This window comes from Micromys minutus (genome assembly GCF_963924665.1).
Source record: "Micromys minutus genome assembly, chromosome: 14".
Classification (NCBI taxonomy): domain Eukaryota; kingdom Metazoa; phylum Chordata; class Mammalia; order Rodentia; family Muridae; genus Micromys; species Micromys minutus.
Window position 1 is genome coordinate 50,784,555 of NC_137983.1, and position 138,695 is coordinate 50,923,249.

Genomic DNA, 138,695 nt, shown 5'->3' on the forward strand with positions numbered 1-138,695 from the left:
ACAAAGTGAAATTTCTCCTGACTCCTTGCTGTACCAGTTGCTTTTCCATTGCTGTGATAGACTACCGTAGCAAAAGCTGACCACGGGGAGAGTGTTCACCCTGCTTGCAAGTACCAGCTGCATGCAGCCCATCACGGCCGGAAAGCATAGCAACAGGAGCATGAGGCCGGCCTAACTTAAGGATGCAGAGTGATCACATTTCCTCTGAATACAGAAAGCAGAGAGGGATAACAGAAAGTACCCACCCCCAGGGACTTCCTCCAGCAAACTTCACCTGTTATATATGCCGTAGCCTTCTCAAACAGTGCCGCCAATTGGGGAACAGGTATACAAATGTATAAGACATTTCTCAATCAAACCACACCACCCATGCCACCTTAAGTTCTCAGCACCCCCAAAGGCCATTTTGCCTCCAGCCACAGAAAGCTTGCAGAAACTGCATAGTCACATGGGCTATGGCTCTGCCCTGTGAAAAAGCATCACAGCTATTTGCAGGGCCTAGCTGGATCCGGAAGTCCTACTGAAAGGTGTTGCATCTCCACCTGCATCCATGGTAACTATATTTTGCTCTTGTGCATAATAATCTCTTAAGAGAATCTATCCAGAGTAGGAAATAGAGTGGTGTCTGTCTCTTCGCATGGCAGCCAGAGAATCTCAGGAAACTGTTGATGTGACCAAGAGAAGACAGGCATCAGAAGGAGAAGACTGGGGCCTTGCCTTTTGCTATCCAAAGCAAAAACACCACAAGACGGGTTTGCAAGTAGGTTTTGCAACCAACAGGCTGCAGAAACAAGCCTTGCCACATCAAGCCACAGCCCTGATAATCTCAGTTCACCTGCTAATCCCAATAGTCAGCATCTGAGAAGTCTCAACACTATAGACCTTCCTGGGCCAGGACCACAGTGAGGACTGAGAAGGGTAAACAAAATGCAGGCACCACACAAAAGAACAGCAGCTGCTGATAATCTAAGAGCCCATAGTGCTGATTTGTTTAAGTTCTAGATATCACAATCTGAAATCAAGAGGGACGGGGTTGGGAAAACACGTAATGGGAAGTAGCATTAACCCTTAACTGATGTCAGTGCTTCTCAAAAGCCACCTCTTTGCTCACTCCAGTGGCCCCCATGGCAGCTAGAGGAAAGCCACAATGTCCCAACTCTCACTTGTGCTGAAGCAAGCTGTCTCTAGGAATCCAAGAGTCCATTTGTGATACACTTTATCTTCAAAGCAGGACACATGAAAGAACAGATGAAGGGCTTCGCCTGTTGTCTGATACAAATTACAAGAAAGGAGCCAGGGATGCACAGCCTGGCAAGTTCTGTCATTTTCGGGGTGTTTATTCTCCCTGTAAGACTTTTAATCCCTTAAACAAGCCCTAATGAGAAAGGCACAGTTTTTAACTTCCGGCTTCTTTAATCTCCACTTGAAAGGGCTAGCTGGGAAGACCGAGCCCTTTTGGATTACAGACATACAGCTTCTCGGCTTCTCGCTACGTCTTCATTACAAAGTAAAGCAGCCTCAGAACTGAAAGTATGCAGATTGCTGTTTATGTTGCTTTTGCTTTCTATCCATAAAACACATTAGAAATGTTTTCATTTCCGTAATTGATCAGTTTGCTCATTAACCTCAACTTAAATAGATGCCTTCTGATTGATTTTATTTTGAAGAAAAAGGAAATCTTAAGAAAGCCTAAGTTGAAGAGAAATGTCAGGTCCCCATGGGATGGAGTCAGTGCTTGGTGGTCATAATTTTCTGCCCTAGTAGCACAGTAAGATGTGTTCATCTCCATAATTGATCGGCTTTTTCATTCTTTTCTAATTAAATGAAGGTCTTTAAGTGGCTGTATAAAATATCTAGAAAATATGAACCACAAGAGTGAATTCAAAGTCAACGAAGCCACCAAGAGCTTTACGGTGAGAGATATGACAGAGCTCACAGATCATTACTTTTAGAGCAGGAAGGACTTCAGAGCCTCTGTGTCTCCGCTCTGGCTCATGGGAGTCACCTGTCCTACTCTGCTGGTTGTATGACTGGGTACACAGGTCTAGTGACTGCCACACTGCCCTGCCTGTCCATTCACCAGGCCTGGGCACAGCCCCTTGCACAAAGGGACTATAATAGTTATTTTTCTTTTGTATTAAAATACCAGGACCAAGGCAGTTACTTGAATAAAGGCTTTATTTTGGTTTATGGGACCAGAGGGAAAAGAGTCTGTCATGGTGTGGAGTTTCAGCAGCAACCAACCTGCAGTACAGTCAGAGAGGAGTGTGGAGGGTTCACAGCCACTACTTTAAGCGTGAGGCAAAGGAAGCAACCTGCAAAGAAAAAAAAGATTTGGTTTCTGAAAGCCCACTTCTTGTGACATACTTCTTCCAGCAAAGCACCTCGTAAACCTTTCCAAACAGCAACCCAAATCAGAAGAAAGTATTCAAATACAGGAGCCTAGGAGGGACATCTTACTAGAACCCCTACAGGGACCATAACTCTAACCACACTAGGACACTCAAAGGCTACCTAGGACAGGTCTATAAATATAATACAATGGTCCAAACTTAAGGAGACTCCTTATGTGAGATGGCAAAAACTACATGTGCTAAAGATAAGGTACATATAGAAATGGTACATACAAATCAATGATTATACAGTAGCTATGGAAAGACTTATATCATGCAAAATATAGAAGCAAGGACATCTAACTACAACATTTACATTTTAAACTTATTTTACCGGATAAATGAAAACACAGGCTTATTCATGAGGTAACTTCTGATATTTTGATGCAGACACGTATGAAACATTGTATCGGTTGAAGTCTGGGCCCCATACCTGAAACATTGTATCAGTTGAAGTCTGGGTGTCCATGCCTGAAACATTGTATCAATTGAAGTCTGGGTGTTCATGCCTGAAATAGTGTATCAGTTGAAGTCTAAGCACCACACCTGAAACACTGTATCAGTTGAAGTCTAGGGGTCCATGCCTGAAACATTTAATCAGTTCAAGTCTGGGTGTCCACATCTGTTTCCTCAAACAGTTAACACTTCTTCACTGCAAACATATTTAAGCTTAATTTTTGAAAATACACTGAATATTTCCATACTAGTAACCAGGGGCAAAGATTAGTTGGTTCCTCTGTTCAAATTGAGATGGAAAAGCCAACTATTGCTTCTATAATAGTAACAGACTCAATCACCCTTCACTGTCCAAGCCCTGACTGCCAATTGTCGGTAGGAGAAACCATGCCATACCTTTCTGGCCTGGAGTTTTGTCTCTGCTGGGTTACGTCCCTTCATGTGGTAGGCCTCACTTGGCCAGAACTTCCTCCACCATCTCTTGACACCTCAAAGCAAGATGAGTCTTTGACCTGGCCATGACAGATCATTCTCCCAGAATATTGTTCACTTAGTCTTCCTGCCAGGGTTTCTAACCCTTCCCTCCGTTGTAGCTTCTGAGTGGGGGGTAGTACCACATGCTTCTCTCTTTTTCTTGCTATTCAACACTAATTCAACTTTCTCCCTGGACAAACCAAAGACAGGCTTGACAGAATTTCTTTGTAGTCCAACATCTTGAGCTTATGAACCTAATCATTTATGTCTCAGGGCCAAACAAATGAAGAGAAATCTCAACGTTTCTGTAGAGTATCAAATGCCCAGCTGTCAGCCACTCTGGATGTAAATCTATATGAAGCTCAGCTTCCTCTGGGGCATTTGGCTCCTAAATCACTGTACTTAGAGACATAAAGGAAACATGGGGGTTGCTGATGAAATAAAGGGTAAACAATTTACCAATTTTAGTTAATACAAAATAACTAATTTTAGTTAATACATTGGCTTTATATGCAACAAGCTTGCTCCATGCCCTCCTGACCAATGACTTGCTCTGTCTTTGGGTTGTCTAGCTTTTATAGTAAATTCCACATCAGGATCCTGAATAGACCTATGTTTCTATGAGCACATAGAATTTATTCTTCTTGTTAACAGCAAGGAATATTGTTTGGAATCTCGGGGGTAGCTTTAAATACAATGTATGTCCTCTGCTCTGTAGACATGTCACTGGCTCTCCTTGTCATTAAGGGGTTTCCATGAGAAGATTTATTCTGTTGTGTAGCAGATTAAAGATTTTCAAGATGGAGGAAAGCTTATTAAGATACAGAATGTCCGCACTAGGTAGGCCAGATTTAGAACAGCAAGCTAGAAAACACACTACCATTCCAGGGGGGCATGTTGATATCTGTAGTACAAGTTACCACTGAGGGCCATGAAGATGTTCATAGTCTGCAGGGCATCCTGAAACTACATCCATGTCCATAGGGTGTGCTGCTGCTATTGCAGGACATGTTGGTGTGAGTGGCTTGAGGTGCCATCTGAGTCTATGGTGATGTCTGGGTCCTTGTTGCCACATTATCTGGGCCCATGATCCTACTACAGCCAGGTCCACAATGATGTCGTCATAGTATGTGCTTCAGCCTGATGTTATGTTGGTGTCCAAGGGCCATGCTGGAGCCAGGGGCCATATTGATGTGAGTGGTCTGTACTTCCACCTGAGGCCATGTTGATGTCCATGGTCTCTGGGCAGCTTCTGGGGGCCTCGTCAGGGTTCGTGGTCCTCCTGCTGCAGGGGGCCATGTTCATGGTCTGTGCTATTGCCAGAAACCATGTGGAGGCCTGTGCTCCATGCTTCTGTAGAAAGAGCAAGGAGGCTTCATTGCTGTGATATCAATGACTGGAGATTCACAGGTAAGGGGCGGGGCATGGAAGGTTTCTGTGACAACCCTTCTGCCACCCCAACCCCCTCACGCCAAAGAAGCAACAGCCCACATAGGAAGCTACTGAAGAGAACTCTTAAGTGCTGTGGGGATGCTGAAGAGTAGCTCTCCACAACTGATGGCCTCTGGCAGGGATGTGGAAGAGAAAGGACTCAATTCTGCTTAAGGGCCAGGCCACTGAGAGTTTGACTCTGTTCCAGTGAGTATACAAATAACACACACTGTTATTGTTTTCTATCTTTTTTTTTTTTTTTTACTATTGGGGGGTCACAAGGAGGAAGCAAACATGGAAGGACCAGAAAATGAATGTGATTGGGGTGCATGATGTGAAACTCTGAATCGATAAAAATGTTGGGGTGGGGGAAACAGGGTATTAGAAAGGGGGTAAACAGGAAAACATTCTAAGAGGAAGTGAAACAGCATATCCTGCAAGGAAGCTTTTCATCTAAGGAAATAAATAACTCCAAGAGAGTCCCTGAAACTGAGCAGACACACTAGGTGCCTCCAGCCCCAAGTACATACAGGTTGTAAGGAAGAGTGTCATACAACAGACACTACAGATGAGCATTTGGAATGCCACTTGACAAAGATGACTCCCCAAAGAGAAAGAAATTAAATCTCATTCCCCACAGGGCTACACCTAAACAGGGACATCCTACATACAGTCTAAGAGTGTTGCTCATTCCTCACAGTTTTGAGGTACATTCAGATAATGCATGATCCCACCACCACCATTCAGAGGGAATATGTAATTGCTAATAATGTGGAACACTGAACAATCCATACCAGCTCTCAGCAAACCTAGGACAACAGACCTTGCATTCAATATCCATGATGGGTACTGTATGAACTTGGTAGAAACTGACTTCAGGAGAGTTTGATGTTAGCATAAGGGGCAGTGTAGTGACACCTCCTCATAGCCAAGGGTTTTTTTTATGAGTAACAGGGGCAAGTGTCTTCTGGTAACTTAGTTTTCTTATGACCCTTGTTAATGCCAACAACTCTATCAACCCAGTAAAGGTACAAAGAACTCCTGAGTTATGAGTGAGCCAAGGACAAAAATCTCACTGCTAACTGCTGTTCTCCAGCTTAGCATTTCTCCTACTTCAGGGCTGAGGTGCCAGGTCCCATGCATTACATCTTCTGCATAACCCAACTCCAAGATGGGCACTGTGCTCATCAGGGGATATAAGACACTTTTCTCGACTGAAGATCAGCTTACCCTCAGGGTCAGATGAGCCAAACAAAACTCCAGCAGCAGCTTTACTCAATGTATTTACTCTGAGAATGTATTTCAGGGAAAGTAAGTAGCAATAATATTTAAATTATCTCTCTGCTTAATGTATGAGCTAACTTATCCTCCATTGCTAGGCAAGTTTATCATAATGCTTAAAATTTAATGCTTTAGGCATTACTCTCCTCAGATAGGTTCTAATACTGGAGAGGATGACATAGAAGCCAACTATGGAAAAATCCATTTTCCTAAAAAGGTCCAGATGTCCTTTGATGGCCAAAGTGTCAGGCAGAGACACAAAGTTCTTCTTCTATCTGGGCTTCAACTGAAAATCAGCTTGAGTCCTTCTTCCCACTTCCCTTTCAGGAAACAGGAGACACAAGAAGGATATTCATGGCAACAGAGAATGCAAAAGAAGGGTGTCCATGACAACAGAAGATGCTTAGGAAGGGTGTTCTGGTCTTTCTTCCCTATCATGATCCCATATCAGATATTGATTTGAGAAACCCATGGACCACTAAGAAGGGGACCTTCTTAAAAAGGCATTAACCTGACTCTCTGAGCAGGAAAACCATCTATCTGGCACTTAAATATTTCCTGGCATTATAAAATGAATGACAAAAATTGAGTTTGCTTTACCTAGTCAAACTTTCAAAGTCCTTACCAGACTTGCAAATATACATGACTAACATTTTTATCAAGATGAAAAAAAATAGCTCAATGAAAGCTCTCTATCAAATACTACAGTAGCAGCTACAAGTCATTGTCCATTGATCCAAACCATAGAAATAGGGAGCTGGATGCAAACCATGGGCTTGAGGTGTGAGAAAACATCTTTGTATCTCCTGTTCATCCTGCAGTGAACACAGCACACGAATCATGTCTTCTAAATAAATAATCATTCATGGAAAGCAGCTCATGAATTAGTGCCAAAAGAACAGTCAAGAAGCCACCATTCACATGCAGACACTGTCTACCCTCATAGTGTTCCTTGGGCTCCTCTTCCTCTCTGACCTAACCTCTGTCCAGTTCCCTCTTGAGCACTAGACAGAGTTAGGACAATAAACCAGGACTAGCAATCAAAACGCAAGGGTCGATGGAAATGGGTTTCTTCATAAGATCCCTGAATACATCAGAGAGGAAGAGAGGTGTGAGCCCCTCAATGGGGGGATTGGATACCTACATATGTGTCCTTCCATGGTAGAGTGGGGTTATGGCAAGGAGAGACAGAACAAGGGCATTTTTCCTAGCAACAGGGGAATTTCAGGACTTCAAGCCAGACTAGATAATAAAGTTGGTATTTATTAATTACAGTGCCACAGTATCTAGTGCTAGATGAAAAATTAAAGCCTCTTTATGACTCCAGAGGGACCAAGTTAAGGCGGCCTCATTAGTCTTCAATGAGGGGGCGATACAGACTTTTCTAGCCTTTACCATTACCAAACCACTTCCCAGATATTGCTAACATTTTGAGAAATGTGCGAATCCAGGTTCAGAGGCTCTCACTGACACCCTGCTATTGAATTTATATTTGTCTATCAGCTCCAGGGGTTTTTAATCTCCTGTCCTAGCGAGTGAGTCATGGCTAATTAGATGCTCAGCTCCAACCCTTAGGAGGACCCTGCCCCTAAGTGCCTTACAAAGCAGCATGTGCCCCTCTAGCTATGAGTGCTAGAGCTTATGTGAGTGTAGAGAAGATGGTGACCAGCAGAGGGTGCCCTGCTCTTAGCCAGAGCCCATGTGATGGCTGTTCCTGGTTGTCAACTACGTCTGAAATTAAGTAAAATCCAAAAAGGGAGGGTAGAACTCTGAGGGATTTTTACTTAAACTGAAGTAGGTAAGTTCACTTCTAATCCAGATCTTCGCATTAAAGAACACACGCCTTTAATCCAGATCTTCAGGTTGAGGTGGAAAAATACCCTCCTTTAGTCCAATACTCAGGCAAGAAGACATACACTTTAATCTGGATCGTGAGGTGAGAAGACACACCTATAACATACTGGGAGTCTATATATTATGTAGGTTTATATTTTATAGTATATAAGGGCATGGAAGAAGGAGTTTCTGCTCTTTGCCTGTTTTCCCTCACCTTACTAGCACATCTACTCCTTCACTGGCATTGAAGGCTAATTCTTAACAACTTATAGCATATCCTGAGACTGGTTGAGACATCCAGAATTGTGGACTGAGCAAATACTGCTTTCTTGGACTTGCCATTCACCACCAGACATTGTTGGATTAGCCAGACCACAGCCTGTAAGTCATTCTAATAGATCTCATATATTATACATAATACACACACACACACACACACACACACACACACACACACACACATACACATACACACATGTGCGCAGGGGTTAGGGGGGAATTGGGAGGAACTCTTTGAGGCAAAGACCCAACAGCATTAGGACAAAGCTAACATTCTGTGACTATAGTCATTATGAAAAATTAAACAGCAAATGTATTAAGCTAGAAATAACAGAGAACAAAGAAGAAATAAAAAGGTAGTAAATCCTTGGCAATAAAATCAGAAGCTTATAATTAGAAAACATACAAAATAAAGAAGGTGAAACAGGAAGATGACGCAGTGGGTAAAAGTGCTCGATGCACAAACCAGATGATCAGAGTTCAAACCCATCCACACAGAAAGGCAGAAAAAGAAAACTGATTCAGTGTTATCTGATCCCTGCATGCATATGGCGGCACATGCACTATAGCATGTGAATTATGATATGCATGTATTCATACATACTGCACATACACACAAACATGTGTGCAATAATTATAAGCGGATACAATACAAAGAGGCTGCCCTGGTTCTCTGAAACGTAGACTAGTGCAAGAAAATACAACATTTTACATGAGAAAAGACAAGTATACAGATAAACCACTCTATGATGCACACACACATATCTGTGCCAGAGACTTGGGGCAAATGGGTGAAATGGGTGATCTCCCCACTCCAGACTCTCCTGACTCATCATCTCATACAGAATAAGTCAGCAAGGGAGGATGACAGAACTGAAGAACAGGACCTCATTACACACCCTGGGGCAGCATCAGGACCAACAGTCAGGCTCCACCTACAGAACCACGTCCAATTCCTTGGGAGGGAGCCAGCAAGCCTGGCTCTGTGGGTGGGCAGGACGGTTCCCAAGGAAGACAGCTTGTGACCATGGTTGCAGGTAAACAGTAATGGCCAACATTGGAAATAAAAAAAAATGTCATAGCTATACTGATTGAGTTATGGGAACAGAGGAACTAAGGATTAATTGCATTGAAAGACACCCAATAAAACTAAAATGAAATAAATACCTTGATGAACTTTTGCCCATGCCAGAGGAGGATGAATCACCAGGTGTAAGCCTCTATGTTAATGAATGAGGGTCGCAAATGCCTTGTAAAAAACCGTGGGTGTAAGTTTTAGAAAACATGTGATGGGTAATCCCATGCTGTGTTAGTCCCTTCCTATGGAGACAGGAAGACACTGAGAGCCCATGGTGGTCCATTGACCTGGAAGACTCTGGCCATACTTCTGGAGTCTCTGGGAGGCTTATTAAAGCAAGAATCCAGAAGGAAACTGGGGAGGACTGAGCTAGAGGTTTCTCTGGGCTCCTGGTATCTTTGCCCCGCAAAGACATGCAGGGAAGGAATCTCCAAGAAGTTGGGTGTTGCAAACTAGTTACATCCTGTGCCAATGCGCAGTCTTTGGTGGGGAAATTTGAGACTGAAAAGACAGAAGACTCCAGTAAAAGTGAAACAAGTTTGAAGATCCCACAGATCTGGGCGTCATTCACAACTCCATCTTGGTGACCCACAGAGCTGATGACTTGGCTCCGGCCGATCTGGTGCCATGCTTGTCCCCATCATGGTCACGCGGCAAAAATGATTTGGTTCTACCACTTCATTTCACATGGTGCCTGCTCCAGTGTCACAGCAAGAGTAGAGGAAGTGCTTAGGGACAGAAGCAGCAGCAATGAGGGTAGGGATGTGGGAGTGAAGCCGGTTCTGACGCCTACAGTTAGGACCTGCAGAGCAGATGTGTGGCATCACCGTGCCTAGGAGGCTGCCTTGCATAAGAGCAGAGTCAAGGGGATTGCCGCTGACTACGAGAGTGGAGTTCTGTGGTTGCCTTGAAGAAACCAATCCTTTTGTGAGAGAATGCACACACAGGAAGAGGGGCTTCACGTGGCCAGAGCCCAAAAGGTATAAGCAAAGAACCTTTCATAATTTAATCTACACCTCTCCCTCACTGGGAAAGTTACCTCGTCTTTTAAAATTGAGTAAGGGACTATTCACGATTGCCTTGGGTTCAATGCCAAGACTAGATACCTAATTGGAAGAACACTGCATGGTAAGCATATTTCTTGTAATGCCTACTGCCTTTTCCTCCCATACCATAGTGTGTCAACCCATATTTGTTTAACTCAGGAGTGTTTACTTTCGCCATCCATCTAGCTTGAGTCCTCGTGTGGACTGTTCACACTTGAGTCCTTGTGTGGACTGTTCACACTCCTTGTGTCCTCATCTGGGATTATCGAATTAGTCTAGGGTGAAGGTTGTCAATTGACACTTTAAATCTTGGAAACCAAAGATTTCCCCTTTATGCCCCTGCCTTTTTGAACAATTAAAGCTAGTGGTTCTGTCTGGATCTAGGGGCACATGCCTGTAATCCCAGTGCCTTTCCTGCTAAGACAAGAAGAATGTGAGTTTAAGGCCAGCAGGAGCACAAAGAGAACACAGAGGGAAACAAAGCAAACAAAGCTGTAGGAAGCAACATTAGTGTTGTGTGTATGTGTGTTTCCTTTTTTAAATTTATTCTCTTTTCTTCCTCTTTTTTATTGGACATATTTTATTTATTTTCAAATGTTACTCCCTTTCCCGGTTTCCCTTTCCCCTCCATAAACTCCCTATCTCATCCACATCCTACCTCCCCACCCTGACATTCCCCTACACTGGGGCATCGGGCCTTAGCAGGACCAAGGGCATTTCTTTCCACTGATGTCCAGCAAGGCCATCCTCTGCTACATATGCAGCTGGAGCCATGGGTCCATCCATTTGGATACTGGTTTAGTCCCTGAGAACTCTGGTTGGTTGATATTGTTCTTATGTGGTTACGAATCCTTTCAACTTCTTTAATCCTTTCTCTAACTCCTCCATTAGGAACCCCGTTCTCAGTTCAGTGATTGGTCGTGAGCATCTGCCTCTGTGTTTGTCATGATCTGGCAGAGCTTCTCAAGAGACAGCTATATCATGCTCCTGTCAGCATGCACTTCTTGGCATCAGCAATATTGTTTGGGTTTGGTGGCTGTATATGGCTGGATCTCCAGGAGGGGCAGTCTCTGGATGGTCTTTCCTTCAGTCTCTGCTCCAAACTTTGTCTCCATATTTCCTCCTGTGAATATTTTTGTTTCCTCTTCAAAGAAGGACTGAAGTATCTGCATATTCATCTTTCTTCTTGAGCTTCATGTGGTCTGTAAATTGTATCTTGGGTATTCCGAGATACTTTTGGGCTAATATCCACTTATCAGTGACTGCATACCGTGTGTGTGTGTGTGTGTGTGTGTGTGTGTGTGTTGTTTATGATTGCCTTACCTCACTCAGGATAATAGCTTCTAGTTCCATCCATTTGCCTAAGAATTTCACGAAGTCATTATTTTTAATACCTGAGCAGTACTCCATTGTAAAGAAGTATCATAATTTCTGTATCCATTTCTCTGTTGAAGGGCATCTGGATTCTGTCCAGCTCCTGACTATTATAAGTAAGGCTGCTATGAACATAGTGGAACATGTGTCCTTGTTATATGTTGGAGCATCCTTTGGGTATATGCCCAGGAGTGGTATATCTGGGTCTTCAGGTAGTACTATGTCCAATTTTCTGAGGAACCTCGCCCACACCATAGTGTGTCAACCAATGTGTATTTAACTCAGAAGAAAAGTCTTGGGGGGAATGGGGTATGGGAGAGGGAGGAAAGGGGATAACATTTGAAATGTCAATACAGAGAATATCCAATAAAAATGAATTTGAAAAAAGTCTTTATTTTCTCCATCAATCTAGCTTTCTGGCACACTATTCCAATATTTCATTGCAAAAAAAATAAAAAATAGCTTCTAATGCTGAAAAGCAGCAATATGTTTGAGGCTGCCTTATAGGTTTTGAGACATAATTCTTGGTCATTTCTGTATGTAACAGACATGGTATTGCTCACACTGGGCTGAAACCATTGCACACAAGTCACAAGACATAATTTACAAGATATCTTCTGTCCTGATTGTGAATTATGACTTCCTCTATAGAATGTCCTTGGCCCTGTGCTCCAAGTGTAAGCATAAATCCCAAAGGGGGACATGCATATAGGTAAGTTTGGTGTACAAGTGCATGTATATCCTTGAAGGAAAGAGACGTTGGTTGGCAGGTACAGGACAAAATAGTTGAACCTGGAGTCGCCACACTCATTGCTTTGTGTGCATGGGACCGACAAGAGGATTTTCTACTGAAAAATAACAAGTCTAGTTTTTGTCCCTTTGTTGGCTTGTTTACACTCAGAAAAACTGTCCCACTAAATAATTTCTGAGGGACGTGTTTGGATAACGAGTCAGAATTAATCCTTATGACACACCAAGCTAGGAATATATACTGAGCACTTTTCTGAAATAAATGCAGCGGTGTGAGATTTATTCCTTTTATTTTTAATGAAAGCTATCCATGCTACAATTTTCACATACTTTTCTTCCTGTTTAACAGAGTGTTGTAGACAATCTTATTTTCTCTTCTGTCTATGAACACCCACATGGCTGCAACGCTAGGCTGAGGGACTCACGTTACTGAATCTGTTTCCTCAGCACCTTTTCGTTTGCCTCCTCTCTTCACATGTTCACCAGAACCATTAGCAGTCAGTCATCCTACAGACAACAGGTTCTCTAGTAACCCCAAACAGCAAGCTGCAAATGATCCATTATGGATTTTTCAGTTGTTAATACAATCAGTTACCAACAAACAGATTTCCAAAGCGTATGCATATACTTCTTTGAGAGCTAGCTCTTTCTCTCCAGGATTTTCTCTATTTCTTTCACTTATCAGCACTGAGTAACTCAACACAGATCAAGCACACAGTTCAAGGCTTCATACTCCTATCGAGTGCTTGGCTCCACAGTGATGAGCAAGCTCTGTGTCAGTGACTGTTTATCTCTGTGAACAAGGCTGTTATAGGTGCCCGTCTTGTTGATTTTTAGGGTACTCATCTTTTGTAGATACTACTCAGAAGTATGTTTCTTCATGACAATGCACACATGATGGTTGGCTTTGTCAACTTGACACAGCTAGAATATCTTAGGAAGAGAGTCTCACGAAGGAACTGTCTCAGTCAGGATTTCTATTCCTGCACAAAACAGCATGACCAAGAAGCAAGTTGGGGAGAAAAGGGTTTATCCAGTTTACACTTCCACATCACTGTTTATCACCAGAGGAAGTCAGGACTGGAACTCGAAGCAGGTCAGGAAGCAGGAGCTGATGTAGAGGCCATGGAGGGATGTTACTTACTGGCTTGCTTCCCCTGGCTTTCTCAGCCTGCTTTCTTATAGAACCCAGGTCTACCAGCCCAGGGATGGCACCACCCACAATGGGCTGGGCCCTTCCCCCTTGATCACTAGTTGGGAAAATGCCTTACAGTTGGATCTCATGGAGGCATTTCCTCTACTGAGGCTCCTTTCTCTGAGATAACTCCAGCTTGTGTCCAGTTGACACAAAACCAGCCAGTATAGAAACTGTCTACAACTGGTTGGGCTGTGGATACCTCTGGAGGGAATATCTTAATAAATTTAAGTAATGAAGGAAAACCTAGTCCACTGTGGGTGGTGGAATCATTCCTTAGGCAGAGGGTTCTGAACTAAGAGTGGAAAAACATAGCATGAGCTATAAGCATGAATGTGTTTCTTTCTTTCTGCCCTTGACTGTGCATATGATCACTGTTTTAAGTTGGCCACTTTGACTCCCAGATAAGATGAACCATAACCAGGAAGTGTGACTAAAATAAACCCTTTCTCTGCCTATATTATTATTTTCAGGGTATTTTATCACAGGAACAGAAACATGTAAGTTCCTTCAAATTCTGTTTCTGGTAATAAGTGCCATTTTGCCAATATCTTTACCTACATGAATTTAAAATGGCCACTGGTGAATATTTTTGTCATTAGGTAAATATTAAGTGACACACCATTATCAGTTCAGTGGGAAATCACCCTACCCATGTGTGGGTGTCAACTGACCATTTCCGTGTCTGGGGATCATCATCTGTGCTTCTCCGACTTGATAATCTGAATCATTTGCTTTCCTAAGGCACAATTTGTCTTTTTCTTTAAACTTAAAAAATTAAATCAGCAAGTCCACTTTGCTGTTTCTGTCATTTTTCTTTAACTTGTTCACAGGGACCTCTTTCATATTTCTACAAATTACCTCATAGCTTTTGGGTACCTTTCTTAGTGAGGACAGTATTTCAAACCCCTACCGGTGAAGTCATTTAGCAATTTTGGAGGGACAAGTTCTTGGTATGTAATTCTAGCTGGCTAACAATTTTGCTCTGTAGACCAGGATGACCTGAGACTTAGAGAGCTCCATCTGCCTCTGCCTCTTGAGTGCTAAGATTTGCCACCACACCCAGTGGAAATTTTGCTTTTAAAAATCCTCACAGCACAAAGATGTACTGACTAAACCATCTTCCTGACTGTTTTCATCTTTGGTGAATGACCATCACATTTGCTGACTCAGGTGTTTAGCAGATTCCATATTTACAGTCCCAGTATGCGGACTAGAATCAGCCCAGCACTGACACAGCAGCAACCATGAGGAACCACTCCCTCTGTCCCACCAGGCTTCAGGCTGGCAGTGTGACAGTGCAAGAAGAAACACAGGAGTGCATAACTGCACAAATAAATGCTTACGCCTATCCATATAGATCACATACATACACACATACATATACATGTGTGTGTTCACTGTGGTGCATACATGTACATTGTATACCTATACATATATATTACACATACACATGTATATACATATATATATCATAAACATATTCATCACATACATACACATTACACACATAGACATATATATATACTATGTATAATAAGTTACAGTAAACCAACAAATGTGATCATTATTAAGTCTTTCTATTGTTCTTTACATCAAGAGTTACTAGATTTAGAAAGCCCAAACTACATAACAATACAGTAATGTCTCAGTACATTTTAATCATTCATGACCATTACAACAAGCCAGGACATGCACTGAGGCCTCTCCTGGCACCTTTTATTTGATTCTAATTAAATTAATTGAATTTTTATGTGTCTGTCCTTTGTTTGCATTTTTGGTTATATTTCAGTGAGTTTGTCATGTTCTCAGCACCATGAAAAGGCTTACTGTTGAGTAATCACCCACAGGGCCTTCATTTAGGCCCAGGCCCCTGAGATAACTACTCTCTTCTTAAAAGTCATTCACTGTGACTCACAAGGTACCCGGTAATGTTTTAGAAGAAAGGTTTATGGGTAATAAATATCATACCCATGCAGACTGTTACCACTCAGATTAAAGATGCCCAGGAAGGCTGCACCAAGCAGATCAGACAAGTACAAGCTTGTCCCCAGCCTCCTATCCAAAGGCCCCTCCCATGGGGGATGCCTACTCCCATGCTGCCCGCTCAGGCCCTCTCGCTCCACACTCTTCCCTTGCTCTAGTTGGGACTCCATTTGTGATCCCATCAGCTGTCTCTGGGCCCCTCTGCTCAACAGCCTCTGAGCCCACAGCATTATGATGTTTTGCAGTAAGCTGCCCTATTCCCGGTAGACCAAGGGTAGATTCCATCAGAGGTGGTGGCTGATTCCAGCCTGTCTGTGGTCCCACCATCCACCATGCCGATGGGGTATGGGAATGTCTATCGGGCAGGTGAAATGGGAGATGCTAGACTGCATTTACCCTACACCGTTGGGTCCTAGGCTTGTGGGAATCACAGAGAGGGAGGGGACCCATGGGCTGAGGATGAAGAGCCCTGGGGGATGGGGGGAGGAAAACTCCGGCTTAGCTCAGGGGCAGCAGCAACTCCTCCAGGAGCTTGAAGGAGCCTTCTGCAGGAGACTTAGATGGCGTGGCTCTGTAGATGAAGGCTTCCTCCATGTTCCCCACAGAAATTCTTGATAAAAGAGAGAAAGTCTTTGTTTCCAAACTGTTTATTGACTGTTCACCGTGGAAAATAGATGCATACCACCTCCTCAGGGTGGACCAGAAATTAAATAAGTTTTGCAGGAAGGAATGTCTGGGAAGGATAGCTTATTGGCTAAACCCTCAAGATCCATCTAGATACCTCATTAGCATGGAGAACTCTGATTGGTCGTGTCCCTGTGTGGGGTCATATGGTCCAGGCCAGGGATCTGGTAGGGAGCAAGGAGACACCTACTGTTCTCTAAATGGTGCCTACATTCCGTGCCAGTGTTTCTGAACTCACTCAATCTTGCCACGTTTCCTGGCATGGTCCACTGGCCCACACGTGTTTCTTGGGTAACTCTGAGGGCTCATCAGGGAGAGTATAACCAGAGCATGGCACCAGAATGTTAAAGACATTTCCTTCATGCTGAGCAAAAAATGCATCTCTAAGAAAAGATGTGAGACCTGAAGAACACTGTGCAAAGAAAAAGAAGCTGGACTAAGGAAGATGAATGCCACCTGGGAATGGCGTGAATTCTCTCAGTCGGGGAAACCAAGATGGATACCACATCAGCACAAAGCATGTTCTCTCGTGAGGGGAAACTCAACTTAAAGCTGTACATATGTGTGCATACAAGAGCGCACGTGTAAACATGTTTGTGCATATATGAACATTTATGGGGGTGCATGAAACTAGAAAGGGGATCATGAGAAGATAGGAAAGCACCTAAGGGAGAGAGAGAGAAAGAGGATAATGGACCGTGTGACATGAAGGCAGAGAGGAAGACGAGCCGGAGAAAGGAGAGGAACCAGGCAGAGTCAACAGAGAAGGGCCCTGGGAGAGGGGGATAAATCCGAACCAAGAATAAGAACACATATGCATGAAGATACCATGCTGAGGCCCATCACTCTGTGTGCTGAGCTACAGTACTGACTTTTAAAGGAAAACAAGGAAGACCCGGCGCTTTTGGAAGCAGTTCTCAGCCCTCATAGGACCGTAGAGAACACCAAAGTGCCTGTTCGAAATGCCCCCTGTGTTATTCTCCAGGGAGCAGAACTCATGCAGTGACGATATGTTCAGAGGAGGATTATTAAACTGACTTACAGGATATGGTCTGGAGGGTCAAAGAAGCTGGATTCTGATGTCCAAGGAGTGGACGTGGCTGCAACTAAGCGGACAGGCTCAACAGCAGGTCCCAAGTAGAGACGATGAGTCTGACCATACAATGTGAAGGCAAGTAGGCAAACAGCAAAGCCTTCCTCCTGGGACAGCCTCTAATCCGGGATGCCACTAGGTGCTGCTCACATCCAGGGTGGGTCTTCCTACTTCAAATACCCTGACCAAGTAAAATTCCTACAGGAATTGCCCAGCAGTTTATTTCTTAGTTGATTCTAGATGCAGACAAGTCGACATCCGAATCCGATGGTCACGCCAACAGACAGGAATTGCGCCAGCAAACCTGGTCTCCTCAGCTCGTCTCTCTGCTCAGTTGTTCTGGGGTTACCTTTCTCATGCAGCCTGGGTCAGAGTACCTGCCAGGCATCGAAATCACAGGCTCTAATTCACACCTGTAAAATACAGGAGATGTGTAGGAAAAAAATTCCTCCTTTACTAGTAGCAATATTTTATGTCCTGTGGAGATCCAGTGCAAAGGTCACTTTGCAGACATGTAAAGCTTGTTGGGCATTGTGGAAAGTGACCAAAGTAGCTGCTTTTACCTCTTAGGAATTTGAGAATTTTTCCTCTGAAGTACAAATGTTTTCCTCACAAGTAGAACAGTCAAGGTCAGAATCTATTTGGTGTCATAAGATTACAGAGTCACCCTTTGGGAACCTATTGGCCGCTCTTATTACAATGACCTCTATGAGGATAGCTCTGGAGTGAGGCCTCTTTCACAATACTCTTTCTTCCTGCCTTTTATTGTCTAAAAATACCAATATATCAGGCTGCAATATACTCATAACTGAAGCTTTAATTGGAGTGAGACTAATTATTCCCACTTATACTGTGACGATAATGTACTATGTGTGCTGCCCTCCATTAAAGTAAGAGATTTATAGATCATTTTAATGGCATTTTAATCATTTCATTCTATTTTTTTAAATTCAGCATATTAATTTGCAGAGACACACCAGCAGCACTTAAAGTCTCTGTGAACGTGAAGAGAAGCATAAAGCCAGCCATTGTCATTGTTCCCTAGACAGCAGAAAATAGCTGTGGAGACAGAAGTCAGGGTATGCAATCTGATGCAAAAACAATCTCATAATTCATAGCAAAGGAGATTAAACAAGCAGCTCAATAAAGAGACCAAACTCTATGTATTAATTGTCTTCAGAAGGAAAGAGAAGAAGACATAAAATTGTACCACCTGAGTCATTTGGACATGCCTTCTCCAGCCATCAGGGACAGCTCTATTTATGTGGGTTCCACAGAAAAGACTCTGAATGGTAAGAAAGTCACAGGTAGGCAGGATAAAGCCTGGGGGGCTCCAGATTACACCAACAGGAACACTGAGACACATCTGGCTATACAACAGTTCACAGACATGGTCGTGAGTGGAAGTCATTCGTGAGCAGAAGTCATGAGCAGAGGAAAGTTGAAAGTTGGGAGACTTACAGAAGCAGCCTGTACAAGGCATGGCTTTGTCTGAAAAGGAAGATTCTGGCTCACTGAAAAGCTTCAGGTTGGATCAACAAAGACAATCCCCCATATAATTGAAAAAAAGGGGGTGAAGAGGGGTCAAGGAAGAAAAGAATTCAGCCCCATGCCGCCTACTTCCTGTTCCCTCTCTTTCCCCTCCTGCTGTGGAGGAGGGATCCAGACTAGCACAGAGGACCATGGAGCTGTGAGAGAGAGAACTTAAGAGGAAATAAAACCCTCCAGGCTCCAAGGGCTTTGAATGCCCTCCTAGACACTGATCCATTAGAGATTAGATCTCCTTTAGTTTCTAGCTAAAGTGGAGGTAGTTTATTAGTCTCCAGCTTCTGTATAGAAAACACCATTCTTAATCCACACAGAGTCAAAAAACAACCCAGACTTGGCCTGTATCCTGAATTTGATGGACAGCACTTTGTACCCTGACAGGGTAGTATAGCCTTCATGGGCTGAAAGTATACAATATTTTTATGGAAATGTCCCCCGTAGCTAAAGTGGAGGTAGTTTAAATTTAAAAGTAACTGAGTAACTAAACACTTATTGAGGTAAATTAAAATCCCTTACCAGGGAAATAAATATACAGAGTTTCTCCTTGAGACCATAGGACAAATCAAGTTAGACCCAGGCAAGACCATCTATTGTAAAGCTGGGCTTGGTAAATGGAATAAGAAGAGATTTAAGTATGGTGTGATCAAAAGTGCTCTCTCCTCTCCCCTGAGAGAAGTGAGCTGCCTGGAGCCACAATAAGCTAATTACTCGCAATCTTTGCCATTTTCTTCTGTTAACGTGTTAGAAATCACAGCCATTGTCTGTCTTTTACAATAAAATATTTGCTCTGTCACAAAAGGATCTCAGTTGCTGGAAAGAATGCTATTGGGCAGCTTCACTGAGCAGATGGCACACGCCATGCCTCATCCCCATGGGCACACTTCCGTGCCTCTGCCTCACTCTCAGAGGGACTCTTCGGCCGTCATGTTTACTTCTGGAGGGAGAACTTCTGTTCTTCATAATCCCCATATTAAGAAGATATACAATGAGAGATATAGTTGGGTCACTGCCATCAGGACTCAGGACCTGGCCCCATACAGCTGAGCACCCAGAAGAGCCTCACAAGTGCTCTTGCACCTGATCCCATGGTGAGCCCCTCACTGACCATCCAGGGACAGACTGCTGGAAACTTTCAGGGCATAGATAACGTGGTGCTCTCTGGGAATGGGTCCATTCCAGCCCAGAGAGAGAGAGAGAGAGCCAGGTCACAGCATCAGGACTCAGGGCCGGCCCACAAATGGCTGAGCACCCAGAAGAGCCTCAAAAGGGCTCTTCCACCTAAGCCTGCAGTAAAGCCCACCAACCCCACACACACTAGATATCAGGAGGAACTGCTGGGAACTCTCAGGGTGCACGTAGCATGGTGCTCTCTAGGAATGGGTCTATTCCAGCCACAGAGAGGGCCGAGTCACCTCCATCAGGACTCAGGACCTGCCCCCAGACTGCTAAGTACCCAGAAGAGTCTCAGAAGTGCTCTCCCACCTGAGCCCATGGAAACAGAGCCAAATCCCTGCCATCAGAACTCACTGCCTGCCCACAAAGAGCTGAACACCCAGGAGCAATCTCCCTCCTGGGCCCGTGGGCCCTCAGACCCACAGTAGGCACAACTCCAGTCAGAGACAACAAGATCACCTAATAGCACAGATAACAAGATGGCAAGAGGAAAGTTCAAGAACCTAAGCAATGGAAACCAAGACAACCTGGCAATATCAGAACCCAGTTCTCCCACCACAGCAAGTGGTGGATTTCCCAACACACCAGAAAAACAAGATATAAACTTAAAAATCATACTTCACGTTAATGATAGAGGTCCTCAAGAAGCGCATGAATAACAATTACAGGAGATCACACATAAACAAATAGAAGCCCTTGAAGAGGAAACACAAAAAAATCACTCAAAGAGCTACAGGAAAATATTACCAAACAGGGGGAGGCTTGTAAACAGAAATAACAATAAAGAAATAACAAAAGGAGACAACCCTGGAGATAGGAAACCTAGAAAAGAAATTAGGAGTCATAGATGCAAGCATCACTAACAGACTACAAGAGATGGAAGAGAGGATCTCGGAGGCAGAAGACAACATAGAAAATATTGACACAACAGTCAGAGAAAATGGAAGTATCAAAAAGCTCCTAACCCAAAACGTCCAGGAAATCCATGACACTATGAGAAGACAGAACCTAAGGATAATAGGTATAGAAGAGTGTAAAGATTCCCAACTAAAAGGCCCAGTGAATACCTTCAACAAAATCACAGGATAAAACTTCCCTAACCTTAAGAACAAGGTGACCATGAACATAGAAAAAGCCAACAGAACTTCAAATAAATTGGACCAGAAAAGAAACTCCTCCCGACACATAATAGTCAAAACACTGAATCTTCAAAACAAAGAAAGAATCCTAAAAGCTGTAAGGGGAAAAGGACAAGTAACATATAAAAGCAGAATTACTTCAAGAGTTTTCAACAGAAACTATAAAAGCTAGAAGATCCTGGACAGATGTCATAAAGACCCTAAGAGAACACAAATGCCAGCCCAGGTTACTATAGCCAGCAAAACTCTCAATGACCATAGATGGAGAAACAAAGAGATTCCAGGACAAAACCAAATTTACACAATATCTGTCCAGAAATCCATCCCTACAAAGGACAATAGACAAGCACAAGAAGGAAAACTACACCCTAGAAAAAGCAAGAAAATCATCATGCAAGAAAACCAAAAGAAGAAAAGTACACAAACATAATTCTACCTCTAACAACAAAAATAACAGGAAAAAAACACTATTCCTTAATATCTCTTAACATCAATAGACTCAATTCTCTAATAAGACATAGACTATCAGATAGGATATATAAACAGGATTCAGCCTTTTGATGCATACAGGAAACTCATCTCAGAGACAAAGAAAGACACTACCTCAGAGGAAAAGGCTAAGAATAAAAACCTGCCAAGCAAATGGTCCCAAGAAACAAGCTGAAGTATCCATTCTAATATCAAATAAAATAGATTTTCAACAAAAAGTTACCAAAAAAATATAAGCACAAAAAAACCTTACTGAAGCTCAAAGCATATATTACACAACACACAATAATAGTAGGAGACTTCAACATTCCACATTCATCAATGGACAGATCATGGAAGCAGAAACTGAACACACACACAGCAAAATTAGCAGAGGTTATGAACCAATTGCATTTAACAGACATCTATAGAACATTTCATCCTAAAACAAAAGAATATTTCTTCTTCTCAGCACCTCATGGTACCTTCTACAGAACTGATCATTTAGTCAGTCACACAACAGACCTCAACAGATAAAAGAAGATCAAAATACTCCCATGCATCCTACCAGATCATCATAGACTAATACTGATCTTTAACAACAACAGAAACAAGGAAAAGCCCACATACACATGAAAGTTGAACAATGTTCTACTCAATAATAACATGGTCAAGAAAGTAACAAATAAAGAAATTAAGGAATGTTTTTAGAATTTAACAAAAATGAAGGCACAACATATTCAAACTTATGGGGTGCAATGAAAGTAATACTAAGAGGAAAATTCATAACTCTGAGTGCTTCCAAAGAGAAACTGGAGAGAGCATACACTAGCAGCTTGACAGCACAGCTGAAAGCTCCAAAACAAAAAGAGGAGATACACCCAAGAGGAATAAACAGCAGGAAATAATCAAACTCAGAGGAGAAATCAACAAAAAAAAAAAAAAAAAAAAAAAAAGAATTATGCAAAGAATCAACAAAACCAGGAGCTTGCTCTTGGAAAAAAATCAACAAGATTGATAAACCCATAGCCAGACTAATTAGGGGGGTACAGAAAGAATATCCAAATTAACAAAATCAGAAATGAAAGAGAAAACATAACAACAGAAACTGAAGAAATTCAAGAAGTTATCAGATTCTACTACAAAAGCCTAAACTCAGCAAAACTGGAAAATCTAGATGAAATGGACAAATTTCTAGACAGATGCCAGGTACCAAAGTTAAATCAGGATCAGACAAACCATCTAAACAGTCCCACAACACCTAAAAATTTGAAGCAGTCATCAAAAGCCTCTCAAACCAAAAAAGCCCAGGATCAGATAGGTTCAGTGCAGAATTCTATCAGACTTTCATAGAAGACCTATTACCAATACTCTTCAAATTATTCCACAAAATAGAAACAGAAGGAACACTACAAACTCATTCCCTTAAGCTACAATTATGTTCATATGTAAACCATACAAAGACCCTACAAAGAAAGAGAACTTCAGACTAATATCCCTCATGAACATCATTGCAAATATACTGAAGATAATTCTTGTAAACCAAATCCAGGAACACATCAAAACAATCATTCACCATGTTCAAGTAGGCTTTATTCCAGGGATGCAGAGATAGTTTATTATACAGAAACCCATCAATGGAATACATCATATAAACAAACTCAAAGAAAAACACATGATCATCTTACTAGATGCTGAGAAAGCATTTGACAAAATTTAACACCCATTAATGTTAAAAGTTTTGGAAGTTTCAACTGGCAGCCAGCGTGCAGAAGAATTCAAATCAATCTATTCTTATCTCCTTATACAAAACTCAAGTACAAGTGAATCAAAGACCTCCACATAAACCAGATACACTGAAAATATTAGATGAGAAAGCTTAGGACACATAGGAACAAGAGAAAAATTTCTGAACAGAACACCAATGGCTTATGCTCTAAGATCTAGAATCAACAAATGGGACCTCATGAAATTGCAAAGTTTTTCTAAGGCTAAGGACACTGTCAAGAACACAAAATGACAGCCAACAGATTGGGAAAGGATCTTAACCAATCCTACATCTGATAGAGGGCTAATATATAATATATACAAAGTCAAGAAATTAGACTCCAAAGAATCAAACAATCCTATTAAAAATTGGGTACAGAACAAAACAAAGAATTCTCAACAGAGGAATACTGAATGGTTGAGAAGCACCTAAGGAAATGCTTGACATCCCTAGTCATCAGGGAAATGCAGATCAAAACAACCCTGAAATTCTACCTCACACCAGTCAGAATGGCTAAGATCAAAAACTTAGATGACAGCAAATGTTGGGAAGGATGTGGAGAAAGAGGAACACTCTTCCATTGTCAGTGGAACTGCAAGCTGGTACAACCACTCTGGAAATCAGTCTGGGGTTTCCTCAGAAAATTGAACATAGTACTACCTGAACACCCAGCTATTTTACTCCTAAGCATATGCCCAAAAGATGCTCCAACATATAACAAGGACACATGCTTCACCATATTAATAGCAGCTTTATTCATAATAGTCAGAAGCTGGAAATAGCCCAGATGTCCTCTAACAGAGGAATGGATACAAATACTGTGGTCCATTTACACAATGAAGTACTACTCAGCTATTAGAAACAAAGACTGTATGATCTTCCTAGGCAAATGGATAGAACTAAAAACTATCATCCTGAGTGAAGTAACCCAGTCACAAAAGAACACACATGGTATGCACTCACTGGTAAGTGAATAGTAGCCCCCAAAAGCTCTGAATACCCAAGAAACAATTTACAGACCTTATGAAGCTCAAAAAGAAGGAAGGACAAAATGTGGATGCCTCAGTTTTGCTTAGAAGGGAAAACACTCATGTGAGGAAATACAAGGTCAAATAGAGGATCAGGGATCAAAGAAAAGATCAATCAGAGGCTGCCTCACCTGGGGATCCACCCTATATGCAGCCACCAAACCCAAGCACTATTGCTGATGCCAAGAAGTGCTTACTGGCAAGAACCAGATATGTCTTCTCAGGGGCTCTGTCAGAGTAATACAGAGACAGCTGAGGATGTTTACAGTTATCCATCAGACTGAACACGGCAATCCCAATGAAGGTGCTAAGGACTAAAGGAACTGAAATGGTTTGCAACTTCAAGGGAAGAACAACATTATCAACCAACCAAACCCTCCATAACTCCCATGGACTAAAACACCAATCATTGAGCACACATGGAGAGACCCATGGCTCCAGTTACATATGTATCAGAAGATAGCAGTGTCTGGCATCAATGTGAGAAGAGGCTTTGGCCCAGTGAGGGTGCGTTTTCCCAATGTAGGGGAATGCCAAGGCACTGAGGTGGAGAGGGTGATTGGGAAAGGATGCACCTTTGTGGAAACAAATGGAGAGAAAGGGGGTTGAGAACATGGTGGGAGAACGGGGTGACATTTCAAATATAAATACAGTGAGTATCTAATAAAAAAGAAGAAAGTTAAAAAAGAAGATACAAAATGCAATCTATGGAAGTAACTGTTGGTATCATGTGGGAGGGGAGGGTAAATTATTATTGGTACCATCAGAGCAATCATGAACATTGCTGTCAAGAACAATCTTCATCATCACTGTCTTCATCAACTGTCTTCATCATAAAAACCATCATCACATCATTATCTTCTTCATCACCTTCATCTTCAGAACCATCATCATCTTTGCCATTAGCATCACCATATCAACAGTCATCAGTACCATCACCTTCACTAGCAATAATGCCAGCATCAGCACCAGTATCATCACCAGCCCTACCCTATGCTATCTCACTATCACCTTCATCATCACCACCATTATTACCACCACCATGAACAACATGGCCACCATTGTTGCCACCAACACTGCCATCTTTCTTGCCCCTGTGAACGATATCACCATAAATGCCATCACCATTGTCATCATTACCACTGTCAGCACCATTATGACTGTGCATGTGACCAGCACTGTCATGATTATCATCATCACCATCATCACATCTATGCCAAAAGTCCTCAAGGAAAACTGTGCTCAATTCCTGCTGGTCTTCTTTGCAGCCCCATATAATAAACTCACCAGCTACTCTAGTTTTAAAGGTAAGAAGGTATAAAGAGTAGTTACATAAATATCCCAAGATGCTACAACTTACAATAGCTAAGCCAAACTCACATGTGTGCATACATGTTCTTATACATGTACATATATATGTAGGTGCATGTATGTATAGAGGCTAGAGATCAATATCGAGTGTCCTAAAAAATCCCCCCCCCACTCTTTTTTTGAGCAGAGTCTCTCATTTAACCTGGAACTCATGAATTCAGCAAATCTGGCTGGCCAGCAAGGTCCACGGATCCTCCTGCCCAACTTCGAGTACTCGGGTTGCAGGCACACTCCACTATGCCAAGACATTTTCAAAGGGTTCTGGGAAACCATACCCAGGTTCTTACATTTGTGTGGTGAGCACACCAGCTGAGCCATCTCCTTAGCCCTAGGATTTTTGAAGTTTATAAAACCAAAGCTTCATATTATATTCAAAATATAGTTTCAGATGTATAATTTATTTGAACCATAAGCATTCACAAATGGAAGTCTAGGTATAAATGTAAAATACCCAGAAAGTGTCCTACTTCAGAGAGGTTTTTGTTTATTTTTTGAAATAATACCATGCTCTAAACTGGTCTAACTTGTAACTCATTCTCCTCCACATTTTAAGAACTAGATTACATCGAATTCAATGGTAATTAAATATCATTTCTATATTTGCTGAGGAGAAAATTCTTTGAAGAGCCAATGGCTCTCCTTGTTCTCTAAAGCCCTTCACTCCCTTCCCCCAGCCGGCTCTAAGCTTCTGCTAACCATTCAGTTTAAAAAAGTGAAATTTTACTGACTCTCTCAAGTCCTCCACTGTAAATGTTGACAGAAAGCACTTAAGTTCACTGAGGCTGGGCAATAGCTCAGTCGGCAAAGTGTTTGGGGTACAAGCATAAGGACATGAGTTTGATCCCCATAAAAGCCAGATGTGATGGCTGCCATGTTTGTGATCTCAGTGCTAATAAGGCAGAGACGAGAGGATCTCTGGGTCTTACTGGCCAGCCTAGCCTACTTGACAGGAAGAACTCCATGACAGTGGGAGATCTTGTCAACGCAAACAAGGTAGATGGTATCTGACACATCAAGTCAATCTGCCTACACAACACACACACACACACACACACACACACACACACAGTAGACTGAGAACTTCACAAAAAAATGAATGGCACCATTGTGGGAGGCTAAGCAGCAGAATGTCAGGCAATTCTCTCATCAGATGGAACTATTGTGTGTAGCTATTTGAAATTTCTGGTGAATTCTGACAGGAATCTCTGTTCCTGTCATCTTAATCTTTATCAATTTGGTAATACCTTCCTACCTCTGACTCAGAACAGGGACCTGCTAGCTGTCAGAAGTGAATTCAGAGTGTTGAGTTGTCTTGCTTTAGAGGCTTCAAGCAAAGTGCAGATCAGAAGCTAGAATTCACCTCTCCACGTGTAAAAGAGATTGGCTCCATAAAGCCTCAGGTAAACTATGAACTTCATATTGTAATTTTCTTTATTGGTAGAAGGCATCTCGGAACTAATGGGAGCTCTGACCTTTAGAACTTTGCTTGGCTAACCAGGATGTTAATGTCTGTTCAAGTTTATCTACCATGCTGAACCAAGAACTATGAAAGCAGGGTATACAGGGGAAGTTTAAATGGTGGAGCTGGGGTAAGGTAGGCTGGCCATTCAAAAGGACCAGTCCATTTGGCACAAAAGCTTTGTTCACAGTGGCTCTACCAGACAAAATCAATGACATATGAACTCACTCTAAACTACTGACCAAGATCAGCACCTTTGAAGCTGATTCCCCTTCTGAAAACCTAACTTCCTCTGTGGCTCAATATTTATTGTTTCCCTGTTGTGAGTGCCCTGTCCTCACACTGTTGAATGAATGGGAGATAAACTAACCCTGATGTGACACATACATTTCTGCCTGAGGTGGATGATCTGTCTACTCCCCAGACATGTCCTCCATTGGAGGAAAAGCCACATATAGCTGAAATAGAAGAAAGACCATCTTGTGTGCTAGCTGCCTGTTTATTCTCCATCCCTGCTCAGTAGTAGATTCTCAATAAAGGATGTCTAGTATATGACTCATCACCTATCACATAGAAAGTTACACTTTGGTTGAGCAGCATAAGTAACTTTGAATGTATTCTGGCCATCTCTTCATATACACCACTCTGGTTTTTATACAAGCTTATTAAGTTGTGTGTGAGCATCCTAATGACACACATACACATGGTTTGTCTAAATGTCTAAAATATCTAAAATGTCCCTAACAGGCACATATTTTGTCTTATAGTACTGTTTTATGAGCTCTTGGGAAGTGGACTCTGGCTGATACAAGTAGGACACCAAGCTGTTCCTACCCTAGCCTGAATCTCTTCTCTCTGCTTTCTAACTCACCATAGGACATGAAGAGCTCAGCTGCACTCACACGTGAGTTTTGCCTGCCAAAATGACTGGCACTTCTGCAGTTGTGAACCAAAATAGACCATGCTCCCTCAACTTAATCCTGTCTGATCCTCTCTCATGGTGCTTCAAGAGATTGCTAACACACACCCCTTGGTCTGTTTCATTGTCATAGTAAGTCTCATATGGTATTGATGTCTCACTAACATCCATCTTAAAAGAAAACTACCTGAAGACACTGGCAAGGTGACCTTGTTAGAAATCTTAATCTTTCTCTAGACTATAGACCAGTCAACTTTCAAATGACATATAACAGGCCATGTTAGGGTTGCATTTCATCCCTACTTATGAGCAATGCCAAAGAAAATGAAGCCCACGGGGGATGAGAATGAAGAAGAGTCTGTTCCTTGCAGGCAGGTGATATACTTTTTGTATTAAACTTTGACAGCCCTAGTAGTTTCTTTGAAAGTTTTTCAGATTTATTGGATATTCTCTGTATTTACATTTCACATGTTATTCTTTGAAAGTTTAATCTCACCAATCAAAGTAGAGACCTTTTTTTTTTTTTCAAGGAATTCTGGGAACAAAAGCCCCTTCTCATTCAGAGGGATGACACTTCAATGACCACATATTACCAGTCTCTGGTCAGCCTCTCAGATCTGAAGAGTATCTGCAACCAAGGGCTATACTATGGAAGAGATGTGAATGTCTGCCGGTGCATCCATGGGAAGAAGAAGGCTTTAAATAAGGTTAACAAAGCACCATTTTTTTCAGCTAAAAAAAGATTTCAATCAGAAGAGGGCACCAATTCAGTTTCACCAACCAGGCTCTGGAGGTTCCAGGAAAATCTGGGATGTTACTTTGGCTTCTTTGTAGGCTCAAATGTGTACATGACTCCTGCAGGATCTCAGGGCCTCCCTCCACATTGTGATGATGCTGAGGTTTTTATCCTGTAGCTGCAGAGAAAGAAACACTGGCTCCTGTACTCCCCAGCTGTGCCCCCTGCACATGAGTACAGTCTGGAGCCCAAGGACCGAATTGGCACATCAACCCATGACCTCATGCTGAAGCCTGGTGATTTGTTGTGCTTCCTCGAACATTCATTGGCCAGAAACTCCTTCTGGCCCGGTCCAGTCTACTGACCTATCAGCACCTACCAGAACAATTCATGGGGAGACTGCCTTTTGGATTTCATTTCTGGGCTTGTATTTGGCATTGCAAAGGAAGATGTGGCATTAAGGACTGGAATGCCCGGGCGGATGCTCATGAATGTAGAAACGCCAGCTGAGGTAAGAAGGACATTGAGTGGCTATCCGAGGACTTGCAGACCAGCTCGAGGGCAGAGAAGGACTGCAGTCATCAGACATAAAGAAGGGCTTGTCATGTGCACACTTCCTCCTTTCTATGTGGGACATGGAACAGAGACGATGGACCCAGGTGAAAAGTTGTCAAGGTTGGACAGCACAGTAAGCCTGCAATTTAAAGACCACATTGTCCTCACAGTAGGGCCAGATCAGAATCAATCTGATGAAGCTCAACAAAAGATGGTTTATATCTATCATTCTCTAAAGAATGTGAGACATATGCACATGATGGGAAAAGAGGTGGAAACAGATTTATGGACTTTGCTTTCCTTTATCATATGTTGATGCTCTGAAGCAAATCTGGTGTGCATCGACAATTCGTGTTAAGGACCTGAAACTCAACACAGATAAAGAAAAGGAGAACCTGGCAGTGTCTCTGTGGATGGAGTCTTTAATCCAAGTGCTCTAGTACCTTTATGCACAGAATGTTTTCTTCTACATATACTTTCAGTGAAGAAAAGACTTCATTCCTAGGGGAGTGTTCTGATTGGTACTCTGGGGTGGAGGTGTGGTTACACAGAAGAGCAGCAGAAGGAGCTGGTTCATGTTCTCATGGACACGAGAGAGAAAACAAGAACTTATTAGGCATCCCAGGCTGTGATATAATGATACTTTGGACAAGTTTATTTAATGCAGTGTTGTAGAAAAGGCACAAGTCCAGTACATGTGTCATAAAGAATTATGCCATTAACCTGGTTTCTTTGTCTTGGTTCTTTGGGAAAAAAATAACTCCTTTAAAAAGCATCCTTGGCTCCAAAAATACTTCTTAACAATTAAAATGTAGGAATAAAGTAGTTTCTTAAAAAATGAAAATATTTTAAAAAGGAATCTTAATCTTCCTGAGCTCCCTTAGAAAATGCTTTCTTCAGAATAAAAAACCTTCTCACCTGGATCTGCACAGGACCAATTCTGTCCCTGTAGGCGGAAGATAAGGAGCTTGCACTTGGGTGATTATTAATCTCACTGAGTGCTGTCCCTGTGTCTAGTGACCTGACATATTATATGGCCATGCCTTGGTAATAAGTTACCCACACACCACACCAGGTGTCACATAACAATTCTACTCTTCAGATTCTGAAATGATTATTACCTCCAAACAACACAATGCCCTCTGTGGCGTCTAGATTTCTATCTCACCCCACCCTTAGGACTCCATCTGCTGGAACTCAGGGGATGGATCCTTACTGGCAGTTTTGGCTACTGTGAGCTTCCACCTAATGTATCTCCCAACATCTTCCTCCCCAGATTGCTGTCTATAACCTGAGATATCTCTGCCAGAGTGCTTCCTAGAATGGATCCCCATCACCATGGCTATAATTTTTGCTTTGCTAAATTTCACCTAGCTGAGAGGACATTACTCTGTCCTCTGCCATTGGGTCTGCTCCCCACATTAGATGGATGGACACCAAATGTTCACTCTTTCTACTTGAACTGATGCCCAAAGGCAACTAATTCCTGTGTCTGGTAAGACTGAACTATACACAGGTGAGATGCAGTCAAGGAAATCAGCCATCTGTACGTTTAGGTACTTCCTCTCAAAATACACAAGGTCAAAAAAGAGTTCAAATGGGAAGCTCAAAAGTCAACCCCATCCAATGTTTTAAAGCAAAAAGTAAGACAATAGAGAAAGGACAACTTACCCATCCTTTACAAGTCATCCACAGTGTCCAGGAAGACCAGGTCTTGAGTCCTCAAGAAAGTAGGTGCAACCTCAGTCATTAACTCCCAAACTGAGGGTGTCAACACACACACACACACACACACACACACACACATGAATACATGAGGGTCAGGGAGAGGAGTTATGGCAAGAAGGAAGAGTGATGTTAGAGGTTAGGCCCTAGGACACAGCATGGTCCAACAGCAGGTCTCTTAGTATGGAGCAGACACCTAACCACAGCTACTGAGGAGAGACTCTGGCCTAATGGCAAATCTCCCCAACTCGATCTCATGACTCTTGAGGGCTCTAAATTAGTACCAGAAACGATTTTGTTTGTTCCAATCTACATCATCAACAGAGATGTACAAATGTGTTGTTCCTAGCTACTGCTGGGTCAGGATGGCTGCCTTACTGCATACTTCACTTTAGATGGAGTGTGAGACAGTTATCAGGATGCCAATGATTTGCATGTGACTCCTATTGGTAGTTCTACAAGGGAGCCACCATGGAAGATACTCATGCCTTTCAGCCCTTGGATACAGTTGTCATCGGTGACCTCAGCCTGGTCTCAATGTCAGCAGAGTGGAGCCAGAACAGTGGTCTATGAGCAGTCAGGTCTGGGGGCGTAGGTCTATTCAACCTTTTCTTCCTTGATTGTTTTGTTGTTGTTATTCTAGTTTATACTTTTTTTTCATTTTATTCTGGGTTACATTCAGCCATTTTCATGCAAGTACATAATGGTCTTTGAGGTCCTTCCAGGGACCTCTGTTCTTGGCTATCCCTCCCAGTTCTCTCTCTCTTTTTTTTTTTTTTTTTTTTTTTTTTTTTTGTGGGTTCTAGGTTTTATATTGATGCATAAAAATCATATATGTACCCATAACGTGTAAAGTGAGGCAAGACAGTCTGAAGATCCACTGTGCATCTGAATCACATTTGCCTTTTCTTTCCTCTGTCCATGGACACCTAGGGTGGTTCCACAGCCTAAGCACTGGGATAAGTGTTGCAGTAAACGTACACACTGAGGCCTGAAGCCAGTGCATCAGAGGCACTTACAAGGTACGTACCATAATCTATTGTTCTCTTTGCATGGGACATGAAGCCCTTTCAGCTCAGTGCTTAGGGGACCCCTTGGCTGTGCTCCTCTGGCTCTGAGCTCTCCAGGATTGCCACCAGGATGTTCTACTTGCACAGGTTCTGTGCATGTTTGTACTGCACAATACTGTGAAGTTCTGTCCACAGTGGATGAGTTTCTGACTTCCCAGGACTCAGCCCAGGTTTCCTGACCCAAGCTGAGAATATTATACATGAGGAAACAGAAGAAATTATCTCTAGAGGAGTTAAGAGCATCGCCAACACTGGCAATGTGTCCGGTGAGCTGTGGAAAACGTTACCTCCCGTTCTTGTCCATGTTTTTGCAATTGATAAGTGTTCAGTACAGATTTGTAACACACTCCAAGCCATCACAGTAGAGGAAGTGTACCACTAGGGAGGAGCTTGGAGGTTTCAAAAGCCCCTACTGTATTCCAGTTATCTCTCCTTCTGCCTCGTGGTTGTTGTTTCAAGGTATAAGCTCTCAGCTCCTGCTCTGGTAAGATGCCTACCTGTGTGCTGCCATGATCCCTGGCATGATGGTCATGAACTCCCTCCCCCAGTAAACTCCTTCTTCTATAAGTTACCTTGGTCATGGTGTGCTTCCCAGCAATAAAATCAGAGCTGAGAGAAATGGTGAGATGGGCATGTGATGAGACATACCTATAATCCCAGCACTTAGAAGGCAGAGGCAGGTGGATTGCTGTGAGTTCGAGGCCAGCCTGGTCTACAGAGAGAGTTCCATCACAGCCAGGGATACACAGAGAAATCCTGTCTAAAACAAAACAAAACAAAAAAAAAAAAAAACAAAAAAAAGTGGAAAGATTATGGTACATTATAGAATTAGGGAGTTGTATAGATGACTAATCAACAGATGATAGGTAGGTGTATGATAGATACAGGTAGATAAGTAGGTAGATCAGTAGATGCCATAAAAGATACATAAAAACATGAAAAACGGATGAATAAATTAGATACTAGATAGACAGATTACGAATGGATGGACAGACAGACAGATGATATAAAAGACAAAGATAGATGACATAGGAAAAAAAAGAGTAGCTATGATAGATTCAGACATGATCAATGAGTAAACAGATAGACAGATAGAAAATAGAAAAATGTAAAGGTTGTTAGTCCTCTTCTCCTAAGGGGAAGGATATGGACCAATGGCTTGACACTCCTTTCCCAGCCTGACCTTTGAAGAAGGTATGGTTACAGGGTAACTGAAAACTGAGTGATAAGTGTCTCTGGATTCTAATCACTGGCCTTTTGTAGACAAACACTTGTTGAATTAAGGATCATAAATATAAAATATATATTCTACAAGAAATTCTACAAATTCAAGTAGTATAAAATATGTGTGATTCGTGCAGCATGTGCTTACATTCTATGCATAAAAATGTCATGAAACACATTAATGTATGGAAGGACTACTGCCAGTTCATTTTTGTATAAAGGTTTTTTAAACTCACTCGTTGCAATTACATGTTTCTGTACCTGTTACCTGCTTACACTGGGGATATTAACATCAAAGGTCATTTCAAATTCCCGGCTATTGGGTGTCATATTCACCAATGCCACCTAACCAACATGTAGAATTTCAACAAGACACATAAACGGTGATTGGCCGAAGAACTTCTTCTGATCTCTTACATAAGATCAAGTGTCTTTTGTTTGTTTATTCAGAAGACAAAAGCATAATGTTCTAAGAGAGAGATAAAGAAGAAAAAAGTCCCACTCTACAAAATACATTAAAAAATACGTTCTTTCTGAAAAATTTGTGGCTTCTCAGTAGCATATTCATTAACTATTTAGTAGATCTTAATGGAAATTTAAAGTGCACAAGTTTTTTAATAATATAGAGTGACAATCTAGAGACAAATGTTTAATTCATGGCTGCTTGAATTTGTTTTTTAAATAATGAAAGATAATAAGAATTTTTAATTTGTACAATATAAGCTAAATCTAACAATGGCATTTAAACACACTCTTCTTATCTCTTCCTTAAGATTTTATTATTTTGATTTGAGGGAAGCATGGACCCAGGTATATGCAGGTACATTGGAGAGTACACTAGATCCTCTCTCTGGACCTGGAGTTACAGGCATTTGTGAGCTGCCTCATTTGGGTGCTGGACACTGAACCAGGGTCCTCTTCAAGAGCAGCAAGTGTTCATAGCTGGAGACCTGTCCCTCCAGCCCCCTCCATTCCCTCTTATCTTCCTACTTTCTCCATGTCAAATACTTTGTCTTAAATTTCACTGGTAAGATTGTATCCTTTCAGAGAACTTTTTATAGCAAAGATTGGAATTCTACTCCTTCTTCAAAACACTAAGAACGGAGTTAGAGACACACACAGGAGAAAGAGGCTTCTGGTTTTAACAGATGCCCTGCCCAAAAGTGCTGAGACAAAGTGTCAGCATCCTGATAGCCTCAAGTGCCGGATAACTTTGGCTCTTACAAATTAGTGCTGGACTTGGAAGTATTTATAGAATGTCCAGTTATATAAAACACAACAACCGTAAATGTCATTAGGAGACTATGCTGACGGGGCAAACACCTGCTGTGTGTGGAGACCATTTGCCCATGTTGCATAAGACCCTGCTGATGACATCAGCCCTTCACCCTCCCAACCACTGCCAGAGAGTTGGCCCAAAACATCCCACGCACAGCAATCTTCCCCTACCCCTTCACCCTAGAACTGTTTCTGCTCTAAAAATAACAAAGTCTTCCCGTTCTGAAGTATGGCATGACAACACTAGACCCAGAATAATCTCTCAGATATGTGACATTTTCAGTAAGATGGAATCGCGTTCCTTTTAAGGGGGATCAGTGTCTGCTTTTGACATGAACGATTCCAGCAAGTGGAAAATTGAACGAGGCTGTCAATCCACGAGCGCTAAGTCATGGTTCCCTGGAAACGTCTGGGGCTGAGATCAGTGTCAGGAAATGAAACCAAGTTTCTACTAAACATGAAGCTGGAGTTTGGAAATTCAAACCTGAGGTCCGAGAGTGTCAGCACTGGAGTGGGACCACAGTTGGTTTCAAATTCACACCTGAGGCACATTTTGCTTCTGCTGGTGAGCTGTACTCAATCTCTTAAAACACATTCCACAAAGGAATGCACAAAGCCAGAAGAAGCTGAGAAATTTTCTTTCAAGACCCTCCCGCTGATCTGCAATTGGACACAGCCTGGATCATTTCTACCATCAACACAGCATACTTGAGAGCAGTGTGGTGTACTGTGCTCCCTAAACTTCCTTCTGAAACTCTAAGGTACACAAAAGCAGAAGACCCACCCCTTCCTTCCCTTCCAGTAAGACCTTGACTATGTTGAGGCAGGGAGAGATGCAGATGACCTAGAAGCAGCCCGCTCTAACCAGCTAGAAGAGAAGCTGAGAAAATCCTTTCCTTATGACATCCCTGGGTAAACATTTTTCTGTCATCTCCCCCAAAACAGAAGATGTCAAAGTAACCACGAGAGACATTAAGGAGGTTAGTAGCCTTCTGGTGAGGGGAAAGCCTGGTGGATGGATGCCAAGGAAACCTTACCGAGAGCCTGGCACATTAGCTGGGTGAAGCACCATGCCAGCTTTGATGCCATCTGAAACCAAGCTCAGGTTCCCATTCCACCTAGCAAAATCAGACACTGGTTGTGTACTGGGAGCACTTTTCTGTTTATGAACTTAACGGTGTTCCCTGAAATCCAGGCTGTGCCTGAACTTTGTTTCTATCATCCTTCCTCTTGTAAGTCAAATCCACCCTTGCCTGGCAAATACTTGCTAACTCAATTGAATCACTTGCTAACTCAATTGAATTTAGATTATTCAGGGTTTCTATTCCTGCACAGATCATGACCAAGAAGCAAACTAGGGAGGAAAGGGTTTATTCAGCTTACACTATTCACATTGCTGTTCATCACCACAAGAAATCAGAATTGGCACTCAAGCAGGTCAGGAAGCAGGAGTTGATACAGAAGCCATGGAGGAATGTCACTTACTGGCTTGCTTCCCCTGGCTTGCTCAGCTTGCTTTCTTATAGAACCCAGGTTTACCAGCCCTGAAATAGCATCACCCACAATGGGCTGGGCCCTCCCCCCCTTGATCACTAGTTGAGAAAATGCCTTACAGCTGGATCTCATGGAGGCATTTCCTCAACGGAGGCTCCTCTCTCTGTGATAACTCCAGCTTGTGTCAAGTTGACACACAACCAGCCAGTACAGACACTCTCCTACATAGTTAGTAGGAGAAACTATGGTGTGAAGACTCATCCAGGTGTGAACAGCACTATCCTAAAGAGGAGTAAGGAAAAGACAGCTAAGCTCAGGCAAGTGCCTACTCTACTTCCTGGCCACCAGGATATAGCTGCATGGGGGAACTAAAGCTGCTTTGAGGAGAAAGAATCCTTATGTGGTTTTCTAAGGTGTCTGAGTATGGTGAGATCTAAATCAAATCTGTTCTATTACAGGTCCTTCTCATCTGTATTTGCTTGGATGGGGACAGAGAGGACATTTTGCTATAAATAAGTGATCAGGTGCCTCCGAGTTCAACATGGAGAAGGCTAAATGATACACGGAACTGATGTTCTCCGTCTCATCCCTCTTATTCCCCGGAAGAGCCAAGGGAGCATGTGCCCAGATGAGAGAGGGGAAGCAGAAAGTCTGGGTACCATGTGCTACTGACAGCTTGGATGGGCATGTGACCTGCCTTTAGAAGGCAAACTGAACCAAGTGGCAACAGACACAGGCCTCTCATTTCCCTGGCACCCTGGACCTCAAAGAAGAAAGTATCAGAAGAGGAGGGCCATGGGAAGCCTGAATGCAAGAGAGCCTCACAGGTCTGCATCACCTCACAGTGTGGTGTGAAGAGGGATCTTGGAACTCATGTTTCCATCCCTTGAGACTGGATACGACTTATAGAGGCACTTCCTGAGGCTTGTGCTAACATCAGCACTAGCTGGGAGTGAGGGAGAAGTTGGCTTCCTGTGACCCAAGAGATACAACGTGCATGGCCCTGAGCCAAGTAGCACAGGCTCTCCAAGCCGCTGTGGCATCTAATATAAAACTCACCTAAGCCCCACTTCACAGCCCGTGCGCACAGCCAGGTGAAGATTTAACATGTGTGCTCAGTTTCCTTCTGAGACTTGCGAATTTACTCTTTTCAACCAGGGGGATGTTTTCTCTTTCAGTAACTGCTTGAGCGAATCAGACTTGCTTGTTGGGTGTCAACGGGCTTAATGATAAAGGGACAGGAGAAATGTGTTTCTCGGAAGGAAGATCATACACCTTCTGGAGCTAATTATAAGATATTGATCATGAGCTGATTGGATTACATGTTCCATGCAATAAAGAGTGTGGGATAGTTTAATGGATGCATACTCCTAGGATGTTTTGACCTGTGGAGTGTGAAGGGAAGAAAAAAACTGTAAAAGTTCCTAAAGCCATGGGCAAAACAGATTTCATGACCAGTGGTGTTTTTGCATGCACAGGACTGCTCAGGTGCCCACATCATTTCCCTGGCTGCAGATCGTAGGTGGTTCCGGGCCAGGCTGTATCTCAAGGAGGCGGGAGGAGATACCTGTCTCAATGCCAGGATACTAATAAATGGATTTCCAGACTGGCAGCCGGTGCCTGGGTGCCAGACACCCTGTAATTTCAGAAAATGACACATTTGTTTAACCTGGTGTCCTTGGATAATGTATAAACACAGATTAGATTGGAATCTTACATGCTTGGCACAATTAGATGGCCAGTTCATTGGAATTTCTAAGACAGTGTCCTAGGCGATGTGAAAATAATGCCCTATCATTCCCAGAGCTCTCTGTAAGTATTTCTCTTACAGATTTTCAATGCATTAAAAATTAAATGAGCAAGCTTGTCAAAGGGCTGATGAGATGGCACAAAGAGGCAGCTTAGTATGTAAGAGTTTCCTGCTCTTAGAGAACCACCCAAATTGGGTTGGCAGTGCCCACACGCCCCTGTGACTCCAGATCAAGGGAATCCCACACGCTTTTCTGGCTTCTATAACCAGGCACATACAAGCAGGCACACTCACAAAGACACACACACACACACAAGTAAAAATAAGTGTACAAAAGCGAGTGTACTGAGACCTGAGCACCTAGATCGGTTCTGAGCTCAAGGTATTCTCCTGACTTTGAATGAGTGGGTTGCATTTGACGGATTTCTCCAACTTTTCGCTGATTTTAAGCAATGATAAAAAGCCATATCTTCATCGTGCTTTGCTTGGACGATTCTGCCCTTGGTCTGATATGATATAAAACAACCTAAACTATCCCATCCCTGAAGCAGTTCTCATTTTACTTACAAAGTTTAAGTGGCCAGGAGGTTCTGCAATATATGGCCATTGGTTTCCCTGTAGGATTATGGAGGAGACCCAGGACCAGTTCTTGGAGGAGGTCCCTGCTGCTGTTGAACTCCAGGCTTCCTGATTCAAAGACCTCTAGGTTTTATCCAGCCTTCCAATTAGACGGCATTCAAAATTAAATCTTGCCAAATATTAAAGCCCTTGCCCCTAGAAAACAATACTTGAAATGCTCAAGTTTGATAGTAAGAACATCATGTTTTGAAGTAGACCCCCTCATTGTGTTTCTCAGTGACAGGCACACACATGCATAATCATTTTATAAAACCATTTCTAAAAAAAAGAGAAAAAAGAGAAAAGAATCTCTAATGTTTTAAGCAGGGATTATATGTCAGCTCAGTCCTCCCTGAATAAAGTTATCTAGTTTAGTAAAATATCAAAACAGTAGGAAATAGGAATTGAGTGCTGTTTGACTAAAGTCAATAGGTTTAAACATCGGCATAGATATATATGCATATATTGTTTATTCAAGTATCTAACATGAAGTTTGGCATTGATATAGCTAGGGAAATCACACCTATGGTCAAGCATATTACCCATACCATCATGTATCATAGCTGTCTTTCCTGAGATAACATCTGAAACTTGTTCTCATGACAATTTTTCCATATGTGATACAATGTCACCAACTATGATCCTCTTGCTACATGTGAGACTTGAGAATTATTCATCCTACATAATTGTGATTTGTTAGGATTTCTCCAATAAGGTTTTTAATTTCTTCCTCATTTTTGGAAGATAAGATTGCTGGGTATAATATTCCTGGTTAGCAGATGCCTCTGTTCCTTTAGTACTTTGAGTATATCATCTCAACACTCCCCTCCCTGCCACTTAGACCTGTAAATTTTCTGCTGAAAAAAACGTGTCTTATTCCCAGTGGCTGGTAAGACAATAGAATCCAAAGGAAAAAGTACCATGGCTATTTTCATAAACTAGTATTGCCTCTAACTGCCAATTAAAAAAGCTTATCCTATTGCTACAGGTAAATGTTGTTCTCACTCTTCATCAAAGAAGCTTGTCCTTGCAGCAAATGGAAAACACTATAGAAAGCCACAGCTGGTCAAAATGCAGAGATCACCTTCACATAGGGTGTACATCACCAATTATTTGCAACACAACCTCTTCACCTACTTTTCAGGGGACATTGAAGAGGAGAGAAAACAAAGACCAGGACATCTGCTTGGAGATGGTCTCTTCTAAAAGAGGACACAGGGAAAAAGGGAGTGTAGAGGAGGGAGTAGATCTGGGAGGAGTTAGGATGAGGACTAGGGGTAAATATGGTCAAAATAATTTACATAGAATTCTCAAAGAATTAATAAAATCATTATAGGTTTTTGTAGAGATAATTGTGTCAATATACATGCTAATGTGAAAAGGGGACTGTTCTCCAACCCTAGACAAATAACTATATGCAACTAAATGCTCAGGGGGAGAGAAATAATCTTACCTAGGGAAAAACCCCCTTATTGGTTCTCCAACACCAGATCGTCAGCTCTGAAATTATATGAATATAGGTAACAATATATGGTCTGGGGAGAGAGACACAAACACAGAGACAGACAGACATACAGAAAGAAAGAGAGAGATAGAGACAAAGACAGAGAAAGACAGACACAGAGACACAGAGAGAAAGAGACAGAGGCAGTGAGGGAGAGACAGAGACAGAGAGACAGAAAGAGAATAAAAGCGGGGAAGAGCATGTAATAAAAAGAGGTCATAAATATGGAAAACAGAAAGGAGATTATGGGGGTGAGGAGGAAAGGAAGGGGAAATGAGGTAATTATATTTTAATTTCAAAAAATAAAATAAAATTTAAGAATATCCCTTTGTAAGTAACAAGTCTATTTCTGGCTGCTTTTGATTTTTTTGTTTATTTTTGTTTGTAGCTTGGCAATTTGATTATGTGTGACTGGATGGTACTGTCCACAAATTTATCTTACTGAGTAACATCTCATCTTCCTGGATTGGGATGTCTAATCCCTTTCTAAGTTTGGAAAATATTTATTCATGATTTTAAGTATGACTCATTTCTTTCTTCTCACTCTAAAATTCTAGTAACTAAAATTTTTAGCTTAATTTTGTCCCACAGATCCCTTGAACACACTCTGTGTGAGTGTGTCTCTGTCTCTCTCTCATTCATACACACACACACACACACACACACACACACACACGCACACACACACACACTTTTTTTTTTCTTCCCTTAGAATTTATTGCCTGTGACCTGCCTTCAGTTTCTCTGTCCCATCCTTCTACATTCAGTTTACTGGTAAAGTTTCTTCTGCCTCTTTAGCTGAACTATTGTACTTTTCAGCTCAATGATTGATTCCTGATGTTGTTTATGTCTTCTATCTTTACCCGTCTCTTCTCATTTCATGCATCCTTTACTATCCTGACTTAGATAAATACTTTATGGGTGTTATTTTAAATGTTAAGTGATGAACAGAAGCACATCACTTTCCTCCATTCCATTAGAGTTTCTAGAGTCTGTGCTCTTCTTTTTTGTAGACTATGGTTTCAGTTTGGTCTTCCTTGGCTTTTCGTGCTGATTGATGCACATCAGCAGAAAGGCTCTCCCCCTGTCCTGTCCCATTGCCCTTGTGAAGCAGACAGACCTCACCAAGTCAGCCCAGCCAGAGATTCTGGGTATCACACAGACCTCTTCTCTTATTCAAAAACACCTCAAAAACACCTCTCTCTTTGTAGTGTCTTCTACAATATTAGGATAAGCTATACCCTATTAGTTCCCCAACAGAGAAGCAAAAATTCAGCCTTCATCCTTAAAAGCTGGGTGCTAAATATGTGTTCTAGTACTTTCTATGCTCAGGGGGAAGCTAAGAGTTGGAGCATGTCTCCAAGTCATGGAGTGAGCCTATGAAAAATGACTACACTTTTGCACACACACACCCCCCCCCACTGAGTCCAGACAACACAGCTACTAGAATTGTTCTCCTGTTTAGAACCCTCTTTGCTACTCCATGGCCCAGACATCCTTATGTTTCCAAAGTTCTGTTGTCAGAAGCTGGTCCTGAGGAACCATCTGGAGGAACTGAGACTAGATGTATGCCCAAGTATTTTCTAGAAGACTTGGGCAGGTGTGTGAAGTTCACTCATTTCTATTCAGGCTCCTGGAGGTCTGTGGCTTTTCTACCCTCTAAACATCCTGATGTGGGCTTACAGTAGCTAAGCTTTCAGCCAGCAGTTTGGAAAGATACAGGCTCTCACCAGAGAAAGGCCGATCATCCCTATCTCTAGACCTGTTCTATATAGAGTATCATCTTGTAAAGAACCCATGTATCCATTTAAAACTGCTTCTGAGTTCTCTGTGGTTGAGAGAAACTCCTAAATGCCAAGTTCCTTCTGCTCCTAGACCTGGGGATGTAAGAGCCAAACCATCCTAGACAAACTGTAAAGGCTGAGCTCTATTCTCCCTCAGACAGAATCTCAGCTCAGGCCCCTTAGTGATGGTGAGGTATGGTGCCCAGGGAGATCTGTGTTAAATCTGTTAATGGGGTCAGGCATATGGGAACGGTGACCACCTCTGTCCTTCTCCAGCTCCCAAATGCTGAGAAATGACAGCAACAGCCTGTGGGGAGATGCTTACTACCAACCATGTATTTGTTAAATTCTACCCTGGGACTACATCTCCGTATTTAATGTCTGTCATAAAAATATTTGAGGAAAGATGGTTAAATGTCAGAGTAGTTCTGTGTTCCAGGACTCCTGAGTGAGTAGTGAGCTCACACATTAGTGAAAACCTGGAGCAGTGTGTGAGTCTGCAGAGTAGACCAACACAGGCACCGACAGGGCATCCGCAATGTTTCTACCAGAGCTGCCATGCTTCAGAAACTAATTAATCCCGGGAGGACCACAACCTCCAGGTCTCTCATGGATAAGCAGCTCCACACAGATATAACAGGATCAATTACTATGTAGCAAAAATCAACAGGCGCTGAGCCGCAACTCCTGCCTAGTACACCAAGTACTACAGCTTAGCTCACGTGAGCTACCCCAGGGTCAAGCCGTGCAGTCTCCATCCACGTCATCTTAGCACACGCCTGCAGCCGCTGCCAGAAGAGCCTGCTTGCTGGTTATTTGACCTTCACTTCCTTTCTTCAAAAACTGTAACGAGACGTGGCCAATTTTTTAAAATGTCTGTACTCCAACAAGAGTACTCACTGAGCCGTTATCACCAAAATGTATGAAAGCTGATAACCAAAGGACATCATTAACAAGCAAAACGTGTGTGTGGTGTGTGGTGTGTGTGTGTGTGTGTGTGTGTGTGTGTGTGTGTGTGTCTGTGTGTGTGTATGTGTGTGTGTATGTGTGTGGTATATATAATATATATGGTATGTATATTATATATATGATATATATCACATATATATATATATATATATATATATATATATCATATATGTGTGGTACACATCTCAATGTTTTGATAACTGTGAAACCATCATCATTATTCGGCCAGACTCATCACCACCCCAACTCCTTTATTCGTTTCCACGTCTTTTTTTATGACGAACAAACATCAGCATTTACATGACCACATGGTCTTAAGGAAAATCACTGCTTGGTGGAATCAATAACTGCAATTCTGCAAAGAAATTCTATTTTTTCAACCACATATCCCTGAGACTACTTTATCACTCACTATAAAGAGGCAGGGATGGGGGGAAGTGCCTAGTTAGCAAGTGGGGAAGGGAAAAAAAATCTATGCTTAGCCGTGTACAGTAGGATGTTAAAATGAAACCTCAGAAAAATATTTAAAAAGCAAAATAAACCACATTATCTAAAATCAACTGTGAATCTTTGTGTCACCAGATTTGGGATAGGAGTGCTTTGTGACCCCGGTGTATACCAGAGGGACCCACAGCACAGATGAAACTGTCTCCTATTCACAGTAGCCTAAGACACGTGGTCTCAAAAATGTGGTTCCAAACAAGAACCAAGATATAGTGAGGGTAGGTGGTTATCCTGCCCTGTGGAAGATACAAGGAATTCTCTGGTCCCCCAGAGTCTACACTGGTCCAAAGATAAAATGCACAAGGAACAGAAAGTCAGCACACTCGGTATCCAAACACTTAAGATAAACATCCCTTGGACAGATCAAAAACCCATTAATATGGAAAGTTAAAAGCATGCAACCAGCACTGCACAGTCATGTTAAACAGATACACAGAATACGAATAAATGGTTGGAGGAAGGAGAGATCATCAAGGCCATGCCCACTTATATAGGCCATGCCCACTTATACAGAAGCATCTCAGTATGGAGCCAGACTCCAGGCAAAGCTAGAAGCTTAGGGACCAACAAAGTCACTTGCTGAGGCAGGACCAGGAGAGGAAAGGGGCAGCAGGGTGGATCCAGATTCCACAGATAAAACGGTAACATTCTAGCATTCCAAGGATTTGTAACAAAGTTAGTAACAACAGGCTGTGTTGAACTAAATGCCGGATGTTAGCAGAACAACTCAAACGAGTGGAGAGGTGCTGTGTCCCGGAGACTAAAGGCCCTGCTTTGGGAAGGTGAAGGAGGCAGGGATTTGAGGAAGTCTGATGCAGGACAGGGACAATTCTGTGGACATGGTCTTGATAAAGGTTTGGAGAGCTGGAGCTAGACAGGTGGAAAGAACGGATGGTATCAGTAACGAGCAATAGAAAGTTCCATCGGTTCTATATTGTCTCTAGAATGCCCATCTCTGGCACAGAGATCCATACATCTCTGAAGACCAGCAGCCCAGAACTCACTAACCATAAAAGTCATCTAAACAACATAAACCCTTATAAGTGTAAAAAAAGAAATTTCTAAGCAATAATTCGCGAGCATGTCTAAGTGGTGCCTTGTTGTGAGAGATTAGAAATTATCTTTATAGCCTAGATAGCGATTCTTTTTTAAAAAATGAGCTGTCTGCCATAAATATGGCATCTTCTCCCCCAGAAGCCAGAACACACAAGGAGCTCGCTGCCTTTCCCTGGACAAGGTCATGCTGTGAACTGTGGCAGAGAGGATGATGTAGAGAAATCCCTCATGAAAACACTAAGACTGTTTCTAGTTGGCTTCTGCAGGCAGAACAGCCATGTTGAGTTTACTGCCACAGATACGATGCAATTAAGTAAAGCATAGGCCAAAAAGCCCAAAACAACCAAAGCTGAGGGCTACCACTGTCCACCTCTGAGCACAACCAACCTCCAGGCACTGGTACAGGAGGACAGAGAAGCAGGAGTCCTCACTTGGTGCCCAAGCATGCAAGACGCCACAGACCATTGTGTGGTTTCTTCTCAAACCACACACTCAAACACTCTTAGCATATGACTCTCACAATCGTATCTCTTGGCTACTCAGAGAGATCAAAAACGTGTGTGCACACAAAACCATCATACGGAAACTGCACAGCAACCATACTCATAATTGTCCAGACTTGAAGGCTACAAAGACATCTTGTGGCAGATGAATAGGCCTGAGATTGTGTCCAGACCATGGGAAAATGATTCAGCAGTGAACAGACATGTGCAGCCAAACCAGGAAAAGACACAACGGAACCTCAATGCCCATTACTGAAGAAAAGAGCCAAACTGACAGGTAAGTATGGGAGGGTGACTGGCCCATGTAGCACTCTAGAAAAGACAGAACCTAGAGGTGGTGAATGGGACAGCAGAGGTCTGGGGTTGGAGGGTTGACGTAGGCAGGGTTACCATTGATGTGGTGAAACACCACAACCAAAGCAGCTTGGGGAGAAAAGGGTTTATTTGGATTTACTCATCCACATCATACTTCATCATCAAAGGAAGTCAGAACCGGAGCTCAGACAGCAACATGGAGGTCGGAGCGGATACAGTCCCTAATTAGAAGCTGGAAAGAACCCAGATGTCCTTCAACAGGAATAGATACAGAAAGTGTGGTACATTTACACGTGGAGTACTACTCAGCTATTAGAATGAATGACTTTATGAAATTTCTAGGCAAATGGATGGAACTAGAAACTATCATCCTGTGTTGGAGAAATGACTCAGTGGTTAAGAGCACTGGCTGCTCTTCCAGAGGTCCTGAGTTCAATTCCCAGCAACCACATAGTGGTTTACAACCATCTGTAATGAAATCTGATACCCTCTTCTGGTGTGTCTGAAGACTACAGTATACTCATGTACATTAAATAAATATTTATTTAAAAAGTGTCATCCTGAGTGAGGTAACCCAGTCACAAAAGAACACTCATGGCATACACTCACTGACAAATGGACACTAGCCCCCAAAAGCTCTGAATACCCAAGAAACAATTCACAAACCTTATGAAGCTCAAAAAAGAAGGAAGGCCAGAATGTGGATGCCTCTTAGAAGGTAGAACAAAACACTCATGGGAAGAAATACAAGGTTAAATAGAGGAGCAGGGATTGAAGAAAAGGTCAATCAGACTGCCTCACGTGGGGACCCACTCCATAGAAGCCACCAAACCCAAGCACTGTTGCTGATGCTTTACTGGCAGGAATCTGATATGGATGCCTCCTCAGAGGTTCTTCCGGAATCATACAGATACAGCTGAGGATGCTTGCAGCTAAACATCAGACTGAGCATGGGGACCCCAAATAAAAGAGCTAGAGAAAAAACTAAAGGAGAAGAAAAGGTTTGCAACCTCATGGGAAGAACAATATTATCAACCAGTCAAACCCTCTACAACCCCCATGGACTAAAACACCAACCATTGAGCACACGGCTCCAGGTGCATATGCAGCACAGGATGGCAGTGTCTGGCATCAATGGGAGAAGAGGCCTTTGGTCCAGTGAAGGTGCATTTTCCTAATGTAGGGGGATGCCAAGGCACTGAGGTAGAGAGGGTGACTGGGAAAGGGAGCACCTTCATGGAAACAAGTGGAGGAGGATGAGAGTTGGGGGGAAGGGGATAACATTTGAAATGTAAATATAGAGAATATTCAATAAAATAAATTTTTTTAAAAAAGAAAATGCCCTACAGGCTTGTCAACCGCCCAATCTCATGGGTGCATTTTCTCTGCTGAGATTCCCTCTTCTCCTGATGACTCTAGCTTGTGTCACGTTGACATAATAGTAGCCAACGGGGGTGGGGGGGAGATGAACAGATACAGTATAAAGAGTTTTTCAGTGCAACAGAACTTCTCAGTGTGGTGCTTGTGGGCATGTCACTGTGCAGACAGACAGAGGGTAAAAGATCAGGGTTGAGTGATAATGTGAGGTGTAGGTTTAGGATCGAGCTTATGAGTCCATGTGAGGTAGGTAGTTTTCTTCTTTAAAAAGAATTCACTGTTCTTTCTTATTAAAAACCAATGGAGTTTTAACAGAGTCCCTTTCCAAAGCTGCCAGGCTCAGAGGCTATTGTTTATTTGTTGTTGTTGTTGTTGGTGGTGGTGGTGGTGGTGGTGTTGCTGGAAAAGCTACCATTCAAAAAAGCAACTTCAGGAAGAACAGCTACATGGTGGCAGGGACAGCGAATCAATGGGATCATGACGCCGAGAGAGCATTCTCAAGCACACACAGGAAGGAAAACCCAGAAATGATCAGCTAGAACATAAAGAAACCATAAGGAAGAATATCACAACCAAGTGCTGGTTTCTGAAAACAATGGAGGAACCCAAGTAAGAGTAGCCTGGAGAGAGGGGGGTTGATTTTAACTTACATTTCCACTGAGGGAAGTCAGGGAAGGAACTCAAGGCAGGAACCTGGAGTCAGGACCTTCAAAGAACATTGCTTGCTCCCTCTGGCTTACTTAGCTACCCTTGGAAAGTACCCCTGGCCCACCTTTCTAGAGAGCTGCCCACAGACCTGCAGTAGGCAGAAGGTTCCGGTGTCCTGGGCTTATGGTCTGTGTGTCTAAGACCTGAAACAGGTCTCATGCCTACAAATGCTTTTCCCGAGGTTCTAATCTGTACTCTCACACCTGGGAATCCTTTGCTCATGAACAACGCAGAATAAAACTCAGCTGAGAACAAAACCAGTGGCCACTGATTGACGTGACAGTCTGATTGGACCAGTTGTTGCTGTAAGAAACAGTGCCCACCCCCAACCTTCAGCTTTACTCAAATGTCTGCTGAGCCTCAGCATGCCACCTCCTTGGTATTGGGGACTTTTTCTGCTTGCTGGTCTCTCGGGCTGTTAATGGTGATACAGTGCAGGCATGCCTTGGCCCCTTAGGCAGAAGCTGAACCTTTTTCTTTTTTTCTCAAAAGACTATAGTCAGCTGACAACAGCAGAGGGATGGAGAGTTGTCAAAAGCATCCTTTCAATCAAGTAGCTTAGCAGATAGGGAAACAGAAGGGCTTTTTCTTTCTCTTGTTCAGCCTTTGGGAGGAAAAAAATATACATGCCTGAGAGTTTATTTCTCTTTGAGAAAATACTAGGGTTTCTATTGCCATGAAGAGACACCAGGACCAAAGCAACTCTTATAAAAGAAAGCATTTGATTTGAGACTGGCTTACAGTCCATTGTCACCAGAGTGGGAAGCATGGCAGCATGTAGGCAGACATGGAGGAGGGGCTGAGAGTTCTGCATCTTAACCCACAGGCAGCAGAAGGAGACTGTGCACCACACTGGGCATAGCTTGAGCATAGGAGACCTCAAAGCCCGCCCCCACAGTGACACACTTCCTCCAACAAGGCCACAATTACTCAAATGAGGCCACACATCCTAATAGTGCCACTCTCTGTGGGCCAAGTATTCAAACACATGAGTCTATGGGGGCCATTCCTAGCCAGACCACTAAAGGACATATCTTAAACAGAGAGCGGCAGGAAGTGGTTTCTTCATCTGTCCTAAAAGTCTGCATCTTAGCCTTGGGCTCCAAACTTCTGGCTGAACAAAGTATCCTTCCTAAGAACTCTACAGTTAAGACTCAGTACTTCACCTGCTATATAACTCCCTCCCGCCCCCCGGGCCTCAGTAGGACGGCACACCTGCAGGAATCTTTGAAATCATGGTGTCAGAACTGGCCAAAGACAGTCTTGTTTACCTCCTGGGTTCTAGAACTGTCTGTATGTTGTAGCCCGTGACCATGTCCACTGTCCCGATAACTATGCAAGCAGCTGCTTGAGACAAACTTCTACCTTGCTGGCTCTTTGGTTGTGGATATGGCCCCTTCAGAATTGGAATCCAGCAGGCTGTCAGCCAGCCTAATGTGTTTAAACAAGGTCTGCCTGTTGTGTGTTTGATTGACCCTGTGGAGGCCAAGGATCAGTCATTCCTTACCATCTCTGACTGTTTTTAGTGATTTAGTTAGGACCTGAGAGGAAAGATTAAGAGCAAAGGGGAGGAGTGATCGTTGCTATTGCTGACGGTGTAGATTATTGTTTATGGACCATCTTTTGGACAGGCAGCCAGGAGATTGCAGAACAGCCACACCCAGTCCTTAGCCCATCTATATCCCCAGCAGAACCTTCAGAAAAACTATTGAACAACATATTTTAAGAGGTATTGGAAGGGAATATGGTGGGGAAGACCCAACATTCACGACAGCAGCAAAGGCCCAGTGGTGGAACAGAGGATTCGTGGTATCTGAGGGACCAAAGGTCACAGAATGGAGTCCCTGTGTGCACAGGGATGTGGTTTAGCTCAAGGAGCATTGGTACCACTTTTTACACATAGGAGAACTGAGGCACAGAAAAAAATGTCATCGTATTAGGTAAAACCCAGTGTCGCTAACAACGCACTGGGAATTGATTGTGTTTTCACTGCAGTGTGTTGAAGGAAATGAGGGTCGTGTGTCTGGGGAAGTTGAAGATCAATGCACAGGACCATGCCAGGTCTTGTGGGACACTAGGGACCAGTGGCATTTCTTCGATGTCCTAACACTGAGCTAACTCGAGGTTCTGTTCTCTCACTACACCACTGAATAGACACCCTTCACCACAACACCCTGATGAACGCTTTTAACAGGATCGGTTTAAAAAAATGTGGCCAAGATCCTGCAGGTAAAACAAGTCTAAATAGGAATTTAATCCACTTTAAGCCGGTGAAAAATGAGGCTATCATCTGTGATCTTTCATGCAATTCACTACTTAACTGTTGTTCGAGGAATCAATTAAAATTTTTGTGAAAGATGGTCAACTTAGGTTTGGTCGTGATGAGGAGGAGAGCTCCTGACCCTCTGGGCGCTGCCCCTCCCATATGCGGTCAATAAGCAAAGCATTGGTCCAAAGGACACTGAAGGGCGGAGAAGAACTCCGGGCTCACAGCTCCCCGGAGACCCAGGAAGTCCTGACTCAAACCCCATCACTACGTGATAGCCTTGCTGCACCCCGTGCTAACAGGACGAATTCCAGTGTTGTAATTTACTGCTTTGAAAAATAAAGGAGCCTGCTGCCTTTGTCGTGCCTCCCTGAAACATGGGATATTTAAAATTCACACCCCAGACTTAATGTAGAGATAGATCACACACTTTTATGGTTTCCGTGATGCAATGTGAGCCTTGTAATATCTCACAAGGTGTGTTTTATTCCTTCCAGTGTGAGTCACGTGAAGATTAAGACGCTAGATTATTGCCTTCGAACGACCTGCTATTTCCTGGAAACAGTAATTTGCCAGGCCTGTCCTTGTCGCTGGGGTAAGTCCACCGCCTTGAGCAATCTCCATTCTCTTAAGTGATGGGTTTGCTCCGAGGAAGCTTGCTGGCCAGGCTGCTGAGCCGAGTGTCTTGGCGCCACCTAGTGGCTTCTTATGGAATGATTACAAGAAGGCTTGCTTGGGGCCTCCACTTTCCTAATTAAGAAGCAAGAATCTAATATTAGACTAAAAGATAGCATGTCCGAGGGTGGCGCTATTGTATAACTTAACTCAAAAAATAAAATAAAATAAAATAAAATAAAATAAAATAAAATAAAATAAAATAAAATAAAATAAAATAAAATAAAATAAAATAAAATAAGGGAGATGGGAGCCAGGCCTGAGTGGCAGAAGGAGGGAACCAACTCATGGCAAGTTTCCTCTGTCTTCTATGTGTGCCCCTGCATGTGCATATCCAGAGGAACACACTCAAAAATAAATAAATAAATAAATACATACATACATACATAAATGAGTGAGTGAGTGAGTGAATGAATGAATGAATGAATGAATGAATGACATGAAACTTTGGAGAAACTACCACTTGTCAGAAAAAGTCTGAGCCTAGAAGTGGAGAAAATTGTACAATAAAATCCAAGACACCGTTGAGAGGCCCTACAAAGCCAACTCCATGTGAGCTTGAGAAGCTGGCTGTGGGCAATGCCACCATTTTTTCTCTCCTACAGTTAAGGTGCACGTACAAGATGGCTGGATTCGGGGAGAAAGATAGCTAGGCAGGCTCTCTCCTTTGCCCTATTCTCAGCCGGTGACGGTATCAGAGCTCCTACTGATACAGAGGGTCTTCAGTTTCCTCAGCTCAGCCGATGACTGTCCTCTTATCCCAGGCCACACTACCTGCCTGAACTCACTTTGTAGCCTCATCCCAGAATCACTTCTTCTGTGTTTGCCGTGGGCGCATGTGCCAGATGTCAGGCCGTGTAAAACTGGGTGGTGGGCAGTTCTCAGCAGAAATGAAGGTTATCTGTAATTTCACTCGGTACCTTGATAGATTACTTCCCTTGTTGCTTTAATACAAAATATTTTTTTAAAAATGAAGGTTAATTTGGCTCACAGTTTGAGAGGACTGTTCATCCTGTCAGTGAAGGCAGAGAGGAAGCTCTGGCTGCTGGTCACATGGCATCCACAGGCAGGAAGCAGGGGGAATGAGTCGGTGGGTGTTCAGCCCACTGTCTACACTCAACCCAGGCCCTCCAGAATGTATGGTACCACATACAGCCAGGGTCTTCCCTCCTCAGTGACATCTCCCTGCAGGGTCCTCACAGACACCCAGAACATTGTTTCCTAGATCATCCTAACTCTGTCGACGGTCAGGGTGACCACCACACAGTCACGGAGATATGAATTGGGCTAGTCTTATTCTGATCATTGACCCGCTGTCCGTGTTTTACCACTAAGGCCCAAGAGCAAGAAAACAAACAGCCCAGTCGAAAATGGGTGAAGGATCTAAACAGACATGCCTCAGAAATAAAACACGTATGGACAAGGCTCATGCTAGAAGACAGACCGTACTTTCCAATGTTAGGGTAACTGTTGATGTGGTGAAATATATTCAGAGCAATGTGGGGGGAGAAGGGGTTTGTTTGCCTTGTACTTCCTATTACTGTTCATTATTTAGGCTGTCAGGACAGGAACCTGGAGGCAGGAGCTCATTCAGGGGTCATGGAAGGATGATGCTTCCTGGCTTGTTCACCATGATTTGCTCAGCCTGCTTTCTTACAGAACTGAAGACCACCAACCCAGGAGAAATACCATCCACAATGGGCCAGACCCTCCCCCACCAATCACCAATGAAGAAAATAACCTACATCTGCGTCTGATGGAGGCATTTTATTAGTTGATGTTTCCTTCTTCCAGATGATACTAGCTTGTGTCAAGTTGACATAAAATCCAGCCAGGATACCCGAGGAATAAACTAAGCATTCACAGGTGGCCTTGGTTGGAAGAGAGAAGGTTCATCAGGCCCTGGCTCATGTGATGGCAGCATCCTCTAACAATAGAAAAGTTCTGAAGTCAGCATCTGGCTCTCATAAAACAAGAGACACCAGGACATTTGAAACGGCTGGCCCTGAGTCCTGGTTATAAACCAGGGTCCCTGGGAGGAGGTTTTCTTATGAGAGAGCAGAGGAAAGGACTAGCAATGACTTTTTTGAAGTCCACACTTGGGAGGAGCAGCATCAGGAAGATGCCATCCGATGCCATCCGGTGAAATCCAGACAATAGGGGGAAAATTAACAACAATTGTTGACAAATGTTTACTAATTTCTACTCACTTGGGACATCCTTACCCAACCACTTGGATCAAAAGTGAATGAACGGTGGTCCTTCGGATACACTGCCTTCCTCCCATTTCCCTGCAGAGATCCTGTCTCTCCACCTAAACCTATCCAGCCGTCAGAGTTCCCATTTAGGAGAGACCCAAGAGTACAGTGCTGTGGTAAGATGTGGGAAAGAAATGGTCCTCGTCACATGTATGCACTGAGCCACCTCTACCTGGCTGAAGGTCTGCCCTGGTGGACAACGAGTATTTCTCAGAACATGGGAAGGACTCAGCCTCAGTTTGCGAACCCCTTCTCTGTGGATATGGACACAAAGTCACCTTCAAGTCAAGAATGGTTTTAATTATATTAAGTGCTTCTACAATCAACCACTGCCAGTGATGAACCAGCTCTGTCCCCTCTCGTCACAAACATCTGCTTAGTGCCATCATTCCGGTTCATGTGCACTTTATGAAATTCAATTTCTGAATCTATTTATGGTTTTTAATTTTCTAAGCCATTAACATTCATGGGCAGACTCTCTTGAGTTAAAACATTTCCTCGAAAAAATCAAAGTGTGCGCTTGCTCTAAGCAACCCTCTTGGTACCAGAGCAGAGCGTAATGTCACACAGTACTGTGGTGGCCTTCTTTCCCCAGACTGGAGAAGAGGTCTTGGTGCTGTATAAGTACGTGTTATGGTTGGCTGTCTGTGGACTTTAGGTGCATACATGAATACTCTGGAAAACACCTAGTATTTGGAAAACAGTTCTCAAGTTCCTCTGGCTTACATGAAGGATATCTCAATATCCAGGATTCATTTACCGTAAACTGGAAGCTCTCACTGTTACCTACAGAGTAGATGTACCACACTGATGGCGAAGCATCATTCCCTGAACTAAATGTGACTCATTTTCTAATCTTACACAATTTTGTTTTAATCAGAGGGTGAAGAAAAAGGCAATCAGCGAGTGGATTTGGCATGGTAACATTGCTTACAAGTAGAATGCTTCGGTAACTGGAACAGTACCTGCTAAGATTTCATCCCCTGTGCCAAAAGGGGAGAGAGGAGCTGAACAAGGAACCTAGAGAGAAAGGATTCTCACACACTTGGCAAGACAGCATTAAGCCTTAACCAGGCAGATTCCAGGGGATCTGTCATACAAAAGGCCATTTCTAGATTAGGTTAACTGAGATGGGAGACTCAATCCTCTGTAGGCTGAGCTCCTAGACTGAATAGAGACCCAGTGAGCTATACACCAGGATTCACCTCTCTGCTTTAGGGCTGTGGGCATAGACCAGCGCCTCGGATTCCTGCAGCCATGCCTGTGAACCGTGAGCCAAAATAAACCCTCCTTTCCCGGGTGTCACTTTGCTCAAGCATTTGGTCACAGCAAGAATAAAAGCAACTAACAGATGTTAATGACCCAAAGAGATAAGGTGACCTCAACCCAGGAACCTTTTATCTCCAAAGCCCCTGTGATGCTAGTGGGGTATTATTTCCATCACAGAGCAACTTGGGCCTCTTACAGGAAGCCTGCAGTCACCCTGTGCATTTTTCAATGTCACCCAAGTAGGTCTGTCCTCAGCCAGCCTTCCATTTTCCCCCTTGGCTACTACAGTGTTCCTGGCCAATAAGGAGCTGCTTTCCCCTTGGACTCTGTCTGGTTAGTCGGTACGCTGGGACAGGGCAAAGCCACACACACTTTTTGCTTCCCTCTCCGTCCATGGTCTGAGAGCCTCACACAGTGCAGGGTCCCTCTCTGGATCTATGTCAGTGGTTGAAGCTACAGGAAGGGTCCCTCTGGGAGGCCATCTCCCACCCCTGGTTCTCTGGACATGATTCATGGTCCACACCCCACAGAAGCATAAAGGCCAGAGAAACATATTAAGCCGAGATAGGGACATGTATGTAGGCAGGATGTTGGCACAGAAACCACAGCAAGATGCCTTTATTTTTTATTAGCCTGAAGTAAGACTAAAAGATGAGCAAGTAGCACACTCAAAGGCCCCACAAAGGGTTTCCAGAGATGTTCCCTGCAGGCCCCACCACCCCCTTACTACTGTCCAGATGGCCACATGCTAGGACCATCTGAGCCTCAGTCCACGTGCCCATGACCCTGGACGTGCCAGCTGCCCTCTCTCAGCCCACTCTCCACTGCCATCTACTCTTGGCCTCACTCACAATCTTTCCGTCTTATGTTCAGAAACATCCGTTTTCCCCTGCAGACAGAACTTGCATCACAAAGTGCAAGATCGAAAGCCTGGCGTGCAATCACCCATCCGGCCACACGTGACCTCACACCGAACTGGCACCCACTCACTCGGCACAGCGTACAACATCCTAAGACCTCCAAACGCCCCTCCCATCTCTCCGGCCTGGGGCAGATGGGATCCCCTTAATCAGATGAGGCAGAAGCTGGGATGAGCTTGGGTTTGGCCTGCTGGGGAGGTGCGATGTCTGGGATCTTCTCCCCGTGTTTGTACACGCTGACAGTGACATCGATCTTCTCACCTCCATATTTATTCTTCACGTTGATGCTGTACTTTCCGGAGTCCTCAGCCGTCACCCCCTGAATGGTCAAGCTGACGTACTTGGACTGCTCCACCTTCACCGAGAAGTGCTCGCTTAGCTCAATGTCCTTGTCGTTCTTAAACCAGACAACTTCGGGGTCGGGGTTTCCAAACACTGTGCAGGTGAGGTTCAAGGTCTGTGGAGGGAAGAGGAGGGTGGGAAAAGACAAGTTAGAAAAAGTGAGGGAGAGAGGGGGACCAGGTGGGCAGGATCAAGTTTACTGAACACACACATGGAATCTTCCAGTGGTACATTCTCAAAGGAAAGAAAAGGCCACGCTGCTCTCTGTCCTGCCCCCTGGCGTCTACTGATCAGTTATTACATCAACAACCCCTCGCAGACATAGACACAAGCTCTGAAGGAGCAGAGGAGCCCTGTGCTATGAGAGAGGACCCAGGGAAAACTGGGATAGTTCCACTTCTTCCAGGCTCTAGCCTGGGCTAAACATGGAGGGCAGATCAGCTCTATGATCGTGCGGTTGAACTTGTTCTTAAACTTTTTCCGTTTGTTTGTGTTCTTGTTTATGTGTGCTCCCTTATATCTATGGGGGAGATGTACATATAAATGTAGCTCTTTGTGGAGGGCGGGATAAGGTATCAGATCCCCTGGAGTTGGAGTTAGCAGAAGTTGTGAGGGACCCAGTACGAGGGTTGGAAGCTGAGTCTCCACCGTCTTTCTAAAAGAAGCCCTTGCTCTTACTAAGTGGAACATCCTTCAGCCCCCTACACTTCCTTTATATTTAGGTTTAGGGGTCTATCTTCCAAGTTCTTCTGGAAAATTCAGAGAATATACTCTCTATAGCTCCTAACTCAGATGTAGCAACCACACACTCACCTGGGGTCGACCCACTTCCAACCGTGACTGTCATTTCAGAATCAAGTCTTCTGTGACATCACAGTGACTCCAGCTCGGGAGCTCTCTGTGCCTTCACTGGCTCTTAAAGTGGTCTATAAATTTTGCACTTGGGCCTAATAAAGTCTTTTCAAGTACCTATGTCTCTGTGACATTGAGTTAGAATCATGCAGTCGAGGTGCCAATTAGATATCAATAACTCTACTGATGAGAGACAAAGTAAAACCTCAATTATGGATTCTAAAATGACCTTGTGAATTATCACAGGACTTTTTTTTTTCTTTCCTTTAGTATTGAAGAAGTTGTGACTGCTTACATTCAAAGGTGGCGGCTCACAGGTTCAGAGCAGATGGGAGCTCACCCAACATCTCATTCAGAGAAGCCCCTGAACAGACCCCATGAACGCCAAAGTCCTTAAAATAAATCCTTGGGTCACACAACATGCCTGGTGTTTGAGGATTTGCAATACTAGCTGATGCTGATGCTGATGCTGATGCTGATGCTGATGCTGATGCTGATGCTGATGCTGATGCTGATGCTGTCATTGATGTTCTTTAGCTCAGTACTGAGAGTAAAGCCCATTGCCTCACACACACTTGTCAATCCCTTAACACTAGTGTGAACCCCAATCTTGACTATTAAGCTAACCCACAGCTGTTTTTAGATGTTATCAGTGATGCAGGTCAGAGGATTGAAGACACAAGGGGAGGTAGCTCTGAGTGCCATGCAGACAGAGTGGGAAAGCATCCCTGCTCCCGGGCTCCCCTGTGTCCCATCCTGAGATGAAAGCTGTGCTCTACCTGCGACATGACACTCATCCCAGCTCTGTCTGCAACTGTCTGCTCTCACCTTGCCTTCCATTATGGTCACCACGTCCGGTAAACCACCAATCACCTTACCACGATCTACAATAGAAAAGAGTAGGGTTGCAGAGGCCCTACAGGAGGCCTGAAGCTGACACCCAGGTGGAAACGGGAAATAATGAGCTTACGCCCAGGAGATGACACAGAGGGTTATGTTCTGGATAGAGAAAGCTACCATGGGGACCGCAAAGAATGGCTGACCGTACAGATTAGGGAAAGTGGCACCAGGAAAATAGAAATGAGAGTCAACCCAAACAAGGGGCTCCAAGGAGAAAGAGCCACATCTCACAAAGGAGAGAGTGTATCTAGGAAACAGAATCTTATAAGAGTGATGTACAGGCAAGAAGGGCGCACATAAGACATGGGACAGAAGATCAGGGTGCACTTAAACTGGGTGAGAAAGGTTTGTTGTTACTGAGCCACTAAACCATGTGAATGGGCACCTCCCCCAACCGAAACTGTATCTTCCAACAAGTACTCACTCTTCTCAGCAAATGCAGCAGCCCTAGAAATCACAGAGAGAGAGAGAGAGAGAGAGAGAGAGAGAGAGAGAGAGAGAGAGAGCTGTTAGAAATGCCACTACCAAAGCATACTGTGCACATGAAAAGTTTGCTAGCAGTGAGAGCAAATAAAGAACTAATGTCTAATGACACATAGCGATCCCCAAGGATCCCAGACTCTATGGATGGCTGTGTGGGTCCCTGAGACATACAGATGCTGTATTCACACGCAGTGAAGACCAGTGCTCTGGGTCTTGTTAGTCATCTCTAGTCACTTACGTACCCAACAAAGTAAATACCATGTGAAGAATTCTAGCCTGTTACTTGGGGAATGATGACAGGAAAAGGCCTGTAGGGAAGTGCTTGAGGGTGCAGAACCTGTACCCACACACATGGACTGTACTCCGATTACTTGCTGTTGGGAAGGATGCTAAAGCCAAAAGGAAGACAAGCACATAAACTCTCATACCAACTGCCTTTCTCAATTGCTTTCCACCATGTTAGTTTTGTGGTAGGATCTCTCTCTCTCTCTCTCTCTCTCTCTCTCTCTCTCTCTCTCTCTCTCTCTCTCTCTCTCAATTTGGCTAGACTGGCTGTCCAGAAACCCTAGGGATGCTCCCATCTCTGCCTGCCCAGTGCTCAGGTCACAGGTGAGCCGCAGCCAGCTTCCTTTTGTAAGCATGGGTTAAGACCCACTTGATTGACTAAGCCAGTCCCTAGCCCCCAGGCATTTTGTTAAACTGTACTTCTCACATATCTGCTCTACAAAGGCATCTTGAATAAGTAAGAGCCAAGGACTGTCCTCAGCTTTAATGTTATAAAACTCAGACACTCGTTTGAAACTCAGAAGCATCCTTTAACAGTTGCTCTGTGTGGCACGTCACTTGGGTTATGATGATTTACAAGGTCCATCATTTTAAACATTTAAAATAATCCAGGTTCTGATGCCCCTAGGATGTTGATACTCAGTGCATTTCTAGCATAGGAAGAAACTGATTGCCCTGCTACAAATTGAATTACTTAAATTGCTATTTTTCTCCCAGGAACAGAGAGCATCCTTGGAACCAGGAAGGCATTCATGGATGATCCTGTCCTGAATAAGCCCTCCAGCCCTCACACCCCCATCAGACGCAGGGATAGCAAGCGGTGGGCCTTACTTGAGCTGCTGGAACTCGGCATATGCTTCATCAAAAGCTGCAAGGAAACAATCCATATGTCACTCTTGCCCCATACTAGATAGCTGATGGAATAAAAACTGACGAGCAATCAAACTAATCAATTGATTCTTCTCAGCCAATTTCCTCTAAGTGAAAGTCATGACACTGAGTAGGTCAGCACACACCCTTCTCTCTTCGGTACTAATAACGGGTCGTTCACAAGAGTGTGGGGAGCTACAGCGAACCTCGTACCTTGCCCAGAGAGGTCCAGAGAACGCTGGTGGTTATCTTTGCCATCGAAAATCTCAAAAGTGTATTTCCCCTTGTCCTTCTCTGTGGGCTCACAGATCTGCAGCCATGCCATTTCCTCGCTTCCTCCGATCCGCATGTGCTCACTGGATGAGATCTTAGCCTCTCTAGGAAGCAACAGGGGCATGCTCAGTTCAGCCTCTGGATCTTATGTTCACACCTGTCGGGACACACTAGCATGCTCGAGTGAGAAGGGTCTGCTTGCTCACATGTGGTTGCTCTTGCCAGTGGCGCAGGAGGTGTTGTGCTGTCTTTTTATCCCTGGCTATTATAAATGCAAATGCACTAATAACTTGGGCCTGAAACCTCCAAAAACCAAATGCCTCCAATTTAAAGACTTCGGAATACTTGGTTAAGTATGGCAGTTCCTGAGAATATTAAGCATGGAGCGTTTGACTTGGCGTGGCAATTCCATCTCTAGGTTCCAGTTCGGAAGCTGAAAAGGCAGGGACCACAGGAACTTCAACATCCACAGACATTTCAACACTCCCCATGGGCAGCTGCATTCTTCACAACGGGCAACGTGCACAGCTACGTGGCCCTGACAGGTGGATGGATAATTAAACTGCAGGTTATCCACATGGTGGAAAACCCCTGATCGTTTCAAGAGAAGGGAGCTGGCACATGCTCCAACATGCATGCATTCTGAGAACATTACACTACATTTAAAAAGCTGGTCAGCCGAGGATGAGCATGTGTGTACAATCTGGGTGCCCCAGAGTTGCCACAGGCAAGAGCAGAGAGTCTAGTAAAGCTAGTAGACAAGGGAAGCAGACTTCCATTTTATAGTCAAGGGCTCTGGAGGCAGCTCCCCGTGGCGTGACTGCTCTGCTCCCTTGTAATGTATGAGATAAAAAAAATTCTGTGTTACATGTATTCTACCCCAACTTTTAAGATCTATGTAAGACTAAAGCATTCGATCCGGTCACTGTCCTCCAAGTCAGCAGAGCGTCACACCACACTCACTGGTTGTCAAGCCAGCCTGCTTTTGGTGGACATGTGTTTATTAATCATACATGGTCCACGTGTGCACATCATTTTCAAGTTTCTTCAGTTTAGAGGGCTGGCTGGAGGTTTGCGGAAAACTGACTGTGAGCTTTTATCCTTGCGGGTCACTGTATAGTCTAGATACTATACTCTATAGTCCAATGAAAGAAAAGAATCCCCTGGTCCTCTTTACTATAAAATATCTCTCTCGGGAAACACAGTGTGGGGACACAGAGCAAGTCAACCCAGGATAGAAACGTAACTCAGACTATGAGAGCAAAGTACCAGGAAGGTAAGCAGATGGCAGGAAGGAGGCCAGGAAGGCTCCGTGGAAGACCCAGCCAGGCAGGGACAAAAGAATCTAATGTCAAGGCACTGTGTATGCCCATCAGAGCACAGAACACCCCTGGCAAGAGGATGCACAGGGACTTGGTACCTTTGGGAAGGCAGAACCAAGAGGCCAAAGCTATAGCGTATGCTTACAGCTTTGCAGCCTGAATGCTTTGTTCACAATCTGACGGGTTCATTCTAGTCAACTGGCTCTTGAAGGTAGCAACACACCAACACTAGACCTCCAATGAGCTCAGAGGAAAAATCTCTATTATTAAAGCAATGGAAGGGTCACATCAATACTCACAACTGCCTACCTTCTACCTGAGAGAAATAATGAAACTTTATATAGTTTTCTGGCTCTTTGGAAAGGAAAATTCTTGCAACAAAAATGTACTGTGCAATCAGACACCCTACCGTCCTCCATGAACTGCTCTCTGAGTGAGGGTTAGACAGCACCTCTCAGCTTACACAGGCCCATATAAGCACACAGTAGAGGGATACAATTGGGCTGCTGATGCCTCCTTCAAAGGCAGAAGGGGGTGAGACAGTGGTTCAATGTGAGCAGACACATTGATAAGGCCTCCAAATGCCTCAGCCAGCCCTGTAGTGACTCTGTGTTGTTTGAGGATTGTAACATACACCCTGGTCGTCAGAGGGAGACAGCGTCCACCGCACCTAGGGATTTACAATCTGCTTCAAGTACTGTGTGAGCCACTAGCCACTATCCCGAAATCTACAGTGACTCCTGATGCCTGTTCCATCTTGCTCTACCACATGTTACTCATGTGGGCCTTAAATCTGGAGATGTCATTTTTCTCTGTCTCTATAACTCTATACACCACAGCGTAGAGAGCTCCATCACAGGTCGTAGAAGCTGAGAGCTCTCACCAGAGTCGGGGAGAATCCACCCATCACCTCATGTCCCCATTACCTCTCCCACCCTGTCTAAAGATCCTAAAGGTGAGATGTAAGACAGAGGGCACCTCATTCTTGCTGGTAGTTGGAGCCCCGTGAGATTCAGGGGAGCCATTAGGCCAATGTGGACCATTGCAGGAGAGATCTCCCAAACTGAGGAAACACACCCTGAGGTCAAGAGCAATAGCTTTGTTTTTCCTATAAGGACAGCAAGAAATCTCTTGGGTGGCTGGGGTTCCTCTCAGTCTGGAGTGGTCTGTTCTCTGATCATTGAGCTTTGCTATGTCTGCACGACACATTGTTTGACTCCCCAGCAAGAAAACGGGATCCTCATCTGCAGAAACTTTTAGCTGTATCCCTCCAGCTCGCTTCTCATTGTGTGGCACAGATTTCTAGTCTTTAAAGTGGCATTTTCTGCATTCTGGCTCCCGGCACATGGACAAAACAACCCAAAGGACCGGAGGTGGTGGCTGCTTCCCCTGTCTTCATGAAAATCTCCCCAGGGGGGAATGGGTTCTACAGGCTCATAGACAGGCAAGTCAGATTCAGCTAAATAACACAGGTTGCACCCCAATTTGCCATTAAATACATAAACATATCATAATTAGCTAAAAAGCTTGTATAATAAACAATAAAGTTAGATCAGCACTCTATGCTCGTGCTGGTCTCTGGAATCTGAATCCTGGGCGTTATTGTAGGTAGTCCCCTGCCTCCCATTCCCTGTTCCCACATCATCTACTGATGCAGGTTTCCCTACACCCTCTGTTGTTATTTTAACTATTGGGCTTGTTTGGGTTCTTGTCCTCTTGTGTCTAGTGAGAAAGCCACTGGTTGGAGGGTTGGGGCTTGAATGCTAAACACCGGTTCCTTTGTTCTCTTCTCCTACCAAGAGGAAGCTTTGAGCATTGTCACCATCAGTGAGCAAAGTCGTGAGAAAGTTGTTGGTGCCTTCTGACATTTCCTTTTCTTTCTCCTTTGCCCAGACCCTCCCAGACAACCCCACAGCCAACCCAGCCAAAGTTTTGCACAATTTCTGAGAACAGGATCGTGCCCCTCCCCCGCCCCCGAAGGCACCACACCCAGCGCTGGGATTCTGCAGCCATGGTCACATGGTCTCATACTCACCTGTGAAACCAGCTGACCTTCATTTCCTCTGTAAAATACTTCATGAAGCACTGAAGCCGGATGCCCTCGGGAGTGCAGAGAACCTTCAGAGGGGAGGCAGAGGCACCTGCAGATAACAAGATGCTATCTCAGATCTCAGAGAAGTGGGACAGGCCCATGGCCTAATGGTAAGGTGCATCCATCTACAGCATCAATGAATCCCTCCTCAAGATGGTGGTCATCCCCGTCAGAGCCGTGGAGGCTCCCAGTTCACTCCTTGTCACGTGCTTTTATTAGACACATACTTGCCCTGCCAGAGTTCTTTAAAAAGGTCCTTTGCTTAAAGCCAAAGAAACATAACGTTTAAATAATAATAATAATCCCCTGGCTCTTAGCAGTTTGGCTTGCATGGGAAAAAAAATCAAAATAGTCTTGGTGACAATGGCTGTGAAAACTTCTAGATTAAGTGGCCCAAATCTGAAGAGGTATGGGAGGAGTCAGTCATTGGAAGCTGGAAGACATGGCTGGAATCCTCTGTTCTCAAGACATCTGAACCTTACTCCTGTCCACCTGCAATGTCACAGAGATGCCGGGGACGTGGAGGGGGGTGTTAACCACATGGAGACTTCTGTGCTCACCCTCCCCACCTCAGCCCCCATAAAAGACCCCTGTATCTGCTTGTGTGAGGAGTGAGCTGAGAGTTTCAGAGACACCACCTGAGGGCAGTCTGCTGCCGGGTCATCTTTGTACATGTGACCAGCTATGTCATCCCCAGGTGGCCAGCCCTCTGGCACGTCATGAGCTGGGTACTACAAAGCAACTCTCCAGAGTGTAAGGACGAAGCCACTCTTCAAATGTCCTACTTCACCTCCCAAGCGACATGCACATCCATGAGGTCAGTACTGACTCACTGAAAGCCAAACATAGCCCAGCCCTTTCAGCAAACAAAAGCAAAAGGTCTACCTCACAAGGCCGTTTGCAAAAGCATTAAAGATAAGCATAAGGTGGTTTTCATGGGAATTCTGGGAAATCACAAGCCTATGCAATTGAGGTGAGGAGGATGTGGGTTCTGGTAAGTCTTAACTCAAGATGGTTGGGCATCCACTGGCCTATGCATGCTTTAGTTACTTGATCAGAAAATGTAACGGGTATTCTCTAGTTGATGTGTCTAACCCTTTGACATTATAGCAATGTTCACACCTACAAAGTTCACACTGGAGAGCCTCACAATGGACCTACAGGAAGGAAAATTCCAAAAAAGTCTCATATGGTCACAGGCAAGTTTATGATTTTGCATTGAGACACATTCATAGTTGTCCTTGACTTTGGGCAGTCACATGTGGCCAGCAGATCACAGGCTGGGCACACTTACAAATCTAGAGAGTCTAGAGTAGTAATATTACTAGTTGTTAACATGCAAGCTACTCTTTGTTCATTTATAAGCACCATCTTTGCCTTTCCAGTTTCTATACAAGGGCAAATGGCTCAAGGCACAGACTGAAGTTGGGGTGTTAAATATCTACTGTTGCTATTCAGTGTTTGAGTGAAGACTGACAGAAACTTTGGAACAAAACATAAATTGCCCAGGTTGGGCAAGGGCAAATCAGCAGTGGCGGCTGGTGGTCAGGGGCAGCAGAAGCTCCGAAGGAGCATCATGAAGGTGGCGGGTGACCAGTCAGTCCCCTGTCACCTGCCCAAGTCCAGGCATGGCTGTGATTAACATCGTCTGAGAAGTCAGCCAACAAGACTTGAAAACCCAGGGGCTTTTACTTACCACACACACGACTCATTGCCAAAACCATGTCCTCGTACACTGGAAGGGAGAAGAGAAATGTCACAATCATGGAGTCTGACATCAACAAAAAGCAGCATTTTCCATGTCTAATTAAATTGACACAGGAAACTGTGATATTCATTTGAAAAATGAAACATTAAGATGGTAATATTTGTCCATAAAAGGCTTATGTGCACCATAAATCCCTCTAACCTATTCGCTTTTTAAAACGTGGGACAAGAACATTTTGTTCAACATAAATCCAACTGTACATGGAATCGAATAACTTCATAAGAGCTTCAATCATCTTAACTACATCCATAAGGAATCAAACCTGGCTTCTGATGAGGGCGGGAAATGACATTTCATCTAAGCCCAGAGTGATACTGTGCATTTCTCTAACACCCTTAATGCAGACAAAGTACAATCTTTTTCATATACAGCGTCACCACAGAGACAAAATGCACCCAGCTCAGAGTGTGTGTGGGTGCAATGGTAGAGCACCTGCCATTCATGGACAGAATGGAGTTCTGCCACCTCAGAGGGCACAACTGCAGCTCCCCCACAACCCATACCACACAGGCAGAAGAGAGGCCTGCTCAGAAGATTTGCACATAACCAAGGGTCCTCATGAGCATCCCTCCACAGTGTTCCTCATTTCAGACAGAGTGGATTTCAGTGTAAGACAACGAAGGCTCCATTTCACCTTTGCCAGCAACTTCCAGGACAGATACATCTTGACCTCTGTCATCTTTCAAGGTTGCTTTGTATTCACCATGGTCCTTCTTAGACAACTATGAATAAAACACATTCAATATTTATGCATTATCAATGATACAAGATGCAGCATTCAGACATTTTCCTCACAAAACATGGAAAATTGGAACGTGAAATGGAAGGCATTGCCAACTTTACAGGTTATGGAGGGTGCTGTTTGGTTCTTTGGCTGCATAGTACCTTTGGTATAAGCAGCTCACAGATCCCCTTCTCCAGGTCTGGCAGTGTCTCGGTTTCATAAAGAACATCATCCTTGAGCCATTTGAAAACAGTTTCCCTCTTGGTGTTTGCAACCTGCAAAACAGAAATGCTAAGTAAATCTCGATGGCTCAGAAGAAAAATAAATTCTTCAGGGTTGGTGAACCTCAGACCTAAAGAAAACACAAGCATTTACCCCTTAACAGGCTCAGCAGGAGCTCTTGGGGAAGACCTGTCACTTCTAATGATGGTAAAAGCATTTCTCAATTGTCTTCTGGAAACAGTAAGCCCTCATGGCTGCCACCAAGAGGACCCATGAAGTCAGTAGCTGTAAAAATCTCATGTTTAATAGGAAGTGTCACTAGTGGGGCCCGAGCAAAGTGCTTTGCTCTATGGATCTAAAGCTCTGTGGATAGCTGAGAGTCTGTTCTTTGAAAGTGGGGTGTTCACGGGCATGAACTTGGAGGAGTGATTCCCTGTGTGGGGATTCCTCACAACTGACCTCTCCCTGGCTTTCAAAACTAAGCTTTGTGGGGTTCTGATGGAGAGTAGCCACACTCACATTCATGTTGCCTGCCCACATGTTGTCTCAAGAAGACATTCTGCTTTGTATGACAGATGTTGGACGTGAGATGACATTGGATTTCAGGAGGCTGGAGTATCTGCATCCCCATTCGTACAGTCCCCACACAAGTAACATCAGCAATGGATCTCTACAAACGATGATGTTATAGTTTGTATACGCTCAGCCCTGGAAGTGGCTCTATTAGAAGGTGTTGCCCTGTTGGAGTGGGTGTGGCCTTGTTGAAGTGAGTGTGGCCTTGTTGGAGTGGGTGTGGCCTTTTGGGGTGGGTGTGGCCTTATTGGAGTAGGTGTGGCCTTGTTGGACTGGGTGTGGCCTTGTTGAAGTGGGTGTAGCCTTGTTGGAGTGGGCGTGTCACTATGGCTGCAGGCTTAAAGACCCTCATTCTAGCTGCCTGAAAGCTAGTCTTCCACTAGCAGCTTTCAGATGAAGATATAGACCTCTCAATCCCTTCTGTACCGTGTCTGCCTGGATGCTGCCATGCTTCTGCCTTGATGATAATGGACTGAACATCTGAACCTATAAGCCAGCCCCAATTAAATGCTGTCCTTATAAGAGTTGCCTTGGTCATAGTGTCTGTTCACAGCAGTAAAACCCTAACTAAGACAGATGTCATAAGACTGGCTCTATAGACCAGTAATGTCATGTGTTTGGAATTTCCACAACAGCTACATGTGATATTATCATTAGTGACACCAGAACATAATCACATATCCATACTTTTGCCTGAGTTAGTTTCTAGAGTCGAAAACCAGCCTAGTGCAGAGAAGCCATTCACAGTGTCTAAGGAAAGGATGGAAACTATGCACCAGCCACCTTGGAAGCAGGTTTTTCCCATCTCCTGCCCAGAACATGAGAAAACACATCATAGCTTCCTGGTCTTTCTGGGTCTCTCTGCTGTACCAGCCTCTGCTACCCTTCCCTGACTCTACGTCCATGCTGCTCAAAAAGGTGGAAGCTGCTACTCTGTGTGTGTGAAGTCAAAGCCTTTCTGATTCCCTTCAGTCTCTTCTCAAAACAGCCTAGGTACACCTGCATGTGGGGAAAGGGGTCTCACCCCATACACAGCCACTGTGTGTCTTCTCTGACCCTGTGATTCATCTCTGACGCTCAAGTGCCCAATAGGTACACAAGTGGGCAAAAAAACTTAGAAACTAGCTAACTTCCTAGGACATCACATGGACACCATGTCCATCCCCGAAAGACACTGTTCTCCCTTCACACTGCTCTGTGTGATGAACTCCCAACACATGTTCATTTTCTTCTTCTCCTTCTCCTCCCCCTTCTCCTCCTCCACCCCTCCTCCTCCTTTCTCTTCCTGAAATTATGGTTTCTGGCAAACACTTTTGTTTTCAAATGCCTTTCTCTAAAGGTAAAAGTCTACCCTACCATAAAGTATCTCCTAAATAGTTTTTATATAAATCAAGAAGTATCCCCTTTCACGGAATCACTGAACAAAGTACTACTCAGAAAGATGTTCTGCAGTGTGTACAGAAAACCAAATACATGAGATTGCAAAATACTCAAGGTTCAAGGATGATTGCTTTCATTTTCCTGATATCTGTGTCTACCAGTTTGTGCATCTCCGTGACCAGGGGGCTTGAGGTAGTTTCAGACATCTATGGGTAGCTACATAGAGCCTCAGGAAGTAGACCTTACATTTTTGCTCCCTGTCCTTGGGGCACAGGAAGTTTGATAAGTCCATGTGCTATGGTCAGGACCAAAGCAGCTGTCATCCTCCTCATTCCAGGGCCTCACCTCTGACCTCCTAATGATCTGAGGTTCATAATAAGGCTGAGGCCTAGAAATGCACAGTAGAAGTCTATACCTCCCTGTGCATGGTAACCATTTTGGAAAACTGGTGTTTTTGTTCAGTGTAAACTACCTGTTGTTTAGTAAAGGGTTGGCCTCTTGCCTCCGAATGTTAACACTTCAGACTCTGCCACAACACCCAGCCCCTCTACCCACCGACTAAGCCCTCTTGATAGAGTTCTATGGCTTTTTTCTGATTGTGCAAAATGCATGTGACATTTTGTCCTCTGACTGTGGTTAAGGAACCATTCGGTTCCAGCTTGTCTTCTCATTCCCCTATACCCAGTACTATCCTGCCTCACCTTGCTGAAATGGCCTGCTTGTTTTTATCTATCCTACCGTGGCTTTAAGTAATCTGTAAGTAGTTTAAGGACAAAAAAATAAAAAAGCACAACCATTCCTGACAGCTGCTCACTAACCAGCCCCTCTGTGAGGAACAGGAAGAGCCTTACCTTACAGACAAGCCGAACCTCACACTCTTCAGTAACATCCCAGTGCAAATACTCAGCAAAATGAGGGCCTGTGGGGAAGGGGGAGGTTCTAAAATAAGAATTTACATTACAGATAAATAGATATTATATGCACATATGCACGCATATTTAAATATATCTCTGTTACATTTTGATATAGAAACATGGTTGACTGGAGAAACCTGCTGTACCTTATAAAAGCTAAGGACCTGTCTTCAAGGTGAGTCTCCCTTGAGCCCCCTCTTCCTAGTGGGACTACACAGCTCCCCCTGCTGGCATGTGGGGTCTATCGTTTTCTTGATATTTACACTATCCAGCTCAACTCATTCTCTTTCCAGGGCCGTGCATCTGACTGAGCACCGGCAGGGTAGTGATAAAGTCTCTAAAGTAAGGGAATTAGCAAAAATGATGTACACAGAGCAGTGTGACCTCAAAACTTTGAGAGGTGAAACTATGTATGGTTTTCAAAAGTGTCAATCATTTCTATCTAAATAAGCATGGGGCAAGCCATAGCCTAATAAAGCTATTTTCTCATTCAACACAAAAATATAGAGCAGTTTTGAGACTTGTGTGCTGATTTTCTCACATTAATACATTTTATGAGGCTAGAATTTAATTGGTGCCTTGTTTAGAAACCTGGAGGTACTCAGTTGGGGGACCTGGCTGGGAGGGAGGGAAGGGTGGATAGAAAGTGCTGTGATCCTATTTCAATTCAAAATATACATATTTTAAAACCTGTGGGGGAAGCAAGACAGAATCAGGAGTGGTCTGGAGAGCGATGGGGCTGGCCAGAGAAGTCTGTCTGATTTGTTAAATGCTAGGCTGAAATGGGCTGAGGATTTGGCTAACCTCAGCTCCTACAGCTTCCGTGTGAGGTCATTAACATGGGACAGGCAGAGAAATGTGGAAAGAAGGGTGTTGGGAAGGATTGTCAGCCTTCAGAAACAGGGGCCAGTCAGCAATTGGTGCAGAGACTGGCTAGACATATCTTCATCAGGGAACAATGACCCTTGGTAACAGGGAATGCAAAACTCAAGGGATAGCCAGGGTCAGCTAAGATTAGAATCAAGAAAGAAAACAGGCAAGATACACCTAGAGGGGTGAAGATAAGGCACCTCCTAATTTTCTCAGCGAAAATGATGATACAATGTTTGCTCATTCTAAGTATGTTCAGAGTCAGCTGTGAGATGCAGCGTCTGTTCAAGATGCTTGACAAAGTCTGCACTCTGTGCTGCTGTAGAGTGAGCTACCACTTACCTTGTTTCCGGAGAAATTCCTTCCTTTGAAATTCAGCCTCTTCAAGGACAGCCCTGAATGCTATTCAAGAAAAGAGAGAGAGAGAGAGATAAAAAAAAAAAAATCTGTCTCTCACTATTCAGAGGAGTTTCCTTCCAGTTATGTTCTGCGGGTGTTTGAGAAAGCTCACTGTGGCGTACCGTCTCCAATAAGCACCAGTGAAGATTGATTCTTGGCTTTTCCATCTTGAATCTGCACGGTGTAGGTCCCTTCGTTTTCAATAGTGAACCGATCCATGACCATCTCAATCATGCCCGTCGATCTGTCACATTTAATTCTGTGTGTCTGGAACCCATAAAAGACATAGAGACTAACATGATGAAACTGCCTCTGCACACTGCACTTGCACAGCACAGTGACTGGAATAAGAATGCCCACCCCCATAACTTCATTTGTTTGAATGCTTAGTTACCAGGGAGTGAAACTATTTGGAAAGGATCAGAAGGAGGTGTCGCCTTGTTGGAGGAAGAGGAAGTATTTCAAAAGTCCACACCAGATCTGTTCTCTGTCTGTCTTTGTCTGTCTGTCTTTGTCTCTCTTTGTCTCTCTGCCTCTCTGTCTTTGTCTCTCTTTCTCTCTCTTTCTTTTCCCACCCCCCGCTTGTTGCTTGTGCTTCAGGATTTAAAGCTCTCGACTACTGTCCCAGTGCCATGCCTGTCTGTTTCCTGCCTTGATCATCAAAAACTAACCCTCTAAACCTTTAAACAAGCTCCCAAGTCAATGCTTTCTTTTATTAGCGTTGCCTTGGTCATGGTGCCTCCTCACAGAAATGAAAAACTAAAAGACAAGATATTGCATCTGAAAGACTCAGAAATAAAGGTCATCAACTAGTCCTCTTGGTAAACCAAGAACCAAAGCCACATTACTGTCCACTGGGAAGGTAAAGGGGACAGGCAATTTCCCAGTGTATAAATATAAATTTCAGCCTCAAAAACTGTAAACAGGTAGACATGGCTAAAACCTGCTCTATTCTGCACAGGCTTTCATCTTTATTAAACATACAAAAAATTAGCTCAGTAAAAAGTCCAGATATTCTTTCAAATATGTCAGTCACATTTTCTGTACTTGTATAGCATCACTGAGTTTTTTTCAGAGGGAAGAGGAGATGGATATATCTCTGTTCTTGAAAAAAGCCAAAATGAAGGGGCATAAGCCTGCAGATTAGCTTTGAGGTAGAACCTTCTGGAACAGGTTAATAAAAGGAATTACAAGAAAATATCATGTTCTCATCCTGAAATGAATTGCTGCTATATCAGAATAGAAGAACAAGAGCCCAGTGAGTAGCTCCTGCCCTGATTTGACTAGTTTCAAATGATGACATCTGAATATAAAAGGCAACTTTCAAGTTGTTCAACAAATGGTCAGTGTCTGTGACATCACCATCAATTTTCCACAAGTTCCTAGAACTGCAGGAACCTGCTCTAACTAATTAAGAAAACACAAGTATGGGCCTCCCAACCAGAAGCTTAAAGACACAGTAGGCTCTTCAGCTTCCTCTGCCCCACGGCATCTGAGAAGGCTTTAGAAACTAATTAGACATCTTGGTGCAGCAAGACAGAGTTCTGTGATTTTTTATGAGCCCCATAAATACAGGATTTTATGTGACTTTCGCAGAACAGCATCAGTCTTCAAATGTGAAAGTCACCTGTGGGCTGCTAATTAAAGAAGTGAAATGATTCACTCCTATTCCAAAAGACCAGCTCTGGAGCAGCAATGTTGCTCTCTGTAGCAGGTAGGAAATGTTAATCAAAAGATGTTCAGCAAATAATGTGCAATTACTCTATATTCCACTTCTTTTCCTAGCGTGATCTCTGCTCAGAGAAAATTTCTCCAATTACCTTGATCAGGCAATACTGTCCCGTACAAAGCACGTACTCACTTGAATTTTTGCAGCCCACAAAATCAACCTGTGCTATACATTTTCAAAATTCATGTCATAGCTCCCATGGGACAGACTGACTGAATCGTGTGGTCTTAAACACCATGACATTCCAAGATGTCTGTTTGATAGACTCCATCTAGCCTTGTTTCACTAATACCACCGGGCATAAAAACGAGGCTGTAAAGTCTACAAACATGGGTGGGCTCTCATTTCCCTTTCTCTGTTGATCCATGTGTGATAAACAACTGAATGGGGAATTTAGAACTAGGTAGTTAAATGCCAAGGATACTACACTGGGCATTTAGAGAAAAGATAGAGATACTAGTCAATGACTTGCCTAACCCCATCACTGAATAAAAGAAACCCCATAAAGAGATTGTTCTATGACTGAGCTCCCAGTGTTCCATAGTTATTCAAAGGTAAATACACCTAAACCTAGCTAATAACTTCTTCAATGTTCCACAGGCAAAAATGAGGATTGTAGTAATTTTAATTTTCATTTTATATGATCAAAAGATAGGAAGATGGTTCATTCAGTAAAGTACATCTCAATCATGGAGAACTGAGTTTGGATCCCAGAACCCATACAAAAGACTCAATATGGTAGTGAATGCCTGGAGACAGAAAAATTGTAGGCAGAGACAGACATATCTCTGGAGGCCTGCAGGCCAGCTAGGCTGACCTATTTAATGAAATTTCAGGTTAATGAGAGACCCTGGCTGAACAAAGAAGCTAAAGTTGCTTGGGGAAAAAATACTGGAGATTTTCATCTGATCACACATATGTCATGCAAACATACACGTCAACCACTTAACACAAGTGAATGTACACATACACAACACACAAAGTAGAACAAAGGCTGAGTGCTTTTATCTTAGCATAATAAGCATTTGAGAGCTCCATCTCCTTTTCTGTTCAGATCAGATCCAGTACACCAAGGCAACAGTCTGGGAGGACCAAGATGTCCCTCAGACTCCTTTATCTCCTGTGTCCCCCATGGGAGCTATTATAGAAAGGAATATAGGGGATCATTTCCCAGGACAGAGCAAACTGACAAGCCTTCAGAACTACAATCAGGAAGAAGGAAACTAATCCATCATTTAATCCTGAACCTTTGCCTAAACTCAAACTCCAAGTCTCTAAAATATACTCTTTTTTTTTTCCATCTTAACAATTTGAATTTTAAAGTTGACCTAAGTCATACCAAACCAAGACTGAATCTCTGAACACTACGAGGTCTGCAACCTCAAGCCATCTGGTCAACCTTCTGAACCCCTGTCTCTGGAACTCAGAAAATGTAAGAATGAATATGTGCATTGAATAAGCCCAGGTTTCTCTAAAGCTTTAGCTCACTCTCAGTTCATCAAATCTAGGCCTCTGAGAGCCATACCTCACATCTAGGAACTTACCTCACTGTCGGAAACTTCTCTGTCATTAATAATGAACCGGAAGCTGGCATCAGGCGAAAGGTGCTCTGCCTGGAGCCAGAATCGGACTTGGCCCTTATCAAAAATCTCATAAGCTAATTCTGACTTCAGAGGAATTGCTACAAGAAGAAGAGAAATCATAAGTCAGAGGTGAATAGAGCCCCCTCAGGTAGTCAGCTCCAGACTGTAAGACAATACCAACTCCAGTGCCAGGGACCATGGCAATAAGACTTGAAAATTATGCATGAAGCCTCCTGTTTAATGAGTTCATTATTACTCTCTGGTCAAGGTCAAAGGTTGCGAATGACCCTGTAAGGTAACCTTTGCCAGACAACCAGCTTGGATTAAGAACAAAGAAATAAATTTCTATATTATAAACTGATATTTATTTCTGCTAAGTGGGTCACTCTAAGCCTAGTGAAGACCCTCCCTTCTCCTGCAAATTTGTGTATGAACCAGGGGGATTACTTACTGGGGTTCTTTATCTCATTGCTCAATGCCATCAAACGCTCAAGTTCTAAAATTAAGAAAAGAAGCATTATCAGTTTTGACGTGAACATCCATAAGTCTATGATCAGCAGCAAGATAGAGCAAGAGCTGAGGTCTCACATCACCAAGACTTGCTCTGAGGATATGAACATGAAGGACAGATTAGGGGCTTAACCTTTTAACAATTTAGCACTCTGCTCTAGCCACAGTCCTCACCATGGAACCCCATCAGGGACAGCTGAGGCTGAAACAGGAGTGTGGGAGAGAGCAAAGCAGACACTCCAGAAATTCAGAATTATCTTCAGAGAGTGGATAAAAGGACATCCCCAAGGATCACACAGGAAGTGTTCCCTGTAGCACCAATTCTGCTCCTGGGGACATTCTGGGGCTAGTGGGTTTCTTTCCTCTTCCAAGATTTTCTTCTTCCGCCTTAATTGGATAAGGTGAAGTTCCCTGATTCAAGCAAACCCTCACTGTGGCAACTGCCACAGGGCAGAAGCAGAATAGCCCCCGAGGAAATCCTCGGCAAAGCCAGAAAAGCTAAAGTCCCAAGATGTCTCTCTACATCCCTTTTTCCTCTCTTCTTCTCTTCCTTCTCCTTGTCTCTCAGGAAGTCAGAATTCATAAATGTGGTAGGCATCTGAGAGCATTCCTTTGTGCTAAACTCTTCCCAGTCAACAGCAAATTTCATATGACCATTGGCTTGGCCATGAGGACCTCCATTCCCAGTGACACCTCCCAGCAAGCATGTGTATAAATCAATCAGACTACACCTGGAACCCTGAGGTCTTGCTTTTGTCACCAGCTCTATAAAGGATGTTGGGAGTTTTATCTTTTGCAGCTACATAAAGCTGCACTGCAGAATGCGCTGTGTAACCTGCAGAGAAATACATGACTGCTTCTTGTGCATGCAAAGACAAAGACCTTGTGATGGTTTACATATGCTTGGCCCAGGAAGTGGCACTAGTAGAAGGTGTGGACTTGTTAGAGGAAGTGTGTCACTCTGGGGATGGGCTTGAAGACACTCCTCCTAGCTTTCTGAGGATACTCAGCTGTTCCTGGTTTCCTCTGGATGAAGGTGTATAACACTCAGCTCCTCCTGCACCATACCTGCCTGGATGCTGCCATGCTTCTGCCTTGATACTGGACTGAACCTCTGAACCTGTAAGCCAGCCTCAATTAAATGTTTTTATTTATAAGACTTGCCTTGGTCATGATGTCTGTTCACAGCAATAAAGCCCTAACTCAAAGCGGATCTCAAAGCCTCTTCTGTGCATAGCTTAAGGAGTGGCAGGGCCAAGCCTCAGCTATTGTTGGGTATGTCTTGTTCAGGCTGTCTGAGTTTGGTAATATTTAACCAAAACTGAGCTAGACTGTGGAGCCATTAGCATGTCACCGATGCCCTCCTCCCAGATGTTTGTGTGCCCCCCTTCACACAGTGTGTGGGATGATGGTGTCTCCCCAAGTTCACATGTTGGAAGGTAACTCCTCTGTGAGCCATATTGAGAGGTGTGAGTGAACCCACACTGCAGTCCCAGGCATGGTTCCTATTGAAACAGTGAGACCTTTGTAAAGATAAGTTCTGCTTCTCCTGTGTGATATTTTCTGAGACAGAAAGAGGTAGCAAGGAAGGCCCTAAGTCTAGATTTGTTACATTTCTAAAGTAATTCTGACTCACATGCACTCCCTGTGTCTTCATCCTTCTTCCTGGTTCTGATGGATTTATATGCTTAAACCAGAGAGTGGCACTAATTAGGTGTGACCTTGTAGAAGTAGGTGTGGCCTTGTTGGAATAGGTGTGGTCTTGTTGGAGTAGGTGTGGCCTGGTTGGAGTAGGTGTGGTCTTGTTGGAGTAGGTGTGGCCTTGTTGGAATAGGTGTGGCCTGGTTAGAGTAGGTGTGGCCTGGTTGGAGTAGGTGTGGCCTGGTTGGAGTAGGTGTGGCCTGGTTGGAGTAGGTGTGTCACTGTGCGTGTGGGTTTTAAGACCCTCATCCTAGCTGCCTGGAAGTCAGTCTTTTCCTAGCTACCTTCAGATGAAGATGCAGAATGCTCAGCTCCTTCAGTACCATGCCTGTCTCAATGCTGCCATGTTCTTGTTTTGTTGATAATGGACTGAACCTCTGAATCTGTGAGCCAGCCTCAACTAAATGTTGTCCTTATAAGACTTGCCTTGGTCATGGTGTCTGTTCACAGCAGCCAAACCCTAAGACACTGATTAGATGTGTTTTCTCTATGTTATAGTCAGTCTCCAAAAGTGGGACAAAGCTAAGAACAGCAAGCCTGTGTCAGGAAGACATTACCTTCCTCATCCAAAACGAAGCTGGAGGACACGCCATCCGTGTCACTTACAGATACAGAATATGTCCCTATGTCTACTTTGTCTGGATTCTTAAAGTACAGCTTTGAGCTGAAAGGAAAAAGACAGGAGAGCATTAGTCACTTGTTCCTGCAGAAGCCAAAGAAAGGTTCATAGCCTCTGCCTTCCCAGCAACTTACTGATCACCCTCCGTGTGAACCTCGAACCGCTCCGCATCGGCAATCTCCTCATAGGCCTTGCACCAGGTGAACTGTGAGGCATCTGTCATTTCCTGGCAGTCGAACCCAAGGTAGATGTTGCCTTCCTCATCCACACCAGCGCTGATCTCCTTTGTGCCTATAACATTGGTAGGGAGGAGGTAAGGAAACAGTGTCCCCTAGGTTCCTTTTCCAGAGAGGCCAAATGGAAGCTTGTTTTACATTGGTTACATCATCAGTCTTATTTGATGTCTACACAGGGCTGAGCAGAGAGGCTAGGAAGGGCAAGTGCCCCTCAGGAAGTTGGCTGGCAAGGTCAGCTGGCTGACTGGAATGATGTCACTTGTATCCTCAAAACTTTCTCTCTAGCACTTTAGAAACCCCTGACTGCCTCTCAGAGTGACCTCCTCACCCCCAGACCATGGCCGGGACAGTCATATTTACACTGCTCCATATCACCCTCAAAGTCTTCCTTCGGTCATTCTGTGTCTGCTGGAGAATCAGGGCTGCTATTTGTGTGACACGCAGTGACCAAGGGGACACCTGGCTGGATCCCAGACATTCAGAATCTCTTAGAAGCTACAGATGGCAGGAGGGGTATGTTCTGCTTTAAACATATTTGGGGGATTTGTAGGGAAGAAAAAAATCAGTGAGGGATAAGCCAGTGATGGGGTATATAATTAAAATGCATCATAAACATGTATAAACTTATCAAAAAAAATTTTAATGTAAATGCCAGGGCATCTGTCCATCTATTTAAACATGCCTCCGCACATGCATGCACATACATGCAGAGAGTGTGCACTCCTCTCAGTGTCCTGCTGTGGAGTGATACCTGCTGTGCTGAGCAGCTGAGAGATGGGGGCTCACCTGGCCGGGCCTCCACAAGCACAGGCTCCGATGTGTCTGACGGCTTCCCTGGTCCACTGGCATTCACTGCTCGAACTCTGAATACATAGGTCTTACCTTGCTGCAGGTCACAGACCTTGGGAGGACAGAGGAATCGTGAGCCAGGGCAGACAGCACCCAATCTCAATGAAGGAAGGAGACATCGGGGTCTGTCTACATTCCTTTGTCCCTCACAGCACTGAAGGGCAGAATTCAATGCTACCGACGAGGTTACAACCTTGATGACATTTAACGCAGTTCTCTAGGACCTTATACTATTCTCGGTGTGGTTTCTGGCTGTGAAAATCACCCTTTAGACATTCTGAAACGTAACTAGTCTCTTCTGACATGCAAGCACACACTGCCATCCACACCATGGCGAACTCTAAGGCATTAATTTACATCCAAAGGCGACTGTTTGCCCCATGAAGCTGCTCTGCATGAAACCACTGCCCATGTCTCTGTCAGTGCACTTCAGAGCCTGGCACAGATGTCACCTGTCTACCTGAACCACATCAAGAGACTTCTGGGTCAGGAAAGGTGAACATGTTCTCCAGAGCGTGCAGGACAGGGACTCAAAGACACCGCCACAACTGACCCAGTGACTAGAAAAGTTAAAGAGTTAAAGTTAAATATCTGGAAAATAAGGATGAACCCATTTGCATCGCGCATGTGTGAGTGTGTGCTCCTAGGGATGTGTGAGTACAGGTATGTGTGTGCATGTAAGTGCAGGTGTGTATGTGTGTGAGCATGCTGGTGTGCATGTGCGGGATAATGTGAGTGTGCATATGTGTAGGCACAGGCAATCATCCTATGCATATGTGTATATGGGGAGTTCAAGTTTGCATGTGTCTATATGAGCCTGCACTTGATCACAAGTATGTATGCATGTATGTATATGTGCATATGTGTCATAATGCAAGTGTATGTATGTGTGAGTGCTGGTGTGAAATTATGTGTATAAATGCAAATATGTATATATGTGCATGTATGCACACATGTGCATGTGTGTGAGTACACTATGCAGATGTATGTGTATGACAGTGCAGTATGTGTATATAAATTCATGTGTATATTTGTGCATATGTGTGAATTTGTGTGAGAGTGCAGGTGTGCCTATATGCATGTGTGGGCTTCTGTGTGTGTATACATGTGTATGTGTGTGAGTGCAGGCATGGTGCATGCATGTGCATGTGTATAAGATTGTGAAGGTGCCTATGCCTGGATAATAAAATTTATACATACAAGTGTACATATGTGTGAGTTCAAGTGTACATGTGTGCATCTTAGCACACCTGAAAATGCACGTGTATGAGAGCACAGATGTGTGTGTATGACAGTAGATGAGTGTGTGCATATGCATTTATGTCAGATGGGAACACTAGACCCTTATTAGCAATCACAGGTAAGTAAATGTTGGGCTTGAGGTTGAAGCGCTGTTAAAATGATATCATCCTTGCCTAGGACTGAGAATGCGCCTCTGCACACAAAAGGCACAGTACTGTGATGGTAGTTCAGTCGGCTGCAGCGTGAGTAATGGAGGAAACAGGCAAGCCAGTGTATCCGCAGGTCCCTGACAGAGTGTGTGAGGACAGCACCACCTTCCCGAGGCGCTTTGCTGCCCTCTGTTGGAGCTTCCTGCACTTGCTGCTAGGCCCCAGTACAATGGTGATCTCCAGAGCATGCAAACAGGCTCACCCAGAGACTTCGGGCCAGTTTGCTAAAGAATCAAAACCACGAGTTTGAAAGGACAGTCACCTTTAAGTAGCGATTTGGAGTTGCTGCCTCACTGGTGGTCTTCCACTCCCCAGAATCCTCTTCCTTAAAATCCACAAAATATCCAGACACAGGACTGCTGCCCGAGTACACTGGGGCTTTCCACAGTATGACCAGAGAAGCGTCTCGGACCTCGCAGAACGTCAGGTCATAGGCGGGACCTGGAAAGTCACCGAACCTGAGCAGCACTAGGAAACTCAGCCAAACCTAATGACCATCATCACCACTCCAGAGACCCCGCAGCCTGGCAGGGGCCACACACCCCCATCTTTCCGGGGATCCTGCACCCTGGCAGGGGCCACACACCCCCATCTTTCCGGGGATCCTGCACCCTGGCAGGGGCTGCCGACCCCACCATTCTAGTGAGACTCCTGCTGCCTTGGCAAGGACTTCCCTGCACACACATCACATACATCCTCTTCACAGTCACACTATCACTCTCTAGACTGTCTCACCAGGTTCTGGGGCTGTCCAGGCCTCACACTTGAAGTGCTCACTGGGATCCGATGGCTGCCCGATCCCAGCCAGGTTGGTAGCAGCGATTTTGAACTCATACAAGGAGCCTTCGGTCAAACCTTCCACCTGTGTGGATTTTGTTTTCAGTTAATATAAGAACTCGGGGTTGTGCTACAATGCACAGGGGCAAAGGAGGACCCATGATGTGTGTAGGAAGAGAAATGTGGTCAGGATGGACAGTACTGGAAAATCAGAGTCCTCGTCACTTTAGGAAGCTGGTTCTACACCTAGCACACCAGTCATGATACCAGCTCCATGATGGCTTGACACCAGTCTACCAGACCGATGTGGTGACCTCTGGACAGGTAAGGAGCTGAGCTGAGAGAGAAGGCAATGTCCACAAAGAGCCAAAGCAGGCATGAGGGAGCCAGGACCAAGCCCCACTCAGCCTCTGCGCTGGGCTTGGTGGAATGGAGCAAGGGGCTAGCAGGATCTATGACTCCAGTCTACCTGTGCAATGCCAGGCTAACCTGTCAGCCATAGCCACTGAGCCTGCCACCTCTTGTCACCATAAAGTCTACTCTGTATGTGCAAATGCTTGCTGAGTTGTCATGGTTTTTCAAGTGGCTATGGCCTTCAGTCCTCGCTGAGCTTTGAGGTCTCTGCCAGTCACGGGAAAGATGCTAAAGGAAAGCCTTTGAACCAGCAGCTTGGGAGAATGAAAGCCTTATCCAGGTCAGGATATTGATTTCCAAAGTGAGGCCTTGGTGGTTAAACTGCTTTACTCCCTGGAGGTTAGAGCATCTCACACAGGGAGTGGGAAGCCCATTCTGCCAGGGACACAGGCCTGTAAAGAGCCACTGGAGGCTAAGCGTGAATTTGGAAAGGGTCAATATTGTCACACCAAATCTGAGTTTAAGTCACACACAGACCATAACATGTATGTGTGTAAATATAGTTTAAGTGATGCATAATTATATTATTTTACATTATATGATCATATTATAAAGATAGTGTGTACTATATTATACAAAAGTATAAAGTATATTATATAAGTATATTATAAAGATAAGCTATATTATATTATAAAATATGTTATGTTATAAATATAAAGTATGTTATATAATTATAAAGATAAGCTATAATCTATTATAAAATATGTTATAAATATAAAGTATATTATATAATTATATATTATAAAGATAAGCTATATTCTATTATAATATATTATATTATAAAGTATACTATATTGTATAATTACATTATAAAATAAAGCGTATTATATATGTATTATGAATACATATAAAGTATGTATTCATAAAGCAGAAATTTCTATATGACATATTGTAACTGCTAAGGACTCTTCCCAAATTCTCATGTTTGCTCTGACCAGTCCATTTGTGTTGGGGATGAGATGAATTCATTCATCACTCCTCGGACAAGAAGTCCAAGGCTCGGATGGTTGAAATCACAATTGAGGGCTTACATCTGGCTTTGGTTCCAGATCTCCCACACCCTCTGCCTCTGTGGTGTGCATGGGGCGGGAGATGGGAAACACTGGGATTTCTAGGAAAGGGCAGTTATCAACTTATCAACAAGCAGAGTACCCTTCCATTGGCATTTGCTCCCTAGGTCCTCCCTGGGCACCAGGCTCTGACCCTGGGACAGAACACATCATTCATGCCACCCAGGGCTGCTCATTAGCCAACTATGAAATCTGCTCCGTTTATGACACGGCCTCTTTACTGCTTCTTAGATTCCCAAGATCCACGTCATCCCAAAACACCATGCCCTCTTAGTTCTAGGATTTTTAAACCACTAGTTTTTCAGGATTAAGGGTCCCAAAAACCCACTGAACTCTGAAGCTCTGAGTGCAGGGGTTCCCCGAAATGCCTAGGCTGAAGCAAAGATGCAGACAAAACCAACCGTTAAGATCCTCTCTTTGACAGGCGAGGAGTTGACCTCATGCCAGTTCTTATGATGAACCTCTCGCCGGTCCAGATAGTAACCTATGATGGCCGAGCCTCCGCTGAACTTGGGCACTTTCCAGCCCAGGGTCATGGAGTGGCCGTCACAGTTGAGAAGGGTAATCCCGTAGGGATGAGAGGGGACAGCTGCAAGAACACAGAAGCATGACCGTCACCAGAGCTCTGAATTCCGCCTCCCTCCCACCCATCCTTCAGCTCTGGAGTCAAAGGGGAAACAAAGGCACAGGCGGCAGTCCTGAGGCCACGCCTTCCCCTTAACTGTCCTTGTCTGTCGCCACTGCTTCCTTTAAAGGGGGAGAGTATAAAAGGGCCTGTCCCTCTCATCTGCATTCATTGCTCTTTCTAAATGCCATTTTTAAGTGTCTTGATAATAGGACAGAAACCTGTTTAAACCTGGTGCAGCCCTGGAGATAGCAGGTGCCCCCTAGCACCTGAAGATCAACACACACAGCTTTCCTGTCTGCCTATTTGATGAACAATCACTGCGTGGCCAGAAGGGGGCAGCATATCCACTGTGTGTGTGTTCTAACTTCAGAGATTAAAAACTTCTGATCAATGTGGGTATATAGCTCTTGTTTCCCTGTTTGGCTATCATGTCTAAAAGGGTGCCACCTTCCCCAACAAGCTTAGGAGTACGGCCCTGCATCTCTCTGAGGAACCTGGTTCATATCTGTGACTGAGGAATAGTGAGGTAGAAGTCAGGAATTCCTACTGAGAGCAAACACAAGCCTCTGGCTTCCTGCATTAGGTAAGAGTCAAGTAAGGACGAACTTGAATCCTTCTGGGAGGAAGAGAGGTGTAAATCAGAATCAGATTTTCTCTAGTCCTGGATTACCTGGGAGGTAATTCTCAGGTGAGCTTGACAGTCCTCAGACTGTCCTCAGAAGGCCCAGAGCTAGGAGACATAGTACATGCCTTTCCCAGCATGTGGGAGGCAGAGACAGGTGGATCTCTGTGAGTTCAAGGCCAGCCTGACCTACACCCTGGTGTGTCAAGGCTACATAGAGAGACTCAGTCTCTAAATAAATAAATAAATCCCAGGGAGAATATCGTCAGGAAGCTATTGCAGAATATTTGATCACATTTCTGAACACGAGGATCCTGTTGTTTACTGGGAAAAAACCTGTTTCTAGTTGTGGTGTGGCTCAGCCTTAGCACGCACCTATAATCCTTCTGGCTGGGACACAGACAAGGCCTGAGTAAACACCTTTAATCCCAACCAAGTTATATCTAGAAGGAAGCACCTATGCTGAAAGTGATGTCTAATTGAGTGGCAGACAAAACAATGCATCAGAGAAAGATGTGGCCAAATAGGGTCTACTCAACTCTCGGGAGAAGAGAGAAAAGAGGCAACATAAGAGGGAGATATGCAGAACAGAAGAGAGGAGACAGTCTTACCAGGACAGTTATGGACACAGGTTGCCAAGAGAGAATGACACAGGGGAAGACAGAATGAGCCAGAGAATGAGAAGGAGCCAGAAGATTAAAACGGATTGCTGGAGTTAGTATGGGACCAAGCAGAGCAATTCAGGAGAAACCAGAAGGAGCCAGATTGAATCTATCAGCTCGCAAAGGAGTTTTGAGCCAGAACAGCTGAGATGAGCAGCCAGCTGAGTTCAGAAAGAGCTGACAACATCCTAGGCCTAGATTACCTCATATGGGGGCTAGAAGCCTCCGGGACTAGACCTCAGGTGATACACAGAGGCAATGGGCCTTCCAGATGACAGTTATTTCGAGAGACTAAAAGTTTCTTTTACAGAAGAGAAGCCTTAACTTCTAGGAATGTAATCAAATGATCTGGACTTCAGAATAAAATCCTGAACGTGTCTCTTAAGAATGAAAAGGTAGGATTATAATGGGATGTGCAGCTACGGTCATTTTGTATCTTGAAGTGTTGCTCCTGCATCTGTTCAGCAACAGAGTGAGCTCGACAAAAAAGCTACAACACTGCCTGTCCTAGATCACCTCGTCTAGGTGACAGGGTCTTGCCACCACTCAAAGGGCAGAGACTTGGGATCTCTGGAGCAAGCTAGATCACTAAGCCAGCCTTATCTACAAGCTTCAGCAAAGAAACCCTGCCTCAAAAATAAGATGGATGTGTGATCTGGGAAGATATCTCAGGTCTCCACACCCTCATGCACTCATAGATGCACACTCGTGCAAGCACACACACTCACATACACACACACAGACACACATACACACACACACACCATAGGCACATACAGAAAAACTGGATCTGAATTGTCCTGTTTGATCAAAATAATAGACATTTTAAATATTCATGGATAGGGCCGGGGAGTGCCACAAAAGCCACATGTGTTTGATCCTAGCAAATGTTTTCAGAGACAGTCATGGAGGGCACTGGAGATTTTCACGTGGTCACAGGCACTGTGGTGGTCTTCCATATTTAAGTGACATGGTGCTGGCATACTACCCTTGTTAACAAGCCCCACCCCTACCACCTTTATTTACATTTTGGCATGGCAAGTATTTCTCCACGCAGAAGTTATGTCCCTAAAAGGAAGACAGGAGAGCCTATTAGCTACGTACTGAGGGCCGCCTGGACCTTGATGACCTCTGACTCCTGGGAGTTCTCGCTGGTCCCCACGGCATTGACTGCCTTAACCCGGAAGATGTACTGCTCACCGGTGGTTAAGCCGTGCACCACGAACCTGAGGAACATGACCAAGAGTCACACAGCACAAGCCCCAGCTTCCTACTTCCTACAACTGAAATAGGTGCTTATTGGGGGTAGGGGGGGTGGGTGGAAAACTCTCACTTGGTCTAAAGCCAGATTTACTTTTCCTAAAAGCCATACACATCCGCCCTTGTTTTCAGTGTCATAAATGGATTCCCTATCTAGAGTAAGAAAGTAAACCAACAGTACTGATTCTACTGCCCTTGAAGACTGTCCGGGATCTTACATCCGGAGCCTCTCTAGACTGAAGCCCTACTACAGCATCTGACACCGGCATCCAGGAGGTCTGTGTGTCGAAACTGAATGCAGGGCAGGTGTTCCACAGTGGGTAGAGGCTAGGACCTCAAATCCACACGGACAGGAGGGAGAGCTGGCTCTGACACCCACCAGGCCGTACGTCCCTTGTCATGTCCCTTGACGCCTACAAGGTTCTGTGTTCTCTCCTGGACGGCAGGGATACCCAGTCCTCACAGAACTGCCATGAGCTTCCCATGGAAACAATCCAGAAAAGCCTTGGCCCACCTGCCTTGCACACAGCAGCTTATATTCAGGAAACATAAGCAGTTATTATAACTCCATAATCGATACAATTTAACAACATCCTGAAAACCCCTCCCTGAGAATGCCCCGGGTCTCCTCCCCTGATGGATCTTTTGCCAGTTGCTGACGACGGAAGGACAGACTGACCGTCTAGCTGTTACTTGTTTATACCATTGCATTTTTAAAGTATGCCTCTTTAAAAGAATCATTTTTAAGTAAAGATGGTAGAGCTGCCACTGAGAACCCCACAGCAGCCACTGGGACACAGGCCTGTGGAGGAGCAAAATTTCAAAGGTAAAGACTCTGGCTTCCCACTGCAGAAGGCATGGGTCTCTCTTGCACTGCCCAGCCAGGGTCAGCATTCCCTGTCCTAACCCTGTCAGGGGTAAACGACAGAAGTGCCTTTATGTGAGCAAAGCAGGATTTAGCCTGCTGTGTGGCAAATACTGAGGTGTTGCTCAGACCCCCACATAAATAGAATTTAAATGACGGTTATTATTATATATTCTATACATATTTTCAATTGTGGCACTGCATAATATGCCATTTATAGAGTCAAAAAGGTAATGGAAAGAGATTATTTTTATCAATAGGCAAGATTTCTAAGTGATGCGCCCTGCCAGTGTCCGGTTGGCACTTTAGAATGTCATACCCCAACCTGTGTCTAAAGGGAAGATGTCTAAGGGGGGGCTGGGCATTCAACTGTGGTCTCTCAAGCTCTGGGAGCCCCCACTATGTCCAGTGTCCTGCGTCTGTGACAGAAGGTGGTTGCTGGGTGATGGGGGAGATCACCTGTTATATCCAATGGGTTTGTGGTTGCATGGCTCCCACAGGTTTGTCCCCGCCACACAGCAGTCCACATAGTATCCCAGCAGGTCCTCTTCGTGCTTTGGTCTGTCCCACTGAACCACTACAGATGTCTTTGTATTCCTGGAGGCAAGCACCCGTCCAGGAGCGGAGGGGACCACTGAGGGAGCAATCAGAGGGTGGGAGATATGACGAGAGCGTGAGCCATTCTGGAGAGCCAACTTGTCCCCAAGGAGTTAAAAGCCAGGTTGAATATTCTACAAGGGTGTAAGTTCTAGGTGGGGCATCGTTCTGGATCACCTGACTGCCAGGGAAGGAATTCCCGCTGTGAAATCATTATCTTCATAGGGCTGATGCAGGGTCTGACACAAGAAGGCTTTGCTGGATGGCCATGCTTGAAATAAGACACATGGATATCCTGTTCTGGGGACTCCATAAGGGTACTCAGCTGAATCACAGTGTGACCATCCTGTCATCTTCCCAGAGCCCATGGGTTGTGGTCAAAGATCCTCCCAGGTATCACCAACCACTCCAGAGCCAACTACCTCAGTGCATGCTGTCTTAGTTAGGAATTTTATTGCTGCTGTGAAATGCCATGACCAAAAAAGGCAAGTTGGGGATGAAAGGGTTTGTTTGGTTTATACTTCCACATAATTCTGTTTATCATCAAAGGAAATAAGGATGGGAACTCTAACAGGAAAATAACCTGAGGCAGGAGCTAATTCAGAGGTCATAGAGAGGTGCATCTTACTGGCTTGTTCCCCCTGGCTTGCTCAGCCTGCTTTCGTATACAAGCCAGGACCACCAGCACATGGATGGTACCACCCACAATGGATTAGGCCTTCCTCATCAATCACTAAGAAAATAATCTACAGCTGGATCCTATAGTGGTATTTTTTTTCAATTGAGGTTCCCTCCTTTTAGATAACTCTGGTTTGTGTGTCAAGCTGACGTAATACCAGCCAGTACACATGTTCAGTGTTTGTTAATTATAGTCACTCTGTACAGGTGCCATTAAGTAAAGGAAAGAATGCCATTAAGTAGTGTACAGAAAAAAATAAAGTAAAGGCCTCTCTTCGGAGACTACAGATGTGGCAGCTGTGGTGCTGGGTCTGAGTTCAAAGAGCCTGGATGAAAGTGGGCAACAACCCAAAGAGGATCTGAAGACAGTCTGGGCCTCATCCCCAATGCCAGCTCACTGTCATCCCCAGCTTTCTTAAGATGTTGGACAAAGGCTCTTGGTCCCATATTGAACTTCAGTTGGAAGAGGCAAGCTGGGTCTCTTGATCCAAAGGAACCAGAACAGCCGAGGGAGCTGATAATTAGTGTCCTGTGCTTTGAAACCACAGATGACAGTGTAAGAGGACATTTTGAGAAATGGGGCACACTTACAGACAGGGTGATAATGATAGCTCCCAGACAAAACGTTCCGGGGCTTTGGTTTTGTGACCTCCTCTTGTGTGGAAGAGGTGGATGCTGCAATGTGTGCTTGGCCACACAAGGCTGATGGGTGTGTGGTGGAACCAAAGAGAGCTGTTGCTAGAGAGGGTTCTGGTAAGCCTGGTGCCCATTTGGTGGTGAATAAAAAAATTGTTGGTAGTGCTAAAGAATATGCAAAGAATAAAGAATATAATCTGAGAGACTACTTTGAAAAGTATGGCAAACGTGAAACTGTAGAAGTTATGAAGCACAGGCAGAATGGGGGGCAAAGAGGGCTTGCTTTTGTAACTTTGGATGACCATGACACAGTTGATAAAAATTTTGTTTAGAAATAAAGCACTATTAACAGGCGTAGTGTGCAGTAGCTGGATCACAGAGAGGCCGTGGAGGTGGATCTGGCAACTTTATGGGCCGTGGGGGAAACTTTGGAAGTGGTAGAGAAGACTTTGGCCATGGAGGAAACTTTGGTGGAAGGGGAGGCTGAGGTGGTGCAGCAGAGGTGGTGATGGAGGTGGTGATGGTAGGTATATTGGGTTTGGAGGTGATGGTGGTAACTATGGTGATGGTCCTGGTTACAGTCATGGAGGAGGGTATGGAGATGATGAACCAAGGTGATGCATGTGGTGGTGGAGGAGGAGAATTTGATGGTCACAATGAAGAAGGAGATTTTGGTGGAGGTGACTACGGTGGTGGGGGGAACAATAATGACTTTGGAAATTACTGTGGACAGCATCAATCAACATGTGTACCCATGAAGAGTGCCAGTTTTGGTGGAAGAAGCACAGGCGGTCCCTATGGTGCTGGCTATGGGTCTGGTGGTTGAAATGGTGAATACAGAAGCAGAAGGCTAAAAAAAAACAAAAACAAAAGAAAAACAGGAAGGCGCTACAGTTCTTAGCAGGAGATTGAGGAGTTGTAGGGGAAACTGCAGGTTACTTTCAGACAGTTGGCTTAAATGCATTAGAGGAACTGTGAACATCTGCCACAGAAGGAGCTATGATCCACAGTCAGAAATGTTACGGCAGCTTAAACAGGAAACCCCTTTTTCTCAGGACTGTCACAGCCACAGCTTGCAAAAAGTGCAGCTGTGGATTAATGCAATGTAGCATCAATTAGATGTCCATCCCTGAGGTCTTTCACCTGTTGTAGCTTTGTCTTTTTCTTTTCATTACATCAGGTATACTGCCCTGGAAATTGTGGCACTGGTACCAGGAATTAAAAATTAAGGAATTTTTAACTTTAAAGGAAAAAAAAAAGACATGGTACAAAGAAGAGAGAGGCTAGAAGTGCCCTGGTACTCAAAACGAGATTGTCTATCCCCAGGTTCTCCCTATGCACAGGCTTTGAGGGTTCAGGAGGCCCCCTGAGAGGGCTATGCTTTGGGACAGACTGCAATTCCAAGTTCCTGTGACCTGTATCTGAAACTTTCTGAGTGTGGTCTTCAAACCAGAGAAGCAAGAAACTGCCTTATACATAGGGTTGGGGCCTTTAAGTGACCATGGGCTGAACATACATTTTGACCCATGTGTTACTGTGTGTGGTGACACCATGCATATAATCCCAGAGCTCAGGAGACTCAAGACATTACTGTCAGTTTAAAGGCAGACAGGGGTACACAGTGAGACCCTGTCTCAATGAACATACTAATAAACCACTTGTTGGTTTTGTGAGAAAAAGATAGGCCTTCTTGGAAATGCTGAGCGCTGACCTCAGTATGGGGACAGCCCTTCACCACTTCTGAATAGACTTCTGACTGTGCACAAAGCCATACGAGTGGCATTCCAGCATTTTCGCTCTCTCCCTCACTGAAGTGGTACCAGGGACGCCGGTCATGGAGTCTGGCTATGTGCTAAAACTCACCAATCATGTCCTGTGCCTGAATAGGTGGCGTTATCTCTGATGGGTCACTCAGGCCATGTTTATTGGCTGACAAAACCCGGAACACGTAGGACTTCCCTTCGGCCAAGTCAAAGACAGCATACCGAGGAGATCTCACCGCCGTCTGGGCGTTGACCCGTTGCCAGCTGCCACTCCCAACTGCAGACTTCGGGGGGGACAAGAAGGGAGGTCAGGGTCTCAGAAGGTGGATGGGAGGATAATTAAAGAGAGTTTTCATCACCTGTCAATGAGTCATAATTCAGCTAAAAACGTTGTCACTCTTCAGCCAGTTATTGTGGTGGTATGACATGACTATTCGTCCCCAAGGGCATAGGGAACACACTGGTGAGTTTGCATGAGTAAAGGTTTTTGGGGAATTATATCATCTTGTTAAACTTGGTGTCCAAGTTCATAGAAACTAAGAGAGACTACGTATTATAAGGTAGAATCCTATAGCTTATAAAGTTAAATATGGTTGTGTATGTGTGTGTATGCTTATGTGTGTATTTGTATGTTTGTGTGCATGTGTGTGTGCAGGTGCACATGCTTGGCTGGGTGTATATTTGTGTGTGTGGGCCTGTTCGTGCATTTGTGCATGTGTGTGTGTGTGTGTGTGTGTGTACTGGCTTGTAACATGCAATGCATTTGTCTCTAGGTATATCCAGGTAATGAAGCCTCAAGCTGTTCAAATACAAGATCGCCACCCAGTGGCTGCATGGCTTGCATGCAAACACTGAGCCTTGATCTGGGTTTCTCTGGTAACCTGAGGTCCTTGGGAGAACTGGAAGGCAGATCCAGATATGCAAATTCCATTCCTCCCTAAACCATGAGGACATCAGAACCAAACAGCTGAGCAACAGCTCCGTTACACAGGTGACAAAGCTCAGTTCCCACAAGTTCCCATGCCAGAGCGGCTTCCTGTGAGAGACCAGCCCCCAGGTCTCCCCTCTGCACTCCACTACTTAACCTCTTACAAAGCTGGGATCAGACTCTAGGGGACCAGTGAGCTCATGGCTCCTAAGTAAAGGACAGAAATCAAGGTGGCTGCCTGAGAGCTGCCTTCTTGGGAGCTTGACCTAAATACCTTCTCAATGAAGTACATTAACGGCTCCTTGCCACGGGGAGAAGGAGGATCCCAGCTGAGGACGACATAGTTTCTGCTGATCTCTGAAGCCTGGACATTGGTGGGAGGTCCTGGGATCTGAACATCACCTGTTTAAATAAATAAATAAATAAATAAATAAATAAATAAATAAATGGAGTGAATGATGTGTGGGGACAGCATAATCCAGGGCACAAAAGATTGCTCTGGTGTGCTGGAGTGGTAGCTACACAAATTAGGAGCAATGGCTTTTCTTCCAGAGGACTTGGGTTTGTTTGATTCTTAGCTTCCATATGATGGTTATAACTCCAGTTTCACGGGAATCAGTGCCCTCTTCTGGCCTTGAGTGTATCACTCACACACATGGTACATATACATACATGCAGGCAAAATATGCATACACATAAAGTAGTGGGGTTTTGTTGTTGTTGTTGTTGTTGTTTTGTTTTTATTTTAAGACTACCCTAGTGTGGCCTGCTTCTGTTGGCCATTTCTACTCAGAGAAGGCAAACGGATCCCAGGATTCTTTTGACAAATTCAAAGCAAAAATTACTCCATTAAAGATTAGTCCAGTTTTTTATTTCTGATTTAAAAAAAAAAAAACCCAATGATTAACAAAGCAAGATTCTAAAAGTCTAGACCAAAAAGTCTTTGAGATTTTCTACAGGACAGAGAAAACGGTTTTTCTAGAAGTAATCACCCAAATCAGGATCTTCCCTCTGTAAAGACAGCAGGCAATGTTACCAGGGTGCCTATGGAAGTCACGCACTGCTGGTGTCCCCTAACTGAGTGCTGAAGTCTTGTTAGTTCCTAAGGCATGCTGCTCTGTTCTCCCCACAAAGATCCATACACATGCAAGCACTGTACTCTGTGCCTGATTATTTAAACTTCAGCAGAGATGGTGATAAGCCCTTTGCAAGTAACTGTCAAGGGATATTTATGATCCAAGACATCTGGTCTACCTATATCCCCTCTCACCTAGCTATGTTTTTTAAATACATATGAGGTGGTAAAAATTTGCATTTGAATTTGTGAGAGATTTTCACGGGGAAAGAGGTTTTGCCAAACCTAAGGTCCCTTTAATTGTTATACAAAATATTAGGAGTTTTAGTTAGATTAGCACATGATTAAAATGGTTTGAACAGTCCCTGGGACATCTCTCTGCCCTTTGCAATATCTAGTTGCTCCCTTGGGACTCAGCTCCGGGCAGCAAATTGAGCAGCCACATGGAAACAGCACAAAACAAGATTGGGTTTCACTGTGAGAGTCTCTTTCACAGAGCACAGCTTGCTCTAGAGGTTCAGCCTGGGCTGGAAGCACACCGGTCCATGGGTTGAATTTCACCAAGGAGTCAGCATGTCTCCAGAAAAGTGGGGAGACAGAGGGTAGCTGAGGGAATGGGGAGCAGCCCAAGTCCCCACTAGCTGTAACATTCGAAAGAATACAATCAAGGACACGGGGGGGGGGGAGCACAAAACAATTCTGCCAAGCTCGCTGAATCAAATCACTCCTGATGGAGCAAACCAAAGAACATATTATTTATGGTTCCCACCACCCTCAACAGACGCTGCAAAACAAAGGTCACACTTCAGAGCTGAGATCTACCGTATAGTTTTGGGTACATGACCTCGAGGCATAAAGTGAACAAAGAAACATATTTTATTGGAAGACAAGACAAGAAGGAAAAATCCAGCAGAGAGCTCCCAGTGAAGATGGAATTCTTGAGTCATTAGGACTTTCTATACAACTTTGGGGCAAACAAGCAGCAGATCTGCAGAGAGCCTAGCTGCTGATACAAGAAACCAGGCCGGGAATGGTCTAAGAACCACGAATGTACTGATGAGAAACACACCCAGAAAGGTGAGATCTGTAGAGATAAAGATAAAAGGAAATGACCGAATACTTCTCCTTGTACCTTTTGCTATGGAACTGGGAATAGCTGGTTAGTTACAAATGCCCTTGGACTCTGCTCACTTCCTACCAGTTTTCTTGGGCTCCAATCTAGTAGGCCACAGTTAGGCTAGATGGAAACATGGGTACATATGTCACTGTGCTATGTACTCTTGTATACAGACATACTTCTCAGACTAAAATTATTTTGATAACAGAAATACAGCATGTATAATACATGTATGTGTATTATTTTTACTCTTGTTATTTAAAATATTTCCAAATTCATCATCTTTTTCCTCTTGGAAGACAACACTTCCCAGTTCCAATCTAAATGCTTAATAAGAGCCCAGACCACACCCAATTCCACAGTCATTCAAAAGTTGAGCTGTGGTTAAGTATGGGACTTCTGGGTCACAATCCTGCTTTTTGTTTCATCTCTCAACCCAAGGAAGCCACTGTTGTTCCAGAAGAAGTTTCCTTAAGTTGCTGAAACCTGAAACTGATTTGGAGTTTGGAGAGCTCTCAAGAGTCCAGAAGTCAAGAAGATGAGAAACTAAAGCTCATCCAAAGGCTACAATTTCCAGAATAGATGATCAGCTAAACACAGAGGAGACAAGCTTCCTGTCCTGAGGCAGTTCACAGAACCCTGAATATGGAGTCAGTAGAGTAAAGCCAATCTTGTAGAGGTAGCCGGATCTAGATAAAAGCGTGTACACACAATCCCCAGAAACCATATGCTCTAATTTCATTTCTGTTAGTATGATAAACCATTCTAACCAAAAGCGAAGGAGAGGACAATGTTTATTCAGCTTGTAGGTTACAGCCCATTACTGAAAGATGTCAGGGTGAGAACTGGAGAACTGAAGTGAGAACGTGAAGGAGAGATTCTGGAGGAACCATACTTGCTGACTCATTGGAGCACTTGCTTAGTCAGCTTTCTTTGATACCCAGAATCGCCTACACAAGGAATGGTGTTGTCCACAGTGGTCTAGCTCCTCCTACATCAATTAACCAAGACAATTCCCCAAAGACACGTCCACAGGCCAGTCTTATCTGGGCAATACCGCACTTGAGACTACTTTCTCAGATGAGTCCGGGATGTGTCAAGTTGACAGTTAAAGCTAGTGAGGATACCAAATAATGGCAAAAAGAGAGAGCTAAGCCTACAAAGTCATCCTCTGGCCTCCACAATCATACAAAACAAACAAGCAAACAACAAAGCAGAACTAGTGTCTAAGCTGTGATGAATGGGTGTGAAGCATTGGTGTGATTCCTCAGTACTGTGGGGGTGAGGGAGAAGGAGGAAAGAGGAAGGAGTTAGATTCTATGATAAATGATAGAAAAAAGGAGCTTGATAGTGGCAAATTTTTTAACTCAAACATGACATGCTTGAAAATACTATGGAATTTCCTTAGAGATGAGTTAAAACAAATATTCACGTTTAAAGAGACAAAGTGAACAGGCTGCCCAGGTTAGTTCTCAAGTGTTCCCTTAACACAGTCAAAAATCACCTGAGAAGAGATTGAAGAGCTTCAACCATTGAAGAACTGTCTCTGTCAGATAAACCTGCAGGCATATCTATGGGACATTGTCTTGATTGCTAGTTGAGGCAGAAGGGCCCCAGCCCACTGTGGGAAGTACTATCCCTAGGCAGGTGATCTTGGACTGTATGGAAAAGCTAACAAACCATGAGTCAAGAAGGAAGAAGCAGAGGACCTTTAGGTATTCCCTATCTTTCCTCTTCCCCTGAACCCCCTTTCCAGCCAAAAAGCTATGAGCTAGTACACAGAGTTCCTCTACAATCTCTGCTTCAGTTCCTGCCCTGACATCCCTCAATGGCAGATTGACTTACACTAGAAATGTAAGATAAAGTAAACATGTTTCTCCTTAAGTTGCTTTTGGTTCAGGTTGTTCGCTCATTTGATTGGTTGGTTGGTTTTCACCTCAACAGAATAAAAGTAGAATTCAAACATATTCTCCAATCCTCTCTGCCTACATCAGAACCTTAATTTACAGCCAGCACTACTGTAGACTCTCAGAATTGTTCCTTTACACAAGCAAAGCCTCACGCCAGAGTTAGTAGCCCCATGAGGCTGAATACCAACTTATCCAAGGTCCCAAGTCCTCTATGTTGGGATCTCATCCTCCATCTTCTGAGGTTATTAGCATAAACAGATATCAGCCTTGTGAATGCTCTCATAGCAACCATGAGGAAGGGTGGAGTCAGCTGGAAAGGGGGTGTGGGGAAGGGGCAGAGGATACCTGGCCACCCTTCTGCCTCTTCCTCTGAAAACCGAAGCTGCTGTGCAGGCAGTGCCTCACTGTGTCATCCGTTATGACTGTGGAAATGCTTCGTTACTCAGTGTTATTTTTGACTCAACATGCTCCCCAAATGTATCTATGCCTATACTAAACAGCGGCTCCTCTAGCCAGAAGGCAATCACTGGAAGGTCCCTGCTTTTGGGAGTTTTATTAGGCTCTGCTGCTTCGGGGAACTACGGGTTTCGCCACACAAAGGCATTTATGAAGCAAGCTGCACCTTCTCGCCGTGGCCTTTGTTATGGGGTGTGAATTCCACTGTCCACTCTGGAAGAGCGCAGCATTTCTCCACTAATCCTGCATCCCATGAGAGTGAAAGAGAATGCCATCCCCCCTCAGCATGCCAAACTCCCATTTATAAGGCCTTGCTCATCGCACAACTGTCTTCTGTATTATCTATCAGAACCATTTCTCAGTCATTCAAATATCTGCGTTCCAGTAGGTCCTGCACTTGGCTCAGAGCTAGACCACGGGAGACAGATAGCTGTGTGGGGTTGGTTGTAAGACACCCTGCCTGAGCCAGTTTCCTCTTGCACTGACAATGTGTCTCTCGTGGCTTTGGGAGGCTTCTGGAGATATATGTGTGACAAAGACCACTAGTTCCACTTGGGGTCACCTCTGCAGATTCTTACAGAATCCCCAAGTGCGTTCTGTGGATCTGTACTCTGTCTAAAGTCAGGATTGACGCACACTCCTTAAGTGGATGCATATAAGAATGTGTGAGAGTGTGGTATGTGAGTAGATATGAATGTGTGTGTTTGTGAGTGTAAATGTGTGTGTGTGTTTGTGTGAGTGTGTATGTGTGTATTTGTGAGTGTGTGTATTTGCTTATGAGCATGTGTGAGTGTGTGGTATGAGTGTGTAAGAGTATGTGTATGTGGTATGTGTGTATGTGTGTGACTGCATGTATATGTGTGTGAGAGTGCTTGTGCATGAGTGTGTATATGTGTGTGTTTGTGTATGTGTGAGTATATGTATGTGTTTGTGTGTGAGTGTATACAAGTGTGTATGTATATGTGATGTGTATGTATGTGCATGAGTGTGTGTGTGTTTCTGAACAACTTTAAGGAGTTAGTTTTCTCCTTCCATTGTGAGTTCCAGAAATCAAACTCATGTCACCAGGCTTGACCAGGTGACTTACTGTGATCTAGTCCTAAGTTCAACTAAAAATCTCAGGATGTCTGATTCATGGTGTGATACTTGTCTCCTTTGCCCCTCTTTCTAGTGCCTCAGGTGCATGTTGATGAGACATATTTGCAACATCAAGCTTGAAGGAGAGAAATACAATGTAACAAATCAAGGGTGCCATCTAACAGGGGACATCACAACCAGTTTCAGCTCAAGTGTTAGGGATAAAAAGTTAAAATAAGAATAAAATATTCTTTTCCTAAGAGGATTAGTAAGGTGGGGGATCTCTCATTCCGTATGGTGCTTGCTGATCCCAGAGCCCGTGTAGAAAGCCAGGTGTGCACAGTTGTAACTCTAGCACACTGAAGGCAGAGACAGGACACCCAGGCAAGCAACAGGCCATTGAGATACCTGACCTCAAAAGAGAGAGGGGGAGGGAGGGAGGGAGGGAGAGAGGGAGGGAGAGGGAGGGAGGGAGGGAGGGAGAGGGAGGGAGGGAGAGAGAGAGAGAGAGAGAGGGAGAGAGAGAGAGAGAGAGAGAGCGGACAGAGAGACACAGAGACACACAGAGAGAGACAGAGAGGGAGGAGAGAGGGACAGAGACAAAGAGAAAAAAAAGACAGAGAGGAAGCAGTACCTAAAAATGACAAAGTGGTCCTCTGACCATACACATGCACAAAAAATACAGACAATAAGAAGAGACCCAATAGCCGCTGAGAACTAGACCTCGGCTTTACCTGCAGGAGTCCCTAGAAGAAGCATCTGGGTCCTACTAGAAGAGCACATCCCAGGCATACTACAACTTGATCACTGTCCCCTCGGCCTGAAACCTCTCTCTCATCTGCAGCTGGAGTTCACAAAGCTGAAGAAAGAGATCCTCACCTTCAAGATCATCCTGGTAGATGACGATTTCTTTCTCTCCTTCCAAATGAATCGCTGCAAAGAAAAGGTGACAGTGATGTTGACTTCAAGGGTTCCCTAAAAGAAGCACACTCCTCCCTAAAATGGGGCAAGCTGTGAGCTGACTCAGCATTTAGTCAACAGTTAAGGGGTCATGACCTCTGGTGTTTTAGAAGTGTTCCTGGTAATTCTCAGCACCATCAGCTCTTTGTAGAGGGTCAAAGGACTCATAGTAAGGTAACTCGAGTGAACCACAATGAGATTCCCGGATAGAAATTTGTGACATAGAATTTAAAACTAGACACATACTGGCTTGGTGTCAAGACCTATGTCCTGCTCTATGCTGAAACCGTACCATTAACAGGCAGAAAGCACATGGCTGAGCATCCTAGATTCTGGTGCTTGGCAGAGGTAAGAAGCGCTGCTATAAAGCACAGAGTCCGCCTGGCTGCCTGTCATTCCTAAAGGAGTGTCAATCACCTCCAAGTCTAAAGACAATGCTGATGGAGACATCAGGAATGGGGAAACATTGCCCTGCCACACTCATCCTGGGGAGCCACGCTTAAGGCTCACATGCAGGGAGTGAGAGAGAGAGAGAGAGAGAGAGAGAGAGAGAGAGAGAGAGAGAGAGAGCGCTAACTACATGCAGGTGTCCCAGAGGTTTTCAGTCACTACTAGGACTTAAGTGAGCATACCTTGCAACCTTTTGAGGTCAACGGGGTCAAGGGCAGCCACAGCATCGGAGATCCTGGAAGGCCTGCTAACTCCAGCATTATTGACAGCCCTCACTCGGAACACATACGATCTTCCTTCAAAAAGTCCGGTGACAGGGTACTTGCAGATCTTTACCGGTGCATCATTACACTGAACCCAGTTGTTAGTTCCCACCTCACATCTTCGAATGAGAAAGTGTAGAGAAAAGAAGTGCATATGGTAGTCTACCAAATACTCATAGAGCAGTTGCCACAGGGGAGCATGCCATTTGGATATAAATTCACACTACTGAAATACTGGCTTCTATTGATAGTAATACAATAAACCTTAAAAAAATATTTAGTAAATTCAATAGCTGTCTCTATGTACATCCATAGAGAACGAGTGGATAGATGATAAAGATAAATGGATAGAGGAGAGAGATAATACATTGATCGATAAGATAGAGGTAAGACAGGCAGGATAAACTAGAAATAGATAGATAGTGGGTTATAAATAAGAAGCATGATATGACAGGTAAGGTAAGGCAGACAAGCCTGAGATGTATATAAATGATAGATAAAATAGGCCAGTAAGATCGGATGAGATAAAGTAGACAAGATTTAAATAAATGATAGGCAAGAAGCATAATTAATAGATGAACAGACAGATACATATCTGATGATAGATAGATAGATAGATAGATAGATAGATAGATAGATAGATAGATGATAGATAGATTAATATATAGATAGATATAGATAGATGATTGATAGATAGATGATAGATGGATAATAGATAGATAGATGATAGACAGACAGACAGATGATAGATAGATAGATAGATAGATAGATAGATAGATAGATAGATAGATAGATAGATAGACAGACAGATGATTAATAAGAAAAGGGCAGATAACAGAAATATAGCCACATAGATGCAGTTACATAAATAGACAGATAAGTTCAACCTTTGTGATTTAACTCATTTGAATCATTTAAAATAATTCCAGTTATCGAACATGTTTACTCCTCCCAGTTTCTGTCCTCCCTCCCTCTCTGTCTCTCTCTTTGGAGAACAGGCTCCTAAAGGATGGTAATAAAATACAACAAAATAAAAGATAAGGTAAAGCAGAAACCATCACATCCACATTGAACAAGACCAGCTACTTGTTGCGGATTCCTTCTGCAGCTGGGTTGGCAAAGCTTAGGTGAGATAAGGTGTGGGGACAGATCTCTGCCCCGGTCCCCACTGTACATCTTGCTTGAGCTGAGCCAGGGCTGATGTCTTACTGGGGTCCTGCCTAGGCTACTGAACAGTAAGAAGGAACTTTCTAGAACCCTTCCCATGCAGAACTCAGCAGACTTCCAAAAATACAGTCCTATCCAGAAACCTGGTCATGTGGGCAAGATTAGCCTCTGTTTATCATAGGCAGAGGGATTTCAATACAAACTTTTATATAAAATATCCAGCAGAAAAATGAAAGATCAGAAAAACCAGTCTTTTGGGTTCCTCAAGTTGTAGAGCTGAACATTCATGTTTAAAAGTGCCACCTCACTTGCCCTGACTGTCCTGGAGATTGGACTTGTGGGGTCTCCCAGGGCTCAACTTACTAGCATCATTTACCAATTACTTTATCAGTGACATTGGAAGTCCGAGGTGTCCCTACTCTCCTGAATGGTTCTGTCAGCCGGCAGTGACTTTATACATCCAAATGCTTTGCCTTAGTAAGGTCACCTGTGTTCCCACCCCTATGGATGGAACGCAGCACATACTCACTTGTCAATGAAGTAGCCAATAACGGGGCTCTCAGTAGTGGTGTTGGGTGGTTTCCAAGTCACAATAACATAGTCTCGGTTGGCATCATGGCACTGCAGGTCCATGGGTGCCCCAGGAGCCCCTGTGACTAGTGGGTCAGCATCTGTGGCGGGGAATCATGTTTTCACATCTTTTATAAGGCGGGGTCACTGCTGAGCCTGCCCACAGACCTCCAAATTCACATTCTCTCTGCTCAGTTTGATCTTTATCACTGAAGTATTTGGATTTGAATGTGTTTATCAAACCTGCAGGCTGATATCCAGAAGTGTAAATGTCCGTGTGCACTTTCTTTAAAAACTTAGAATACTTAATATTCTCATCTATGAAATTTGCCTTCTCCTAATTTTATCTGGTCACCATGGTGAGCTAGCCTTTGCAACCTGAGAAATACCAATGGAGATGCCTTTATAGATCAAATTCCTTAGAAAAATGTGAGTGCTTAACAGAAAATTAGAAATAACTTGTAGTCAAATGCCTGGGTCAAGTTTTCTCACACTGAAGGCCAGCAGAGCTTCTTGGAAAGTCAATACACTGAGCATTTGATTTTCTTATCTAAAATCCATATTTATTCAGGAGCCGTGGCTGCTGTGTACCCACAGAAGTCTGAGTGTTCTGTGGTGTCTGATTCAAACCTCCCCAATATACTAAAGGCTAGGGATTTATTAACATCTAGCCTAGCGTTTCCTCTCCATTCATAGCCTCCAGAAAGCGATTAGAATGGTTGCACACACCCCCACCCCAGGTTTGAGTTCTGTTCTTCCTGCTCATACTGCTGAATAAGCAAAGCAATCAAACCTGATTGAAGTCATCGCATTTTTACGGCGCAAAACACCCTGACAGAGACACACAGGAGAATGGAAGATATCTTTTAGTGCCAGCCCTAATAAACCCCACAAAGAGCCCGAAAGCACAACCCTGTGTGCTTACGAGATCTTGTGGGAGGTGCTGGAGTGAGGTGTGTATTTTTGTTCCTGGGATGACATAATTTAATGGCAGGGCCCTCCATGAAGCTTTGCTCTAACTGCCACTGAGAGAGAGAAAAATCTAACATCCCAATTTCTTTCATAGACCTCCACCACTGGAGCTGCAGGGGGAGGAACAGAGGCCGGCTCAAGATAACTGGTTACGCGAGACAGAAAGTGTGGTGGCCAGGGGACAGCAACCATAGCTGGGGTCGCCCCAAGAGGCTCAGGAAGGATCCCACAGAGGGTGGCCTGGATGGATCAGGGCAGAAGCAACACTGAGAAAGGAACACAGCTTGAGCATAGAACACTGAGCTGTGCAGAGGGACTCTCAGGCTGTGACTCCAACAAAAGTTAGCCTGGGTTCCCCCACAGGAGGGATAACCATGTCCTCTGAGCTTTGGTGCCTCCAGCCAGGAAACAGAACAACTTACAAAGCTGTCATGTGGATTTTAGGTGGTCTGTGCAGATCACTCATGAACATGCTTATCTATGCACACCTACATACGTGTACATGACAAGTGTTCACATACATGCCGTCATTGCTATTGCCTGGCACTATGCCTGAAACATCAAGAACTTCTTTCTCCATCACGTAATTAAGAATAGTACCCTGGGCTGGAGAAATGGCTCATGGGTTAAGAGCACTGACTGCTCTTCCAGGAGTCCTGAGTTCAATTCCCAGCAACCACATGGTAGCTCACAACCATCTGTAATGGGGTCTGATGCCCTCTTCTGGTGTGTCTGAAGACAGCTACAGTGTACTTAGATACATTAAATAAATAAATCTTTTTTTTTTTAAGTAGCACCCTGATGAGCCTGTGTTGAAAGCTAGATGCAGGACAGAGGATTCAGTCAGACCCAGGGCACTCTGCAACTGTTCTACCGTGCTGCGACCATAGTAAACATGAATTAAGTAAGTTTTTACTTAATTTTAATTAAGCAGAGATGAAAGCCACACAGTCCTAGACGTGTGTCAGTCTGTGTCACACCAGAGCCTAAAGGGGCCACCGCACCTTCATGAGTTGTGTATGCAGCATGGTCACTCTGAGGGTTCCGCTTGCTCACAACTCAGGGTCATTATACCTTGCATGTTGCAGGTCATATGCAAGGACTGACATGCCTTGCACTTTGGAGGGGGCTGTTTCCTGTCAGGGGAGTGTGCAATGGCCAAGGTTAGCCATCCACTTTCCTGTGTCTCTTCCCTGTCACCCCCTGCTAGGTAGCTTCTTCCCACCTTCTCCTTAGACTGCCTTCCCTCCTCCCCAGCTGAGGCACCTCTGACAAACATGAAAGCGCTGTGGTCACTGACTCCACCCCGGGACACGATCCTCAAGGTGTATAGGCCCTCATCATCCTTGTTCAGGTGGCTGAAGGACAGTGAGGCCTGGCCTTCTCCGAAGAACATCTTGGTCCACTTGGACTCTTTCAGCAGCACATCTGAAACAGAATCATAGGGCAAGGTGAGCTCAGATGCTTCCCCACCATCTGCTCCCAGAAGCTCCAGGATGATGTTCAAGGTCAATACTCGACTCCCAAGGTCACTTCCCTGGGTCTGTTTTGCTGCTGGCAGCTTCCACACCAGCAGAGGTGAGAGACAAGCGGCTCAGGTGCAGCAATGAGAAGTCAACAAGCCATTTCTCCCGCCCTGATTCACCAGGACACTCACCATCCCGGTACCACTCCGCTCGTGGCTGCACTCTCTTCAGATCCGGTGTCACCAACAGCGTGCACTTGAGTGTGACTGTCTCGCCCTCTCTTCTGAAAGTGACCCCGAATTTCTCCAAAAACTGGACATCAAAATGTGTGTAGGGGATCACAGATGAAAGAGGTACTGCATGGGAAGAGATAGAGTTAGTGCCCAGCATGTGTGCCTGCGCCTCAGCATAGCAAACACCCTGAGTCTCTGACAGCTGCCAGGTGCTTCCTTGCCTGGCTATGGAGTCTATGCCCTTGGGAGAGGGGGCCTCAGGGTCTGTAGACCACAAACTCGAATGCTGAAGCCCTAAGCACCATGGTATGTAGACAACGAGGCCTTCAGAGGTAATTCAGCTTTGATGACATCATGAGGAGTGGCCCCGAGATAGGCTTAGTATCCTTACAGATGAGCAAGAGGAAGAGGAGCAAAGACCATCTGCAAGCCAGGAAGCAGCCTTCCTCAGAACGCACCCTGGCAGCCTGGGATATCAGGCCTACAAACCCAGAAGCATGGGAAATGGTGGTCCCTGGCCAGTCACGCTGCTGGGAGACAGCCATTCTGTAGTCAGAAAAATGGTTTATCAGTCTTGTCATTTGGACACAGCATGAGCCTTGCTGTGTTTACAAAGCAGGATTTAAGTCCCTCCTCAGCCCAAAGAGTGACTTTGGACAAGTCATGCCCACTTGAGTTATAGAATTTTCTTCTTTAAAATGAACAATGATCAGTGTCTCCAGATTATTACCCCAACAGATCTGTATCCACAGGTTACAAGCCCAACCCCTGCCTGACTCCCAACACCAGCCAATTATGTTAAAGGGCATGGTACTCTCCAATTAGATGCTTACACACACACACACACACCACGATTAGCTTTCTATAAAGCCTTGCCCTGATAGATAGATATTCAGAGCTCCCTATGGAGGTGCACGTGTTGGGGGCAGGTAGAGCCAGCTTGATAAAAAGGCAAAAAAGCTCTACTGTGATTGCATCAGATCAGCTCCTGTCTGTTTTGGGGGATTGCTAACATTTTCCTGGCACTACAATAGGTGTGTGGTATTTAAAGGCAAGCAGATTGGTGTTGACAGACAATAGAGCTAGGGGCCACATGCTTCAGGGTACCACTCATGAGGAAGAAGTTTGTTGGGCTCTGAGGCAGTGGGCACCATTCTCAGAATATCCTGGCTATGTGACCCATAACTCCTCTGTATGAACGGCATGGAGCATTCTCATGCACAAACTGTGGCACCACCATAGATCTGCTTAGGCATTTCTGTTCATTTCTTTCTCCATACATTCTCTACAATTTATGGTTTCACCTATGTCTGTGAACATCAGCTTGCCAAAAGAGAAAAAATTGTCACACACTAACCCTGGCTAGGGAAACCCAGAAAGTTATTAGAAACGTAAGTTTAACAAAGATTTTTACCCTGGGGGGGAAATCACTTCTCACCTTTCTGCTATATAATTAAGCATCTTTCTAGACAAAGACACCCAGGTGTACTTACATCCAATTGGGAGTCCTACTGAGTGGAAGGGCTCTTCATCTCCTCGGTACCCTGTTGAGGAAATTGGGTGAATATGGCACAGAAACAGGCAAGGACAAAGCCTTTCCCCTACTCGGGGCAGACAGCAGGAACATACTTCTCACCACCACTGCAGCGTTGGTAGACACTTGTCCGTGAGGATTAGTTGCTACTGCTGAATAAGTGGCTGTGTCCTCAAAATTGGCCCTTGGGGAGATAAAAAGCAAGTTCATGAGATGCTCTGACACAGCCGGCATCCTGAACCTAAACAAAGCATTCCTAGAAAGCAACGGTGTTGCCTTGGATCCCTTGTGATTTATTGGAAAACAACACAGGCTCTATCTTGGAATGAAGGCCAGGGCATAGTATTAATTATAGATACAAATGAATGTCTGAGCCCAGCCTATGCCAGACCTCACGCTCAGAAAGGAAGGGTAGAAGTGCTTCCAGGAATTGTTTATTTCACCTTCAAGGAGAAAGCACCCGTCTGTCTGACCTTGCTTTTCAGCCTAGTCTGTTGTTTCATGTGGTCACTGGGAAGCTTCTGGGACCTTAGGCCACAGAAGAATCCTTCCTGCTGGGACAATATAGACCCATGTTTGGGAGAGTCCTGCACCTGCTCTAGAGAGAGGGGATTCTTTCCTGCCTGGGGGCTGCTTCACCTCTAGTTGGCTCAAGGTGATCCAAGAGCTATCAATTGGTCCCAATTCTATGATGCTTTCCCATCCTGGAACTGTACCTGCCACTGTCCTGTTCTAAATGGTTCTGGTATCACTCAAGGGCCCAGTGGCTGAGACCTCACTAGAGCCCCAGGCAGGAGCTAGAACTTGGATTTAAGGTCTGAGAAGAAACTCATGAGCCTTCCCAAGCACAGAGAACCCTACTGGTGAAGGAAAGCAGATCCAGAACCCCACCTCAGCCCCCAGAAGAACTTCCAAGCCAGTGGCTGACGTTGGGAATCAAAGATGGTATATAATCTCCAGATTGCAATGGTCCACACAGGCATAATTAAAACACTCAGGCTCCACCGCACATACAATGTGGGTATGTGTCTCTCCCAAGAAGACCATGACCTCAGTATGACAAGGGCCTGGACTCTCTGAGGTGCAGAGTTCCCATCTCCCACGTTTACCCCTTCAACTTCCCCGGTTCGTCTGACAAAAAGGAAGCGGGCAGCTTCATGTGGTCTGATTTATGCCAGGTTCTCTGTTAGTTCCTTGTTGGGGGCGGGGGGAGGGAGGACTTGCTCTCACTTTCTCTCCTGTGTGTGCACACATGTGCTCATACAAATGTACATAAAACATAAAGATACCTGTGTGTTCAGGCTTACAAAAGCCAGAGGTCATCATCTGGAGTCAATCCTTGAGCTGATTTTTTTTTTTTCTGAGACACTGTTTCTCATTGACCTAGAGCTTAGGACCAAACAAGGCTATCTAAACATAAAACCCCAGGTTTCCATATGCCTCTGCCTCACTATCATTGGGATCACAAGTACACACCCAGCTTTTTCATGTAGATCCTGGAAATTAACCACACTTGCATGGCAAGTACTCTGTTGACTGAGCCATATTCCCAATACCACAACCCTCAGCCACTGTCTTATGTAACATTGTCACAGATCCGAGAATTTGGCACTTGGAGAGATTGAAAAACAAATACACATGGCTCCAAAAGTCACATTCCTGCGGCTGTTTCCCTCCAAAATGGGTGGTGGGGGAGGCGGGGCTCTGGGAGAGTTCTTAATCTTGGGGAAAAATAGCGCAACTTCACTTCTGAGAAAGAAAAACTTTGCCCAAGTCTTTACTGTTTACTTTAAAAGCAAATTAAGCCAGTATTCCCAGGAACAAAGAAAGCCCCATTCTTGATCACCTAACTCTCTTCAATGTAGTTTTTGGAGCTGCTAATATTTTCTCTGACCAAGAATTTAATATCTTTAAGAAATAGGGGAGATTTGCCAGAGACCTATACTGTCTGCCCACTCTTTCCTCTTCTCTCGGGAGTTCAACCCACTTTTGCTGTGTCAGCCACGACATCTGGCCCCCTTTAAATGCCACTGCTTACAGAGGTCAGCCAGCCCTGTCCATCTGGACACTCACACCAGCACATGGTGTTCCATTCACCTGGGAGGAATGACTGACAGCTGCCACCCATCAGCCCAGTGCAGTGCTGGCCTGATCCGGATCAGCCATGCAGTTCGAAATTCTGCAGACACCCCTACATCAGCTCGAAAGAACAGCGTGCAACAGAAAGTTCCACAATGGAGATGGCTTGCTTCGCTGACACCTACCTCCACTAGCAATAGCACAGCCAACCGATAGGGGTAGGGGGGATGACAATTTGCTGGCCACAGGCAATGGCTGGGGGGTCCTGGAAAGCTGATGGAAAGGGGCAGTCTCCTGGGGTAACAAACGGAGCCCAACACAGGCCAAGAGGTATCACAGACAAATCTGAGAAGTAGGAACAGGACACCCAGAGAAACCACCCGGCAGAGAGCAGAGTTCTCGGGGAAGCCTGGGCAGGACTTCCAGGAGGATCCCAGAGGAAAAAGAAAGAAAGACTGCCCTTGGCCCCACATATCACCCCATCCTTGGAGCTGAAAAGAGGATTAACACCTGGGCCATGCAGAGTCCTCAGAGATGTGTGGACACAGATAGTACCTGAGTGTCCAGTCAGCTGCGTAGATCGCACCATCTCCAGTTCCATCGAGAGCCCTTCATGTCCATAGGACAGTTCCCAGACCAAGTTTCCTTTGCCGCACTGCAAATTTCATCTATTTCTAACCCATAGTAAATGCCCGGTGCTCGGCCATATCATGTCCAGTTGGCACGGCTTAGGGCAGTGTTGAGAGCTCTGTACTGTATGATTTGTACAGTACATTATTTGTCTGTGCCTAGGCCTCAGTAATGCTTCAACCAGCTGTTTAACTGAGTGACGTCCTTTGAGTTCAAGGTAAAATCTTGTTTCTGTTTATAACCGCTCACCTTGGCAAGTCAGGGTCATTCTCAATATCGGTCAGTCAGAATAAGCACAGGAAACTTGTTTGCTGAGGTCCTCATACCACAGTCGGTATGAGAACCAGCTCTCAGTCCTCATCTCTCCATGTTATCCCTCCCTCCAGAAAAGTATCTAGATCTTTAATTCCTAAAATGCTTTGTGAGGGTGACTTTGGTGACAAAGACAACGTATTTTGACCAGTCTTGAAGTTTTATAAATGCATACAAACTCTCCACCATCAGCTATGGTTCATTGGCTCAATCCCTGCACCAAAAGTTGGGAGAACAGCCCTACCCTCCTGCACAAAGCTTCCTTCCTTCCCCCAAATCCCTCCAAACATCAGGGGCTTCCAACCCCCTCTGAGCTGTTCTTGAGTAAGGAGGAACCGATGTGGCAAAGAAGAGGAAGAGCTTGTCATGGGGTAGACCACCGGTGACAGGAAGGAAGGGTTGAAGTGGTCACCTTCACCCAGGGCAGCCTCTCCTTAATTCCCAGCTTGCCCTGGGCTGAGACGAGAAGATGGGACAGCGCCACCTAAGGCATTAGCACTGATTAGCTCCTCCGTTCACCCATTAGCACTTCTAGCCCTGAGCTAGGGCACAATGGCAGGAGTGAAAAGAAGGTCCTCCTCGGCAGCTGAGACACAGGGCAAGCCTGTGCTTAGGAAAGCAGGCTTGGGAGGCACGGACCACAGCTTTCTTCCCATCTGTAAGGAAAGCCATGACCTGCCAAAAAATGAGACGCCTTGATTTATGCCACTTGTTCCCTAGAATTGGACGAGCCCAAGTGACTGCCGGGTGGGCAGGGTGCCGGTTAGAACTTGTAGAATCTTGCTTTGTCTTGTTCACTGAGCTCCCGGGTGCTTTGTACTAAACAAAACAATGAAACGGCGGTGTGCATATACATAGGGAGTTCCCATACATGTATGGAAGTGAGCACCGGAGTGTCTACAACTGCTGTGTGTGGTCAGATTGTAGGGAAACAGTGCCTAGGGCAGGACAGAACGGGAAGCAGAGGGGACGTCTGAGTGCTTCTGGGAACTGCACCAAACTCTGATTCCACTGAAGGCTAACTTGGAGCCAGTAAACTCTGACCCCATCCTCAGCACGTCCCAGGTGGACCTTCTGCTCCTCGGGGCCTCATAGGGAGTGTTCAGCAAACCCGGATTCTAAATCTAGCCTTCGCTTCATGCTGAGAGAACTTGAGAGGTTTTACTTTTCTGTTGGGATGGGTTCCCGGAATAGAAGGATTTTTTTTTTTTTTTTTTTTTTTTTTTTTTTTTTGGTCTCAATTTTTACTTCCATGGGGACACCTTTGCATCTCAGAGTCTCAGTGTAAAAATGTCTCAACGGGACTTCCTGTGAGGACTTCTTGTGAGATACAAGAATGCAATGTTATCTCTTTGAATGATGCGTAGAGGGCATCAATAGCTATTTCCTCATTGGCGGTAGACAGGAAGTGGAAATCTGGTTCAGGGTTTAGCTCTTCAGACCTTACACACCAAATTCAAAAAGGAGCATAGGAAAAGTTTAGTCATGAAAGCATTCTGCAAAGAGTAGATGCCAGTCATGTCACAAACAAGAGATGAAAGGGACTATTCTAAATGCCCCTCAGAACACAAGAAATCCTTTGGGGGTTGGGGAGAAATGAGGCTCTCTTTATGGGTGGTCAGATAAAAATGTGTGAGTATCTGTACCATGGTGCTGACTGAGTTAAAGTTCAAATGGTGTCAAGGAACCAGATTCCTTTTAAGTGACTTCATAATTTAGCTGCAGGATTCAGAGCATAGTCATAGGAGTCAATGTCACCTCAGAATGCAAGGAAAAGCTCCTTCCACAGCCAGCTAGGAAGGAGGACAAGGCATCCCTCACTCCAGACACACCCCGGATCAGATGATCTGTAGCTAAGCACTTTGGAATGAACAGCTGAGCTGAGCTATCACTTGTGGGCTTTCCCAATGCTCTTTTCCTGGAGAACATGAAATTCTCTTGATCTGCTAAGAATGTCCCAGGAGGGAGGAGGAGGAGGAGGAGGAGGAGGAGGAGGAGGAGGAGAAGAAGAAGAAGAAGAAGAAGAAGAAGAAGAAGAAGAAGAAGAAGAAGAAGAAGAAGAAGAAGAAGAAGAAGAAGAAGAAGAAGAAGAAGAAGAAGAAGAAAGCAAAGAGATCTGCTGGTCCCTGCAAGTGTAAGTCAAGAGACCTGGGTTTCTGGGTCATTCCATCATGGCCTTCCAATTAGCTGACTTTGTTCTTGGTACTTCTGCACTGTTTAAAGCCAGTGTTATTCTGGATGTAAAGTTTGAATAGTGCCAACATTGAGTCGGGGTGGGACAATTTTTATGCTTGTCCAAGTCCAACCTATCCAGGTCTGCCAGTCAGAGTGCACCTACCCCAGAGATCAGATATGCTGATATCAGTGTTGTCCCTGAGAAAACTGGCACTGGCCTGCTGCCCCTGATCCTTGGATGACAAGGGAAGAGCTACTGTCCACAGAGTGCCTGGTCTCTGGAGACCACCCACCCAGCCAGCTTCTCCCTGAGCTTTCCTCCAGGGACACATGTCTACCCGCAGAGTCTTCTGGATCCCTCCCATCCCCTACTCCACATCTGGTTCCTTGTTCTTGAGTTTCAGAGTGAGCTTGGCCCCGGTCACCTTGGGGACCCACCCACTGCTGGTCAGTGGGGATCCTATCTCATCACCTCAGCTTCTAAGACCCCTTTTAACTTCAGTGAAGCTAGCATCCTCCCTGTTCTGCAGGTTCCCTGGTCTCCATTTCTCCTTCCCCTTTCAGCCCCAGCCCCTGTGCACTTCAAGAGATTGTTGGATATTCTTCACACAAACACCCAGTACTGTGGCACCTAGAATAGCACCTGGCACCCAGTTGGCTCTCAGTAGACGACAGAAGAAACCAACCAGCTGTGAGGCTAGGAGTCTGCACTTGTGGGAAGCGGGGCTTCCAGCTTAGCAGAGACTGGACGGCGGTGGAGAAATGACACTTACACAGGGAGGACCTTGAGGGGCCCATGGTCCTGTGGCACTTGGGGACAGCACTACACGGTCCTCAGGCCACCAGAATGAGCTCAGGGAAGGGACTGTATGTCCCCACAGAGAAGCAGAAGATACAAGGAAGCAGATAGGAAGAGGAAAGTAAGCTGGGAAGCAGAAAGAAAAATCCACCTCAGCTGCAGGGTCAAGCCCCTGCATGTGACCCCTTCCTCCATCTTAATGGAGCCCCTCATCATCTCCACCAAGGGATGGCTGGTCATCCCGGCCTCCTGCTGCAACTTGACATCCCAGGGTGGGGTGGTGCCCAAGGAGGGGTTCTCATTCTCTCAGGAGAAGTCGATAATAGGGGAGGGGTTTGTGAAGGTAGGACTGAGAAGAAAGGAGTTGGGTGCTGCAGTTGGGACTTAGAGTGAATAAATAAATATTTTTTTTTAATCTTGTAAATTGTGCTTATCTACGAGCCTCCCCCGGATTCTTCCCGCCTTGGCTTTCTGTCTGTGGACTGCATACTTTTCTTAGCTCTGGTATCCCGTTCCAGATCTGCTAGGGGCTGAACATATTCCTCCACTGTAGCCATCACTGAATGAATGAATCTGCCTTACTATTGGGAACCAATATCAGAATCATTCATTCTGCTACAAAATCCAATACATAAAATATTTTATTGAAGAAGAAGAGGAAAACTTTTTATCCTAAGCAAACATCTAGCTCTCTCTCTCTCTCTCTCTCTCTCTCTCTCTCTCTCTCTCTCTCTCTGTGTGTGTGTGTGTGTGTGTGTGTGTGTGTGTGTGTGTGTGTAGCATGTGTGTGCCATCATCATGTGACTCTTCCAGTCTTCCAGTCACCATGTCAATCAAGCTGGCCCAGACATCCCAATTTCTCTGCCTTGGCCTCCCGAGTATAAGGATCAGGGTTTGACCACCTCCCCCACCTGGCTTCTGCTTTAAGTCTGTACATGGTTATAGGATGCGACCCTGGCACACACTGACTGTTGGTCTCCTCACCTGTTAATCTCCAGAGTGTGCACTCCATACCTGCTCTCAATCCGGTACTTGCCTGGCTCCCCCGCCTGGCAGATCAGACTGCCGTCTTTGTACCTGGTGGGGGAAAGCATTCATTTCGGTATCCAGGCAGATTCTCTTCTGCAGTTTGTCCCAGCCTCCTTTATGCTCTGAGAAGCATCTGCTCCTCTTTCCCCTGCCCATGAGTACAAGGTGGTTGGGATACAGCCTTCTTCTAGAGGCAAGAGTTCTATCATTCAAGCAGACACATCTACTTGAACCCACATATCTTGTGAATTCAGAAGTTATCATTCCATTTAAAAAGAAATGTAGTTAATGTTAGCCAGGTCCCAGCCTAGTCCAGCGGGCTGCATTGTAGTTGGAGCCTATGAGGAAAATATCATGGAGTACATGAATTCTTAGTTTTGGAAGCTCCAAGTCCCCAACCTGTATATCAGAAGTCAGCCACCCACAGGCTAGATCACAGCCGGGCAAGCCTTAGTATCCTTCCTTGCCTCCTAATGTCATGGATGGGCTGAGCTACAAAGTTACTGTATACAGAAATCCATGATTTCAACCGCTTAAAGATGTAACTCATCGAGATTTACAGCTTCCCGACATGAGCCTTCCTGGAATGAAAGCAGATACATGGGCTCTGTGCACAAAGTCAGCACAATGAGGCCAGTGCATAGACAATGGCCAAGACAACAGACATAAATGTCTAGTCAGGGACCAAAACTCTCCAACAAGATGTTCTGAAAGACTGGTCAATGTCCCTAAATTTTAAGTAGCAGAGCATTAGTTAGACAGGCATTTTGAATGTTGTGCACGTTTCCCACATGGACTTGTGTAGGTCTGTACAACAGGCTCAAAGGCATGCGCTTCTTCCATGCACATAGCTGCTGAAGGAAAGTGGCCCCCAAATGCTGTCTCTCACCATTGCACCACGGGGGTGGGGAATCCTTGTACAGTGAAACAGAGCCTCACAGACATCCGCTCCCAGATGGTGTGGGACCTTAACCTCACCAGGATCTCAGGGGCCCTGCTCATCCGGTCTTCAAATGAGGGTCTCTCCCAAGCCAGATTGTCTTCTAGCTACAGGGAGAAGGGAGGTGGTCAGGGTGGGTGTGGCAGGAGCAGCCCACTGTTAGTGAAGCGTTAGACCAATTGTATGTAGGCAAACTCTCCTTCTATGCACCCGGAAGAGCTTGCAGGTCCTCCTACCGTCTGCTCCAGGAAGTACTTGTCCAGCTTGTCCCGAGCCTGTGACCTTGCCAGGTGTACATTCTCCTCCATCTGGGCCAGGTCACTGAGGAAACGCTGCCTCTTAGCTTCTCCGTAAGAAGCCGCTAGAGACCGGTATCTAAGAGAGCAAACTCTGTTGGTCACGGGACACGTGATAGATTTGGTGGCACTGACAGACTAGACAGGTCCTCTCTGTGTGCCCACCCCTCGGTGTGAAGGGGTAAAGGAAGCTGATGAGGAGAAGCAAACAACCCTTTCTACTTAGGCATGCTTAAAATAGTCCTAACTTTGACACTGCTGAGAATTCCTGAAAATACGAATTTGCTATCTCTGGATTTAAAACAAAAACAAAAACAAACAAATAACAAAAACACCACCAGGGATCTGAAAACGCTAAAACTCTTGCTTTTATCTCAGTGTATGCTACAATCCTAAATCCTAAATATATCATTGTCCGTGAATAAATGCTCTTTTAAAGAACTGAAAAGAAGAGTTGTCATTTGAGTTCGCCATTATTAGCCCAGCTAATCCATCATTACACAGCATGCAAGTGAAGTATGCTTACCCAACTCTTCTGATTTAAGATTTTTTTATTTTTTATTTTATTTTATTTTTTGAGAAACGTTAGGGAGCCGTTGGAGATATACACAACAGGTATGAAATATTTGGCTGCTCAATTTATTCTCTTTAAGATTTATTTTTAATTATGGCGGTGGGTGCAGATGCAGGAGAAAGCCAGAGGCATAGGATCCCCTGGAACTGGAAACTCCAGGTGGCTGTGAGCCACCAGGGAATCAAGCTCAGGTCCCCTGTAAAAGCAGCAAGTGTCTTAGCCATGGAGCCATCCCTCCTGCCCTCCTCGTGTTAATCCGGAAAGACCAAAGTGCAGCCAACAGCTGTTCTTCTATTACCTGGATTTTGTGACTTTAAGACTGACATTTTGGCTGGTCCTTCTCTTTCCTATGACAGTGCACCCTCGTGAGCCAAACGCTATTGAAATCTAAGATATTATGATTTATAGAACCCTTCCTAGCCCTTGGTGTCCACAGAGGCAGCTGTTTAAACACTGGCTGCCTCCTCAGGAGATGACCTTCTCCGAGGGACAACAGGCTGTGATGGAAACTCAACCGTGGAGTCTGAGGTCTGAGGCACCTGATGCTCGAGCTTAGAGAAAGGCAGGGATCTAAGTACAGAGGATAATCTCAAGCCAACATCTCAGCCCCGGTCATGAGAATGGTGGAGATTTAGTCCAGATTCTTTGTGTGTTGGAACTGACTTCGATGGTCAAGAGCAAGCAAGTGAAGGGAGAGCAGGAGCACTCAGCTCTGATTATCAGCAAGCCCAGCTTCTCTTGGCTCAACCTCCCCAGATAGCACGCCTCCCTCCGCCATACACAGGTTCTATGGACAGCAGCCAGCAGAGGACACAAAGAAGTTACCTGTCTTCATTTTCAACTTCCTCCTCTTCTGATGCGCTCACCCGCTTTGCACAGAGCCTGCAGGTCATCCCCCCAGCAGAGCTCTGACTGGAAGCTCTCTTCGAAGAGGACCTCTCTGTAAGAGACCTCTGGGACAATGACTGGGTGGTTGCTTGCCTAAGCAAACAGCAAAAATAATTAGATGTGCTGAAAAATGACTAACACAGTGCTTCTTTTCTATACATCCCAACTCTCTCTGAAGTACACACATGTGCACCCAGAGCATAGGCACACAAGTACACAACCATGGACATCCATGTCTATACAGATGTACCTGTGCGTGCCTGCATTCCTGTATATGTGCACACACCTCATAAAGAGGTACACACACACACACACACACACACACACACACACACATTGCACAATCACAAGCAGGAACAGGCATATCCATCGACACACACACATGCTCATACATACATCTATACTTGTGCAAACACTCACATACACTGATATATATGCACACATATGCATGCGTACACCTAAACCCAAACCCACATTTTTGCATATGGTGCCTTCCATTGGTTTATAAATGCCCTCTGGAAAGCACTTCCCCTGAGCTCCCTATGGCTGCTTCTATCTCTTCTCTGCTGGCTATTTCTGAACCATACTTCTTGGTCTGCAGCCAAGATTGTGGTGTGTGTGTGTGCGTGTGTGTGTGTGTGTGTGTGTGTGTGTGTGTGTGTGTGTGTGTGTGTTGAGATGGACAGCAAATGTTTGGCTTTGTTTATAACAAGGGATAGCAACTAAATGAAAACCACAGACATTTCTAAATATAGGACACTGGTGACATGTGGCAGGCACCTACGGCGAGGGAAAGCCAGCCTCAGAGGTTTCTTCCTGCTCACCGCCCTCTAATCAGCCCATTGAAGCTGTGGATATGCTGCCCACAGGCAGTGCCAGGGAGGCACGAGCTGCAAGCTGGGGGAGATCTCATCCTTCGGGAGCTTGGCTAGGAAGAAACGTCATCCGTCAGAAGCTGGAGAAGATGAGGGTAGGACTGGATTCCAGCTCCCCTTGGCTGGTAGGACACTTGCGTGTCACACCTGTACTACCATTTCCATTTGCCTTGTCATTGAGGAAACCCTACCGATGTTCTTCCCATTGTTTTCCTCCTTGCTGCCCTTTAAATCCCATACAGAAAGACACCGAGGAAGAATATAAAAATCAGTGGGCTTGTACTGAGTATTCTTGGGCATCTCCACCATGGGGCGCAGAGCCAGCTCACAGGCCACAGAGGATACATGACAACTCCACCCAGATGGGCCATTCAACCCAACCAAACTCTTGTCTTCAAAAGGGATGTGTGCATCAGAGATGTTCTCTTCCCTGCTTTTGGACTTCCCACAAACCACTTCCTCTCCAGATCTCAGGGAATAGTACAGTTGCTGGTCAGAAAGTACCAAAGCCATACACACAGAATCTATGGAGTCTAGCCAGACCTGTCAACTTACTTTTTCGATGTGTATTGGTCCAGGAGGTACCTGGTTTGGATGTTTTGATATGACTGGCCAAAGTGCTTGTGTCTTTTCTGGTAGAAAGGCACTGCAACCAGGGACATCTTGGGTGTTCCTAAGGGAGAACCAAGTATGAGGAGTCATGTCCTGTGCTTTCTGCCTGTCACATTCTGCATTATTCCAAGGGAGAACAGACAATGGCACTGTGGGAAAGATGTGCTTGCTATGAAAGCATGAAGACCAGAGTCAGGTTCCCAGCAGCCATATGAAAGACTCTGTTACATGGCTGTAACTGTAGGGCTAAAGGTGGCAGGATGAAGAGGGGACGAGGCCAGGAGCTCACTGGCCTGGTAGTCCAGACAGATTGGTGATCTCTGGGTTCAATGAGAGACCTTGTCTCATGGCAGTAAAGTGCAGAACAATTGAGGAAGATACCTGGCATTGACCTCTGACCTACATACACACACACAGAGAGAGAGAGAGAGAGAGAGAGAGAGAGGAGAAAGAGAGACACAGAAATAGACACATGCATTCAGAGAGAGAGACACAGACAGACACATGTAGAGAGAGATGCACACACTCGGGAAGAGAAACAGATAACACACATAGAGAGACAGACAGACACACATATACTCAGAAAGAGAGACAGACAGATACATACAGACACACACACAGACACAGAGAGACACAGACACAAACACAGATAGAAACAGACACACACATTTAGAGAAAGAAGGAAAGACAGACAGATGTACATGCACACACTGAAAGAAAGACAGACGCAGAGACAGATGCACACACTAAGGAAGAGACAGATGAGACAGAGAGAAACACACACACACACACACACACACAGATCCCAAAAAATGGAAATGGGGATAATTACACAGCAGATATCATCCTCAACTATAACCACAAAGCCCACAGACTTCTCTGGAACCCACTCTTATTTTTCGTTAGCTTCCACGAAAATGGGAAACCGTGGCTCTCTGTTTCGTTTCATTTCTAGCTTAGCAGTCTTTGTAGCGTGCCTACTGCATTCATGGCAGTGCAGAAAGCTGTGTGAGAAAAGAGGGTAAAAATAATTTAACCAGATTAGAGGAGTAAACACATACTTGAACTGTCAAGAGCCTGAGGCCACAGAGATACAGCTGCCTGCAAAGGAGAAGAGAGGACAGCCAGAGAGGCCCCCAGCAGGAGACATGTGGCCAGGGCCCTGAGGGGTGACTGCTGCAGAGAGAGATCAGGTGACAGGAAGGGCATGAGATCAGAATCATGGCAGTGGGAATGTGGAGTGCATCTCAGAGCTGCTCTGTGAATGTGGAGCCACACCAAACACGTCCGGTGGCTGACCCAGGGGTCTTAGAAAATTGCTAGCCCCCCATCTGAAGTCATGAACCTTGGGCTTTGGGTAGGAAGGTTGGAACAGAGGCAGGAAAGTACAAACCAGCACTAAAACCCCAGGATGGTATAAAGAAAATATTTCACCAAGTCTGGGTGAAACTCTCCCAAAAGAGCATCACGGGAATCTCCCAAGTTCATCTCCTGTCTGCATTCACCCCAAGTAAATAGAACCCGTGACTCATCCACACCTCACTTGGGCCTCTCTGCACAGCCACCCAGAGGCAGCTCCCTCACCTCTGTGACCCTCACTCTCCTGGGTGACATGAAAAGAACTGCTCAGGCCTGAACCTTGTCTGTTCTGTTTAGAGAAACCCAAAGCCCAGCCCCGAATCCATCACTCAGACGTGCTGACGGTAGCTCAGGATAGGAACTCTCAGGGTAGCGCAGAAAGGAAAGACTGCCCCCAGTCCTCACCACCCAACCCGCCTGTCTAGTAGAAGATTCACCATATTGCATGATTTACCCCACGATCAATTCCGGTTAAGACTGCGGGGTCTCAGAATCACAGAGCTGAGGAAGATCCTGGGGATTATCCAAACAATTAGCCCAGCCCACCACCCACTCCCCAAGGTCAGTAAACTTCTCTCTTATGGAAGTTAATGCTTTGACATGCTAGCATATTTCAGTATTTCTTCTTGAAAATCGACTTGTGATCCAGCCATCTCCCTAGCCTACAGGACATGTATGGATTCCACAGAGTGGACCGTCATCCATGGGCTACAAATGTGTAACAATACATTGTGCCCTAATTAGGGGCCACACGGATCCAGCCCTGCCAGCCTTCAAGGAGAACTCAGAGGTCAAGTGCCAGGCTCCACGCTGAGGCCAAACTTGACTCCTGCTCTGTGATGCTTCTGGTGTTTGCTCCTAATCTCCCCAGCCCTGATATTCCACACTGAATCTATGTAGCAGCTGGCACTGAGCTTGGTATAGAGTAACAAACAAGAGAACCCGTGGCTGCTCTGTCACACGGTCACTGTGACACTGAACTGTGACACTGACCTCTAGATAGGAAGGGGCACCTGAAAGGCCCATCAATTTAACATGGGTGGGCCTCGGCTGTATTTCAGCAAGGCACTCACCACAAAAGGTCTTTGAAGCCATGCATATGCGGGGGCTAAAGATGGGCCTTACAGAGTTAACCGCCATGGATTTTTCTCTAGGATTTCTTCCTTGATCTGTCTCCCGATGAGTACTTCACCAGAAACCATAGACTATCATATCATTCCATATATTTATACCCATATATGTGCATGCTATGTTAACCTTCAAACTTTGTATCTCTTTGCAAAATGAACCCCAAACACATGCTACATCCCTAGTGAAACTAACTGTACCCCAAAGAGAGCCATGCACACTTAGCTAAGTCCATGCCTCTAGGCATATGTAAGGTGACAAGGGTCTTTACAGCTCTGGGACTGTTTTCCCTCTAACTGGTCCGATAGTCACTCAGTGCCCCAGCTCACACAGTGCACAACATGGTGTATCTCTGACACTACCCTCACACGCTTCAGGGTGGGCCTGGAAGTCTTCAAACATTTGATGTGTGAGGAACACACACTTTGTACTGATTAGTGAGGAACCGCTGTCCTCAAGTAGTCTCGTTTCCTGGGTCTCTCACTCTGACACACTGACCCTCTGTGGATACACACCCCAGGGGCCTTTGGCAAGGGCAGCAGCACTTACTCCAAATGTTTTGTTCCCTTATATCAAAGGCAGGATTGTCGGGTGCTCTCAAAGTACAGGCCCTCTCTACTCCACCTATTTCCAAACTGCAGCCTTTTGAAGCAACTGATCTATGCCCACGGTTGAACCCAAGACCACTGGATATAAAGGAGAGAACACCTCAGAACTCATTGCCCAGGGACAATGCAGGCTGGGCCTGTGAGCCTGGCCCCTGTGCCTGGGATCCTCAGCTCCACTTCCCTCTTCAGAATGCTATCAGCCTCATGCACAACGAGACATAGAACAAGAAAGGGGGACACATGGGACCTCAGCATGTGCTCCGCAGCCACTGCTGACTCCTTGGGACCTTACACTTCAGAACCTCCCTGAGCCAGGCTGGGCTCCTAACCCAAGTTCTATCAATGGAACCTCTCAGAGGTATATTTTGTAGCCCAGTAAATGCTCTGGGGCTGCAGCTGGTGAGCATCAGACACAGTGAGGTGAAAGGGCTCACCCAGCCTTACACCACTACTGTCCTATTTAAGAAATAGTTTAAGTGCCCCGACACATACCTAAAAAGACAAGGAGTACCTCCTCTTCAAAGATCAGGTTCCCCTGGAGTTCAGGAGACAGAGAGACTTTGGTTCTAGAGACCCCAAGGCCTGAATGCTCGCAGTCGGGCTGCTGAAAGACCAGGGAACTGAGCTAATGCCAGAAATATTCCTTTAAATACCCCTCACTCCAGCAGCATATGCCCGTGGCTGTACGGAGCTAACATCAGAGGCCATGTGGACCATTTAATGCTGAGCCCTCTCAGATGAACACGCCCCACCCGACCTACTGGTGCATTCCAACAGAGCCAAGACACCAGCTGCTCTCCTGACCACTCCCAGGCACTCTCCTTCTCAGCCCAGCTCTGGAACCACACCCGGGAGGCTCCTGACATGTTTAGGAGTCATGACACCATCTTGAAACTCTATCCCGTCCCCAAGCACTGGGACTGCGTGTCTTTGATGTACCTTATTATAAGCCCTCCCTGCAAGGAACAGTGGAAAGAATCCCGTTTGTGCCCCTAAACGTGGTTTTAGTCTGTGAGGCTATGTCAAGTTCACAGACTCATGGGATAAAGTCATGGAAGAGGAGAGAAGATCACCTGGTGCAGAGTGGACCCCAAGGGACAAGCCCTGAGTTCATAAACCCGGAGGGATACAACTTTGTCTTCACAAAGTACTCAGCAGTCTGTGAGGACTCACGGCTCCCCCAAAATGCTTCAATGGCATTGAATTTGCCACAGGACATGATCCCAGGAAGCTCCCACTCAGGTGATTCCTACAGCAATAATGTCATGGTGTCATCTTATCTCACAAGAGAAGATTAAGTCAACGGTTTTTTAAAAAACGGCACGAAGTTGACAATCTTCCCTCATTCTGCATATAACAAAGGTCCCCGATTCATGTGTGTCCCATTCAAGTTTGCTACAAATATAATTTAACTCCTCCCAGAGCATTCCTCAGCTTACCCCACATGTCTCCTCTGTCTCTACAGAGCCAGAGGTGTCAGTTGGTGAGCTCATGGGCACAGCATCTCCAAAGGGCTCATGGAGTTGGCATGAGCCCCAGAGGCTAAGTCCTTGGCTCCTACAGCAGCTTTTTATCTGCTCCCCCCCATCCCCCATTATTCAGTATCGCCTTTAAGTGTCTTCGTTCCTCGTGCTCTTTGCTTCCTGTTTTTGTTGCACTCGGGGAAGGAAGGAATGTTGGGCAGGTGACAGAGAAAACTGGACATTTCCAGCCTGGCCCTCAAATGTAGCATTAGCCCTTCCCTCCTGGCAGGCAGGTCACTGTGCACAGCTAGAGACCTGCAGGATCCAAAGCCCAGATGTCCAAGGAAAGGAAACCCAATAACCCACAAACAGCTGTCCTTTCACTGAAAAAGCATGAGCCTCCCTCCCAGCCCTGCCCACACTCTAAGCTAAATGCCTAATGTTTCTCTACTTCGCCCCCTTCCTAGTCAGCCCTCTGCTCTCTCCATCTCTGATCATTTCTAAGAACCTCAGACATCAAATCGATTAGCTGATTTAGAAACAGGAAAAAAAATTAATGCAGGAAACCAGCAGATACAACCTACCCTTAGGTAGTGTCAGATAATACAATAATATGGCCTAGAATATAGGGAAATAAAGAAAAATATTGGGGCCATGGCTAGACATGTAGCGCAGTGAGGGGAGTCCCTGTCCAGTGTGCCTGAAGCCGTGGGCTTGCTCTCCAGCACAGGATAAAAACCTGGTGACACATGCCTATGAATCCAGGAGTCCAGCACTCAGGAAATGAAGGTAGGAGAATCAGAAGTTCAAGGTCCTCCTTGGCTAGATAGCAAGTTCAAGACCAGCCTGGTATACATGACCACCCCCCTTTAAAAAGAAGGAGAATAAGGAAAGGAAGGGAGGGGAGGGGAGGGGAGGGGAGGGGAGGGGAGGGGAGGGAAGGGATCCTAACTGAGATGAGCATAGAGCCCAGCCAAAGGTAGAAACCAAATGATTTCTCCTATAGTAAGGAATATACGCAGGTAACTCTTCACTCAGAACTGGGCCCCCATGGGAGAGCAAGTGTAGCATGCTCTGCCATCTCCCAAAAAAGATCACAGCTGAGAAAAGAAGAAAAACCACTCACCCAAAGGAGAATAGCCAGCAGGGAGCAAACAACTGTGGAAGAGTTTCCCAGACACTGGCGAGGACAGCAGTGCTAATTTCTCCCTGCAGAGCCCGGTGCTTCCCCCCCATTTATGGCCAGAGGAGGTGCTATATTTAGGCACAGGACTGCCTCTCCCAAACCCATACCTGCATCATAAATCACTGGCCTGTTCTCCAGAGAAGCACCAGATGCAAGGGGGCCAATCAAACCAGAGGTAGACAGTGTTAGTGCTGGGTCCCAGGGCGCTCTGCTCTTTCCCTCCCCATCTAATGCATAGGAGCTGAAAGACAGACCCAAACCCTCAGGCATGCTTTCTCATTCACTGAAGGCTCCCAGACATATGCAGTGGCTCCCTACATGAGCATCCATGAACATCTGAATCAGCTGTTAGCCAAAGCACCTACATCCAAGGGTGCTATTGGCTACGAACAGAGAAGACAGCAGTTCTGTGTATTTTCCTGTGAGTGTGTGTGAGTGTATGTGTGTTTGTGTGTGTGACTGTGTGTGTGAGTTCGTGTGTGTGAGTGTATGTGTGTTTGTGTGTGTGACTGTGTGTGAGTTCGTGTGTGTGAGTGTATGTGTGTTTGTGTGTGTGAGTGTGTGTGTGTGAGTGTATGTGTGTGTGTGTGTGTGAGTGTGTGTGTGAGTTTGTGTGTGTGAGTGTATGTGTGTGTGTGTATGTGTGTGAGTGTATGTGTGAGTGTGTGTGTGCATGTGTGAGTATGTGTGTGAGTATATGTGAGTATGTGTGAGTGTGAGTATGTGTGTGTGTGTGTGTGTGTGAGAGAGAGAGAGAGAGAGAGTGTGTGTGTGTGTGTGTGTGTGTGTGTGTTGATTTAAAAGTTACACTAATCTGGGTGTGACTTTACCTTGGGAGAATTTATCAGGAGCTCCTTTCTGGGCAAGCTCAGTCTTATTTACGGTCTTCACCAAACGGTGCTGCATCTGACCTGTGGGGATAACAGCAGGTGTCCATCTTCTCACACAGCATGTGTCCAAATATAAATAACATGCACCTGGCACGGTCACATTGCCAAGGGGAGGAGTCTGGAGGGATGGCTGTGGCTTGAGGACTCTAACCAGTCAACCCTGCAGAGCTCTGGATTGCTGTCTTGGGTCGTGTGCAATAGCCACAACCTAGAAGTAGGCTGTGAAGATTATACATCCAAAGTCTCCCACGTTTGCTTATCCGAACAACTTGAGGAACAAGAAAATAAGTATCTGAAAGCCTGAGTCGAAGGCCACCCCTTCCCCCATCCAAGAGTCCTTGGATGCTCAGTCAGGGACTTAGATACATCTATTTTGTGTCTTATTTTCACTAATACCCCAGTGGGTCTTGTTAGTTTTATGTCAACTTGACACAAACTGCAGTCCTTTAAGAAGACTGACTCTCAGCTGAGGAAATGCCTTCATGAAATTGACCTGCAGGCCAGCTTGTGGGGAGTTTTCTTAACTAGTGATTAATGTGGGAAGGTTCAGCCCATTGTAGATGGTGCTGCTCTTGGGTGGGAGGTCCTGGGTTCTATAAGAACGCAAGCAGAACAAGCTGTGGGGAGCAGGCTGGTAAACAGTACCCTTCCATGGTCTCTGCTTCCAGGTTCCTGCCCTGAAGTTCTTTGACTATGGACTGTGATGTGAAACTATAAACTAAAATAAACCCTTTTTCCCTCAAGTTTCCTTTGGTCGTGGTGTCTTACAAAAGCCATAGAAACCATAGCTAAGACAGAAATGGGTACCAGGTCATAGGGTGTCTTAGTTAGGGTTTCCATTATTGTGAACAGATACCATGACCGAGGCAACTCTTATAAAGGACAACATTTAACTGGGGCTGGCTTACAGGTTCAGAGGTTCAGTCCATTATCATCAAGGGAGGAGCAAGGCTGCATCCAGGCAGGCATGGTGCAGAAGATGCTGAGAGTTCTACAACTTGATCTGAAGGCCTCTAGGAGATTATACTGACCAGACTTAAGCATATATATGAGACCCCAAAGTTCCACCTCCGTAGTGATACACTTTCTCTAACAAGGCCACACCTCCTCCAACAAGGCCACACCTCCTAGTGGTGCCACTTCCAGTGGGTCAAGCATATTCAAACCACCTCAAAAGGTATTGCTGTGGAAGTTTCAGTTGACTATTTTTGGAGGAGGATCATGGAAGGACTTTGGAACTTAGGGCTAGAAAAGCTATTCTGTGTTAAGTGCTTAATAAGCTATTTGGGGACTTAAATGTAAGAGCAGGATGGACAATAGAGGCTCAGACTGTGAGGGCTCAGCCAGGGCAACTTGTGTGGTGAGTTTTGTTTTGTTTTTTGAGAATCCACAGTGTCTGATCCACTGAGCCTGAAGCGTCTCTCTGTAATTAACAAGACACCAGAACCACTGAAGTGGAACCTGTGTTTTGACAGAACAATTGCCCCTGGTCAGATGGGGATAAAAAAAATCATCCGTGGTTAAGGAGAGACCAGCATCGGGGCTAGAGAGATGGCTCAGTGGTTAAGAGCACCGACTGCTCTTCCAGAAGTTCTGAGTTCAATTCCCAGCAACCAGGTGATGTCTCACAACTATCTGAGGACAGCAACAGTGTACTCACATACACAAAATAAATAAATCTTGAGAGAGAGAGAGAGAGAGAGAGAGAGAGAGAGAGAGAGAGAGAGAGAGAGAGAGAGAGAGAGAGAACACAGTATTGAGGTGACATCTTATGGGAAGGGTTTCCTCAGGGTCAGCACACAGAAGCTGTGGTCCATACTTCATGCTGGCAGCTGAACTTGATAATGGATAAGAGTTCTAAGTTGAAAGAATAAAGGGGTCATGGAGATCATCTGACGTTTGGCACCATCGGAGGTCAATGTGGGGTAAAAACTCCAGAATTGAAGGGACTGTGGAGAGAAGTTGAGGCTTGGCACCCCTTGTCAGTGTCAGACTCCCTGAAGAGTGCCCAGAAGAGCTATTGCTGGAGGTGACAGCGATCTGGAGATGTCTGTACCATGGGACAACAGCATGGTGGCCCTCAGTGACCTTGAACAACGTATCAGCCGACAATGCCCATCAGGAGGGTATGGAAAGCGTCACAACAGGTCCTGCCATCAAGAATGCACTTCAGCCTTTGGTACCAGCTTTAGATAAACCAGGATGGTCTCAGCTAGAGTGAAGTCATGAGGTCCTAACCAGGATATATACACCTTCCTTCCAATAGGATTGCAGAGGCGTCTACTTGGTCTTAATACCACCTGGGGCAAGGCTTCTCTCTGAGTCTTGGAAGTATTGCACATCTCTTCCCATCTTCCCCCCTCCCCCTTCTCCCTCCTCTCCCTTCTTCTTCCTCTATCCCTCTCCCTTTTCTCCCCCCTCCTCTCCTTTTCTCCTCTCTCCTCTCCTCTCCTCTTCTTTCTCTCTCTCTCTCTCTCTCTCTCTCTCTCTCTCTCTCTCTCTCTCTCTCTCTCTCTCTCTCTCTCCCTGGAGCCTTCCTCAGTTTCAGGTCACCGTGTTCTTGTTCTTACACAGCAGAATAGTTCATGACTGCTTAAGATCCCCCTTATTAAATTGGTTACAGCGACTTCCTAATCCAATCAGGCTGCCACACTGAAAGACCACAGCCTGGGGCCTTACTAACAGCGGGACCTTATTTCCCACAATCTCGGGGGCTGTAAGTCACATGGGAACAGCTTTCTCATTCACAGATGAAGTCTTCTGGCTCTGTCCTCCATGCTGGAAAGGACAGGGAGCTTCACAGGTTGCCTTTTAAAGTTCCTATAAATCCCTTTACCAGGGATCCACTGTGGTGACCTCATTACTTCCCATGATACTCACATCCTCAACATCCCCTTGAGGGTGCAGATTTCCCCCATTATTGGGCAACATGAATACCCAGGACACAGAGGAAATCCCAAGGTTTTTACATGTGAGGGACTAACTCTCCCTCCTCCTGAATATTAAGGCATGATGCACTGTGCCTCACTTACATGTGGTTTAGCTACAGAAGGCATATGGGAACATTACAACACCCCACTCCTACCCAGGGGAATGGCAGTTACCTGGGTTCCCATTGCCAACTCCCCTGTCATGTCTCAGGCTAGCCTTAAAGGGCCCAGTTCCACCCTCATTTACTTTGTGTAAATGTGACACAGTATTCTGTGACAATGGAAGCCTGTTTCCTAGAACACTCCATCTAAGGAGTCCTTGGCTTCCTAGGATGTGTCCAACTGAGGGAAGAAGCCTGCGCTGGGACAAAGGAGGCTTCTGATGGGAAGCAGTCCTGTCTCTTCCTGAGGACCAGTTCCCTTCTGTTCTGTGTAGGATAAATTTGTCTAAGCTCCTCCTTTTATTCTCTCCCTGAGACTCTGCTGTGCCCCCTGCCCCAAGGAGTGGACCTGCCACAGACAATAGCTAGAAAAGCCAAATAGTCAGAGATAAAATGGGATGTAGGCTTCTTCTCGGGGTTCCCAAGGGTAAGACCACTACAGTCCTTCACTGCGGAAGCTTAGGGCTGGGTTTCTGTCCTGTGCTGCCAAAATCCTCCAGTAATGTTACATTCAAACCCACAACTTATTAGTAGGTCTACAAGAAATGGCCCATTACATAGAAAAGAGGAACCAAAATCCAAAGAACGGAATCACAAACATTTCCATCTCACAAAACTCTGGGCTGGCATTTTAGCTTGTGGACAAAAATAAGTCCTGAAGGTTCGGTTAGTTAACACATGGCCTCCCAGCCCATCTTCCCCAGATCCATTCCTCCTCTCCTTCCCTCCAGAAAAGAGCAGGCCTCTCAGGGACATCAACTGAACATAGCAGAACAAGCTACAATAAGACGGGGCACAAACCGTCATACGAAGATCTTGACGAGGCAACCCAGTGGGAAGAAAGGGATCTTAAGAGCAGGCAAGAGAGAGTCAGAGACACCTCCCAAGCCCAGTGAGAGGAGTCCCACAAGATCAACAAGGTACACAACCATAACATATGCAAAGGACCGAAACTGTGGTCATGGTCAGGATGTAATGTGCCAAAGAATGAAGAAGAAAAAATAAAAACTAATGTTCGACTGGGAAACTCAACTCAAGAAGAGGACAGAAGTAAAGTTACTCTGAAGCAATATACTTTCATGTACCATGTCTTAGAAAATAGAAGGTTGGCTAGTGTGCTACAGAAAACATCCATTCGGGGGCTGGAGAGATGGCTCAGTGGTTCAGAGCACTGACTGCTCTTCCAGAGGTCCTGAGTTCAATTCCCAGCAACCACATGGTGGCTCACAACCCTCTGTAATGGGATCTGATGTCCTCTTCTGGTGTGTCTGAAGAAAGGTGTACTCATATACATAAATAAATATTTTTTTAAAAAATCCATTCAACAACTTCATAGCTGTTCATGACCAGAAAAATCTGTGAGGCTCAAGACAGCTCAAGAGGGAGGCAGCTTAGGATGGTGAGGAAGCAGTTCTGAGAGCTGAGCAAGGGTTCTGCCGTCTTCCCTATGTGATTGTGGGAAAGTCCCTGGGCCTCTATTTTCTTCTCTCTGCAAAGATGCAAGAGTCTGGCCAACTTTCTTCAAAGCCATGAGCAGCAGTTGCTCTGACCAGAGCTCCTGAATGCACCTGGAGCTTTCTTGGAAAGGGTAAGGTACCTATGGATTCACCTCTACACATGCCCCATGGAGAAGCTAAGAACTATGGAGACAGCATGCGGATGCTATTCTCATCCACAACACAGAATCCATCTGTGGTAGTTTGAACAGGAATGTCCCCCACAACAGACTCGTATGTCTGAATGCTCGGCCCATGGGGAGTGGCAACAATTAGGAGGTGTGGCCACGTTGGAGGAAGTGTGTCACTGCAAGTGTGGGTTTTGAAGTCTTGTATGGTAAAGCTACACCCAGTGTGGTTCGCAGTCTCCTTCTGCTGCCAGTGGATCAAGATGTAGAACTATTAGCTCCTCCTCAGGCACCATTCCTGCCTGAATATTGCCATATTTACCACAATGATGATGATGGCCTAAACCTCTGAAACTGTAATCCAGCCCCAATTGAGTTGCCTTGGTCATGGTGCCTCTTCACAGCAGTAAAACCCTAATTAAGACATCATCCATAGAGAAACTGACAGCCGTAGATGTGGTGTTAGGACAAGGCAGCAGCAAGGACATTCTGATTATACAGCACAAGCTGCTGCATCAACTTCCAGAGTCTGAATCCATACGCTCTTTATGTTTTGTGTCTTCTGACTCTGTATTACTCACATGGACTTGGCGAAAGAAAGGGAACCGGTGCCTTTAAGACCCATGGGATGTCATATGTTTCCTTGTGGCCATTGGTGAGATGTGATCCCATTCTGGAGAACTCTATTTTCTGTAGCCTCAAGCCAGTCAAACAAAATCCACAGAAAATGTTTAATAAATGAGGGTCTAGACACACCTGATTTGATATATATGTACAAATATACAAATGTATATTCTGGTACCTTTTCTGAGACCAATGTCAGTGTGACATGCTATACCTCAGCTCTTAGTGAGGGCTTTCCTAAGTCTACAGGTAGCTACCTTCAGCTCACCCAGAAATGCTCTCTACTCCCACCGGAAGTGGGATAAGAAGGCCCAGGTTCTCACACAGTGACAATGAGCGGCTCAGACCGCACACAGCTTTTCCTGGTAGGCTGGTCTTTGTTTCAAGACAAGCTTGGTTTCTATGCCCGGGTCACTCACCCCACCTGTGCTCGGCCCTACTCAGTGTCTCGGTCATGGAGCCCAAAGGTTTCCCATATTTTGCAGATCAAAACGTATCCTAGGAAACCCATCAACAGATCTCGGCGGTGTACCTTGAGTGATGCATGCAATCCTCTGGCACCAGCTCTGGTGTATTCAACAACCCAAACTACGTGCCCAGGCCACGGCGGCAGGAAGCCCAGAACTCAAAGCAGCAGCAAGAGGCTTTCCCTCGGATTCCAAAGGCCTGTCTTCAGCAGGCCAAGGGTAAAAGCATTCTTAGCAGACAGGAAGCCACAGTGGACATGAGGCCTAGTACGTGACCAAGAGGGACACAAACGACTTTGTGTGTGTGTTTGTGTGTGTGTGTGTGTGTGTGTGTGTGTGTGGTTGTCTGGACACCCTTACACTCATGCATCAAACTGGCTCTCAGGGCTGCAGCAAAACATTCCTGCCGCATTTGACCATGGGAGAGCAGCCCACCCAGCCAGAGAATTCAGAAGTAGGAAGGCACAGTCTCTGATGAACTGAGTACACCAGGTGGCCAGGATTGCCTGTAGACCACCCCGGCAAACACCTGCGTCTTTGCTCCAACGGATCCATCAATGTTGGCACACTGTAGAGAGTTGGTAGGTGTATCTTCTATTAAGTGTAAATGCCTGGCTCTTACTGTGTGAATTCTATGGGCAGACACCGGCCTTTAGAAACGTCTGGCTCTGTCGTCCGCATTTATTTTTTATATAGGTACCTGTTCATGCTAGTGTATGCATGTGTGTGTGTACATGTGTGTTGGTGTGCACTGAGAAAACAGGGGTTCTCAGTATCTTATGCAATCATTTTTCACCTTGTGGGGGCTTCTGGTCTTTGTGTGTGTGTGTGTGTGTGTGTGTGTGTGTGTTTGTTTTGAGTCAGCGTCTCTCATTGAACGTGGAGTTCATTGACTCAACTACACTGGCTAACCAATGCACTCCAGGGATCTGTCTCTGTGCCCCAGCACTGGGCTTACAGAATGTGCCACAGCATCCGGCTTGTATGTAGGCGCTAGGATCCAAACCGGGGGGCCTCATGCCTGTGTGGTAAGTACATTACTGACTGAGCCATATCTAGCCCCCCAGGGGGGTTATTCCTGCACTGGATTCCATGAGCCACGCTAAGGCAGGAGGCAGCTAGGTTGAGATCAAAAGCCCTACGCTGGAGATCAAGGGCACAGACTCAGGCTGGTTCTGTTCGTTAATCTATTCTTGGGGCTGAATGCCTATTGAGAATCCCTTCAGCTGCTCTGGGCCTTGACTTCCTCCTTGGCACAGTGGGAAGCAGATTAGACACTCCTAGTTTAAGCCCCAAGAGGCTCAGGGCTCTGTCCCGAGCGGCCATGCTCTGAGCCTAAGCTTTCTGCACAGGACTGTGTGGCCAGCTGCCTAGCTCACGTCAGGCTCCAGGAAACAGTAATGAAGGCTCGGACAAGCCATGCCAACGAGGATTCCATTCTGAAAATGCTCGGAGGCTCAAAGATTAACAGCAATGTGCCATGCCACGTGTTTACAAGAACAGTGGCAGCAATAAAATAAAAGCGGCCGGAGGCACGGGAGTCCATTCTGAGGCTGGAGAGACGGCTCAGCGGTTAAGAGCACTGACTGCTCTTCCAAAGGTCCTGAGTTCAATGCCCAGCAACCACATGGTGGCTTACAACCATCTGTAATGGGATCTGAAGCCCTCTTCTGGTGTGGCTGAAGACAGCTACAGCGTACTTATATATAATAAATAAACTCCATGTTCGCCAAGCCAGAATGCCCTTGCCTGCTTCCTTTGGCTTTCCTGGGAAGGTGCTGCTGGTCCACATAAGCCTTCCGCTGAGGTACTTAGAAACCTCAGCTGCCCCACATTCTCTGGGCACATGGCTGCCCAGCCAATAGGAAAGGCAGCATGACAGGGGATCCTTTCTTCAGGTTAAGCCACTCTGAAGGTTAATATCTACCATCCCCCTTAGCTCAGGGTATATTGGAGCCAACAGCAGAGGGGTCCTTCCTCCAGGACAGGCGCATTCTCAGATGTGGGTCCAGGGAGCCCTGTTCCCTATCTTAGTGTAAAACAACTGTTGTCCCGTTGGCCCCCAGGGACCTGCGGCCATATGAATGAATGCTTGCTGGTTTACTTGTGGCTGCTGTTGCTACACCTGGAGCCCACAGGCTACGGTTGAGCAGAACAGGCGGACTGCGAGAATGCCAAGAAAACGAATGGGTGTTAGGGATTACGGCGACATCCCATGATGCACTGCGGCCAGACACTCACCGGCCTGATCAGGTCCCTGGGGGACTCGCAGGTGTGAGCCTGAAGCGGAGAGATGAGCGATCTCTCGGGTCTATCTCCCTCACATGTCCCTGAATCTGTCATAATTAGGGGGCTGACCATCCATCCCCAACGGAGCCACTCTGAGACCGGAAAGAGAAACTGGTAATAATCAGTGCATGTCCAGAGATCACCTGCCCCCTGACCACACCCAGCCCATCTACGCAGCAGAAACACCTAAGGATGTATGTTTAGCCTTACACTCATGGCTCACCGTGGTTGTCAATTGGGTAGAGAGCCAACTAAGAGGCGTGCCTCTGGGTGGGTCTGGGTGGGGATTTTTAGGAAGGTTTAATTGAGGTGGGGCGTTCCACAACAAATAAGGGTGTGTTATACCGTGGACTGGGTTTCCAGACTGTGTAAAAAGGAGAAAGCGGGCTGGCCCTCACCATTTATCTCCCTCTGTTTTCTTTCTGCAGACGCATGACCAGAGATGCTCAAACCTCACCCCTCCTGCAGACTATGTATCCTCTCAAATTGTAACTGTACCCTCCCAAGCAAGCCTTCCCTCTTGTCAGGCATTTGAACTCACCAACGAGGAACTAACGCACTAACTTCAAGCAATTGAGCAATTTTTTTTTCCCAAAAAGCATAAATGATCCTAGCACATCCCAAAGAGCCTTTTTCTTCACCCTTGACAGCCACTGCAATATCACCTGTGTCCACAAGAGGGCGCACTAGGCCACCAGAAATCTCTTCTTCCCTGAGCACTTCCCTAGTTGGCTGTGAGCTCTTCCCAAGAGCTCAACAATAGTGTGCAAGAGAAAGAAAGAAAAAAAAATGGAACTTTGGTGTTATTACCCATAGTCCTTTTCAACGTGGAATAAAGTTTCTTTACTCCTGACCTGGGGCTGGCCAGTTACAGAAATTGTGTCTAACATGCCCTCGGGGGCTGTGGAAGCAAAACCAAGAAAAACCATAGAAACCTTTCTTTTCCTGTCCAGTGGTCCAAACAATCCCAGTTTGTCGTTTTTTGCTTTTTCCAGCTGCAGAGGAGTTTTTAATTACATGAGTAGCTTATTTTCTTCCGGCATAAAGGATGTGAGTGGCCTAGGGAACGTGGGCTAAGTGTTGTGAGTTAACGCCTCCAGAGAGCACAGCAGATCCAAATCATGTGGCTCTGGGTTCCACCATTCTTTGTTGGCGTGCATAAAAATCACATCCTGGTTGACATGCTTTGGTTAGGAAGAAGAAACAACAGAGGCCAAAAAGAAAGGTTGGCCTGTGTAGGGACTTTCCCAGGTTCTGGACTATGGACTAGAGTAGGTGTTTGATGGATTAGGTCTTAGCTCCCATTCTGGCAGGTGCTGGGGCCTACATGCTGGGTTTTAAGGTCATGGTCATGTCTCTCTAACATGGCATCAGATGTGCTAAGGTCTGGGGGCCTTTTATAGTAAGAGATAATCTACAAATAGCCAGGCCTGAATTGTCACTCCCAAATGGGCCCCAAAGTCACTTACATCTGAGATGTTCTCAGCCCTGTCATATAAAGTATCCCTTACTTTGGGCTCTGATATCTGAGTGGGGGAGGGAGGGTTTCATAAAGACTTAAAACCCCAAAGTGTCTGTCCCGAGACAGGACTGCAGAGTTTGAAAGCTGTGGAGTGTGGAGCCACACAAGCCGGGTCCACCTAGGGACACCCAGAGCCTGCTACAGAGAAAGTGTGAAGCCAACAGGGCTCTCGGGCGGGACAGCCCTGCTCCACGTGAGCTTACAGCTGGGAGCAAAGGCCTCCAAACCCTTGGGAAACATGGTGAACATTGTAGTGCTGACCCCAGTAACAATCATAAATCCCACGTTCCGGTACAAGGAAGTGCGTCACCTCAGGTGACTTGTTCTTTGTCAACACCAGCATTCCCGTGACCTCATGGCGCTCCCCTCTACGAAGCCATGCTGCAAACACTACTAACTACACGTGCAAAGCAACCCACTGTCACTAGACTTCCCCAGAAGCAGACTTCTGTGTGGAAACAGTTGACCCACACCTGTTAGCACTACTGAAATACTAACATATTTTTTATCTTGTCATTGCTCATGGGATGTGTTCATAAAATCTCTCATCTCTCCCCCATGGGTCTCATATAAACCCAGAGGACAAAGTGATTCTAAGGATGGGAAAGTAGTTATTGCCCGTTACTGCTGAGACGTGGAAACTAACCCACACCAAGCCAACACCAATCTCACCTGAAGCTCCTGGGACCCCGACCTGCCAGATTTAGCCTTCAGGATACCCAAAGAGACATGTCTCAGCTTCACTGGACCAAGGTGTGAGCAAATCCTTAACTGTCCCCATATTCTGCTGCACCTGGGCTCTGTCCCGGGCCATAAATGATGGTTGTCATTTGAAAACTGGGTTGTCATAAGGAAATGACACACAGATAAATCAGTGGCAAGGATAACAAACATATTTGATGTTCTTGGTCTAAATAATAGTCAAAAACTGACAGACAGAAGCACAGATACACAGAGGAAGGAGGGAGAGAGAGGGGGAGAAGGGGGGGCGGGGGGCCTTCAGGACATTGATATTGGGAGCTAAATAGGCTGTTATGGGAACAGGTATGTCCTCAAAAAGCCAAGACTGTGGGCAATGGGGAGATTTCTAGAAACAGAATGAATGACATCTAACATCTTGAAACTCCTCCTTGGCCACAGACTGACAAGGGAAATGCCACCCAGGGCAGAGTGGGCGGTTTGGGGGGTGAACATCCTGAAAGGTTTTCTGGACAACATTCTGGTTCTGTAGCCAATGCAATGGGTCTGCATCTTGATGACTTCAAAGTGAAGGCAAACACCATCGTGAGAGGAAATAGGTAGGTCTATGGCATGAAGCAGGGAAGGAAGGGCAGCCGAGGTTTCCAAAGCATCCAGGGCCTTCCTCAAAGAAAGTGTCTGGAGAGATGGCTCAGCAGTTACGAGCACTGACTGCTCTTCCAGAGTTCAAATCCCAGCAATCACATGGTGGCTCACAACCATCTGTAATGGGATCTGATGCCCTCTTCTGGTGTGTCTGCGGACAGCTACAGTGTACTCATATATAATAAATAAGTAAATCTTTTTTTAAAAAAAAAAGAAAGAAAGAAAGAAAGAAAGAAAGTGCCTGGAGCTATCGGGAAGCCTGCACAAGTGCACGGCGGAGCACATTTCTGAACGTGCTCAGTTAAGATGTTGAGTTTAACTCCTGAATGTCCTCAGCTTAAGGTTGTCTTGAGAAAGAAAGCTGATAAATGAATTTCTGGGCATGCTCTGGTTTATAGATAAGGTAGTCAGGAGCCATTTAGCATGCTGGGCATGTGACATAAAACTTTTGATGGTTGAGTTAATATAGGAGTTTGCCTGCGATGGTGCCTGCTTCTCAGCCTGCCTCTGCCTGTTGAGGTTTAATTTGTTTCCTGTGATCTGACCTCCAGTCACATGTCAGATCATATATATATATATATATATATATATATATATATATATATATATACATATATATATATACATATATACATACATATATACATACATATATACATACATATATACATACATATATACATATATATGTGTTCCCAGTTGTATCTATTAATAAACAGTTACTAAGTGGATAAGTGACTCCACTTGATCATGATAACTTACAGCTTTATGCATGAATTTAAATTTTAATAAGTATTCTCTTGGCAGCTTTGATTGAGGTTGAGTGATCCCCTTGGATAAGATATTCTCCTTAGATCTAAAAACTCAGCTTTAAGCTCACAGGAGCAATTGAGAGATCAGAGAGCTGTGGATGGGAACCATCATGGAGGTCCCATGTCCGGTATGGCCTCCAGCAACTCACGCTCAAGAGGCTTCCCAAGGCCTGTAGTAGGGAAGTGTTCACAGCACAGAGGTCACACTGTATCCACAATGCCCAAGTCTGCCCTGAGCCAGTCCTGTCAAGTGTCTCAGTCAGCGTTTCTATTCCTGCACAAAACATCACGACCAAGCAGCAAGTTGGGGAGGAAAGGGTTTATTCAGCTCACACTTCCACATTGCTGTTCATCACCAGAGGAAGTCAGGACTGGAACTCAAGCAGGTCAGGAAGCAGGAGCTGATGCAGAGGCCATGGAGGGATGTCACTTACTGGCTTGCTTCCCCTGGCTTGCTCAACTTGCTTTATTATAGAACCCAGGTCTACCAGCCCAGGGATGGCTCCACCCACAATGGGCTGGGCCCTCCCCCCTTGATCACTAGTTGAGAAAATGTCTTACAGCTGGATCTCATGGAGGCATTTCCTCAACTGAGGCTCCTTTCTCTGTGATAACTCCAGCTTGTGTCAAGTTGACACAAAACCAGCCAGTACATCAAGTAAGACAAAGTAATTAGGAGCAGGAAGCCCATAGTATGGTGAGGACACACCGTGGCACAGGAGAGTGATCCCAAGACAAAGGCTCCCATGGAACTGAGTAACTGAAGGAGGTGTAGCCCCTTAGCACCAACCTTCCCATTGTTTTCCAACTTTTACACAGTGTGTGCTAGACATAAATCCATGAATTAATTATTCATAAATAATTCTGAGATAATACTTACGATTTCCAAACATGTGAAAATCCTGTTGATTGCAGGCCTTTTGCTACACTGACTCTCAGCCCATCAACACAGAACATGGAGCTTACACAGAAGCAGGTACACACTGGGGTCATCATGGAATTATCATAGGCAGGAACACGTGTTCCCCGAGGGCATGTCATCAACATGCCCTGCATTGCATTGAAAAGAAAATACGCATCATGTCTTTAATTGGCAAGCATTTAATGTACATACATACTTACACAATATAAAATGTACCTAAAATATTCTGAAAGGCTGCGGGGAGGGTTAATTGGATAAATTACTTGCCACACAACTTTGAGGCTCTGAGTTCAAATCTCCTCAACCTACCTAAACTGGGCATGGCAGCGATGGTTTGAAATCCAAGAGTTCTTAGGGGTGGGAGCAGAAACAGGAGATTCCATGGAAGCTTGGTGAAAACATCACCAAGTGAAAAAGAGCAGCAAAAAAAGCGGCCCTGTCTCAATAAGGAGGAAAGAAGCAAAACCCGTGTTCCCCCATCCTCGTCATACACACGAATACAAGCACAAGCACATACACACTCACAGAAACACACAAGCAGCCATAGTCAAAAGAATTGGAAATATGGCGTTGTGGTTTCCATTTATTTTTAGTAACTTCGTTGCTGTTTAACACACTTTTTTACTCTATTTCAGTATCCAGAAGTCTCTTCCCGTTTGCCCTAAAGAACGCAGTCTGCCACAATCACCAGCAGGTGGCGGTGTTAGACTTAAGGACGCACCTCCCGGGCTTTAGACTGAGATCTCTTAAGGCTGTGGGTCATTGCAGACCCTGCAAAGCCCTTTGTGAACGTTTGATGCCACGTGCCTGCTTTACAGTAAGAACTCACAAAACTTGCAGAGCTGTTCTAACTAGGCCCCAAACTGCAGGAAACAAAACGCCTGACGCCATGGGAAACTACAAAAGTATTCCGACTCTATGTCTGTGCCCCCCAAAGCCAGGGTGCCTGGAGAGGGACTTAGACTGCTGAAGGTGGATGGATGTTCAGGGTGGTCCGAGGTAGACTGGGATGACATTGGCACTGTGACAACCTGTGTCTGATGCTCCAGTATAGCAATGGAAGTGGTTGGGACAAGTTACTAGCAGTGAGCACAGCAGATTGAGAAGTGTCTGTGTGCCAAGACACACTTAGCAGGTAAAGTAAATTAGATTTTTATCAGCCTGCCAGCCGGTCAAGGTAGACTTTAGAAGCTATCCTGGGGTTCACTGGGTTGGGTGGGCGCCTGGGTGTGCCATGTTAAACACACCTGACTCCGTCTGTGAGGCTGGGATGGGGGCGGTGGAGAGAACACAGCTCCATACGGCACAGGGGTGGGGGAGAAGCTGTCAGAGAGGGGTCCTTGCCCTCTAAGTGCCAACCCACATTTTCACCAAGCACTCTCGGACTCATGGAGTAGAGTAGATGCTGGGGGTGCGCTCAGTGTTTTGTGGCAGTGTGCTGTGGTACTGGTACTCCCTATTCTAATATTGAAGCAGTGAGGCACAACTCTGTGCGTGCTGTTCAGGGCATGTGGTGACTTTGCCTTTTTTAAGGCTCATTGGTCTCCTCTCCCAAGAATATGACACCGAGTACCCTGCAGGGCCACAATGGCTACTCTCCTCCGCCACAGCAGCATCGTGAAGAACTAACCTCAAAATGGTTCCTTCTCTGCCATAGACTTTAACACTCAGAGTTCCCCGTGGGGCCTTCTTCACCCATCTACAAGGCAAACCGCAGCCACCCCATGCTCAGGTAAAGCTGTGAGACACGAGATCCCCCCCGCCCCAGGGCTGCCACCTGCTACGGAGCTGCTATGGTTTGGATACGGAATGTTGAAGGCTTTGTCCCTGGTGGGTAAGTCAAGTCACGAGAGGTGACTCCGGGCTGTAGACAAGTAAACATGTGGTCGAGAATTAATGGTCAGCTCAGCACTGATCCGCCTTCTAACAAATGTTTCAGACCTGCTGAGCATGACATAGTGTGGACTACTTTATGCCCGGAGAATGGTCGGAAGCTACGGTTGGGTTCTGGAGGTGAAAATGAAAGGGGCGCTCAGGTATACCTGTGTGGGGAAAGACACATGGAAGACATCCACATCCTGATGGTCTCCTCAGACGTAGGAGTGTGGCAGTGTCCTAAGAAAGAAAACAAAGCCTTGCCAGTGTCTCAAGTGGAACAAACCAAAGGGAGAAGCTGAGTAGGAGGGCTCCATACCTAAAAGAGACAGAGCTTAAATCTCAAAGGAAAAGCATGCGGCAACTCTGGGTACCCAGTGGGTGAACTTACCTGGTTCTCTTGGCCTGGCTGGTCCCCTCCCATGTTCCGCTTTCTGTCAGCAGATGGCAGGACACTGTGGGGTGATAAAGGAGGAAGACGAAGGCCGGAGGAGCAGTTAGAGACTGAGTAAAGGGTTAAACATAGCGGGCGGGGCACGGCATCAGGACATGTGGGTACCACTGGGTCTGATGGGCAACATCAGCATCACAGAGAAAGGCTCCATGATGCTGCACTGTGCCGTTCTAGCAGAGGTCAGGAGGGATCGGAACCAGCCAGGCCTTGAGAGGAGGTGAGGAGGCGCCATATCTGAAACCATGGTAGATTTCAGATAAAGTGAGGGCTACAACAGCTTGGGGTATTGTGGGCTCATGATCCAGGGTTCCTGAAAGCCACTGCAGTGTAGAATGAAGCTCCCTAGCCCCTTCTCAGAGGCTGTTTAAGCTGAGCAAGCAATTCCTCCACACCTCTGGGACCTCAGGGAGCCTCTGGTCCTTGACTTGGTGTGGTCACAGGAGCTGCTTAAGACAGAACTCTTACCTCAGCCACCATTACCCCCAAGCACCAGGGTAACTCTGGTCCAGGCCAGGCAAACGATGAACTTCAGATGACCCTTCTCACAGGAACAGTTTGCCCAAGAATCACCCGAAGTACCTGTTATTGGTGAAGTGCCAAGCTTGTGATTGGTCCTTAAATGAGTCTCTCTGTCTATCTACCTGTGTTTTTTGAGAAAGAGTTTTTCTGTGTAAAAGCCCTGACTGTCCTAGAACTCATCCCTTAGGAGGTAGCTGAGGGCTTCCAGAAAGTGCCAAGAGCAGAAACCGTAGAGTCTACAGCATAAGGTGAGTGTGCAAAGATCCAGGCGGAGGGACTGAAGCCTGTGAACAGATCCCCAGGGAGCTCCCAAGGGCAGAGAGCCAAGCATCTCACACCCGAAGTCTGCGGGCTGGAACAAGTACTGAGAGCTAAAGGTCCTAGCACCCAAAGCTGGAGAACCAACTGCCGTCATGGAAAGCCCGACATTCTCTGACAGCCCCCAGCTTGGAAAGCTCGGAGCTGAAGCTAGGGCCAAAGACTCGGTGTCCTGAGCCTGTGAGGTTTTCATCCTGGCCCGCCAGCCTCTGGCACGTGGAAGCTCAGGGCCGTCCGCACTCTGGAAGCCTCTGCAGTCTAGTGCATCTGAATAAAGCAGATGGGCTCAGCTGCGGATGTCTCAGGCTGGGTGGGGCTCCGGGAGGACACATTCCGATAGCCCGGGCTGCTCTCTTGCCTGCATCCCACACACTTGGGTCTTCTCCTCTCCCACATCCAGTGACTGATGTAAATCATGGCTTGCACTGATGCCTTTTACACAGTCCATCCATCTCAGGACCCAGCCCTCTGACAGAAAAGCATTTGGACTGGACTGAGGATATTACCAGATGGAGACAGAAAGAGCCAGAGACAGAGAGAGACAGAGACAGAAAGAAACAGAGACAGACAGAGAGACAGAGTTGGAGAGATAGAGACTTGGAGAGAGAGAGAGACAGACAAACAGAGTTGGAGAGAGATAGAGAAACTTATAGACAGAGACAGAAAGACAGAAATGGGGGGATAAAGAGACATGGAGAGAAAAAGACAGAGTTGGAGAGAGAGATAAGAGACAAAGAGACAGAAAGACAGAGAGACAGAGATAGACAGAGACAGAGACAGACAGAGAGACAGAGTTGGAGAGAGATAGAGAAACTTAGAGAAAAGACAGAGACAAAGAGACAGAGATGGGGAGATAAAGAGACTTGGAGAGTGAAAGACAGAGTTGGGGGGGGGGGGAGAGAGAGACAGAGAGAGAGACAGAGACAGAGTTTAAAGACAGACCAAAGAATCACCAGAGAAAGACAAAGAGCATAGGGGAATGGCAAGAGACACCTGGTTCTCAGGTCTGGTTATAGACAGCGCTCAGCCTTGGCCTTCTGAACAGACTCCCAACCACTTCAGAAGCCTCTAGCCAGTTGTTCAGGGCAGATCACTCACTTTCTCCAAGAGGGCCTTCTGGGACAACAGAGGCCACTAAGACTCTTAATCTGCTCCCAGTGACATCCGGGCTGAGCAGGGGGCCCAGAGCAGTGGAAATCCGATTGGAGGGCCAGCCAGAGAAAGAGCATTTGTCCACCCAGGGCCTCCACTGTCCTCCCAGCAGGACAGGACAATGGGCACTTCTCTGCTGGTTTCTCTGTTCTCAGTTGGACAGAGGGTAAACTGTGACACACAAGACCTACTAAAGAAAGTGGCTTGTGTACAGTGTGCCCAGGGTTCAGTGATGTCATGCTAGACCCTAGAAGGAGTAGGAACTGGGAGCATAGGCGGGTGTGGGAGTGGTGGGGGTGGTGGGGGGTGAGGGTGGGGGTGGGGTGGGACAGCAGGAAAAGTAAAAGGAGGAAGCAGATTTCCACAAATCGAGCTGCTTTCAGGCCACAGGTTCTGGACCAGCCGCCACTGGGGTTGGGGTCCTGGGATGGCTGCCGCTGGGGTTGGGGTGAACACTCCAGGATGTTGAAGCCTGTATTACCCTGCACACACCTGGCTTGCTGTCACTGTTACCCACAAAGTAGATCCCTGTGCTGGGCTCCAGAGCACTGGTGGGGAGTGTGGTGTAAAACACAGGGTCTCAAGATCCAAGGTCTGTCTCACACCAAAGAAGCTGACTGGAAAGCTGGGTGTGGTGGCACACGCCTTTGATCCCAGCACTTGGGAGGTAGAGGCAGAGGCCATGGATCTCCAAAAGATCCTATGACCTCTTCTGACCTCCATGGGCCCCAGCCATGCAACATACATGTGATATACAAACATACACACAAGCAAAACACTCATACATATGAAAAACATTTCACATAAAATATAAAGAGGAAAGAGCTACTACTCAGTAAAAGATAGCATTCAAAAATGATAGCTGGCCAACAGAGATTTTTTTTTTTTTTTTAATCTCTAAAAGGGTGTTTGAAACCTATAGGAAATTCTATCTGAGTAGAAAACATTCATGAAACAAACCCAGAGATGTATCTGAGCAAGTCACACAGAGACAGGGTCCCTGTGGGGGACAGAGGTAGATGCATCTTTCCTGAGGGAGGCAGAGAACCAGATATAAGAGGGTGGTGTTCAATGTCCTGGGGGTGGGTGGCTCTACACAATGTTTGGAGATGGCATTACATGGCGTACTTAAGTGGCTTCATATCCCAGCTCCCAGGGACCATGAAGAAGGTTTGCTCGGGTCCTGGGACAATTTGCATCACAGTATCTATAACACACACACACACACACACACACACACACATCCTGGAGGACTTATGCAAAGACAGGTTATCTAGTGGGGAGTACCCATGTGCCCACCAGCTTCTTAGAGGCTGTCTTAGCAATGAGGTTAAGAAGCCTGGCCTAGGAGTCATTAGTCACTATCAGGGCTTCCACACAGATCTATGGCACCTGCTGAATATGGTGCAAAGGTGTATATGACCTACCCCACAGAGATGCCCTTGGCATGGGATTCCTCAGCCCCTCTAGAGAGACATAAATCCTCTCACTGAATTTGACACCACCTCAACTCAAGTACACAGGACCAGGAGCTGAGTGGGATGTGGGCAGAGTGGTCAGGAGGTACCTGTGTTTAGAAATCCACTCAAGTGTGCAGACACCAGAACTCAAGGTTGTGTGTCTTCAGACACTATCCAACTTGGTTTTTTGAGCCAGTGTCTCTCACCAGCCTGGATCTCACTGAGTAGGCTAGACTGGCTAGCCATAAGTTCCAGAGATCCACCCGTCTCTGCCTTCCAGTTTCTGGGATCATGAGCACATACTGCCTACCACACGTGGTTCTTTCGAGTGCAATCTGCCGGCAGAACCACCATTTTGGTCTTGTGCTAGCAAGGTGAGCATCTGTGGTGGTGTGTAGATGCTCGGCCCAGGGAATGGCACTATTAGAGGATGTGGCCCTGTTGGAGTAGGTGGGTGTAGGTTTTAAGACCCTCATCCTAGCTGCCTGGAAGCCA

The 138,695-nt window shown here is 45.3% G+C and overlaps 1 protein-coding gene and 1 pseudogene across 3 annotated transcripts; one reads left to right on the plus strand and one right to left on the minus strand.

The window, feature by feature from the left end:
• Positions 1 to 28,541: 28,541 nt before the first annotated feature.
• Positions 28,542 to 29,960, plus strand: LOC308429933 (ribosomal oxygenase 2-like; annotated as a pseudogene). Its single transcript has 2 exons — positions 28,542 to 28,640; positions 28,705 to 29,960. The product of its transcript is annotated as a ribosomal oxygenase 2-like (transcript).
• A 24,516-nt stretch (positions 29,961 to 54,476) lies between these two features.
• On the minus strand, positions 54,477 to 118,872 carry MYOM2 (myomesin 2). 2 transcript variants are annotated; one of them, XM_080928764.1, is made up of 37 exons: positions 118,778 to 118,872; positions 113,037 to 113,154; positions 111,544 to 111,699; positions 110,085 to 110,223; positions 109,798 to 109,955; positions 108,864 to 108,956; positions 101,980 to 102,068; positions 101,844 to 101,894; positions 100,309 to 100,473; positions 99,918 to 100,079; positions 97,639 to 97,780; positions 95,862 to 96,061; positions 95,149 to 95,202; positions 88,909 to 89,036; positions 87,807 to 87,990; positions 84,492 to 84,666; positions 83,012 to 83,133; positions 80,397 to 80,584; positions 78,470 to 78,596; positions 77,997 to 78,175; positions 76,221 to 76,335; positions 75,333 to 75,489; positions 75,137 to 75,243; positions 72,820 to 72,864; positions 72,330 to 72,466; positions 69,179 to 69,323; positions 69,000 to 69,059; positions 67,725 to 67,792; positions 64,860 to 64,973; positions 64,609 to 64,696; positions 63,903 to 63,941; positions 62,150 to 62,255; positions 58,733 to 58,896; positions 58,481 to 58,517; positions 57,306 to 57,328; positions 56,810 to 56,865; positions 54,477 to 55,244 (listed from the first exon to the last, which is right to left on the minus strand). In XM_080928764.1, the coding sequence occupies exons 2-37, from the start codon at positions 113,141 to 113,143 to the stop codon at positions 54,933 to 54,935; spliced, it is 4,392 nt and encodes a 1,463-aa protein (XP_080784890.1). In that variant the 5' UTR covers positions 113,144 to 113,154; positions 118,778 to 118,872; the 3' UTR covers positions 54,477 to 54,932. The 2 variants fall into 2 exon arrangements, with proteins under 2 accessions (XP_080784890.1, XP_080784889.1); XM_080928763.1 differs by lacking the exon at positions 118,778 to 118,872 and adding an exon at positions 116,681 to 116,907.
• Between the last annotated feature and the right edge of the window lie 19,823 nt (positions 118,873 to 138,695).

What these genes read in the sequence shown, in the direction of transcription:
- MYOM2 (XM_080928764.1), bottom strand. Translation starts at nt 113,143, where the DNA reads ATGTCCCTGGTTGCAGTGCCTTTCTACCAGAAAAGACACAAGCACTTT. An exon ending in CCCACCCCCGTGGTGCAATG is followed by an intron (nt 108,957 to 109,797) that starts GTGAGAGACAGC and finishes TTCCCCCACCAG; the next exon opens with GTACAAAGACGGCAGTCTGA. An exon ending in CGCTTTCATGTTTGTCAGAG is followed by an intron (nt 97,781 to 99,917) that starts GTGCCTCAGCTG and finishes TCCCCGCCACAG; the next exon opens with ATGCTGACCCACTAGTCACA.